Source organism: Artibeus jamaicensis, unplaced genomic scaffold (assembly GCF_021234435.1).
Source record: "Artibeus jamaicensis isolate MK-2021 breed Jamaican fruit bat unplaced genomic scaffold, CSHL_Jam_final contig_515, whole genome shotgun sequence".
Classification (NCBI taxonomy): domain Eukaryota; kingdom Metazoa; phylum Chordata; class Mammalia; order Chiroptera; family Phyllostomidae; genus Artibeus; species Artibeus jamaicensis.
This window is the reverse complement of record NW_026521869.1, coordinates 3,114,662-3,258,840: the sequence shown is the minus strand read 5'-3', so window position 1 is coordinate 3,258,840 and position 144,179 is coordinate 3,114,662. Positions and strand designations below refer to the sequence as shown.

Here is a 144,179-nt window from a genome sequence, read left to right as displayed (position 1 = left end):
GGGCTGCATGTAGCCTGTGGGCTGCGGACTGGATGCTCCTATCCCAAATAACTGTCTTGCCTATAAGGCAGCAATTTTCAACCTTTTTAATCTCATGGTACACAAACTAATTACTAAATTCTGTGGCACTTTAAAATATATTTTTTAGTCGATCTGACAAAAATAGGTATAATTTTGATTCATTCACACCAGATGGCTATTGTTGTGTTGGCTGTTGTCATTTTTCTATTTGACAACCTAAGGGAAAAGAGACCAGTGCCCCTGACTAAATACTCATGTATTGCATACTTTGAAAATTCTTGCTGTACACCAGTGTGCCTCTTACGCACACCATTGTGCTGCAACACACTGGTTGAAAATTGCTGTTCTATAGAAATAGAGTTTTTAGTTAAGCAAATTGCTAGAGCCTGAAGGCTGTATTTCCCACTCTAGCTTGGATCTGGGAGTGGCTGTGTGATTAAGTTATGACCAATGTGGTTCATTTGTATCTCATGCACAAATTTGCAAACATTTGTCTTTTCTTCTTTTGGGACCAGCATCTCCAGAAGCTATCTTTTTCCTGCTTTATAACTAGGACAGATGGTGGAGAAAATATTGTGATATTAGGCATCCCATAACATTTTTGTGGACATTCCTGTCTTTTGAGTAAGCTTAAGATTGGATGCAGGTCTTTTCCATGGTACCCCAGATATTACAAGGATAAAACCCCTAAAATCCAAAATCCCAACAAGATCTGTTTTGCCTAAATACAAGATGAAACCAGCCATAAATATTGTAGACCCTATTAATCCATTAATAACAGGCAAAATGATCTAAAGTCTCTTATAGGCAGCATATAAACCCAAAAGAGGCCCACACGAAGATATATCATAATTAAAATGCCAAAGGTTAAACACAAAAAGAGAATCTTTGGGGGAAAAAACCACACACACAGAAAAGCAATTATTTACCTACAAGAGAGCTCCCAAAAGACTGTCAGCTGTTTCTCAACAGAAACTTTACAGGCCAGAAGGGATGGGTACAAAATACTCAAAGTGATGAAAAGAAAAGACCTACAACCAAGATTACTCTACCCAGCAAAGCTATTATTTAGAATCAAAGGAAAAATAAGGAGTTTCTCAGATAAGAAAAAACTAAAAATGTTCATCACCACCAAACCAGTGTTGCAAAAAAAATGTTAAAGGGTCTCCAAGAAGAAAAAGAAAAATATATGAATAAAAAAGTACCAATTAATACGTATCTATCAACAATTATTTTAAATGCAAATGACTTAAATGCTGACATTGAGTGATGGCCTGGACAAGAAAACAAGACCTTTATATATGCTGCCTACAAGAGACTCGCTTCAGATCAAAAAGACACACACAGACTGAAAATTAAACATGGAAAAAGACATTTAACAAAATGGAAATTTTTTTTAAAAAGCTGGGATTGCAATAGTTATACCAGACAAAATAGACTTTAAAACAAAGGCTATAGCCAAGAGACAAAGAACAATCCAGTAATTTCACTTTTGGGTATTGACCTTAAGAAACCCAAAACACTAAATCGAAAAAACAAGACACTGCATCCCCATGTTCATTGTAGCATTATTTACAACAGCCAAGATATGGAGGCAACTTAAGTATCCATCAATCAATGAATGGATAAAGAAGTGGTGTGTATATAGAAATATAATTCAACAAAAAAATTAAAATCTTGCCATTTGCAACAACATGAGGGATGTAGAGGGTATGTGTTGAGTCAAATAAGTCAGAAAGAGAAAGACAAATTGCACATGATTTCACTTACATTTGGAATCTAAAAAACAAAATAAATGAACAAGTAGAACAGAAACAGACTCATAGATACAGAGAAGATTTTGACCATTGCTGGATGGGTTGGAGTTTTGGAGGAATGGGTGAAAAAGGTAAATGGATTTAGAAGTACAAATTGGTAGTAACGGAACAGTCATAGGAATGTAGAGTACAGCATAGAAAATTGAGGGGAACTCAGTTCTGTGGAGTTCTCCCAGTTGCGGATGAAATGAGTTGTCCTGGACACAATCTGTTCCAGTGGGAAAGGGGATGGTGATTTCCTCTAGTGGAGAATGTCCTGAGCCCTTCTCTGAAACAACTTTTATTGGGATCAGTATGCGCAGGTGTATACAGTATGCATGCAGAGCTCATTAATCAATGTCTAAAGGCCATAGTTACAGAAAACAGATATTGTTTACAGGTAACAGTTGAAGGAACATAGAGATTTGCCTCATGTCAGGATCTGTTAAACACACTGATACCAAATGGTCATTAAGGTGTGGTCCATGAGATCAGGAATTCACTCCTTCTGCTTTGCACTTAGATATCTGATTCACAGCAACAGAGCTATACAAAGCAAAGCAAGCCTCATAAGGTGCAATGCATTCTTCAGGGCCTGATCTCCCACAGGAACACTAGGTGCTAGTATTGGGTCATGACTGCCTTCTGCATTCCTGGTGGTCTGGTCAAGACTTACAAGAAGGCCTCACTTGTGTGGGGCTACAGTCTCCAATACCACACCAAAGTGGTCCCCAACATTTCTCCTTTTTTTTGTTTGTTATGTCAGACACAGTGGTAAGCCTGATGAAACCTGCTACTTGCTTTTCATGTATGCAGTGTCTGGAAAATAATTTGTATATATATCTCAAGGCACAAAAAAACACAATGATCAGGAGGCATCCCATAGCCCCCATGGTCCAGACATGTAAATTTAGCCCTTCAAACCAAGTCTTTGGATTGAGCCATTATAAGTTGTGACGCAGGGTCTGAAAGACCCTCTGTTCAGGGAGCCATTTAATGTCCTGGAGTTGTTTATGTATCTCAGACCGAAGTTGATTGATTTGTCCCTTGAGATTGGTGGAAAAGGCCCCTCACAAGCGATGTTGAACCTCCTCCCATGATTGCTGACTGGAGTTCCACTTCAGGGGGATAACACAGCTTACAGAAGTCTGGATCGGGGAAGTCCAATGGAAGGGAGGTGGCTGGAGGAGTGGGTTGGCCTTTTCCATGACAGGGGCTTCACCCTCTTTCCGGCAGCTACAGGGTTCTTCTGAAGAGGAGACACAAACATGCCCTCTTCCCCAAGTTAATAAATCAACAGGTCCTTTGTGGCTGGTGAGGGAGGAAAAGCCATTTGATCATTTCAAATTTTGAGGTTAACTGTCCTGACACTCCAGTAGGTGTGTGAAGAGTAGGAAAACAAAATAACAACACAGGGTACAAGAAATCTACTGGAGTTACATTTCTACTTTGAATTGCTTGATTGATAAGATTTAGCTCAGCCACTTCTGCCACTTACCCAGGCTTCATTGGATTTCTTCACTTCGACATTCAGAGAACTGGGCAGAAATCACCTGGCGCCCGGGACCTTCACAAGACCTTCACAATGCTTTGTTTTAATTAACAGTCGGATTCCCCTGGTCCGCACCAGTTCCAAGTCAGCTCCCAGGGCGGCAGAGGTGAGGCTCCAGGGAAACGCGGGGGGTCAGACCCGGCCTGTCCAATACACGATACACGCCGGGCACGGGAGAAGGTGGCTCCCACGCATGGGGAGGGAGGCCTCCATGATGTTAACTTGGCATCTCCTTTTAAAGTAGCAAATAAATGAGTAAGCTGGTGTTACCGAGGTTTTAATTAGAACTTCCCAATACCATGGAGTTATGTGATAGCCATTATTAGCTATGGCCCCTAGCTTCCCCTGTCACTTTCTCCCCCTCTTCTTCCAGTTTAGCCCCGAGGCCTGACCCTCACCTTCCTCCGAGGGCTCCTCTTCTATCGGCTTTAAGCCCTTAACGCTTGGCTGCACGGTTTGCAAGGAGTGGGGGAGCAGTGGGAACCAGGCTCCAAGTGAGAAGGCATTGCCAGCCTGCATCTGCTCCATGCTCTTGGCAGCACTTTAGTTGCTACCCTACCTTCTCCCAGACCGGGAGGTCTAAAGATCCCTTGTCTGGGAACCAAGGGCAATAATATTTCACCGTTTGCAAAAGATTAATTAAATGCTGGTCCCTGAGCTGGCAGCCGGCTGCTGTGAGCAGCTGCTGGACCAATCGAAAGGAAACTTCTTGTTCCTTGGATAGCCCCGTTCCCACCTCTTAGACCGCAGAGAGACAGTAGAAAGATCTGTCTCCTCTTCAGGATTAAGCCTGAGTGGGGAGTGCGCCGCGGGGATGGGCCTGTGATTGCTTCATAGTGTGCCCTTCTCGCTGCGGGGACTTTGGCTGGCGGCTGGCGGGAAACCTCCTGCTCTGTCCCGGTCCACGTCGCGGCCAATCCTCTCACGCAGGTCTGCGAGTGGGCAACACCCTAGTGGCTTTTCACTGCTCCACACGAGCTCGCGGGGTGTGGCAGTTTCTCAAGGAGAGAGAAAAATCGAAGGACAGTAGAGAGAAAGTAGACAGACAGTAGAAACCCCTTCCACAAAACGAAGCACGAGGGCAGAAGCCTCCCAAAGCCCGGGGGCTCCTGACCCTCGGGTCCGGGACCAGCAGGCGGGTTCCCCTTCGGGAAGGGCTGACCGCGCCCTTTGGCGACCCCGGGGGAAGCAGGCAGAGCTTCCCAGCCCCCGGCCTTCGAAGCCTCTCAGAGACTTCGAACCTAATGGGGGGGGGGGGGGAAATCCTCCGGCGGCTCGTCCCGTCCCGCGTGGGGCTGGAGGCGGCTGTGCTCTGCGTCCCTTCTTTCGTGTCCGAGCCTTGCTGGTCGCGAGGGTTTCTGGTGGGAACGGGGCGGAGAGTCCTTCTAAGTAGGCGCCGGGCTGACAGACGCCGACGTCCCGTACCGCGCGGTTTCCCGGTGCAGCTTCGGTCCCGCCCACGTGTCCCCGCACGTCTGCGGCTCGAGCGCCTTTCCCCGGGCACCACGGACGGAGTGCTTTGCTGTCTGCGGTAAGTTAATTAAATTCCGTTCTTTAGCCTGACTTCCCGCAGCCTTAAGAAGCTGCCGGAGCAGTGAAAATGTATCTGCAGCTCCTCATAAAGTCCCAAGTTCTGGCGGCTGAGACCGGTTTACCTCCTCCCCGCCCTCCCCGTCCCCGCCCGCGCGCCCCCGGGTCGCCCCTGCCGCCCGCACGCGCCGCGGTTTCCCGCCCGAGCATCCAGGGCAGCTGCGGGGCAGCTGCGGGGCTCGGCGTGCTGGGGACTGGCCCTTGCCTTCCAGCGTCCGCGGAGGAGTCCCCAGTTCCAGGACAGTGACCGGAGGTCCCGGGGAGGCCCCGCGCCCTCGGCGACGCCGCGGCTGGGCCCCCACTCGCGCAGGGACACCCGGCACCTCCGGCCCGAGGGACGGGGGCCTCTCATCTCCGGAGTCCGGCGGGGACCGGAGCGCTCATCGGAGTCCTAATTACTTACTCGGCTGGTGGTGACCTCCCAGCGTATCCGGGGGCGGAGGAAGGAGAGAGGAGACCCGAGCCGCACGGGCTCAAGAGGTGGCGCTGGAGGGAACCCGCTGCGCTTGTCTGAGGCGCAACAGCGCCACGAGCAGAAGCGCGGCGCCGCGGTCCCTCACGTGAGGTGACGGCGCCCAGTCCTGTCCGTCCACTGTGCCTTCCGCGACGATGGCTGGCGGCCTCTTGGCCGATGCAGGTCCCCAGTCGAGGGTCCGCGTTTGGGCACCAAGATGAGGGGAACCTCAACAGAAAATGTATCAAAAATATTATTATAACTACTATGTATAGTGTCAGATGGGTACTAGTTTTATTGGGGTCATCACCTCATAAATTATATAAATGTCTAACCATTGGGTTGTTCATGTGAAACTAATACAATCTTGTATGTCAACTATAATTGAAAATGTTTTATTAAAAATTATAAAACAAATACAAACTTTTAATAATTACAGGAAAAATGGCATATATTGTTAAGAATACTAATATTTTGCACTGTACTCTCAACGCAAATTGTAATGTTCTAGGCAAACAGAGGTTGAACAGAGGCTGATCAGCTAATGAAAATTTATATTTGGCTTAATTTATATAAAGTTTTTTTTAATCTGCTAATTTTGATCACAAAGATTATTTAAAAAGCAACTCACTCTTTTTAATACATAAAACCAGGTAATATTATAAAAAAAGAAGATACACATGTTAAATTCTCACAGTTTTATTTTTAAAATAGAATTTTCTCTTAAACCTCATTTATTTATTTTCCTTTACCCACTAACTGGAGAGATTTAAGCTCCAGTTCTTAACCATCAACATATAACAACCAATTTTTGCCTGATACATAAAGTTTATGTGATTTTTGAGATCCTCACCCAAAAAGTGACAAGATTTCTAATATTCTATACATGAATAGAAATGATTTTGGTAAACCCCCAATTATATTTTAGTGTATTTGACTAATGAATTAACATAAAGTGAAATAATTAAAGCAGAATTGTAATCACTGAGTACAGAATCCTGTAGAGAAGGCTAACATTCGCTTCTCAATTTTAAATACAGATAACATGCAACTGAGGCTCCATTCACTCATGGATAGAATGGAATAGCCATAGATAGTATAACCTAACATTATATTCTTACTATAGTATCTGAAATACATCATTACAATATAGTTTTTCTGAGCATACAACATATATCCAGAAAGTATTCACAAGATAAATACCCATGTATATGTATGTGTCAATTAACTTAGATGCATATGTTAATTCATTAGCAAGAAATAACAAAATGAAAAATGAAATGTGAGAGAGGAATTCTTTTTGTTTAACTTTGGCAGGAAAGCAAAAACAGAAAAGCTATCTACAGTAAGGGATAAATAAATAGCGACATTAGCAGTAGAGGTGCTTGTGCAGTCAGGAGACAGCATAAAGTCAAATAAAGCAGGCAAGACTGGGATCAAAGACAGTATCCCACAAAGATCTGAAATCTCATATACAAGCCTCACAAGAGCTCTGTCTTTAGGTCAAACTAATATTAAAGGAACTATCACTATCCCCATCATTTAAGCTCAAACCCTCATCATTTGTCTTTTTTCTATTCCTTATCCATCAACTTCCACCACAAATAAGACCTCTTAATATCTCATAATATTTCCTCCTCCCCGTTTGGAGTCCAACAACTTAATTCAATTAATTATCATTGGTCTTCTGGATGATGAGAGACTATCTCCCATCCTGTAGGATCTCTTTACTCAACTGTGGGGGTGACTTTTGCCCACAAGTCCCCCCATCCACCACAAATGAAAGTAAACACTACCAAGACATGATCTGCTTAGGGGAGGAGAGGTGGCCAGTTTCTCAGAGGAAAAATGCCTCGAACCCCTTCCTCCAGGGCCTTTTATTGGGTTGTAACACACAGGAATACAGGGCAGCAAGGATCAAACAGCAGATAACATTTCAAAGAAATCTGAGGGCTTAGTCTGAGTCAGAGTCTGTCAGGAAGGGGGCTTTGCAGAAACTTTAGGGTTTCCTGCTCGGACCCTTAACATGTGTATGAAAGCACTCTTAGCAAAGCAGGTTTCACAGGATTTTTTAGGAATTCTTTCTTAGGCCAGATTTCCCTGGATCTGCTCTAGCAAGGCAAGGAGCTGCACCCCTCCCCATCAGGTTTTCAGGCTTAATTGGATTAGAGCCAGGAAGCACTTCTCCCAGAGGACATGGGGACTTGGGCTTTGTCACATAGCCAGGGGGCAAGGGTCTATTGCTTGCTCTTTGTTGCACTGCCCCCCCCCACCCCATCCTCCCATGATGGCCTCCCAAGTGATCCAGTCTGGCTTAGGTTTCCCCTCGCTGTGAAGAGTCTTATCTGTCTCTGACTTCCGACCATGCTTTGAGGGCAGGAAGAGGAAACTGAGGCAGTATTCACTACCAGAGACAAGCTTTTGTCTCCTATAGCTCGTATTCCAGAGGTCACTCCCTCATCCTTAGCCATGGGGGGTAGTTACAATTCCTGAAACAAGAAAGAGCAGTCCCAACACTCAAACCATACAATATTATTTCCAAATTAACATCCCTAATGTATAGCTTTGGTACTGGCATACTTCTGTTTAGAAATCTTCAATAGCTAACAATTCTAACATGTAGAATGTAAGACTCTCCCAAATCTGTACCTATCAACACCTTTCCAAGAGTTTATCTCCTCTAGTCCCTAATAAAACATTAACTCTAATCAAAATTTTAATTAATCACCTTATTTTCAGCATATGATTCCCTCTCCTAGGAGGTTCTGCTTTAACTTCCAGTTCTAACTACCACCTCTCCAAATTCTAGTTCATATATTTCCACCTTAGAATGTTCTGATTTTGCCCCAAATGGATGGGATGTCATCATCCTACAAATTTCCACAGCCTACTTCAATCTCAAATATGGAACATAAACAATTCTATCTGGTATTATCATTAACAATAACAACTAACATTTATTGACAACTTACCCTGTGACAGTAATTTATATGCAAATTACTCATTAAATCCTCAAAACACTGTGAGATAAATACTATAGTTGTAACTATTATAAGGCTGAGAAAATTGATGTTCAGAGTCTAAATGACTATAAAAGTCATGCAGTTGATAAGAGCCATTTAACTCCAGATCCCACCTCTTAACCCCTGTGTGTACTTGACTTAATCATCAATATACTTGACTTATTGTACTACCAGAGAGAAAGTAACTCAATCTCATATACTCTGCCTTCTTTATCTTTGTACTCACATAGGACCAGAGTTTACATATTATAAATGCTCACCAGATATTTATTCAAAGAATAAACAAATATATTAATAAAAAGTAATATTGTCCTTTATAGATAATATATGCATAATTAAACAAGGCCTTTCCTAAAGCTTATTATAAGGAGTGGTTCCAGTTATATTAATTTCAGATAGTGAGAGGGGTATATTCTCAAGTGGCTGAGTTTTGAGATGCCTCTCAGAGGGTTTCCTTTATATGCAGCTAGCAATACTAGCTACAGCACTGTTTGTGTACCTCCCAGAGCATCCTGAAAGGAACACAGAGCAAAGCCAAGTGTCATTAGCTTCATATGCTCTAGGAAGCTCTCAGCATTCTTAGACTGTACCTATGCATATCAAATATTAGAGCCTCATGCCAGACCTGTACAGAACATCCAAATAGGTTCAGCAAGCAGAGCCTCTACAAGAGAAATTTCTTAATGTCAGCACTGCCCTCTGCAGATGATAATCAAGTGTCACAGCTGAGCTTTAGAGGAGGTAGGAAACTGACTTGATTTTTTGCCACTAAGTGAAGAGTACTTTTTACTATCCCATTTTGGCGCATAACTACTATTACATTAACTTCTTTTTTTTTTCTTAAAGATTTTATTTATTTATCTTTAGAGGGGAAGGGAAGGAGAGAGGGAGAGAAACATCAATGTACGGTTGCCTTTCATGCGTCCCCTGTTGGGAACCGGCCTGCAGAGAACCAGCCTGCAACCCAGGCATGTGCCCTGACTGGGAATCGAACCACGATTGTCTGTTTTGCAGGCCCGCTCTCAATCCACTGAGCTACACCAGCCAGGTACATTAACTTCTAATACCTTGGAAGTCCTTCTACTTCTTTTGTTTTTATTCTCAGTGCTCTAAATTTTGTTCCCAATCATGAACAATAGAAAGATGCTTTTCCACTAGCTTCTGTATCAACTTGCCCAATTGCAATCTATTCCTAAAAATGAAAACTATTATTAAAGAACTAGAACTAATAAATTAACATTTTATTTATTTTTAATATATTTTATTAATTATGCCATTACAGTTGTTCTATTTCCCCCCTTCATTCCCCTCCACCCCTGCACACCCCCTCCCCCACCATTCCCTCCTTTAGTTTATGACCATGTGTCTCAAGTTCTTTAGATTCTATATTTCCCATACTATTCTTGCCCTCCCCCCATCTATTTTCTACCTACAGTCTATGCTACTTAATTTCTGTACCTTCTCCCCCCTTCTCCTCCTCCCACTCCCCTGTTGCTAGCCCTCCATATGATCTTCATTTCTATGGTTCTGCTCCTGATCTAGCTGTCCTCTTAGTTTGCTTTTGCTTTAGGTGTGGTTCTTAATAACTATGAGTTTGCTGTCCTTTCACTGTTCATATTTTTTATCTTCTTTTTCTTAGGTAAGTCCCTTTAACATTTCATATAATAAGGGCTTGGTGATGATGAACTCCTTGAATTTGACCTTATCTGAGAAGCACTTTATCTGCCCTTCCATTCTAAATGAAAGCTTTGCTGGATAGAGCAATCTTGGATGTAGGTCTTTGGATTTCATGACTTCGAATACTTCTCTCCAGCCACTTCTTGCCTGTAAGGTCTCTTTTGAGAAATCAGCTGACAGTCTGATGGGAACTCCTTTGTAGGTAACTGTGCCCTTATCTCTTGCTGCTTCTAGGATTCTCTCCTTCATTTTAATCTTGGCTAATGTAATGATGATGTGCCTTGGTGTGTTCCTTCTTGGGTCCAACTTCTTTGGGACTCTCTGAGCTTCCTGGATTTTCTGGAAGTCTATTTCCTTTGCCAGATTGGGAAATTCTCCTTTATTATTTGTTGAAATAAGTTTTCCACTGGTGGCTGTTCCTCTTCCCCTTCTGGTACCCCTATAATTTGGATGTTGGAATGTTTAAAGATGTCCTGGAGGTTCCTAAGCCTCTCCTCATTTTTTTGAATTCTTATTTCTTCATTCTTTTCTGTTTGGTCATCTTTTTTGTCTTTCTGGTCCACTCCTTTGATTTGAGTCCCAGTTTCCTTTCCATCACTATTGGTTTCCTGTGCATTTCCCTTCATTTCAATTAGTTTAGCCTTCATATGTTCCTCTAATTTGTGACTAAAATCAACCAGTTCTGTGAGCATCCTGATGACCAGTGTTTTGAACTGTGCATCTGAAAGTTTGGCTATTTCTTCATCACTTAGATTTATGGGCTCTGGGGTTCTGAGTTGTTCTTGAGCCATATTTTGATCAGTTCGTGCCTGTTACATATGAGGAGCGGAGCCTTAGGTGTTCACCAGGGTGGGGCCACCCAGGTGGCTGGTTTGTGACACTGTATGTGGGGGCGGGGTCAGAGAGGGACAATGGTGGTTCCCTCTGCCACTTCCTGCCTCTGGGGCCTGTGTGGTCTATCTCACTGCTCGCTCCTTCACTGGTTTATCTGCGCATGAATGTGTGACCACAGTCCGCTCTCAGTGGGTCCAACGCCTTGCTCCCTCAGTGGGTCCACCCGCTTCTCCACACCTGGGGTCTGCCCACGGCTGCTGGTGCACCTGGGCCGTGGGCCCCAGTGGGTCCAATGGATCTTTCCTGCCCGGCCCCACTCTGCTGCTGGCTCTGCCCCTCTTACTGGTTTGGCTGAAGGGTTCGTTATTGTCAGACTTCCATGTAGTTCAATTTTCTGTGGTTTGGCTGCGTTTTTGTTGCTAAAACTTTATTGTTTTTAAAGTTGGTTGTGTGAGAAGGTACAGTGCTTCCACCTACGCCTCTATCTTGGCAGAAGTCTCCATAAGTTAACATTTTAAAGTTTATGGTCCAACTATTTAATAGACATTAGGGTCCAACCAATAAAAATAGACAAGTGTAACTGAAAGGAAGTTTCAACTTAAGTATGTAAATACAACCATTATTGTGTCATCTAAAGAATGAAAGGTAAGAAATGACAATAAAAAATAGTGATTATAAAACTTTTTTGAAGAGACTAAAAAACTCTTTGTTTAGATTTTCTGATCAAATATGATGTATAGTAAGAATCATCTCTTTTAAGCCAAGAGCCACTACAAGCTACAAATGTACAAGTAACCATAGTCAGTTGATGCTAAAAATGTTTAATGCAAAAGCACTATTGTAGCAGTTAAGAAAAACTGGTTGACAGAACGGAGGGCAGGGCGGCGCGGAGGTGGGGCGACTGGGGCTCAGCCATACCCCTCTGGACTGTGTTGACCTGGCCGGTGTGCCAGGTCCGCCCTGACTCAGTGGCAGTAGGCAGTGCATGGCCTGGTAGATCGGCTCATTCTTCTGCAACTGCTTCTCGATCTTTTCCTTGGCCTCTCACTGTACCTCGTCCTCCTCACAGTGGTCCTCGGTGTTACTGTTTCCAAGACAGGGATGCCGTGGCAGTGGCAGGCGGGTGCGGCGGCTTAGGGCAAGCGGGCAGAGGCACGGCCGGGGCGAGGGCTCCGCTCCTCCAGCAAGAAAGAGTACGTGGTGTGGTGTGGCCGTGTAGGGCGGCAGCTGGCGGTCGGACGCGTGTGCAAGCTACCGAACCCTCCAGCTGGAGCCCAAGGGGCAGTAGGCCAGGCGGAGGCAGCCCGGAGCTGGAGCTGCGGGGCCTGCTGTCGAGCTGCCAATGCCGCTGTTCTTACAGCCTCGATCCGGGCCTGCAGCCCCTGCTCAAAAGGGCCCGGCAGGCAGGATGGGCGGAGTAGGGGTGGGAGGAGGAGGTGAGGGCCCCCCCAACCCTGCTTGCAGGGGGTGTGGGAAGGGGGTTCCCTGTGCCCGGTGAGGCCCTAGATGGGGACAGACGGGGAGCGCCCCCTCTTGGCCCTGGCTTGAGCCCCAGCCTTGCCTCCCGCAGGGGCCAGGTAGGGAGAAGGGGCGGGACCCGGAGTCCAGGATGCAGCTCCCCCTTCCTGCGGGTGCCTCCGTGGGGCCCGTGTGGGTGGAAAGGGGGGTAGTAACTAGCCCGAGACCAGACTTTGGAAATTTTTCAGAGTGCCAGAGAGCAGAAAGTGTGGGAAAGGCGAGGTGAGCACAAAAAGGAAAATATGTTCACACACACACTAACACTGAATAAAACTATACACTGATGGTGGCGATGGCAGGGTTAGGGGGCAGGTGGGTGGGCACAAAACAAAACAAAACAAAACAAAAGTGGTTGACCCCTGCCGGGGGTGGCTCAGTTTGCTGGAGTTTCCGTCCCTTAGCTAAAGGTTGAGGATTCAGTCCAGTCAGTTCACAGACCTAGGTGGTGAGTTCCACCCTGAGTCTGGGAGTGTGCAACCCCCAGTCCAGATGCGAATGGGGGGCAGCCTGTCAATGCTTCTCTCTCGTACCTGTTTCTCTTCCTTCCCCTTTACTCCTGTCTAAAAAAGCAATGAAAAAACGTCTTTGGGTGAGGATTTTTATTATTTATTTATATATTTTTAAAAGATTTCATTTATTTATCTTTAGAGATAAAGGGAAGGGAAGGAGAGAGGGAGAGAAATATCAATGTATGGTTGCCTCTCATGTATCCCCTGCTGGGAACTGGCCTGAAACTCAGGCATGTGCCCTGACTGGGAATCGAAGGGAGATACTATGGTTCACAGGCTCCCCCGCCCCCCTCAATCCACTGAGATACACCAGCCAGAGCTGGGGGAGGATTTTTAAAAAAGTGGCTGAATTCTCAGTCATAGTCTCAGAGTCAATATAAATGGGCAATGAATGCAATTAGGATTTAACTTGAGAGTTAGTGGTAATGATGCACATTTCATGAATTGCTCTTATTCCAAAGAATGAAAACATATACATATTTCATGAGAAAGAATTAAAATTGACATATCAGAGTCATATATCATACTCCAAGTTGGCAAAACAATTTTTTTAAAAACCTAGTTTCTCGATCTTCAAATAGTCAAAGACATAAATCATCTGTGGCATAAATCTATCCTGTATAAGGCTCCATAACTCTGGGTCTCTGGTTTGCGGTATTTTTATTTCATGTCACATAAGATAAACTTTCAGTTTATACATTTAATACAAATGCAATCAGATGAAATACAGATGAAATATTATAACAGAAGGGTGGGAAATTGCATGTTCCATACCTTATGTTGGTGTAAAACAGCTGACAATTTCCTAAACAGACCTGCTTTCCTGAAGGAAAAAAATGCCAGAAACCCACTTGCATTTCTATCAATCATAACAGAAAAAAATAGATTCATCTCCTGCCTCACCTATTCCCTTAAACCAATTAGGAATGCTGATAAATCTCTTCTCTGTCATATTTAGCACGGCTTTCTTCAGAAGGAGGCCTGAATTGCAACCATAATTTGTCTGAAAGTAAGTAACTTTAAAATATAAATTATTTAAAAAATTAGATGGAATGCCCTGGCTGGTGTAGCTCAGTGGATTGAGCATGGGCCTGTGAATCAAAGGGTCACCTGTTCGATTCCCAGTCAGGGCACATGCCTGGGTTGCAGGTCAGGTCCCCAGTAGGGGACACATGAGAGGCAACCACACATTGATGTTTCTCTCCCACTCTTTCTCCTTCCCTTCCCCCTCTCTCTAAAAATAAATAAATAAAATATTAAAAAATTAGATTGAAGATTAAACTGGGTTTCAAAAAATCTTGTACATTAAGTCTATATTTATTTCTGGCAGATTCTTATGAAGTGCTTCTAAGCCTATCTGATATTGATGTTCCAGAACTTTGTACAGTTGATGATCCCAGTGCAGTTTCCATGTATGCATGTCACTTGCTTGTAGTCCCTAATATGTTATATTTACATTTTTTATTAAAAAATTAGGTAGTAGAGTAAGGTTTTCTTTTTTTTTATTTTTTTAAATTGATTATGCTGTTACAGTTGTTCTATTCCCCCCTTCATTCCCCTCCCCCTGCCCCCTATCCCCACCATTACCCCCCTTTAGTTTATGTCCATGTGTCTCAAGTCCTTTAGATTCTATATTTCCCATGCTATTCTTGCCCCCCCATCTATTTTCTATCTACTGTCTATGCTACTTATTTTCTGTACCTTCTCCCCCCATCTCCTCCTCCCACTCCCCTGTTGCTAACCCTCCTTGAGATCTTCATTTCTATGTTTCCACTCCTGAACTAGCTGTCCTTTTAGTTTGCTTTTGTTTTAGGTGTGGTTGTTAATAACTGTGAGTTTGTTGTCCTTTCACTGTTCATGTTTCTTTAACTTCTTTTTCTTAGATAAGTCCCTTTACCATTTCATATAATAAGGGCTTGGTGATGATGAACTCCTTGAATTTGATCTTATCTGAGAAGCACCTTATCTGTCCTTCCATTCTAAATGAAAGTTTTGCTGGATAGAGCAATCTTGGTTGTAGGTCTTTAGATTTCATGACTTAAAATATTTCTTTCCAGCCCCTTCTTGCCTGTAAGGTCTCTTTTAAGAAATCTGCTGACAGTCTGATGGGGACTCCTTTGTAGGTGATTGTCCCCTTAGCTCTTGCTGCTTCTAGGATTCTCTCCTTCATTTTAATTTTGGCTAATGTAATTATGATGTGCCTTGGTGTGTTTCTTCTTGAGTCCAACTTTTTTGGTACTCTCTGAGCTTCTTGGATTTCTTGGAAGTCTATTTCCTTTGCCAGATTGGGGAAATTTTCTTTTATTATTTGTTCAAATAAGTTTTCCACTGGTGGCTGTGCCTTTCCCCCTTCTGGTACCCCTATAATTCGGATATTGGAGCGTTTAAAGATGTCCTGGAGGTTCCTAAGCCTCTCCTCATTTCTTTGAATTCTTGCTCCTTGACTCTTTTCTGTTTGGCCATTATTTGCTTTCTTCTGGTCCACTCCATTGATTTGAGTCCCAGTTTCCTTTTCATCGCTATTGGTTTTCTGTGGAATTCCATTCATTTCCATTAGTTTAGCCTTCATATGTTTCTCTAATTTGTGGCTATAATCAACCAGATCTGTGAGGATCCTGATGACCAGTGTTTTAAACTGTGCGTCTGAGAGTTTTGCTATTTCTTCGTTGCTTAGATTTATCTCTGGGGCTTTGAGGTCTTCTTGCGACATTTTTGGTCTGTTCTGGCCCTTTAAGTGAGAGAAGCGGTGCCTTGGACTCCCAGGTCGCTGGGTTATGACGCTCCATGTGGAGGCGTGGTCAGAGCGGGGAAATGGCGGCGCCCTCTACCGCTGCGGCCGGTCCAACCGCCCACTCCCTCACCTGTCCGCTCACGCGCAAATAGGCGACCGCAGTCAACACGCAGCACCACCTCCCCACTGTCTCCTCTGCAGTCGCTCACCCGGTGGGTCCCTCGGTCGCTCACTAGGTCCAATCCTGCATTTGGAACCCGTGCGTCTGGATTCCGCGCCTGGGTCCGTCCGACCAAGTCCTCCTGTGCAACCCCTAACCAGACGCCGGTTTCGCCCCTTACCGGTCGGGCTGAAGAATTTGTTGTTAACGGACTTCCGAAAAGTTCAATTTTCCGTGTTCTGGTTGTGTTTTCTGATGCTAATATTTAGTTGTCCCTAAACTTGGTTGTGTGAGAAGGCACGGCACATCCACCTATACCTCCATTTTTGCGGAAGTCCTAGAGTAAGGTTTTCATTCAATGCTTTCATATTACATAATTATAAGCAATAAAAAATTTATTTAAAATATCTTAAAACATGCAACTCCTTAATTGCTACTTGTAGTATGCAAGTTTATATAGAGTCAAGTAAAAAAAACTCTAATATTCATGTTTATAGATAGAATACAAAAAATCAGTTACATTTAAAAAATTCATACTAAATAGGTTATATTTTGACTTTATGAAAATATTAACAGGAACAGTGGTTTTTTTTATGAACTTTTTAGTCTTTTTTCAAAATCCACATCAAATATAGATCTTTTCATCCCCTCCCTCCCCCTAAATAATCCTTCCACATTTTAAAACATGTTAAATTTAGAATATTAGAATGCTCAGGATAGTTTACATACTCTTCCTCTTCCATATAATCATAAACATATCAATTCTAATATTTTAATTTTTGTTTTAAAGTTCTAAGAACTAAAAATTTATGTAAATGTGTAAGACATCTAACTCATATTCAATCAAGATCACATATATTATGTAGCAGGCTTTGTCCTAGCCGCTTTCATATACATCGCCTCATATCAAAATATATATAACACTAAAATTTTTCCAAGACAGAAAAAAAGTTCTTATATAATTTTAATCATTAGACTTCTCTTAAACTTTGTGTTCCACAGATGTCACAATCACCTAAAACTAAAAAATGATCAATATTTAAGCACCAAGTCAGAAAAACTATAAACTCTGAATTGCAAGATTTGGCATTTCATAAGACAAATAGAAACTATATTTTTTAATGTAAATGCATTGTTATTTTATTATCTTTATAACAGTGAAATTCCAGCTTTATCAGGAATTGATTAGTAAAGATTTGTAAGTAACCTTTACAAACTTTGCATCAATTCATATATTCACATTCTGAAACAGTCATATTTTGGAGTACAGACACAAAGTAAAACATACTCTACACTTGCTAGGCCAGTTCTCAGTTCCTGTAATCCATCTTTCCAATGCTGTTGCTGCTGAAGCAGATAGATATTCATAAGAATTACCACCTATTAGAAATGAAAGTTTAATAGTCTCAAAGTATCACCTGAAAAGGTAAATTTTCAGTGGAAAAACTGGACAGACACTGCCTTAATTATCTAAGTGATCAATGTTAACTCAACCTAAAGTATGACAAATCGATACCTCATTAAGGCATTAAGAAAGGCAAAACACCACTTCTCTGGCATTCCTGCCAAAACTGCATAACCCCAAATCTAATCACGAGAACACACCATATAACCCAAATGTGAAGATATCCTACAAAATAACTGATAAGTACTTATCCAAAGTTTCAAGGTCATGAAAAATAAGGAAAGACTGAGGAGGAGGGGACTACAGAGACTCAACAACAAAATGCAAGGTAGGGTTCCGAATTGGATCCTTAAAAAAAGAAAGGCATCGTGAAATTCAGAAATAGTTTATTTCTTAGTTTTGTTAACTATACTATGGTTATATAAGTGGTTAACAACAGGAAAAAATGGGCAAAGGGTAAGTATGAACACTTCTGTTTTTTATAACTTTAAGTTTCAAATTATTGCCAAATAAGAAGTTATACAAGAGAGCAAAATATAACCAGAGACATGAAAATAAAGAACAAATTGACAGTAACCAGAGGGGGGTATGGGAGGGGGATAATGGAGGAAAGAAGGGGAAGGTTTGTCAAGGAACATGTAAAAAGGACACATGGACAAAGCCAAAGGGGGATAGGACTGAGGGTGGTGGGAGGTGGGGTTGGGTGGGGTGGAGTAAATAGAGACAACTGTACTTGAACAACAATAAAAATAAAAAGGGAAAGATAGTTTGTAGCAAACCTACAGTAATATCTGAGACATTATCTAAAGTGGTAGCCAGGCTTTGCAACACAGTAGTATTTGGAAAACTTATAATAGGTTAATTATGAAAACTTGAGAGGTTTACCAAAGAAATCGATCCAGGGACTTGAAAACAAACCTCGAATATCATTGGATGATAACAAGATATCAAAATTATATATGTATCAGTATACATTCATACATGTATCAGTATGTGTGTGTGTGTGTGTGTGTACTTTTGGAGGAAAGATATCTGGACTTCTAAGTATAAATTTATCAGATGTTGCAAGTAATTTACCAAATGCTAAGATTAGTTGAAATTGTCTGAAGTGTTTAGCTTATACAATTTTAAAATAAATAAGAAAAATAAAATGTTTTCTCATGTAGTAGCATTTCTAAGAATTTTGTATCTTGATTTCATCTTCACACTTAAATTATAGAATGATAGTAGAGCTACAAATCCAGATTAGCTTCCTAGTTCTTTTCCTTGCACTCAGAAAATATTATTCATTTGTCTTTTTATTGAATAAGTTTTCTGTTGATTTTATTATCAATAACTGATTTTTGTTCTAGAATATTCTATCTCTGATCTTACATTTCACCATAATATGTATTTGTGAGTTTTTTTTCTTGGGGGGGGCATCTCTTTAGTTCACAGTTTCAAAAACCAGCTTTCCATTAGTGGATACACTCTGTCATATCGAGTACCCTGCTACCAGTGGATGCTGCTTGATACTGCTTTTTTTAGTCCTGAAGTGGTAACCTGATAGACAAAGATCCATTCAGGATAACGGGAAAAGTTTGTAACAAAAAACTCTTTGTATCCATGGCACCCAGTCTCTTCAGCCATAGGTTACCATATCGTCCTACATAGTAAGTGCTCAATACTTTCCATTTCCCAGATATTTCCCATTCTTCTTGTGCCATATTCTGGGTTCATTGTCCTCTGGTTTTGTAAAGGACAGAATTCAGAAGTGGGAGATTCTTACTGTTTATACAGTAAATGTAGGTTTTTTCCAAATTTTTAAATCAAATTCATAATGGCCAAATTATTCCATCAAGTATATTACATTTCATCATTATGATGTTTTGTTTGTTACTTCTTTTCTTTTTCCTGACACCATTGTCATAATTTAGGTTTTAAGTATTTCTCAGGTAGGTTATTGCAGAAAACTCTAAATTTGACTTTTAATATATACTTTCTCAAAATCATATTTCATATCATTATTACATTAATTTTCCTAAAAAATATATATTTTTTTCTCACAGCATAGCTCCATATACAACCTTATTTTTGAGCCTCTTCCATAGTAAGGCAGATCTCAGTGTTATGTAAACAAACCATGGGGATTCTGTTTTTTTATCAAAACGATGTCTAAAATATAAAAATGCTATTTCTTCCTGTAGTTTTCTAGCTATGTTAGAATCATAATGGCCAGATAAAGTCCCAGCATCTTACAGAAGCATTTTCAGCTGTTACTCATTTTTCACTCCATGTTTTTGTAGTAGTAATTTATACTTACATAATAATTTCCATAAAAGTTGTACTTTGAACTAGGTAAGTTAAAATATGGCAATAAGATATAGTAATTGCCTTAACTTTGGAGAGTTTTGAAATTTATCCATGTCAGTGTTTCAAGTGAAACAAACTTAATGTCACATTCCTGTATGAGTTTTTTACATTATTATATGGTTATGGTTCAGTATTAGCTAAACTTAAAAGAATAATTACAGCCCTGTCTGGGTAGCTTAGCAGGTTGGGGTGTTGTCTCATACACCAGAAGGTTGCAGATTCAATTCCTGGTCAGGGCACATGCCTAGGTTGGAGAAGTGATCCCTGGGTAGGGCATGTATGGGAGATGTTTCTCTCACATTGACGTTCCTCTCATTTTCTCTCTCTCTCCCTCTCTCTCTAAAAATGAATAAACATATCCTCAGGTGAGGGTTAAAAATTTTTTAAAAGAATAATTATATTTAAGCAATTAAAACAAATTTTTGACAAAAAGTAAGTAATACTCATCTGGGCTCTAATCACTTCCCATTAACTATACAAAGTATCTTAGCCCTCACTGGCATGGTTCTATGGGTTGAGAGTGATTTCACAAGCTGAAATGTGGTCTGTTCGACTCTTGATTAGGGCACATGCCTGGATTGCAGGCCAGGCCCTTAACTGGGGGTATAGAAGAGGAAACAGATTGATGTTTCTCTAGTACATCAATTTCTCTCTCTCTCTCTTTCTCCCTCGCTTGCCCTCTTTCTAAAAAAATAAATAAATAAAATCTTTTTCTTTTCCCCTCTACCGTTTTTTTTTTTTTTTTGTTTTCCCGGTCGGTTATCCTTCATGCCTGGCCTATTTCACTTAAAAAATAAATAAAATACCTTAGGTGAATCACTTCTGAACTTTTTCTAAGCTTTTTCCTGGGTAAAAAAGTTCTTTGCACTCATGTGTTTATTTCCTCATTCATTCATTTATTAAATATCTATTGGTGTGCCTACTACATGTTAGGCACTATAATAGAGGTACTATGATTTATTAAGAGATGATAAACAACACACACAAAAATATAAGCATTACAATCTTTTTGGGGAACTCAGGTGAGGTAATGATCAATTTAGCTGAGAGTAAGTCAGGGATGGTTACATGAGTCAAGAAATTTTCTAGAATATATTAAAGGTTACATGATAAATAAGAAATTCTCTGGGTTAAAAATAAAAGAGGAAATGGTGTTTTAGGGGCAAGAGAAAATCTGCCACATTTGTTATTTTAACATGACTGGAATGAAGAATGCTTGGATTGGAATGGCTCAACACAAGAGCAAAATACTTAAGTAAGACTAAGTTGAAAAGGCTTAAATGTTGTTCCAGAGTGGTTACATGTTTTTCCATAAGCCATGGGATTGAGGCAAATCTAATAAGGGGGGTGTGAAAGTAATAAGAAGTAAAGATCTGTGTTTTATTAAGGCAAAATCAATAACGATGGAATCACTGATTAGATTGAGATATTAGATGTTTGAAAACCAATTACAAGGGTGCCGGGGTCCAGCTGCAGCAGGGTCCAGAGATCCCGAAGGTGGGTAAGGCGTCGACGATGGGTAACAGACAACACGCCTCAAAGGACAGTGAAGCTCTGTTCCGTTTATTGCAAGTTCAAGCAGATTTTTATATTTTCATTTTAGGTAGTGACTAACATTTGCAGGTGTATAACATGATCAGTTAAGCAGAAAAAAATCAATACAAAGGAAAAATATGAAAGTTACCATAGATTCAGTTATAATAAACAAAGATTATTTTGACCAGGAGAGCCATTAATCAGACAATTAGAAGTAGCTGTATGTACAGAATTTGAATGTCTTAATTGTATATTAAAGTTTCTCAGAATTTGTCATGGGGCAAAAGGATACGCTAGATTAAGTAGAGGTAATAGGAAATTTATTATAAGGCCTTTGTGATGTCTAACTGAGCTATCTATCCTTTTCTATCTAAAATGTTTCTCTGTGTACTATAAACTGACTCTCTAGTAACTGTTTCTAAGTGTTTAGTTTGTAATAGTTAACCAGCCCTTTTTTAATTTCTTTGCCTGTCCAATTGATATATATTCTTATTCAAGGTAAAGGAGGGGCTGTTACTTCAACAATTTCTAAACATTCAGGGACTATTTCATTAGAGGGAACTTTGTTCTCTGGTCAAGAAATTATTTTGTACAACTTCATAGGAATTATGTGAATCAATGAACCTGAAATACAGGTGTCTAACAATCCCACCACCTTTTGATCACCAAAATAAACATGTAACTTGTTTTTCTTATTTCTGGTACACTATGGTGGTCCTGATCGCTTTAAGTTGCTCAAACCAGGGTAATTTATACAAGTATAAAAAAAGGGAAACTTGACATGTTTTCCCTTATGGTTAACAATTATATTGCCCTGGCTGTCATACACCCCTGTATAAGGGAGAGGGGAATCTGTGGAGATTTTTCCATCCTTTCAGGCAATTTCATGGGGAGTACTAATGTTTTCCCCTGAACTGTTCCCTCCTCTTTGGTGATTTTCATAGGAATAAGTAAGTACAGTACAATGTCCATACGCAGTAGCAAGAGTAAAATAATTAAAATAAAATAACCAAATGTTAACCCATTTTGGATGCCACGTTCTCCTCTGAGGAGACGAATTCCTTGAACTCAAATCCTCCATGCCCAGACCTTGTCAGACAACATGACTGGAAGAGGATGTGGCACAAGGGAGTTACAGAGCAAGATGGTGGAAACTTTATTGAGTACAGTGGTAATCTGTTTATAGAGTAAGATCAAAGACATTTTGAAAGCACTGTTTTTTTAAACTATATTTTATTGATTATGCTATTTCCATTGCCCCATTTTTTTCTCCGCTTTATCCTCCTTGGCCCTACACCCCCTCTCCCTCCAGCATCTTCCCCCACCCCCACTTAGTTAATGTCCATGGGTCCTATATATAAGTTATTTGGCTTCTTCATTTCTTATACTATTCTTAACTTCCCCCTGTCTATTTTGTACCTACCGTTTATGCTTCTTATTCCCTGTTTCTTTTCCTCCATTCTCTACCCGGCCCCTCCCCATTGATAACCCTCAGAGAGGTCTCCATTTCTGTGAATCTGTTCCTGTTCTAGTTGTTTGCTTAGGTTTTTTTTGTTTTTGTTTTAGGTTCAGTTGTTGATAGTTGTGATTTTGTTGTCATTTTACTGTTCATAGTTTTTTATCTTCTTCTTTTTCTTAGATAAGTCCCCCTAATATTTCATATAATAAGGGTTTGGTGATGATGAACTCCTTTAGGTTGACCTTGTCTAGGAAGCACTTTATCTGCCCTTCCATTCTAAATGATAGCTGTGCTGGATAGAGTAATCTTGGATGTAGGTCCTTGCCTTTCATGACTTCAAACACTTCTTTCCAGCCCCTTCTTGCTGGCTAGGTTTCTTTTGAGAAATCAGCTGACAGTCTTCTGGGAACTGCTTTGTAGGTAACCATCTCCTTTTCTCTTGCTTCTTTTAAGATTGCCCCTCCCCTTATCTTTAATCTTGGGTAATGTAATTATAATATGCCTTGGTGTGTTCCTCTTTAGGTCCAACTTCTTTGGGACTCTCTGAGCTTCCTACACTTGCATGTATAGTTCCTTTGCCAGATCGAGGAAGTCTCCCTTCATTATTTTTTCAAATAGGTTTTCAATTTCTTGCTCTTCCTCTTCTCCTTCTGGCACCCCTATGATTCAAATATTGTAGCATTTAAAGTTGTCCCGGAGGTTCCTAAGCCTCTCCTCATTTTTTTTTTTTTTGAATTCTTGTTTTTTCATTCTGTTCCGGTTGAATGTGTATTTCTTTCTTCTGCTCCAAATTGTTGATTTGAGTCCCAGTTTCCTTCCCTTCACTGTTGGTTCCCTGTACATATTCTTTTAGTTCACTTTTCATAGCCTTCACTTCTTCTGCTATTTTGCAACCATACTCAATCATTTCTGTGAGCATCCTGATTACCAGTGTTTTAGCATCTGGTAATACCAAAGGATAGCATCTGATGAGTTGGCTATCTTTTCATGGCTTAGTTCTTTGTCTGGAGATTTGATCTGTTCTTTAACTTGGGCCATTTTTTTTTAATGCAGTGCACTGGTTATGTTGTGAGGGGCAGAAACTTAGGTAATTGCCAGGGTGGGGCAACCCATTTTGCTGGGTGTGGTACTGTAATTGAGGGACAAGTCAGAGAAGGAAAAATGTCACTTGCTGGGTTCTTGCCCTGCTTTCAGTCACTTCCCTTGGAAACTGGTGCTGATTTTCAGGTGGGTGGGTTTATTTACATACTAGGACCCCATGAGTCCTTCTAATGAACTCTCCTGTGAGAGTGGGAGGTTCTCCTGCTGCCTCAATCCCCACAGATTTTTTTTGTGTCTGTGAGTTTTGTTTATTACCGTTTTTTTAAATTTAATTTTTTATTGATTATGCTATTACGGTTGTTCTATTTCCCCCCTTCATTCCCCTTCACCCTACCTCCCCATCCCCACCATTACCCCCCTAACCCTAACACCCCCTGTAGTTTATGACCATGTGTCTCAAGCTCTTTAGATTCTATATTTCCCATGCTATTCTTGCCCCCCCCATCTATTTTCTATCTACTGTTTATGCTACTTATTTTCTGTACCTTCTCCCCCCTTCTCCTCCTCCCAGTCCCCTGTTGCTAACCCTCCTTGAGATCTTCATTTTTATGTTTCCACTCTTGATGTAGCTGTCCTCTTAGTTTGCTTTTGTTTTAGGTGTGGTTGTTAATAACTGTGAGTTTGCTGTCCTTTCACTGTTCGTGTTTTTTTAACTTCTTTTTCTTAGATAAGTACCTTTAACATTTCATATAATAAGGGCTTGGTGATGATGAACTCCTTGAATTTGATCTTATCTGAAAAGCACTTTATCTGTCCTTCCATTCTAAATGAAAGTTTTGCTGGATAGAGCAATCTTGGTTGTAGGTCTTTAGATTTCATGACTTGGAATACCTCTTTCCAGCCCCTTCTTGCCTGGTAAGGTCTCTTTTGAGAAATCTGCTGACAGTCTGATGGGGACTCCTTTATAGGTGACTGTGCCCTTAGCTCTTGCTGCTTCTAGGATTCTCTCCTTCATTTTAATCTTGGCTAATGTAATGATGATGTGCCTTGGTGTGTTCCTTCTTGGGTCCAACTTCTTTGGGACTCTTTGAGCTTCCTGGATTTCCTGGAAGTCTATTTCCTTTGCCATATTGGGGAAGTTCTCCTTTATTATTTGTTCAAATAAGTTTTCCACTTGTGGCTGTTCCTTTCCCCCCTTCTGGTACCCCTATAATTCGGATGTTGGAACATTTAAAGATGTCCTGGAGGTTCCTAAGCCTCTCCTCATTTTTTTGAATTCTTGCTTCTTCACTCTTTTCTGTTTGGCCATTATTTGCTTTCTTCTGGTCCACTCCATTGATTTGAGTCCCAGTTTCCTTTTCATCGCTATTGGTTTCCTGTGCAAGTTCATTCATTTCAATTAGTTTCGCCTTCATATGTTTCTCTAATTTGTGGCTATAATCAACCAATTATGTGAGGATCCTGGTCACCAGTGTTTTAAACTGTGGATCTGAGAGTTTTGCTATTTCTTCGTTGCTTAGATTTATAGGCTCTGGGGCTTTGAGATCTTCCTGAGCCATTTTTGGTCTGTTCGCGCCCATTAAGTACGAGGAGCGGAGCCTTGGACTCCCAGGTTGCTGGGTTGTGATGCTGTATGTGGGGGCATGGTCAGAGTGGGGAAATGGCGGCCCCCTCTGCTGTTTTGTGCCACTGGGTGAGGAGCACAGCCTTAGGTGGTTCACCAGGGCACGTTCACTTAAGTCGCTGGGTTAATGCTCTATATGGAGGTGGGGTCAGAGCAGGGAAATGGCGTCGCCCTCCGCTGTTTCTCGCCACTGGAGCTTGCTGGCTCCCGTCCAATCACCCACTCCCTCGCTTGTCTATCCACGCACGAATGCACAACCACAGTCAACCCGCAGCCCTGCTCCCTCACTGTTTCCCCACGGTCGCTCGCTGTGTTGCCCACCAGGTCCAACCCTGCGCCTGGATTCTGCGCGCCAGAGTCCATCTGATCGAGTTTTCCTGTGCGACCCCGCTCTTCCAGCTGCTGGTTTCACCCCTCTTACCAGTCAGGCTGAAGAATTTGTTGTTATCAGACTTCCGAAAAGTTCAATTTTCTGTGTTCTGGCTGTGTTTTCTGTTGCTATTATTTAGTTGTCTCTAAACTTGGTTGTGTGAGAAAGCACGGCGTCTCCACCTATGCCTCCATCTTGGCGGACCCCACAGATTTTTATAGACAGAGGTTTTGAAGCTTTATTTCCCTGCATTTGAATCCTTGGTTGTGCAGTGTGTCTCACTTCCCAGTTATTCCTCCTAGTTTATATGCCTATGAGTGCCAGCCACCACCTTGCTGTACATCTTCTCTACCCCAGATTCCTGTCTCCACCTCTCCTACCAGTCTGGATGAGTGTTTCTTCTTTAACTCGTTGGCTGTTGGATTTCCATACAGTTTTATTTTCTGACAGTTCTGCTCTTGTTTTGTTTTTAAATTTGTTGTTGTCCTTCTTTAGATTGTGCAAGGAAGCAAAGCATATCTACCTATACCTCCTTCTTGGCCAGAAGTCTCTAGAATCAGTCTTCACATGGCTATTGTATAAATCTAGTAGAAAGTAGATGTGAACACAATGTTAAACAAAAATCTTTTTTTAAAGATTTTATTTTATTTATTTTCAGGGAGAGGGGAAGGGAAGGAGAAAGAGAGGGAGAGAAACATCAATGTGTGGTTACCTCTCACATGCTCCTCACTGGAGACCTGGTCTGCAACCCAGGCATGTGCCCTGACTGGGAATTGAACCAGCAACCCTTTGGTTTGCAGGCCAGCATTCAATCACTGAGCCACACCAGCCAGGGCATAAACAAAAGTCTTTAACTTCCACATGGGAAAATATTTTTGTGAGTACAGTTTTACTGAACTATAATGCTAGCCAAAAGAAAGATGTGTGTTGGGGCACAGAGTATAAACTACCAGTAACATTGCTAGTTAGAAAAGACAGCATGTCCATTATTCCAGAGTTTTGTCAGCATTTTTATATATCAAGTAGGCAAAACCAGGGGGGTGGTGGGGAGGTGGTAGTCTGAAAGAAATTTAAATGAGCTGTAAGCAGAGACGGGAGAAGGTGAACTGGGGTGCAGATTTTCATAAAGAATTATCTACTTCTATAGATCAGCAGTGGATGGCAATCCAGGAATCCACATGTAAACCATGGATGAAGAGTCCTGGAGATAGATGGTGTCCAGCTAAACTAATCTACTGAAATAGCCACTTGGAATTCATTGGACGTTGCAATAGCAATGAAAAGAATGTGAGCAGTCTGTGAATAATGACAGTTTTACTTCTTTCTTTCCAATTTGGATGTCTGACTGCTGTGGTTAGGACCTGCAGTACTATGTTGAATTAAAATGAAACAATCTTTTCTTGTTCCTGACCCTAGAGAAAAAACTTTCAACTTTTCAGCATTGAGTATATTAGCTATGGGTTTGTCTATGTATCTTTTGTTATGTCGAGGTACATCCCTTTATACCCACTTTGTTTAAAGTTCTTATCATATGTTAAATTTTGTTTTTCTGCATCTATTGAGATGATCATATGATTTTTAGTCTTTATTTTGTTGATGTGGTATATTATGTTAATTGACTTATGAGTATTGAACCATCCTTGTATTCCTAGAATAAATCTCATTAATGATAGTATTCGAGTACAGTCTTGTAATATAATGTTGCATTTAGCTTGCTAATATTTTGTTGAGGACTTTTCCATCTACATGCATCATGAATATTGGCTAGTAATTTTATTTTATATTTTTGTGGTGTTATTGTCTGATTTTGCTGTCAGGGTAATGGTGGTTTAGTAATATGTGTTTGGAAACTTTCCCTTCTCTTTAATTTTTTTATTAAATCTTCTTTGAATATTTGGTAGAATTTGCTGGTGGAGCTATCTGTTCCTGGACTTTCGTTGGAACGTTCTTAGATTAATAATTAGATTAATTTTGATTAATGATTTAATTTTACTACTAGTAATCAGTCTATTCAAAATTTTTAAATTTCTTCATGATTTAGTCTTGAAGATTGTATGTTTCTTGTGTTTCTAGGAATTTATCCATTTCTTCTAGGTTATCTAATGTGTTGGTATATAACTGTACATACTAGTCTATTATGCTTCTTGGTATTTCTGTGATGTCAACTTTAACTTCTCTCTCATTTATGTTTTTATTTGAGTATTCTCTCTTTTTTCCTTGGTTTCTAGCTAAAGTTTGTCTATTTAAAATTTTTTTTAAAGATTTTATTTATTTATCTTTAGAGGGGAAGGGAAGGAGAGAGGAAGAGAAATATCAGTGTATGGTTGCCTCTCGCGTGTCCCCTGCTGGGAACTGGCCTCAACCCAGGCATGTGCCCTGACTGGGAATCAAACCGTGGTTGTTTGGTTCAGAGGCCCGAGCTCATTCCACTGAGCTACACCAGCTAGGGCTTAAAAATCTTTTAAAAGAACCAAGCCCTGGCTGGTGTGGCTCAGTGGACTGAGTGCCTGCAAACCAAAGGGTCACCAGTTCCATTACCAGTCAGGGACCAGGACCCCGGTAAGGATTGCATGAGAAGCAACCACACGTTGATGCTTCTTTTCCTCTCTTTCTTCTTCCCTTCTCCTCTGTCTAAAAATAAATAAATAATATCTTTAAAAAAATAAAGAACCAGCTCTTAGTTTCATTCATCCTTTCTACTGTTTTTTTTTTAAGTTTCTGCTTATTTATTTTTTTGTTTGGATCTTTTCTATTTCTTTTCTTCTAGTAATATTAGGCTTTGGTTTTTTCTTTTCCAGTTCCTTTCAGTGTAAACTTAAATTGTTTATTTGAAATATTCATTTTTTATTGATGTAGGCCTATATTGCTATGAACTTTTCTCTTAGTACTGCATTTGCTGTACCGTATAGGTTTTGGATGTTATATTTCTGTTTTTGTTTGTCCCTAGACATTTTTTATTTTCCCTTTGACTTCTTTGCTATCCCACTGATTATTCAGTAGCATGTGGTTTTACTTGCTTTCCTCTTGTAATAAATTTCTAGTTTATACCAGTGTGGTTGGAAAAGATTTGTGCTTGATATGATGTCACTCTTCCTACATGTATTGAGACTTCTTTTGTCTTAATAAATAGTGTGGGGCTCGATGAAAGAGCCCCAACCAGGGCTCTTTTTAACTTTTAATCATTCGCTATTCCTTGAAACTTTTCACCTCCCTTGGCTTTACTGACACACTCTAGTTTTCTTCCTTATCTCTAATTTCTTCCATTTTGGGGGGGCCCCTGCTTTTCCTGTGCCTTCTCCTATGGTTCCTTAAATGGAGAAGAACTCACGTATTGCTTTTATTTGTTATATTGAGGACCAAATCCTGCTTAATTTTTTAAATGACGCAGTATCATAATAGTGTGCCATAACTCTTCCAGCCTGATTTTCTCCCCGTCTCCATTCCATTTTCTAGATTCCTGGCAGTGACTGTTCTAAGAATGCAAATTGTATCATGCTGGTTCCCTAAAGGAAGAGTTTCTATCCTTTGGGCTCTCCAGTGCCTCAAAGACAGAGTACAAACTCCTCTGTGAAGTTTGTCCTCATGCACCTCTCTTCCAACCTGAAGTATAATATTTCTATTATTGTACATATACACTGAATTAAATACATGTCTCCATAAATAGGAAGGAATCTTCTTTGTCTTCTTTCCACCTAAGAAACTGTAAGGAAGGCAGGAGAGAACAGAGATAGGTAAAGAACTTGGAGCACTATGGTGTTAGTCCTAGCAGCAACAAGGTAGTATTAATCTGAAGTTAGGGTTCAGAAAAAGGGTTAATATGGGAAGAAGAGACTTAGTCAATTTCCTGTCGCGTAAAGCTGCTGTCATCACACTTTCTGATCATGGAGTTATCTCCATTAAAAAATTTTTTGACTACATGCCTCCAATACATGCATAGTGATTTTTTTCCATCCTCACCCTGGAATATATTTCCACTGATTTTAGAAAGGAAGAGAGAGAAAGAAAAACATGGACAGATTGCCTCCTGGACACATCCCAACCAGAGATTGAACCCACAACTGAGATATGTGCCCTGACTGGGAATTGAACTAGCAAACTTTCAGGGAGCAGATCAATGCTCTAACCAACTGAGCCACACAGCCAGGGCTATGCATAGTGATTTATAAGTTACATGTATAAAGTGATATGCCAGTATTCCTATATCAAAAACTAAAGAATGGGGTAAAAATTATTTTAAAAATTCCAATAATCTCAGTTGTTTGCCACTGACCTGAAGGATGGCTCCATGACTCATTAGCATAGGAAAAAACCCTTCATCATCTGGCCTCCAGCTACCTCTCCAGCCCACCTGGAACAAACTCCCAGCTACCTCGGTACTCTCAAGCCTCCAGATTAGTTTTTAATGCTTTATCTGCCAGTAAGGTCCAAGGAGTTATTTTCTATCTCTGTTTTTGCATCTGCTTGCAGTGGCAAACTCCTGTGGACTCTTCAGCCCCAATATTATCTCCTCTGAAGCCTTCCCCAGCATCTCCCCATACAATCACCATTTTGTGACAGAAGTTGCAAGGACATAGGCAAAGGCTCTGACTGAAAAGCATGAATCAACATGACTCACAGGTGTGGGGACTGTAAGGGAATGTTGGTGCTGTGTCAAACATACAAACTGCTAAGTGTGAAGTGAGACTGGCAAGTTAAAAATTAAAGTGACTCTTTCACTCATTCTGTTTGTTGTAAAGAGATTAAAAAATTAAATTTATTTTATAACCAAAGAAATAAATGTACAATAATTTGCAAGAGTTTTTGCCAGAATTCTTGTAATGAATTCTTTTTAAACTTTTAATTATGAAACATTTAACACACTAGCAAACAGAGAAATAATATGTAACAAATACCCATTTCACATCACTTGGATTAAGCAGAAGTTAACATTTTGCCTATTTCAGATTTTTGTTTTCTGTAGAAGACACTTAAGTTATAGGTATAATTAAAGCCTTAAACCTTAGTTTCAACCCCCACCAACTCATGTCCAGAGGCAGCTTCCTGTAGAAGGGGTGTTTGTTAGCCACTCTTGTGGAAAATATTTGATGTGCAGGGAGCCAAAGGTAAATTCCTGCCAGAGTGTACAAAAGGTGTAGTCAACAGGAGAAAGAATATGGATTCTGAATCACAGTGTAAACCAATTCATTACTGTGTGTCTGAGGTCATGATTGGTTTGGGATTTTTCTTCTGCCAGAGGTGGCTGTCAGCAGGGGAAGACATGAATTCACATTTCAACTGAATATTTAGTGTGGCTATACTTGGCTCTGGTTTTGGTTTCATCTTCTGTAAAAGGATAAAATCCTGTCTTGCAGAGATTTTGCAAGACTAAAACTAAGTCTAGATAATGTACATAGCACAAGGTAAATGCTTTAAAAGTAGTTTCAATTTTTAGAAAAGATTTCATTTTTTTAAAAAGATTTTATTTATTTATCTTTAGAGGGTAAGGGAAGGAGACAGGGAGAGAAAGATCAATGTATGGTTGCGTTTTGTGCGTCCCCTGCTGGGAACTGACCTGCAACCCAGGCATGTGCCCTGACTGGGAATTGAACCACTATACTCTGGTTCGTAGGCCCACACTCAATTCACTGAGCTACACCAGCCAGGGCTCATTTATTTTTATACAGAGTGGAATGGAGGGAGGGAGAGGGAAAGACACATTGATAGGAAAGGTAAGCATCTATCGGTTGCCTCTCTTACCTGCCCTGACCAACTGGAGACCAAACTTGCAACTCAAGCATGTGCCCTCACTGCGAATGGAACATTGTGGCCTTTCTCTCTGTGGACAAATGCCCAACCATCTGAGCCATACCAATCAGGGCTAAAGCAGTTTCAATTGTTATTGCCAATTTAATTTTGTCCAGAATTCTAATTACATATTCTGGTTAGACTACAGTATTTCCTAACCCTTTAATGTTATTTTACACATAGGGGATATTTATTTAATACTTACATAAATGGTTAACCAACCAAGCTATTTGGGACTGGCTTGATGTAACTACTTCAAGGGCTCTAGCTGGCCCAGGCAAGCCCATGGGCAGAGGGGATTGCTGGATGGCTGTGCTCAGCAGGCGTGCCAGTTGGTGTTGGGAACCATCCTGCCTAGTTTCAGAGGCTATAAACCCTCTGACAGGTGAAAAGGCCCCTTGGCTAGGAGACCTTGGGACCATAAGCCTCTAGGGAGACAGAACTTATCCTCCCAGCAGAAGCACAGCCCCTGCCCCCTTTATTTCACCCTGCTTGGCCCTGGGCAGATGGCTGCATAGTTAATGACAGGTAAGATTCCTCAAGGGAAGGACAAGCTAAGACAGGCATGGTCATGAAGTGTCCATCAGGGAAGGAGTTAAGGGATTGCAGAGAAGGGACAAAAACCCCTAATTCCTCTGTTTTATCATAGCCTGAATTCTCATTCTCTCTGTAAAAAGTCTCCTAATCTCATGGCTGCCTTGCTTCCCCTGTGTCAGGCCTGACACAATGCCAATAGGGGGTGCCGCCCTGTGCCGGAACTGGCAGTTTCCAGTGGGAGTGCGCACTCAGGCCTAAGAAAGAATGAATAGAGTCCTGTGAAACCTGCTTGTCTAAGAATGTCCTCAATTCAAATGTTAAGGGTCCAAGCACAAAATAAGTTGGTTTCCTACGGTTTTACAGCCAATTGGCATCACCCTGTCTACCAGACCCTGACTCAAAAGTATCCCCATGATCTCAGAAATGTTGTCTTTGATATGCAAGCTAAACTCAATAAAAACCCATTGAAAAAAGGCTACAACACCTTTCTCCTCTGAGAGACTGGTCAGTCTTCCTCCCCAAGCAGATCATGTCTTGGTAGAATTATTTTCATCCACGGTGGCCAAGGGAGCTCTGCTGGTAGAGCCCCAACCCCCTCCCCTGCCACACACACACACACACACAAGTTGGGAAGCTTTGCTTCAGAAGACCAGGCTAATAATATAATTTGGTAGACTAGCTGACATTTGATAGTCCCTTGCATAGATAGTACACCCAGTCTGTGGAAATGCTGCCTCACAAATGTGTTATTAGTTAAGAAAAGGGACAGATTTGCCTCTTCTTTATTAGAGAAGCAATTCCAAGTACATACTCTCTTGATCAAATAGCATCATCCTCCTAGAACAGTCAAAAGAAAGTCCCAAAAGTAGAATTAGTTGTACCTAGGAGAGTATAAAATTTGGGTAGTACTTTACCATTTACAAAGTGCTTTGAACGTTTGTATCCTAATGCACTCTTACTATAGCTTTATGAGGGGGCTCAAAGATTGAGAGATAGATCTAGTAAAATATGGTGACTGATCTAGTCAGTCACCAGTTGGTGTTAACATTCTAATGGATGGGGTTTTTTTAATAGTTTTTATTTTATCCTTCGACCCCTTAGTCACAGCCTGGTACATGGCTCAGTCACTGTCTGCAATAGTCATGTAACTATTCTATCCGGCCATTATCCTTAACTTCCTCCTATTCAATAGAGTGTGCTTCTTTTGATATTGTTTTTTCTTATTTCCTTATTCAAAAGAGTATAGTTGATGTCGGGAATCCAAACTCCTAAGTTCCAAGCACTTTCTATTTAACCAATTTGTCTATTTCAGTGCTTTGAACTATCTTTTTGAACCACATACACTTATTCACTGTATATTATTAAACTGACTTCCTTTCATGCTTTTGTGTAGTAAAATCAATAGTACTTACTATTTATTGAGACATACAGTGATTCAGGCATTGTACTAGATTGTAGTATATTTTTGTAATTTTACAAAAATTATCCTGTGTCCTGAAAACAACTTGTAACTTCAAACCGAATGAGGAGATGAGGAACTGTAGAGGTTAAGTGATAGCTAACAAGCAGGGAGCTGGAATTTGCACCCTGGTTAGTCTTCATTCCAAAGCTCAGGCTCTGTCTACTATGCCTTCCTTTTTTCACAAGCAACTGTCCTCTCCTCTCCATGAAGCCATCCTGCTCCTTCAAAGTACTACTCAAAGCACATCTTGAAGACTTTCAAAATTGCCACCTTTCTCTAGTTATTTTGATCATTTTAGAAACTTTCAGCATCATGCTAATATTTCTGTATAGATGCAAACAATCAACAAACAAACCCACCCCAACCTTGTTTGCATTCTCCTACAGAGACGATGACCTTTCTTTCATAACTACACAGTAACCAGATAAGTGCTTTGCATTAGTGGTATTTTTATAGATAATCTTCTGTGTGATAATTTCTAAAATAACCTTATTTTAAAAAACTTCTGTCAAAGGTTCTCCAAGGTGTACATCTTAAAGGTAAAGCAAGACAGAAGATCCTAAAAAAGCCACTTCCTGGTGATTCTGAAGAGGTTGCTCTTGAGGATCATAAGTACGGTTTAAAGGGAGACCTTTACCAATAGGTGCAGAGAAACAGGCTGAAGTGCAAGAGATGCTACCAATGGTCAATCCAAGACTTGTTCCTGTCAAAGACTACAGGATGTTCAAGACGACAAAGGGCTTACAATTAGTTGAGGCACCGGTAGAAGAGAAACTACTGTCTGAAGAAACAGTGATGCTACAAGCACAATTTTCAGGCATGTCCCCCAATGACCTTTAATATTTACAAAACAGCTCTTAATTTTTCTGAAATATCATTAACTACTTTGCTATTGCCTGTGAAAACACTGGCTGAAAAACACTGGCTTTTCACTGGCTGAGAAGTGGAAAGTCTTAGTAGCATAAGAAAGAAGAATGAAAAGTAATTGCCAAAATCCTGTTATGACTTTCTAGTTTTAAAAGTAATATGTTTATTATAGGAAAAGCAAGGAAATATATAAATTTAAAAAATAACAATAAATTTAAAAAATAACAATAACTCGGAGTTGAGATCATATGGTTTATACCATATACTATACCTTTCTCATCTTATAATGCATTTACCCCATGTTACTCCAAATCTTTATACACAGTTTTAACTGCTAAATAATCTATCACTAAAGTCTTTTTAATAAGGAATTGGACTGCATGATATGCAGAATCACTGAGCTTGAAAATAGTTTGAATCTCCCAATTTTTTCTAAAATATTCCATATAGTAAATATGTACATGCATTGAAAAACTAACTTGTCTTCTTTGTGAATCAGGATGTTTGAAGAGGGGCAAAATAAGAATTGCCAACTTATTTTTTGATGAAAAAAGCAGAGATTAAGGATTTATGTTCTGGTAAATAAGAAGCATGACCTGTCAGTAGGAGAAGAGTATGTATTGCTAAAGAAGGAGAGTATTTTGTGTTTTTCCAAGAGGGGAACACAGGTAATAAATACATGTCCTCACATAGAACAGAGTTTTGGGTATATTTGGTTTGTTTGTTTTCCCTCTGAATGGTAGGCAAGATTGTCTCTTCCATCTGAATAGTGCCCTATCCCCAGAAATATTCCTCATGTCTAATCTTTGTTTTCAGATAAATATAGCAAGGCAACAAAGTGAAACAATAAATGTCCTCATAATTAAGAGGCTCAAGTTTATCCAGGCATTATAGTCTTTTTCCTGTTCCTATAAAAATCCTACTCAGGCAGTCAGTGAATAGTTAAACATAGTAGTTGAAGTTGAAACTTTTTTCTTTCTTCTTTCTAGTGGAATAATTCAAGATGAACAGGATAAATTTGTCAACAGGCTCAAAGATAAGATATTCATCTCAGTACAAACTCAGTTAAAATGTGATTGTACAGTGAAACCTCGGTTCTTGAACAACTGCTTTTCGACCAAGCTGTTCATGGAAAAAATGTCTCAGCTGTCTAACAAAACTTCGGGTCTCGATTCTCTCCCTAACAGCCGTTTCCATGCTGCTACTTACGTGATCAGTCACACTTCTCTCCAGTGACAAAGGAGATTCAGTTTTCGAACAAATTGCTTCTGGAACAGCCTTCCAGAACAAATGAAGTTCGAGGACTGAGTTTTCACTGTATTTGAATTTTGGTGCCTGGTGCCTTTTATATACAAGTGATATGCTCTATACCTGAAAATGTCACTGTACACATTTTTCATCACTATTACATGAGGAATAAATAAATTTAACAGATTTTAAGTGGGAATTGTATAACTGGAAAGAAATATCCGGGTACTCTGCAGAAATGAAGTAATTTGTATGTATACTCGTCACTGTGCAAAAACCAGGACTTGGCCATTGCCACCTTCACTCTCCATGACTCAACAATTAGTGTTGAAGGAAACAGGTTTTTAGTAACAGGGTTCCACTCGGGCTCAGAACCCTCCTCTCCCATGAGACTCAGAACCTCCCTTGCTCCCCAAAAGGCTGCAAGCCAAAACCAACCCAGAAGTACCCTGTGTCCTTATCTGTCCATCAGCCAGTCTCTCAAACAGATCTCCATCCTCTCAGGAATGTGTGCTGTGGGTTTCAGAGTCCCCATCCTCTCTCAGCAGCTGTCCTTCAGGATCTGGAGTGTTCTGTTCTCAGCCTCCATGTAGCAGTCCCAGAAACAGTGTGCCCTGTTGCGCTGCCCAGAGGGTGGAGCCCAGGGAGGCACACACCCCTGTGTGGGACACTGCCTCCAGGTGTGGGCTCCCCACCTCTGCAAGGTCTAAGCCTCTGGTGGGCCCTTCATATCCTAGTCCCATGAGTGCTCTCATCTGTGTGGGGAGCAGGGCCAGAGGTCCCAAGTGTCCAAATGCCAAAAACTGAGAAAGAGAGCTAGCGAGCTTGCACCAAGCTCTGAAGTCCCATACCAAGAGAGTGACTCCTCCGTACATCCTTCAGAGAAATAGAATTCTTCAACTCAACATTCCCGGTCACAATTCAGCTGGAAGCAGCTCTCATGTGTCTGTGCTTGGCTTGGCAGGTCCCTGTAGCTCCATCAGCTCTGCTGCTGTTTTCTCCAGGCAGGCAGGCCTTGTGGCTGACCCCTCCACAGACCTCCTCCGACTTTGTGGCACCCTCCTGACCTTTGACCCACCCTAGTTTAAATGCTCAGCTTGGAACTTCCTATGTGATCTCATATCTAGCTCTTACTATGGTGCGGTAGTGAGGCAGGAGACAGCATAGGAAGAACTCTGAGACTGAAATACTGTTATTGGCTGGCATCTAGCATCCTGGTTGCCAGGAAACACCTTTTACAGATTAGGTACATTAAATACTAAAACAAGGCAGGGAGGAGGAAGGAGACATGTCTCACACAGTAACTCTGCAGTCCTGAGCTTGGTGTCTGATAATATTGCCAGCTGTTCCAACATCACAAGAAACACTACATTAGCAAGAGAGAAGGGAAATCCTTGAAATTCTATGTAGCATTTCCACTATCTGGGAAAGAAAGCCTTGAAACTGCTTTCATCCCATGGCCTGGAATGCAGGAGAGGGTCCACAGTGCCCGAAGAAGAACCTTATAAAACAACTTTGGTTAATTGTCTATCTCTGGTCACTATCTGTTTTACAAGGGAGTCCCTAATGCTTACAGGAAGAACTCATAAACAAATTTGGAAAGTGCCTCAATTTTAATGAACTGCCTCCTCTCATGTATTTGTTTTACAACAAGATGAGCAAATGGAGTCTGGAGCAAGATAAGGATTTGGGCTATCACACATACCTAAATTTGGGTAGTCATGTTCCCCCAGGAAAGCTGGCACCACATTTACCTGTTAATCAATATGTAACTTTTTTCTCCTATTCCACCAACTATACAGGTCCTCAGAACAAAGGACTCTAACTCTTGTTCCCCAGCGGGCTTGGGGCGCTCTTGACCCTCTTGGCTTGACCCTCAGGCCACTGAGCCCCTCTGGTCACCTGGCCTCAGGCTGCCTGGGGGCTTGCCACCCTGGTCTTCAGCTGCTCCTACTTTTGTTGCTTGGCTTTGACCTGAAACTTTGCCTTTCACCGCCTCCCCTCCCCAGTCCTGTTCTCTTCCATGGGAACAGGTCACTAATAAACTGATTACACCCTAATAGATCTGCTGATCTGTAATTCTTTACATGTGTCAGCAAGAAGAACCAGGTCTCTCCCGTCATCAATAGTGTCTGCCATTTTTGTCAGCTTCCCAGTATCTTTTTGGCTGCCATCTTTTGTCAGGGCAAGAGTTCCCTGGGCAGTGACACACAGGCATTGAGGTGCTCATCTGCCCCCTGGCTATGTCAGGAACCGCTGCATGTTCTCACAGTTTTGTACACAATTCGCCATGGGCAGCAGCCTACCTGCCATCAGGAAGGCAGGGCTATTGATTTTGCCTTTCTTTTGCAATGTGTCTTAAATGCTGTACCTTCTGCCATTCCCTGCCCCCAGTCCTCATAACAGGGTGCAGCCTGGGAGCCCCCCAAAGAGGTATTTGTAATGGGGTCCAGAACTCAGGGTGTCCAGGAAATATTAAAAATATAGGATGTCCTCACCCTATAGTCTGAATTGGGGGATGGGATGCATGGAGCAGGGCCATTGAGAGTTGTTTTGCATAGCAACAATTTTGCAAAGAACCTCAGGAATGGTCATTTAACGTATCTATAACTTTTGACCAGTTTCGTGGATATGTTAATAGATGTGGCCTTGCTTTCAGCCAGGAAGGTGGGACTGACTTTGAAGCAGTACCTAACTGGGAGGCAGCTCCCCCTGGTTACAGCCCCTGTGTGAGAGCTTGGAGATGTGGAGATGACTCACTTCAAGCCACGGGGCCATGCCTGCCTGGACTCAGAAAAGCTGGAAAAATATGGGAATGCTGGCAGGTGTAGGCAATGTGGGAGGAGTCAGAAATGGGGATGCAGAGAAAGACTGGTGCTGGGATTTAAACCCAGGCACAGAAGCCATGAAGGGTAGAACCACGTGGCTTTGGGGCTCCCTTTGTTACGCAGCTTGGGAAGCTGGACAGCAAGATGTGGCAGTGATGCACAGCTCTCTCTTAGCAGTTTGGAAGAATGCAAGAGAGATGTTGCAGGAAGGAAAGGGGCAAAAGGACTCTTGCTGGTGGGCCATGAGGAGGTGCCATGTGGGTTGCTGTTGAGATCCTGGTGACACAGCTGATGGTGCTGGGAACCAAGGGAGGCCTGTCAGCCAAAGCCTGGATTACTGGGAAGGACCAGGGGCTACCTGAGCCACAGACTTCTATTTCTTTTCCTGAGATATGTTTGTGGGTGTTTTAAGGGACTTCAGGATTTTAATGAAGAGATTAAGTCATTACTCTTAAGTCTGTATAACTTTTGAATAAACAATTCCTTTCCTTTTCACCAAACTCTGGTATTGAAAGCTATAATTCCCTGCAGCAGGCAAGGCAGACCCAGTACAGGGGAACCCTGGGAGAAGGGGGGCCCATTCAGTAATAGTATCCCGTCCCCCAAGCCCTGTCCGGTCAGTAACATCCAGACTGAAGGCAGGATTGCTGGGGTGTTCCTCTATTATCAGGGGACACATGCTCTGTACCCTGTTACACACTTTGTAATAGCAAAGTCTATGATTATGTAAGAAAGATTCTTAAACTGCCTCATTCTTCCATTCTGGGAATGTAAGTGAACATACTTTTTAGATATAGTCATTTGTTCTTTTATTGCATTTAGACACTAAGGCAAATTACACACAGACTCTTTTAATATGTTATAAATTTAATACTCGACTTTTACTGTGTTTTAATACTGGTTTTACAGACTCCTTTTAATTTTTATTCTCAACATTTTCTTGGTTTAAACAACAGAAATCTATTGTTTCACAGTTACAGAGTCCAAAATCAAAGTGTCTGCAGGGTTAGTTCCTCCTAAGAGCTTGTGTGGGAAGGGCCTGTGCCATGTCTCTCTCCTTGGTTTATAAAATGGTGGTTTTTTCCTGTGTTTTTCACCTTATCTTCCATTAGACATGTGTGTTTCTTTGTCTAAATTCCTCTTTTATGAGTCATGTTGGATTAGAATTCACCCTAGCAACCTCATTTTAGCTTTGTTACCTCTGTAACGACCCTGTCTCCAAATTAGGTCACATTCTGAAGTACTGGGTATTAGGATTATGATATGACTTTTTTGAGGGACACAATTCAACCTATACCAGTCACTTTCCTTCAGCTACCTGCAAACTTAAAGCCAACTCCTTCCTGAGGCTTACTGACCTTCCAGTGATGTGCCTTCTGCTGGGCTCTGCAGCTTATCTCTTCCCTCCCTACATGCCTCCTTGCATTCCATGCTCTAGTTGTTAGACATTTCTTGCTTCTTGTTTTAGGGACTTACTTTTCCATCTGCCTGAAATGCCCATTGTCCCTATGTTAGTTCTGGTGATTAGTCCTCAGCTTTCAGACTCAGATTAGCTATCATATCCTTTCAGGAGCCTGACTTGCCATTCTTCTACCAATTCTGGATTAGGAACCTTGCGTGCATCTACAGTATTGAACCAAATCCTAGTGCTTCCACACCATCTTCCCCACTCTACTGTGAACTGCCCAGATATGAGGCCTGCATCTGGTTCTTTGTCATACCCACATACGCTAACCCCTGAGTGCTGCCTGGAACACAACAGTCCCTTGTTTTTTTTTTGATAGAAATGCCTACATGGCAATTTAGGATTTTGAATAGTTATAAGAAAGAAATGCAGGAGATTTCAAGTTGCTGTCTAAAAAGCAGCAGAGACCATCTAGGAATGGCAGGAGCCATCTCTCCTGGAAGGTGCCTTTGGTTTCTCATGGCTTCAACTTGGAAGCAGATGTCCAGGGACTCTGAGCTGGGAAAACTCTTAGAGATCATGGAGGCCAACCCCCTCACTGTAAAGAAGGGGGAAATTGAGGCTTGATGGGAGGAAGGGCCTTAATTATCATGACATTGTGTTTCTGTTTTGGAGAAAACATCTTTTTTTTATTGAGATGTAACTGATACATATCATTATATTAGTTTTAGGTATACAACCTTTTTTCAATATTTGAATATATTGTTAAATGATCACCACAACAAGTCTAGTTAACGCCCATCACACACATAGTTTCTTTTTTGTTGTGATGAGGTCTTTTAAGATCTAGCCTCTTAGCAACTTTCAAATATACAATAGAGTCATCATATTGTACATTATATCTCCTATTAAAAATTAAATGAGAATTTTTTCATATACACTATTATGGTAATACTACTACTAAAACATTTAGAAATGAGAAAAAAGGAAGAAAAAGCACTAATTGTTCCTCTAAGTTATTTGTAAACAATTACAATGAACATTCAGGGCCCTAGCTGGTATAGCTCAGTGGATTGAGCACGGGCCTGTGAAGCAAACGGTTGCTGGTTCGATTCCCAGTCAGGTCACATGCCTGGGTTGCAGGCCAGGTCCCCATAGGAGACACATGAGAGGCAACCACACATTGATGTTTCTCTCCCACTTTCTTCATCCCTTCCCCTCTCTCTAAAAATAAATAAAATATTAAATTTTGAAATTTTTTATTTGATTTTTTTAGAGTGACAAAAGAAGGGGAGAGAGGGAAAGAAAGAGAGAGTACCTGGATTTAATCCTAAAGAGAGAAAGAGAAACACTGATATATTGTTCCACTTATTTATGCATTCATTGGTTGATTCCTGTATGTTATGTGCCCTGATGGTATTGAACCCACAACCTTGGTGTATAGGGACCACATGCTAATCAACTGAGCTACCCGGCGAGGGCTAATGTTCAGAAAATTTGCTTCCAGGCTTTTTTCTGTGCTTAGATTTACTAGTTTTTTACATAATTATGATATTTAATGGCTTTGTAATCGGAAGTAGTTGTACTCTGTTAACAAGGGCATTCTTCAACTATTGAACATTAATACTGCTTCTATTTTTTGGTTGTAAATGCTATTTCCTATATTGAGTGAACATTTGTGTATAGTCTTATTCATTTTATTCCATATTATCTTACCATTAAGGGGAGAGGTTAATACTTTCTTATAAATATTAGCTTTCTTCTAAGAAGGAGACATTTTTATAGATGGTATGGTGATAATTCTTCCTCCTACAGCTATTTAAAAATTATATTGATTGATTTTAGACAGATAAATACTGATTAGTTGTTGTACTTATTTATGCATTCTTTGGTTGGTCCTTGTATATGTCCTGATCCAGGGTCAAACCTGCAATCTTGGTGTATAGGGACCATGCTCTAACCAACTGAGCAACCCAGGCAGGGTCCTTCCTACACCTTTTTAAGTCAAGTTCTCTCTTCTGCACTGGTTTGGTTTGTGTAGGAAATTCCATATGACCTATCTTTTTTTTTCCATGATGTTCTTCATTTCTTATAGTTCTGCATCAGCTCCCAGATAGTCTTCTCTGTCAGTTCCAATTCACACTGATCTTTTTTCTCTTCATGTCATTTTGCAACCTTTGCTCTGACATTACCTATTTAGATTTACAATTTTAGTATTCAAAAAGTTGCTTATTTCTTTGGATACTTTGTCTGAAACTAAGGTACCTTATTCAGTGTGATAGCAATACATGTTTGTTATAAAACATTCAAACAATATGTGAGTATGTAAATACCAGGAAGTAAAAAATATTCATAATACTTCTATACTCCTAATTCTCCAAGATAACCATGGTTAGGAGTTCGGTGTATATTCTCCCAGATTTTTTAAAAATCAAGCTATCAGCCCTGGCTGGTGGGGCTCAGTAGATTGAGCACTGGCATAGAAACCATAAGGTTATCAGTTCTATTCCCCGTCAGGTCACATGCCTGGGTGTGGTCCAGGTTCCCAGTTGGGGGTGTGAAAAAGGCAGCCAATTGACATGTCTTGCATCGATATTTCTCTCACTGTCTTTCTTTGTCTTTTCCCCTAAATATATAAATAATTTTTTAAATTTTATTTATTTATCTTTAGAGGAGAAGGGAAGGAGAAAGGGAGAGAAATATCAATGTATGGTTGCCTGTCATGTGTCCCCTGCTGGGAACTGGCTGCAACCCAGGCATGTGCCCTGACTGGGAATCAAACTACAATTTTTTGGTTAGCAGGTCCATGCTCAATCCACTGAGCTACAGCAGCCAGGGCTATAAATAAATTTTTTAATAAAAAAATAAAAATTTAGCTATCAATAAAATTTTGTTTTAATGGCCATCTATTATTTCAATATATTAGAAGTACCTAGATTTCATTCTAAAAAACATTTGACCTGTCAAATATGTTCACTCATATTTATTTACATTTCCCTTCATTTTCTTATTTTAAAAGATATATATTTAAATTAAATGTTGATTATTCTACTACAGTTGTCCCAATTTCCTCCCTAGTCCCCCTCCTACAAAGGCTACAAAAGCACCCTGGTTTTAATGCTCATTTCATTTAGTTCAGTTCCAATGAAAGGTCTTTTACTTAAAGCAGAGGTCAACCAGAACAAATGTGTGCTAATTACCCAATAAACTGTTTAAGGAGAAATGTTGAAGTGCTAAAAGAAAAAGAAAAATTGCTAGTGATAAGTATAGCAAGTAAAGACAAGGCTGTGAAAGATAGAGGAGGGAGTGTTTGAGTTGAGGTACTGAAGGTAATATTGGGAGCTATTACACCTTTGTCAAAAAAAATTGGGAGAAAGCTAGGAATTGAAAGAAGCTTGTGTTTTAAGTGTACTTATTTGCTAATATTATGTGCTTTGATAATTTCATAGCTTTTATGTAAAATATTACAATATTAATTAACACCAAACATCACCCTAAAAGAAAGAGGTACACGATTTGCAGACATCCTGGTCAAGAGGATCTTTTTAGCCTTGTCTGTGTCCCTTGTTTCTTTGATAGAAAGCCACTATTTTATATAACTTAGGTATATAAAACAAAGTGGCATAAAATGTAAATTAGGTGATTAATTTAAAAAAATGGTATATTAATGACTATATTCATTTCTAGGAAAGCATATTTAGTAGGCTATCTGCTCCATAACTTGGCCAGAGGAATGATTTTGCTGTTCTGTGAACCTATGAAAAGAGTTATTTTAGTCGAATAATAGACAGTAACACAATCTTACATCAAAGAGACCTAATGCAGACAATGACATTTAAGTGCAAGAATGACTAACATTCTAAAGTACTGACTATGTCACAGGAACATCATGAATTTCCATTAAGTTATTTTGTTATGTCTTAACAAAGCAATATAAAAAAGAAAGGAGTGGATTATGAAGAATGATAAGAATGTCATAGAATTTCAGAATTAGTATCTGTTTAGAGTAGTGATTTTCTATTTTTTCATCTTGTGGCACACATAAACTAATTACTAATATTACATGGCACAGCCTGACAAATAATATAACTTTGATTTGTTTACACTGACCGTTGTTGTGTTGGCTGTTGTCATATTTTAATTTTACAGTCTGAGGGAAAAGAGGTCAGGGTTCCTGAACAGTCAGTAATGGTGTGTTTTAAAAATTCTTGCAGTGAACCAGTGTTCTATGGCACACCAGTTGAAAATTGCTGCTTTAGAGCAAATAATAGGAGAACACTTTATTTAAAATGGACCTACAATGAATAGTTTTAACTTCATCCATGTTCTCCTTACTAAGAATGTGTATTTTTTCATGACAATGGTATGCTTCTTGGTATGTTTATGTTTATGACTGACTTGTAGGACAGTAAGAATGAAGTGTTGTTTGCATGTGATTTAATGTGTCACTTAAGGGCCATGTTTCCTTAGTGATATTCTGTCTGGATAATCTATCCATTAATCTAAGTGAGGTGTTAAAGTTCGATCTTATTATTTCATTGCTTCCAATTTCCACCTTTAGACCAGTTAATATTTGCTTCATATATTTTGGTGTTCCAGTGTTGGGTGTATATATCTTTATAAGCATTATAAATTCTCGATTGATTAACCCTTTTAAGGGTATTATATAATACCCTTCTTTGTTGTATATTACAGTTTTTGTTTTAAAATATCTTTTGTCATATCGAAGTATAACTACTCCAGCTTTTTTTTCATTTCCATTTGTATGTAATATCTTTTTTCATCTCTTTACTTTTTTTAGTTTGTGTGTCTTCCTTACTTCTTTTTTTTTAATTTTTAAAATTTTATTTACTTATCTTTAGAGGGGAAGGGAAGGAGAGAGGGAGAGAAATATCAATGTATGGTTGCCTGTCATGTGTCCCCTGCTGGGAACTGGCCTGCAACCCAGGCATGTGCCCTGACTGGGAATTGAACCGCGATACTCTGGTTCACAGGCCTGTGCTCAATCCACTGAGCTACGCCAGCTAGGGCTTCTTCCTTACTTCTAAAGTAAATTGCTTGTAGAACTTTATGAATGTGTCTTCCTAATTATCCATTCAGCCATGTTTTGTCTTTTGATTGCAGTGTTTAGTCCATTTACATTTTAAATAATTACTGATAAGTATGTATTTAATGCCATTTTTAACTGTTTTCTGTCTTCTCAGTTCCTTTTTCTTCTCTTCCCTGTGTTTTGATGGTTTTCTTTTGTGTTATATTTAGATTCCTTTTTTATTTTATTTTTTGTATTTACTGTGTTTTTTCTTTGTGGTTACTATGAAGTTAACAATAGCCAAATCAATAGCCAAAGGGGAGTGGGGAGGAGACAGTGGGGAGAAGAGTTTTCAGGAACTACTATAAAGGACACATGGACAAAACCAAGGGGGAGGGTGGAAGCAAGGGAGGGAGGTGGGTTTGGCTGAGGTCAGGGGGAGAGAGGTGGGGGGGAAATGCAGACAACTGTAATTGAACAATAATAAACTAATTTTAAAAAGTAAATAAAAAAATTAAAATGTTTTTGTTTACATCTCATATGTAATATATAACCTTTTTACCATTATTTCTGAATTATAAAAATTTAGAATTCATCTCTTCTTGACATATTAAACCTTTATTATTGCAAAGTAATTCTTTTAGTGCTTATAATTTTTCCCATTTCTATGATAATAAATCTATATCATCTTTATTTTAATGACTATTTCTTAAATACATCTTACTTCACACCTTTACACCCAATTTTTAAATTACTTTTTAATTAGTTTGTTTTAGAGAGAGAGTATAGCTGGATTTTGTTTGATCTTTAGCTGGAACATTTAGTCTATTCATATTAATTTGGATTTCTTTATATTAGTATATGTAATGTTTTGTATTGCCCTACTTTTTTTCATTTCTTTATTGTCTTCCTTTGAACTGATTAGTTTCTCTCATAATTTTCTTTCTTAGCTTATAAACTATATACATTTTCTACTTTTATAGTGATATTCTAGATAATTTACTCTACATATTTAGCTTATCAAAGTTAAACTAAATATATTTACCAACCTGGCAGAGAGTTCAAGAAGCTTAGGATACTGTATCCAACTCCAATATTATATTGTTATTAATATACATTTTAGTCTTTTTGTTGTTTACAATCAATGCTTATTTAGATTATCCCCACATTTATCATTTTATTATCCTTTATTCTTTCCCACTCCTCAGGTAGTTCCATTTGGTGTCATTTCCCTTATGCCTCAAGTACAGAAATAGTTTTTTTGATGATAAACTCTTGGAGTACTTATTTATCTGAAAATGCTTTTAATTTATCCTCTGTTTTAAAATTATGTTTTTTGCCCTGGCTGATGTAGCTCAGTGGATTGAGCACAGGCCTGCGAACCAGACAATCGCAGTTCAATTCCCAGTCAGGGCACATACTTGGTTTACAGGCTGGTTCCCTGCAGGCCAGTTCCCTGCAGGTCAGTTCCCAGCAGGGGATGCACAAAAGGCAACCATACATTAATATTTCTCTCCCTCTCTCCTTCCCTTCCCCTCTAAAGATAAATAAAATCTTAAAAAAAAAACTTGCTTAAAAAATAAATAAAATTATGTTTTTTATATTTACAGCCTATCACCTCTCATTATATTGAAGGTATAGTAAGATATACTACTACTTTTTTCTGGTTTCTATTTTTGCTGTTGAGATGGCAGCTTTTGCTCTTTTGACCTATCTTTTCTGCTGCTTTTAAAATATATTTGCCTTAGTTTTCTGCAGTTTTAATCTGATGAACTCATTTAGTGTTGATTTGCTTTATCTTTAATGCGTTCATTTTTTACATCTAGCTTAATAATTAACAGGCTTTTTGAAGTTTGATCGGTATTGTTCATCAGTAGCTAGCAAGGCCTCATTTACTTAAATACTGACTCCCCTTACTATTTCCCTCTTCTGGAATTCTGATTAGATATGTTAGATCTTTCTCTTTATCTTGTGTCTTAACTTATATCATATTTCCCTGTTTTTCTGTGATGCATTCTTAGTAAATTCAATAGATCTTTCTTCCAGTTCACTCATTCTCTTCAGCTAAGCTTAATCTAGTACTAAAGTTTTACACTTTAATAATTTTTTAAAAAGTCCTTTGCTTTTTTTCCAAATCTGCTTTTTTATCACAAAGTTTTCTCATTTCTTGAAATATTTAACATAACAGAAATGTTTTATATTTTGTGCAGTTACTCTAGAATTTGAATTCTTTGTGTATTGGATTTTTTGTTGAATATGGTAACTTCATATTAGTGTCTTGTTTACCTGTATGGTACTTTTATTTTATTAAAACCATGAACTGCTAAATTATATTGGCAACTTCATTTATAGGAATTATTTGTGGCTTAGAATTTAAATGTGTTCTATATCCAATTTAGATTGTAAGTTTAGGGTTTGTTGTGGGTCAGGGTAGATTACGTTCTTTTCAAATACTCTGACATACCACTAGTCTGTAACCATATACATTAAATTATCTTCCTGAAGTCAGACAGCAGCATTCAATAACCAGATTCACACCGCCAAGGTAGTACATACAAACTAACAGTAAATTTCAATTTTGACAACTGTTTTGTGTGTGTGTTTGATCATTGTTTTAGAGGATTCTTACATAATATCTCCCCTCTCCACTTAGTACCAAATAAGAATGTGAAATTTCCCTTGTAGTCCTAGAGACAGAGGTGATGGTTAGAAATCAGTTTATTTCTATTTCATCTTCTACTGAGGCTACAGTCTTCGGAGTTTTTGGTTTTTTGAAGGACTTTTTTTAACGTCTTCAACTTGAACAAATGCTGAATTTATTTTTGATCCCCAGGCTCATGTCCAAGAATACTCAAGGTCAGGTTCACTAGCATCAGTGAACTTCAGTGACTTGCTTGCCACTCTATCACCCTTACTCTGGAGAAATAAAAACCTTTCTGGAATATCCCATGTATCCTTAAAAAGTTCCAGCTTTAGGTAATTCTTCACATACCTTAAGAATTAGCTTTGTAACCATTTTTCTAGTTAATTGGATCAGAATGGACAATAAAACTTCTCTTACCACTCTGAGAGAATCACAGTTTACAGCCCATAATTCTGGGCTGAGCAAGATTATCAGTGACCCTTCGTCAACTTTGTTTTAGTAGATGCTGACAGGGATATGGCTGCGGGAGGCTGAAAAGCACAAGAACCCAGTTGTAAAGGGAAGGGTAGTGTAGAACTGCACATGGTCTCAAGACTTTACATATACAAGTATAGGTATTCCCCATTCTGAAGTTTGAATTATGCCACTTCACTTTGCCAGATGTATTTAGTACAGTCATCACTTCTCCCCCTGTACAAGTGAAAATCCTCTGAATTTCTTTCAGTGAGAACAGGTATTAATGTAGGTCTCTCGTAAAAGTGCAATGGTATAATGGGAACTTTCTGAATGCAAACTTACTGTTTGTTTTATGCCATTTCAGTTTATGAGGTTTCATAGGAATGCTCTACTTCTGAAACTGGAAAAAACTGGAAAAGACTTCAAGCTGTCTGTCACATACTGAAACCAATAATCAGAGATAGGGATTGAACCTTTACGGATGCTTTAGATGGCAGGCAATCTGAGAAGATGGCGGGTTCATAACCTAACAGACTGTCTTAAATTCCCTTTTAAAATGGCCCTTTTTATAAGAACAAGATGTAAGGGGCTTGGAATTCAGGGGAAAGTTAATTGGATTAAGAAAGCTGCAGTATTCTCCCCCTGGGCAGAGGTCCTTAGCTGTGTCCTGGGCTGTGGTCATCTTGATATGGGAAACTTTGAAAAACCTCTATTTAACCTTTATTTGCCCAGGCCCCAGGCGCCCTAGAGAGAATGATGGGGCCGTCTGGGACGGCGGGTGGCCGGATAGTGAGGACTGGAAATGAAGGGAGAGGTCCTAGGAGACTTTGACTCACCTAGTACCCCTGCTGGGAATGCTGATAGCCGGATAGTCAGTAGGGCTGGGACTAGCACCCCTGCTGATAGAACAATTGTCACATTCTGCTTCTGTATCCCGCTTTTGTCAGTGGACAGGAAGACCCGTAGACTATATAAACCCAAGAATCCTTTGTTCGGGGCTCAGAATTTGGAAATGACTCCTCTGGGCCCGTGCACGTTAAACAATAAACCTCGTACTCCAGAATCCCTCGGTGTCTGGTTGCTTCGTTTTCCTATAACAATATCACCTTGGAGGACAATGGCTCAGATACCACCTTGACTTCTTGCAGTCCTCCTGAGGAACAAAGGTGGAACTGCTTAGAGTCAGGGTGGAACATACCTTCAGTTCCTGGCACAATAGTTCTTACAAGCATTGATTACTAAGCTTATTAGCTATTACTTAAACTGAAAACTTCCAACTCTTGAACCCCCATCACTTTCAATGCAGAGAGTAGGAGGGCTGTAATGTAAGCATGCTCACTGACTTGAGGCAAGTAATCTGTAGAGAGAGCAGTGTCATTGATGGAAAGAAATCCCAGAGGGAAATGGAAAGTATACAATTATAACTGCTTAAGTGGAGAAAAGAGACCTATCTAAAAACAAAACACAAAACAAAAAAAGTGACTACAAAAGGCCTACCATACATGGTTGATATTTCTTAACCTGACTTTTTAATTTTGAAAAATAATTTGTTTCTGCCCTGGCTAGGGTGGCTCACTGGATTGAGTGCTGGCCTATGAACCAAAGGGTCACCGGTTTGATTCCCAGTCAGGGCCCATGCCTGGCTTGCAAGCCAGGTCCCCTGTTTGGGGCCAGCAAGAGGCAACCACACATAGATGTTTCTTTCCCTCTCTTTCTCCCTCCTTTCCCCTACTTCTAAAAAATAAATAAAGTCTTTAAAACATAATTTGTTTCCAAGTTTTTTCCACTTCTGTGTATTTTATCTGCACTTAAGTGCTATCTTGCTCCCACCCCATCCCCCGATCTCGGTAAGGTTCAAATCAAGGTCCAACTCAATGACCTCCACTCCCATAAAGCTCCTTTTGATCGAGTAGTGCTTTGTCAACAGCTTAACACTGCATCTCACATTACCTTAATAGGCTACCTCTTTTTAAAGTGCATTTCTCTTTTGTCTATGATCACTTTTACCCACGTTTCTATTTCCCATTTTTCTTTGAACATTGATTTTAATGACCAACCTACCAGCCTGGACTATAAATATGGGTTCAAATTAGCTTGGGCTTAAGATCTGCCCTCCTCTAGAGCTAAAGGAAACTACCTAGCCAATGACCAGATCCTGCCAGAATACGACCGGCCTCATCAAACTCCGGGGTGTGAAATCTGATCTGTACTCATGCTCAAGAGCAACCCACACACTCTAAATGGAAGCGCGCGCCTTCAACAGTTCTCCCAAATTTCCCTCTTTTGCCGTTTCTTCGTGTTAAATCATAAGAAAGGAAGCAGAATTCCTTCCGAGTAACTGTCGTTCAAAGTCATGGAAGCGGCAGGCAATAAGAAAGTATGAGAAATTTGGAGGCAATCACTGAGCGGGAAAACCTGCAACGACTTGAAACCTTCAGGTCGGCCTGTTTCCTTCCCCGGTCCCACTTTACGCAGCTCAAGCACGTCACCTGCACCGAGCCAACCCCCCCTCCCCAGCTCCGTCCGGCCCCGCCCCCCTCTCTGGCCTCCCACCCGCCTGGCCGTGCTGGGTTTTCACGTAGCTCGGGGGCTGCTCTTGCGCACTGGTGAAAAACAATATCCCCGCTGGCGGCCTAGCAGGGTGTGCTGAGTGCTGCAGCCCACTGCCGAGCAAACTCGGGTCCTCTCGGTACAAAGAGCTGCACTGTCGAAGTTCCCGGCTACCGTGAATCACAGTAAATTTTACTCCGCCCGCCCCGCCAGCGCCGCTCGTTGGTCCGCAAGGCGGGCTCCTAGTTTGGCGCAGGGCTCTTATCCTTCCTTCGGGTGGTCACCGCGCCAGACGCCGTGAGCGGAGACGGGCCGCGTCACGTGTCAGCAGCCAATTGGAAAGGCGGGGGACTGCACTAAGTCGAGCACTTCAGGGAGCCTCTCTCTCTGTTCCCGGTTGGTGAGGGGGTTTTGTTGTAATCGACTTGTTCTGCGCTGTTTTCGCTCCCCGTGGTTAAATCCACTGCCATCGCTGTTCTTCTGAGGCCACGCCTGAGGATGCGAAGCGGAGCGGCGGGACGAACGCTGAGGCGAGTTCCGGGGCGAGCGATGGGTCTCTGGCCGCGAGCTCCAAAAGGGAATGGAGGACTTGATGGAAAGAGGGGATAAACGCGTGTGTCCTAGAAATATTGAAGACAAATTTGGGCCAAAAGTAAATTTACTAAGAGGGACACACACACACATACACACACACCGTGTGTGTGTGTATGTATTTGCGTTTTACTTGGTCGTTTCCTAATGCATAGGTAATGGAGCTGTTGGTATGGTCGGGCGAAGGTGTGTGACCCCAAAGGAGCATAAATGAGTCTAATAGGAGAAGACGTTGACTTTCAATTCAACAGACAGTTTTCTTGTAAGACCCTTTGCAAAAATGTGGCAATTAAGGAAATAAGGTGAGGTTTTGGTAAGCTCAGGGTCTAGTGGGGGGGACTCCTCAATAGCAGTCTTAAGAGGGGCTGTACAGAAGGGTTTTGTTTAAGGAGTGGGGCATCATAGAAAGCTTTCAGGAGTGGGAATATCTTAGGACGATGCTGTACGTTTACAGTATGAAATTGCAGTTTTCATAGAAAAACAAAATGGGGCTAGTTAGGGCATAATTTCTATTTTGCTTCTTGGAAGAGCTCCTTAGCATATTAAGTGGCTTATTTATTTCCTGCTCACCAGAATGTTTGTAACTTCTTCGTTTCCTTCTCTTGCTCGCAAGACTCGCAAGAAGAATTCCAGCATGTCCAAGCAATATTGTTTCTTTTTCCCCTTTTTGTTACTTTGTCCAAATTCTAGTCAAAAAGACTCAGCTCAAGGTATTATTTATTGACATCTACTTTCTATTATAATATGCTTATATTTTATTTGACTGAAACTCATAGAGCTGTTGATTATATAGCTTTCTTAACAGTCACATTTGGGGAAAATTGGTCCATGCAGAATGAGCATGCTTGGCATGCAAAGGGTAGGATCTGGATTGATTGATTGATTGATTGATTGATTTATAGAGATGTTATTTGTTTATTTTTTGGAGAGCAGGGAAGGGAGATAGAAAGTGGGAGAGACTCCTGTGTGTGTGAGAGAGACACCAGTCAGTTGCTCGCAGGCCCCTAGCTGGGGACCTGGCCCACAACCCAGGCATGTGCTCTGACAGGGAATGTAACCCCCTTTCTGTTCCCAGGGCAGCACTCAATCCCACTGAGTCAGGCCAGCCAGGGCTGAACCTGCTTTTCTTATGAGTCTATTCCTAAGGGTGGAATTGCTGGGGAATATGCTAACTCCTCATGTCCAACCAACCTCTTGAGGAAAGCTAGCTGAACTGTTTTTCCAAAGTGGCTGCACCACTTTACATTGCCATTCATAGTGGATGAGAGTTCCATTTTCTCCACAGTCTCGTAGGTGTGAAGTGGGGGCTCACTGTGGTGGTTGCCCTAATTTTAAGGGCTCAGAGTTTGTAAGGAACCTGCTAGAAGATGCTCCTTGAGTGCAGAGACAATATCTAAGGTGAATTTGTCTTTTCAGGCCCTGGTACACAGATAGATGAGTGTCATATGTGTTCCTGAAAAAACCTCCTGTCCAACCAGTTATGCATTTGAAAGAACCAGGGCTTGTGGGGAAACCCTGTGCAATTTGATAATCTTGAAAATAAGCAGTGATCAGCACGAAGTAGTCTTAATGCCCTCCTACCCCATCAAAGGTAACTTTAAATGGATAGCACCATGGGGTGTAGGTGTATTAAAACAGGAAGGCCGGTGGGGCTAGATTTTACTGATGGAAGTGGAACTGTGGGCAAAAGGGCTTCTTTTCAAATGGGTTCAGAAGTATGGAACCTGCTGAGAACCTAGGTGGAGGTGGGTGGGGCTGGGGAGGGTACCTGGAATGGGGGCGCTGAGTTTTCAGTTTTTTAAAGATAGAGTGAAAGTAAAGATGCTGCCAGTTCACCTCAGAGTACAGAGAAAAGAGGGCTTTTTTTCCTGCTCAATTGGATTCCAGGTGTTGAGGTTCTCTTAGGAAAGATGAAACAGTGGCTGTCACATTATTCTGGTGCATTCTTTGTATTACTGCAGAACAGATTTACTCAAATGTAGACTGCTTAACCGAAAGTCACTAACTAATCCAGGGAAGCCACAAGGGGTCACTGCCATAGGTATTGTTGGTGTACTTGTGGATAGAGAAGTTTGTACTTGGTTATAAATGGAATTTTTCTTAGTCGAGTTGTATTTATATTTGTTTATCACTTTTGTGTGATTTTTGTTACTAGTTTTTATTGTTTTGCTGAGGACACTGAGGTTCTCATTTTGATTATTTGATTATATCTTTGCTTCCTCCAATAAATTCATATCCAGTGATTAAACCTTTTCACTGCTGTTCACATAATGAACTGTTGTGATTACTGAACATGTTAATGAGGATATGTAAGCTATTTTAAATATATTATTTGCAAAAGGCATTGGTTGTTACACAAAGTAATTTAAAAGAAAACATCTCTTTTCAGGAATCTTAGAGATGTCAGAAAAGGATTCCTGGGTCTTGGAAAATGACTGGAAATAGGAAGAAGAGGTAGTGTATCTTTCTGTCTTAAATGTAGAAAGTACTTCTGGCACAATAATGATGAGTTGGAAACGAAGGACTGTCCAACTAAAAGAAAATGGATTTATAAAGGTAAAATCTATTTTGTTGTCCTGATATAATGAAGTATATTTCTAGTAACTGATTTACATTCTTGCTGAGGTTTTCATCCCCTTAAATCTCTGGGTTGTTGTGCGATTTTTAATTTTTATTATTATTTTTTCTTCAGAAAGCTGTGGAGTTTTGAAATTATTGTTGACCAAAGATAAAGGCAATTCTGAATTTTAGACCTTTTCAGCTAATTCATAAGTTGTACATTTTACTTTTTGGATGTGGATTGGGGCCCTCTGTATTACTTATATACCACTATGTAATAAATTACCCAAAACTTATTAGTTTAAAGTAACAAACACTTATGGTGGGTGGAGGGGGACATCTACTTCCAAACTGTCTCACTTGGCATGTCTCAGTTTTTGTTTTTTTAATCCCCACTGGAGGATATGTTTATTGATTTGGGGCGGGGGAGACAGAAATGACAGTGTGTTCCTCCCATACATGGACTCAGCAGGGATTGAACCTGCAGTCTGGGTATGTTCCCTGACCGGGAATCGAATAGGCGACCCTTTGCTTTGCAGAGGGTTCCCAACCAGCTTGAACCACAGTAGTTAGGATCCTCTTGTCTTTTTCTTCTGAAAGCTTTAAAACTTTTGATCATTGGAAACCTTGTCTAGTAACAAAGGCATTACACATAAAGCAAGGCATAACCAGTTTGGAATATACTGAAGTATGATTAGCCTTTCCATCTCAGGTCTGATGGTGAGAGTATGCCTGTAAATTTCCATAACACAAGGTGTGCAAAGTAGATAGATGATATATTTGAGATTATATTTGTTGTGGGCTTTTTCTGATCAGTAAAATTGGGGCTCTCATCTCTTCTACCTGAGAGAATTGAAATGTACAGAAATGTGCATGTATTATGTATTTTTTAATGGCTAAGCACTGAAAACATTATGACTAGAGCATAAGTTAAAAATAAGAAAGCATAAATGTCCAATGATTAAACTTTTACCACTGCTGTTCACATCATGACTTGTTGTGATTAATGTATGTGGATGAGGACATAATGGAAAATGGAAAGTGTGAGGGTCATAATCGGTATTAGTTTTTGTATGTTGTTTTACCTGTAAATTTGTTTTCATTTAGGAATAAAGTTGCAGGATGTTTTTCTTAAGAAAACATCTGTATGCTTTTATATGATCAAGAAATCAAAGAATTTATTTAATAAGGTAAGAAGTTTGTAAATTAGTTTGGATAAAACATTTTAAAAACTGAGCAAAAAATTGACATGAGCAGAATTTTGATATTGTATTCAATTAGCAGTTTTTTCCTTCATTCAGCTTTCAAAAGTAAATATGATTTCAAGGACAGTATAATTTTTCTGAATCAGTAGTTTAAGAACAGGCCATTGGTTGGGGGTGGGGGGGCAGACCTTTTAACAGTAGTCATCTTTTCTTAAAAATAATGACATAATCTTTTCAGCCCCTGAAATTCTCAGAGATCAAATGTTCTGGGATTTACATTTGCTGAACTACTAGACATTTTATAAGTACTCTTTGATGTACCAGTGGGTGATCATCCTATATGACTTGAGCTCTGTTCAAGTCAGGCAGATGGTTGCAAGCTGGGAGTCTTGAATCTAATACTAGGTTAATTTGTCATTAATTAGGCATATTGTCTGAGGGGTTTCTCAAATATGAGAAATATAAAGGGGGGAATTTTATAAATAGTCAATGTTAATTTAATTCATTCATTCATTCTCATTCTCTCTCTTTCTCTATTTCCCTTTTTCTCTGGCCCTTGCTCTTCATTTAGAGAGAGGAGAGAAACATCGTTGTATGCATGGGAGATACATCAACTGGTTGCCACTCAAACGCCCCCTAGTGGGGTCCTGGCCCACAATCCAGGCATACCTCTTGACCTGCAATTGAACCAGCAAGCTTTCAGTTTGCAGGCCAGCGCTCCACCCACCAAGCCATACCAGCCAGGGCAAGTTAATTTTCTTTTAAAGGTCGATGTAAGCTTTGTTTATGGCCCTGAATGAAAAGATTTACTAAATAAATGAATTCAAAAACAAAACTGATTGCTGTTTCAGCCTTTTTGGCTAAGATAAAGAAAGTCAAAACTAAAACAACATTAATGTGATGGACGCTCCTCTTTTACATCAGTCAGCATTGTACTGGTTGCTGTGGAACAAGTTGTAAGTACACATGGTCTTGTGCCTTGTGATGATTGTAAAGTTTTCTAATCTGGACAACAGTAGTTTTTGCAGAACTCAAGATCATTAAAATGAGCAAAGGGGGTCTAAGTTGTCAAAAAAAAAATAGATTTTTAGATTGTCTACAAATCCTAATTGGGAAAATTGTGTGAACATTCTTCTAGCTCCAAAGAGTAATTCAGAGTCTTGGAACTAGCGTTCCTTTGAGAAATAGAGTTCCGTTGAGAAGCTCCAAGTTTTATGTAACTAGGATTAGGACTGGCTAGTAGTTACCTAAATTTAATTAAAGATTGACTGTGAACTAATACAAGGTTTTCTTTTTAGATGCATGTAGTTCTTACTTTGCACTGTTCCAACATGCATTTTTCACAGCTAAGTAACACCAGCCCCCACCGTGGTTGAAATTCAGTTACCAATTACTAACTGAATTGTTACATAAACTTTGCAGCTCGCTCTTTAGTCCATAAACCATTTTGCAAATAAAAGATGTGCATCATGATTAGCAACCAGTTACATCACTTCTTTCAAAGTTTGTTGGTGGTGGGTTAATTTCCACACAGCAGTAAAGAATAGTTGTATTGCTTTCTTGTCTTCCTGTGATAAACCTGTATGACATTTTACAAAAGTTGATAATCAAAAGAGGGAATTGGTCCAGAATGCGGACAGCAGTAAGGAAGCAAAAAGCGATAACACTGGAAGTGAAATTGAATATGGTTAGATTCGAAAATGGTGATAGCAAAGCAAAGACAAGGCGAGAAGACCGAGGCCTACGTGAAGCTCCATTACAAACCATATTTTAAAAGCCTGATGAATGTAAAAACTAAGGTAAAGTTGCTGCAACCTCTTTTAGTTTAAGTTGCAGTAGGAAGAGAAAGCTGCTTAGGTTTCAGTTGGAGCATTTTCTTCTACTTTAGGTTGAGGACTGTAATGAGAAACAAATCCCAGTCAGTTTCACTAGCATTCAGGCCAAGGTATCTTAGTGCTGCACTGAAGGGGAAGGTAATTACAAGGAGACAACAAGAACATTCTATTTCCAGCAAAGAGGCTGGTTGCATCGTTTCAGAATCCTGCATGAATTGATTAACCTTAAACCATCTGGTGAAACTGCAAGCTCAGGTTAAGGATGCTACTGTGAAATTTGCACCCAGACTCCAAGAGTTACAGACAGTGTTGACTCCTCATAGTCGGACAAGACAAGTGTGAAAACTACAGGATGTGGATGGAATGTAAATGGAGTTCTAGAAATAGTAGATGACTCTGGGAAATTGACACTGCCTCCATTGAAGAAGTAGTGCTGGGTATGCAGCCAGAGGAACTAAGTGAGGAAAGGGGTTGTGGCGTGAAAGATGAATGTGTCTCAGAGGAAGTGATGCAGATGAGAAAGCTCACTAAAGGAACTCTGCGATTTTTCTGCCATTGAAAGCACAAATAAAACTTCAGAAGCTGGTCCAAACCTGCCATGGCATAGAAAGGGAACTCATAAAGAAAATAAAACACTATAATTCTCAATGTTGAATGTCTTAAATATTTTTCTTTTTTTAACATTTATAACCAACATCAAGAGAGCTTACTGTTTTGATGTAAGGTCACAGTAATCATAGATTAAGATTGCTTTCCACAACTTTGACTTTGGAGTCTGTACATTTCACCAAATATAAATACATCAAGTCTAGAAAGGGGTATATTTGAGCCTTACTGGAACCAATTATAGTTGACATTTTTCAAGTTGCCTTTTTATCCTACTATATCAAGCTTTGAAATAATTTATAATACTTACATGTCTCGTTTTTTTACTTAGGGTGTTAATCCGATTGTAGGCTGAATCCTAATAGAACAGGGTTTGACAAACCTCAGGAGACTCCATTTACTCAAGGGCCAAGGGCTGGAGCATGGGCGCAGTAGGCTTCCTAAGTGTAGGTCAGGGTGGATCTCACTCATGTGACTTGCCCTGCTTTACAGATCTACACTGAGGGCCTCAAGGCCTAGAGGTGGCAGAATGATCCAGTGGTTGTCATGTGTGGGCTCTGGAGCCACACAACTCCTCTTTCTATCCCAATTTGCCTTCGGCTCCTTAGCTCTGTGCTCATTTGCTCACCCGTAGAATCACAACAGTAATAACCACCAACTTGACAGACGTTTTTTCTATGCATTGGACAAGGTTCCAAATCTTCCTGAAGGAACCCATTTAATGGGGATGCCAGAGTCTATCTCCCTTACATGGAAGTATCTGTATAGTGCTCAAAGCCCTGCCTGGTACAGACTAAGACCTTTATAAATGGTAGCTTTAATGGAGAAGCCAGTCTGGCTCTGCCAATGCTTGGGTCCCTCATCTTGGCTCACTGCTAGGTTTTAATAGCATTGGCACATGGAATGCACTTGGTCATCCTCAGTGGTGGTAGCCAAAGTTCAGACGGTGCAGACATCCTCAGTCCCCCAGAGAAGAGCAGCTGGATCATGAGGAGCTGCAGAGGTGTGTGCATCTCAGTTCCATAATACCAGGCACAGCGCAGCTAACACTTCTCATGTTTGCCCTGGAGGGCCTGGGCTGGTCTCCCATGAGGTCTGCCACCAGGTTCAGCCTCCAGTCCCTGGGCTTCCTTCCTCTTGCTGTTCCAGACTCTCAGTAACTGCCTCAGTCGTTCATCCAGGTTACCTGGATACTTCACCTTCAAGACATTGATCTTGGTCTCAATCACTTCAAGTTGAAGAGTCAGCCTTCTTTCTCTCTCCCTTCCCTGGGTGATCACAGATTACATAGGATGTCAAATGCAGCACTCAAGTGTTGCTCTTCCTACATGACTTAGCCGGCTATGTTGGCTTCAAGGTCACCTAGGAACCACAGAGAGGTCTTGGCTTCACAGGGAGGCCAGCATATGGTGTGCTCGGGATCCATCTCACCTGATGAGGAGAGGCTGAAGCTGTTCTGTCTGCACTCTAACTTCCTATTGCCCTTGGGGTCATGGCACAGGAACTTGAGCCCAGCCAGTTCACTGACTGAGCAGGCAACCTTTTGTTCTGCAGGAGTTCACCCAACCAACTGAGCCACCCTGGTCAGCATGGTTAACACACCCTTGTAATGAGCCTTATCCAGTCCTGGCCCATGTGCATTCTTTGGAGCAATGTCCCTTAAGTGGATTCTATCCGTGGCAATTCTCCCTATAGATGTTTCTCTCCATGTCTCTCTTCTCTCCCTAAACTCAGTAAGCATGTCCTTGGGTAAGGACTAAAAACAAATAGCAGGGGTTGGGTTGGGGTGGGGGGAAGGCAGGAAACTGTACTTGAACAATAAAAACAAACAACCAAATAAGCCTTAACCACCTTCGAGAAAGCACGTAATGCTAACTATCCTGTAATCCACCACCACCCGCCCCTGCTTATTTTCTCATTTTTTTCCTTCTGCTTATTTTCTTGTTCCCTTTTTAATTTGAAATATATATTTTAAAAGTTGCCATACTTATTCTCTGGAACATTTGAGATCTTGCTCCTGGGCATAAGTCATCAAATTTGGCTCAAATGAACTCATAAAAATTCTCTACACATTTGGATATTTCTGACATAAAGAGCCATATTTTACACTCTGTACAAGAAAGAGAAACGTTCCTTCCAATGAAGGCACTTAGGGCTTTAGGAAAGAGACCGTTGACTAATCCCTGGTAAAAAGAGAACTGGTCTAGAAGTTTCGAGGACTTGTTGAATGCAGGTTCTGGTACTTCAGCAAGTAATTTTCCTCCGGTTGTACTTTCTTCACTGGAAATACTGTTCCCCTAATCTAGGAACAACATCCGGGAAACACACTAATTAGATGCCAGGCTGTCATTAAACCATTTAATATAGTTCCAGTAACTGGGGCAAATGCTAACAGAGCTCAAATTGTACCACAGGATATTAATGGAACACCTTACCCATAATGCCTCTTTGGAGTAACGAATCAAGTCTATCCACGACAGCCTTAGGGTGTGGCCAGATCGTAGGGATTTAAAGTTCCCAAGACACAATGTTGCAGAACCAACTGTTTTAAGAACTTGGTCACAAGTTACTGTCCCTGCAGTTAAGGCCCTTGTAGACCGATTTTCATGTGGGTTGTCTGGTGTGGACAGTGTTACCGGGGCTGTTCACTTCTCCGAACTAGTGCTACGTGGCGTTCCGACAAGCTCCAAAGGTCTTCAGCCGCACATCTAAATTCAGTAGGATTTTTCCCTTTCATACAGTCCAGGCTACCGCATGGACTCCGTGCCTACTCTCTGTCAGTACCGGTCCCTAGCACCACGAACGCGCGCAAAACGCCAAAGAGAGTGGTCCGGAAGCTTTAACAAGCTACCCTGTCCCTTCCTGCGGCTTCCTTCCGGAACTGCCGTGGCGGATCCGGTGCTGAAATGGGCGGGGCGACGCATCGCTCCCGGAAGCTAGTCGGCCGATTGGGCGGGGTTGCGGCTGCCACGTCGCAGCGGAACGTGGAGGTGTCCGTGACCCAGTAGGAGGCGCGGTGGCGAATGTTGAGAGAGTCTGACTGGAGTCGAGCTAACGCAGGAACCGGTCCCCTAGAGTCCCTGCCAGGTATGTCTACTCTTCCCTCCTCACCTCTTCGCCAGCCCTTGGGCCTGAGGTTGAGCATGGGCCAAAGCGGTGACCACAGCCCCGGTCGCCTCTGGTACCCTCCAGCCTGCGGCCCGGTCTCCGGTGGCGGCGCGCCCCTGGTCTTGGTTTCGGGCCCGGCAAGACGAAGCCTGGCCTCACGGCTGTTTTCAAGATCTTGCCGGTTCACATCCGCCGCCGTTTTCACTGCTGAGCAGGAGTTCCGCTGAAGTCTGAGGTTAGGAGATCTTCAACCCCTTGTGCACAATGAGGTGCGGTCGCCAAGGGTGAGGGAAGGAAACAAACCTCAGGATTCCTTTGGTTTGGTTAGAATTTTTTGTTTGTGTTTTAACTGTTGCCAGATTGAAAGGTTGGCAGTTTTTAACTGAAGACTACTGTCGTTCAGCCAGTATTGGTTTATTCTATGGACAGTGGTCGCCAATCTCAGCCTATACCTCAGAGGAAGTCTCATGAATGCTGTAAGTTTTTGCTAATAAATCATAAGATGTTAAATTACGGGGCAGGTGCCAAATATATCAAAGTATTGCCTGGGCTTGTGGATACTGTAAACTTTTCTGTTTGCTCACGGAACTAACCACGGAACGGACCATCACTTTGAGTGATGGTCTGTGTACAAAAATTATTTTTCTAAACTGTCTTATGTAAGTATAGAAAACTGAACTGTGATTGTCTGTGTCGGCAACTGTGACTGTTAATTTATAATTAGAGATTCCTCCTTGTAGTACACTATACAGTATTTTCTGTACATACCAACTGTTCCAGAGTTGGCTAAAAAAAGTTGACTGCTCTGATTAGTGATTCTTCTGTGCTCCTTGTTTCTCATTGTCCCTTAATTACAGCTCTGGGAAAGGCTTGTAGGCTGTAAGAACTTACATGAGATTTGGAATGGATTTGGAATTATATTGCTAAATTTCATATAAGTAGAGTCTTTTCTAAAACTAGTAACATAAGAATAGAAAGAAGTTTGTAAACTGTAAAGAGCAGTGATTGTTCAGCTTTTGGAATTCTGCTCTCTTTGGAGAATCTGATGAAGATACTGGGTCATTGTCCCAGAAAAAATGCACACACATGTAAGATTTTCTATATAATTTCATGAGATTTGCCAATCCCAAGTTAAAAACTCACTTGAGGTGATATTATTAACTTGTTTTTTCCATTGTTTTTAGAAATATCATTCTCGAATAGCTTAATTTCAGCTCAGAAAGTTTATATTTGTTAGACTCCAGATAAGTATGAGACTTTCTAGTTCAGTGATCAGTTGCTTCTTTGGTTTTGGTTGAGTGAGATGAGCCTAGAACATTGATCAAACCAAGTAAGTTCCGTAGAACAAATGTGCCCATCATAATGAGATGTTTTGCCCACACAAAATAGGTATTTTTACTAAAGGCAGTATGAGCTAGGGACTGTATTTCAACATTTCCAATTCTATTACCATCTACACTTTTTACTTTCTGACATGTAAGTCCTCTCTCTGTGTTGCATTATAAGATTGGCATTTTTTGGAGAATAGTACTGTTTTGTTTCAATATTGTTTCATAAAATTATCATTTAGAAAATGAGCAGAGCTCTGCTGAGTAGCTCAGTTGGTTAGAGCATTATCCTAGTACACCAAGGTTGTGGGTTCAATCCCTGAGGACATATAAGAATCAAGCAATGACTGAATAAACAAGACGAACAACAGATTGATGTTTCTCTCTCTCTCTAAAAATTTTTAAAAAATAAAAAAGTGAGCAGAAAGAAAAAAGTTTCCATTTAACTGCATACAGTTATTGTGGAATGTTATATGAAAATAATAAGAGTTCTAGTCTGGAACATACATTTTCTTCAGTAGATGTACTCATGAATATTCACTGCGATAAACATTTCATTTTGTTTTTAATCCTCACTGGAGGATATTTTTGTTGGTATTTGTTGGTGAGAGAGAGAGAAAGATCAATGTGAGAAGAGAAGGGCTGTGAGAAGAGATTAGTTGCTTCCCACATGCACTCAACTAGGAACAAAAACCTTAATATAGGTTTATACCCTGACCAGGAATCAGACCTGCAACCTTTTGATGTAGATACGGCGCTCCAGCCAACTGGGCCACCCAGCTAGGGTGAGATTTTTATTTTACTTATTAAAAATTTTATTTATATATTTTTAGACAGAGGGGATGGGCGGGAGGAAGAGAGAGAAACATCGATGTGTGGTTGCCTCTCTTGAGCCCTATACTGGGGAACCTGGCTCACAACCCAGGTAGGTACCATGACTGGGAATCAAACCAGCAATGCTGTGGTTCCCAGGCCAGCACTCAATCCTGAGCCACACAGGACTGACATTTTAAATTGTTATTCTTAATAGCTCACAATTAAGAGCATTTATTTGCTACCTGCTGCACACTCTTTTCAGCACTCTGTGTAATACCTCATTTAATTCTCTCCACAACCCTATGGTATCAGTAGTTGTGTTACACTTATTTTACCAAGTGGGTAGGCAAGACACCATAAATAAGGTTACATGCCTGAAGTCAGATGTAAGACATGGTGGAGCTGGGATTTAAACTGAGAGTATTGGCTCCCAGCTCTGTACTCTTAACCGCCGTACTACAGATAATATCTTGTAGGTGGCCTCTGTGAACAAGCCACATTCCTTACAACTTTCTTTTGATATTGTCAGAATGATTGCGTTCCATGTAAAATAGTCTTGAATGAGAAGTCCGCATAATGTGGATTCTAATTACATAGACTATTGGAAAAACACACAAAGCTGTTAAAGCACGCTTCATTTGGAAAGTACACATGGTTTAATTTAAGCCTTCTTTATGTTTTAACGATGAATGATCAGATCTTACAGAAGGAAATACACCTTCATCCAGATGAAGCTATATTTCAATAGCATTCTTAGTTTTGAGAATGATTATACTACATAGATTATGGTACTCTTGTTTAATTAGATTCAGGCCACAATGTATTTGTAGCTCATTTTTGTAGTATAATGATTATTTACTTATTTATTTTTCAGATAGCATTGAAGCCTTCTGTTCAGTACGGGTTGATCAGTGGAACTGCTTCTGGTGGCACATAGAGTAAAAATAGACTTTTATAAATGCTTTTAATCCTCACTTATTCATATTCTTGCAAATTTATCTTTCTCTTTCAGTAAGTGCTACACATTAAATGTTCATGAATTACGTATCCCTTATACCTTTGCTCTTTAGAGACACTGTAATTCTATTCAGTTAGGTTTTTAAATTTTTTATTTATTGAGTTTAGAGAGAAAGGGGTGGGGAGGGAGACAGACAGACGTCAGGATGTCCACTTGTTGTTCCACCTGTTCATGCACTCATTGGTTTATTCTTGTGTGTGCTCTAACTGGGTATTGAACCTACAACCCTGTCATATTGGGACAATGCTGTGACCAGCTTAGCTACCTGGCCAGGACTTCAGTTGGGTTTTTAAAAAATATATAGCTATTTTGTTTTTGCTTTTATAAATTAAATTACTCTGAAGGCAGTTTTTAAAACCTTTTCTCCTAACAATGCTTGCCTCTATTTTTCAAATGAGGAAAGGTCTTTTAAATAGATAAGAATTTAAAAATTAAATGTTTTATCTGAAATTGGCCTTTCTAGCTTATCAGTCTATTTGCATTTCCATAAATATAAACATTCAGAAGAAGAAAAATTTCTGTGGACCTACCCCCTTGTGCTGAGTAATTTGATCCCCAAAAGGGTAAAAACTATAACACGCATTGAAAAAATAAGTTATTTGTGTATTTAATGTGACAAGGTGACATATAAAACTATTGGTAAAAAGGCGGTGGGAAAATATGTCAAGAATATGTACTAATATGTTATAAAGTTTTGTTAAGATAGACTAAGACACTTATAAAATGCTTTAGAGTGTGATACAGACAAATATAAAGTTAAGAGGTTGTTTAGATCAGTGTGGATTGAATCATTAGGGCACTTTTTATGAGGGTGCTGGAACTTAAACTAGACAGTTGGCTGAAAGGAAGAAGATGGCATTTCATAAAAGGAAAATAGGCTTCTTTTTCACTTAGAATATTGGTGGTTTTTTTTTACATAATAATCTTAAGAGACTACATGCATAGTATTCATGATTAACCTCATGATAGTACTAATTTCAAAAAGTAGTTAGCACATTAAAACACTTACTAACTTATGTTGAAGGCACTGAGTCTGGCCCTCGATAAAATAAATTATTTCCTTTAAACCTCAGAATATCCCATGCAGTAGTCACTCTTATCCCAATCTTACAAATGTAAAAACTGGAACTCTGAGAGGTTTCAGTGCTGTGTCCAAGGTATCATAAGTAGCAGAGCCAATATTCAAATCAAAGATCGAGTTTACAGGCCTTGGCTTTTAAGCACAAGTTATTCAACGTCCTAATCCACTGTTGCCTAACCCAGCACACTTTCAAAATTTTTTTTTTCTTTTAATTTTGTCATGTGTCGTACATGCTTTGCCATTAACCATTTCTTCCTAATGTTAATATTTCATCTGTGATTAAAATTGATATCTGAACTTGTTGAAGCAACAGGTAAGGGCTTGGACTCTGGAGCTGATCTTCTGAGTTTATATTTTGGCTCTGCCTCTTGTTAGCATGTACAGATTATTTGATCTCTCTATGCCTTAATTATCATCTGTAAAATGTTCTTGAAGTATATAAACATTTAGAACCTATAAGATACAGGGCATATTATTAATCTAAGGTCATCTTAAGGAAACTAGTAGAGGACGAACTTCATTCTCTAGAGATGAGTAAGAAACTGGCAGTAGTACTGTTGGAGATTATGGAGTATATTTAACCAAAGACTTAAGACTAAAGAGTGGGAATAAGGGGGGAGGGGGGGAGTCTGTGTTAAATATTTGACAATGTAGGAATTGGCTGTATAACTTTAAACCATTAAGAGAACTGGCTGCAACTGACGTGGATCAGTGGGTTGGGCATTGTCCCGAAAATCAAAAGGTTCGATTCTCAGTCAAGGTGCTCACCTGGATTGCAGGCCAGGTCCCCCATTGGAGCTGTGCGAGAGGCAACCAATGGATTATTCTTTCACACATTGAAGTTTCTTTCCCTCTTTTTCTCCCTTTCTTCCCCTTTCTCTAAAAATAAATGAAATCTTTTTTCTCTTTTATTTTTTATTACCATTTAACTCCCTTATGCCCACATACAAATAAATTCTTTTAAAAAATTAAGAGAACAAGGAAGCAGGAAGAAAATTGAAAGTAGAATAAGTTTGTGGATTGCCTCATCTGTAATGGCCAGGAGTCAAAGAACATCATTTAAAGCTGACAAATCAGTTAGTAGAAGTATAAGTCTATTTAACAGTACAAAGGTAAACACTGAGAAAGATAATACTACTGACTGTAACTGTAATGCAAGAGGGACAGTAATTTTATACAAGCTAATTTCTTTTGTGCTCATAGTTACTTTTAGACAATTAATGGTATTAAATAAAAATACTTAAAATCATAGTTATAAAGATAAAACCAGAACTACATGTCAGAACAAAAGTAAAACATCCTAATTGTCAGGAAAATTATAAGTGCACACAAAAAATAGACAACAGTGAAAGGATTTTTAAATTCTAAAACCAAACATAGCAAAATGAGACAGAACTAAGAACGACCTTATCTGTCATATCAGTAAATTTTAAATGGCCTTGTTAGTTGATCTGTTGGATTTTCCAATAGAATCACTGAGCAAAGCTCTTTCTTTGTGTTCACTAAGCAAAGCTTAATTTCTTTTTTAAAACAATTTAAGACAGCCAGTGAAAACACAGTGGTTCAAAAGTTGAAAAGGACAAAATATACTCATAAAGGCAAATAAAAAGGAAACTAAGGTATTGATCTAAATAGTCACCTTAATATAATGTGATCTTAATTCAGGCCCAAAGGCATTATTTAAAACTAAGAACAATACTTTATAAAGCGAAAATGATTGATACTTAATATTTTACATTATGAGTATCTGTCTACCAAATAAGGATGTATTAAATACAAAGTAACTTTTATAAAGCAAGTTTCAGGAGCTACCAGGAGAAATTGGCACAAATGCATTGGTGAGGAGACCTTTGTTTTTTAAAGATTTTATTTATTTATTTTTCGGTATGGGAAGAGAGGGCAAAAGAGAGGAAGATAAACATTAATGTGTGGTTGCCTCTGACACATCCCCTACTGGGGACCTGGCCTGCACCCCAGGCACGTGTCCTGACTGGGAATCAAACCAGCGACCCTTTGGTTCACAGGCCCTCAGTCAGTCCACTGAGCCGTACCAGCCAGGGCTAGTGAGGAGACTTTTAATTCACTGTTGGTTCAAGACAGATCAAATGGGAAAGAATTAGTATAGAGAAGATGTAAACAATTAAGTAATAGTGTTGATTTGATTAAGAAATATTGAACTTGATCCTGAAAATAGATCACCCTTTTTTAAAAATGTTCAGTGATCTCTGAACTACTTATTGGCCTCCTCTCTACTATGACATGCCCCACTTCTGTTGTTTTAACACCTCAGAAGTTTGGTGGTGTTGACCTCAGATACCACTTTGCTGTCCAGAGTCCTGTGGGTAGTGGGTCTTGGATGGATTTCAGAGTCACTGCTGTCTAGAGTGTTACCAGGATGGAAGTCCTCCCCTTGTTCCAGCAGGTAGTGATAGTTGGCGACCTCACCCTCCAGTTTGACTTTGATGTTCATCAGGACCCTCGCATGCCTGGTGCTGCCCCTGTGCCTGGGTATGGGCCAGCTCTGACTCCAGGTGCAGCAGGATCTTGTTGAGCTGCTCCATCTGCATGGCATTGCGGGTCTCCACCTCCCAGGCTGTTCTCTAAACTGGCCTCTCCCTGGCTGTTTTCTCCCTGGCTCGAGGCCAGGCTGTTCTCTAAACTGGCCTTCAGATTTCTAATTTAGTCCAGGTAGATCTCCAAGGACAGGACTGCAGTCTCAGCTCCGTGAGCGTCATCTCAGCAGCTCCTGTCTCAGCAGTCTGTAAGGTGACCACTGTGGTGCTCTCTTCAGTCTGCTGGGACCAGTACTAGGCTGCTCCTCTCAGTTGTTCTGAGCTAGCTCATTATCCTGAGCCTGGATGTCTGCTGTGATCTGGCTGAGGTCCTGAAATCTGGGGGCATTCCACTCCATGGTCGACCCAGAGCTGGCAAAACCCAGTCTGGGTTTTGTAGACTACTTCATCCTTGCAGTTCTTGAAGACCAGCTCCTCCTTGAGAGCCCTGATCTTTGTCTCCAGCAACATTTGAGTGATATCGGTGTCATCAGTGATCTTTCGGAAAACCATTGATGTCACTCTCCACAGACTGGTGCATGGCCAGCTCCATCACGTATTTCACTCTGAAGTCATCAGTAGCAAGATGGCATTGTCCACAGAACTTGCAAAGATCTCAGCCCTCAGGTCCTCAGTGGTCTTGAGATAATGCCCCCAGTGTCTGACCCAGGGTCCCTTCTTCTCTAGGTGTTCCTGGATTTCGCTTTCCAGTCTTCGATCATCAGCCTCCAGACATCTCACTTCTTCAGGTAGGATGCCAGCTGGTGATGCAGACATTGCATAGTCTCCTTCTCGCTCTGGATTCCCCATGTGCCCTCTGCACCCCAGGCCATCCCCACAGCCAGGCACCTGGAACCCCAGGCACTTTGCACGCTGGTGGAATGGGACACACAGTTCCAGGAGCCTAAGCGCCCAGCACTCGTATAGAGTCTGGTCACACTGTTGGCCGGCCAGGCCTGGTGTCTGGGCGACTGCATGGAATCCAGGATCTGGTCATTTGTGGAGAAGCTGGAGAGGGCGTGAAAGCTCATGTTGCTCAGGGGAGAAGGCAAGAGGCCAAGACTCAGGTTTGAGCAGCCAGAGCACTGCCCTGTTTAGTCTCATGGAAGAGTCACAAAAATACCTATATAGGTCCTAGAGAAAACTTCAGTAAGCATCATTAAGGAGAAATAGTATCAAAAAATCACAATGTAGTAAAAATTAAGGCTCTTCCACTTCAATATTAAGCTCAATTCTTGGATCAGTGGAGAATACAAAGAGCAATTGTAGTATGTATAGGTGATCATAGTAATGAAAACACAAGGAACTATGATTTACCAAAAATGATCTTGCATAAAGAAAATTCAAGTAGACCAGTTTGCATCGAAGACAGAGAAAATTACTAAAGAAGCAACTTCCTCAGTGGTATCAGGCCCAGATGTTTCACAGGGTAATTCTTCTAAATCCTTAAAGAACCAATAATTCCACTGCTGCTTTTCAGACTGTTCCAGAGCACAGAGAAAGAAGGAAAACTTCCATATTTGGGGGGAAGCAAGTGTAAGATTGATACCAAAACCTGACAAAGACTGCACAAAAGAAGAAAACCATAGACTGAAGCTCACTTTTGTGACTCTAGATGCAAAACTGTTTTAAACAAGTAGAATCCAGCAGCACATCAGTAAAACAATGCTTCATGATCAAGAGAAGTTTATTCAGTTAGAAATACTTTTCCTGCAGTATTACTCATCTGCTTTAACATCCACATATGCAGTGATTTGAACTGGTAAATTACTGTGGTTATTAGATTAACAGCTTAATTTAAATATTCAGATGATAATGCATGAAACATCATTACCAGTAAGGATTTTGACTAGTAAATTGACATGGAATGCTATGAGAAGTTGGTGCCATTTCAGATTGTGTCACGTGGTAATCTTATACCATAATTTGCATAAAACTGTAGTAGAAATTCATTTTGAGATGTTAGCATGTTATATGGTATACATTACTGTGGTGTACATGCTGTAGATATATTTAGATGTTTGGTTACATAGTTTCACAATAAGTTACAATACCTCAGGCTCTAGGACCAAAAAGGGAAAAAGAGAGAGAGAGAGATAAGTTTATTCAGGGTATGAGATAATTGAGTGTTAGGAAATTTATTAGTATAATTTGTTTTATTGATAGGCTTAAAGAGAAGAATCATAGGTCATCTCCAATTACCTAATAAAAAAGCATTTGACAAAATTCAGCACCCAGTCTTTATAGATAGCATTCAGTAAAACAGTAATCAACAGCTGTGTCCATACATTATATATACTCAATGTGTATACATAGGTATATATATCTCAAATCCCAGTATCATGCTCAGTGGTGATACAGTAGGCTTTCCCACTGAAAAGAAAACAGGACAAGAAATCTCACTGTGATCACTATTGTTTAATGTGCTGCTACAGATACTAGCCAACTGGGACAAGACAAATTAGAGGAATAACAATTTGAAAGAAAGAGGTAAGTGTTACTATTGGCACATGACATGACTCTATATGTGGAAAACACAAAAGAATCTGTTGAGAAACTACTCAAAAAACAGAATTCAGTAACATAACAGGATAAAAAAATTAATTAAATCATTAGGCTTTATATAACAATAACAGAAAGGTAGACAGGATAATGAAGGGGGGGGAGCCACATTTACAAGCAAAGCCAAAAGGTGAAATAGGAATAAGGAAATCCAATGTCAAAAAAATTAAAATAATACTGAAAGATACCAAAAGAAGACTTGAATGAAGACACCATGTGCTCACTAGGAAGAGTCAGACATTGTGTTAGTTTTTCCTAAATTGATTAATTTGATGTAGATTCCATAAAATTACTAACATTTTCTCTGGAATTGACAAAAACCTTTGTGACATTTGTGTAATAAAATAAAAAGTGATAACAAAGAAAACAGGGTGGGGGAAAGCAGTGGGTTGGGGTTACTGAAATCATATATAAAGTCTCAGTATTTAAAACAGTGGACTGCTGAACCTGTCAATAAGCAAATGGGCCTATGGAAATGCGGAAATAAACCTAAACATACAGAGGAATGTAAATCCTAAACTACATCCTAATACTTACAGGAATATAAACCTAAATAGTAAATTCAGAAATAAACCTAATGAAAAGAATTTAGTACATGATAAAAGTGATACCTAAAATTAGTAGAAAAAAGATGTTTCAAAAAACAGTTTTGGAGTGGTAACAGAAAAAGAAACTTTGAATATCCATTGTATCCCAGGATATGTTCCAAGTGAGGCAAAATTTAATGTAGAGCATAAGCCATAAATGGATTTTCTAGAAGAAAAATCTGGGTGAATTTATTCATAATCTGGCATGCACAAGTCCTTGCTAACTAATCAAAATTCAGCAACCATTTTTAAGTGACAAATCTGACTATAAAAAATAAAAAGTATACATCAATACAATGGAACATTTTTTCATGCTAAAAATAATTGAGCTGTCAAGTCACAAAAAGACATGGAGAAAGCTTAAATGCCTATTGCTAAGTGAAAGAAGTCAGTTTGCAAAGGCTAAATATTCTATGATTGTAACGAAACAACATTTTGGAAAAGGCAAAACTATGGAGACAGTAAAAAGATCAGTGGTTGCCAGGAGGGAGGGAGAAAGAGAAGGGTGAAAGCATAGAGAATTTTTAGAGCAGGGAAACTTCTACATGATACTATCGTGGTGGGTATGAGTCATTATACCTTTGTCAAAACCCACGGAATGTATAACACAAGGAGTGAACCCTAATGTACATAATGGGCTTTGGGATATAATAATGTGTCTTTGTTGGGTCATTGTCTGAAACCAATAAATGTGCTACTGTGGTACAGGGTTTTGATGGTGGAAGAGTGTGGTTGGGGGGTGGAGGAGAGGTATGTGGGAACTTTCTATAGTTTCACTCCATCTTTCTGTGAACCTGAAACTATCCTAATAAATAACATCTATTTTTAAAAATTAAATCTTGTGGAAGGTAAAAAATACATAAGCAAAACTAACAGATAAAGTCTGAGAACATAATGCAAAAATAGGCAAATGATACAGTAAGAACAGATAGAAAAGATGACAGAGACAGAGAGCCCTTGCCAGTTGGCTCAGTAGGTTGGAGTGTCCTCCCATATGCCAAAGATTGTAGGTTCAGTTCCCGGTAAGGGCTCATACCTAGGTAGCCCTTTGATTCCTGGTTGGGGCATGTATGGGAGGCAACCAGTTGTTTCTCTCTCACATCAATGTTTTTCTCTAAAATCAATAAACATATTTTTTGAGAACTTAGTTATGTTTTATTAAGCCAGGCACAAAAAAAGGCAACACTACAATTCTTCTCAATTTTTGTTTGGGAAAATACAGCAGTGTTTCATGTAAATCTTACTCATGTTAACATGTAATCAATGAGTTTATTACCGTTACCTTAAGGACATCAATACATAAATTTTTAATCCTGCCTGTTTTAACTTCTGATAAATAAATATAAGTAGAGAATCCACAAAGACAACAGCCCTTTGGGAGTCTTCAAAAAATGTTAAGAGTATACAGTGGTCCAGACACCAATGCCAACCATTGAACAGAAACCACAGCTGTTCTTAAAACTGGTTGCAGCTTCCTTTCTGTCAGTGTCTTTTACTGTTCCAAAATGCTCAGTCCTTAGATTCACAATAAGAAATTGACTGTTACATTACAATCCAATACAAACATATTAAAAATTAAAAAAATAAAGGTGAGAGAAGGAAATAATGTTCAACATTCTTTAAAGTCTGAGAATTGCAAATTGTACTACTATATAGAGCTAATATTTCACTGATCAGTCCTGTTGTTAAAAGTCAAATACTGCCCCCCCACAAAAAAAAATAGTGGTATTCTGGTAAGGCTGTAGGGCAGCAGCTATTCATGTATTACTCTTAGGAGTGTGTAAAAGTACAGTTCAATGGAGGGCAACATGGCAATATCCATCAGAATTGAAATCTCATTTGTCCTTTAACCTGGCAGTTTTACTTCTGGAAATGTATAGCTATCCTTGCCCCTTAATGAAATAATATGTACAATGGCCATTTATTTCAGCTTTTGCTTTTGCAAAAATAGCAAAAAGAGTAGAAACAACTCAGGTGTTCATCATTAATGGACTAAACAATTAAATTATGGTGTATCTTTACAGTGGACTACTGGGTCATATGAATGCATTTATATAGGATTATATATATATATATATATATATATATATATATATATATATATATATATATTAGTAATAGCACTGTCTTTCCTGAAATTTTCTACTGAAGTAACTTGAGCAAAGAGACTGTATAAAATAGTAGTATGGGGATTGTAGCTTGTAGTGAACAGGTCTTTAAAAATTTCTGCTTTATATTTAAAACCTGTGGGCTTACTATATTCTTCTTTGTAGTTAGTCTGTTTAATTTAAAATTAATATTAAAAACTGCCCTTATTGAACGATCCTGCTCCAGGAAGATGCACCTGTGCTTTATGTGCCTTCTCTTATCCCTGGTACGTTGCCAAGTATCCTTGTCTGAGAAGCACAGAGTGTAGTCAATTTTTTTCCACACTGATTTTCTAGCTGACAGACTATATTCAGTAAACATCAGAATAGCCCTATATGTGTCTCAAAATTGACCAAGTGTCTCTTCTTTCTAACATTTAACTTTCCCAAGAAATGATACTGAATTGGATTTATTGGTGTTTGGGCATTATTAGTGATGTAATGGTTTGTCCAGTGTATTTTTATGTTGTATATTACATGTTCAGTATATTTCTATGTGAAATATTCTGTTCAGCAGGATGAAGTTAAAGGAAGTAGATCGTACAGCTATGCAGGCATGGAGCCCTGCTCAGAATCACCCCATTTACCTAGCTACAGGTAAGTTCAACAGAGAAGATAGTACATCTGACTTATTCATACCTGTTTTTTAAGATTCAAGTCAAGCTTCATCTCTAGAAAGCCTCTTCTTCCCTGGCAAGATACCTCCTTCCTTGCTGTCAGCTGGATTCAGTGACCTTCCTCTGTGTTCCCAGAGCACCTTATAGATCATAGCATTAAACACAATATATTTACAGTATCTTCCCCACTTTATACAAGGTGTGTTTTATCTTTATTTCTCCAGTATTAAGCACAGCCCTGAGCTAGGATCTCATTGTTGTAGTGATTTAAAAATCTGCTCAGTGGTATGTGTGCTGAGATTTCAGGCACTATTACAGCACTCATAGCTGAGATCATTGAAAAACATGCATTTAACTTCTATCTTGTATGATTTCCTGAGTCTTTTATTTTTGCATTTTGCGTGCATAGTTACCATAAATGTATTTTCTGTAGGAACATCTGCTCAGCAATTGGATGCAACATTTAGCACTAATGCTTCCCTTGAGATATTTGAATTAGACCTTTCTGATCCATCCTTGGATATGAAATCTTGTGCCACTTTCTCTTCTTCTCACAGGTATGAGTATGAGATTCAACCATAAATTCATGTGGCTATATTTGAATGAATGTTGTGATTTGTGCCTAGTTTTCTATAAATATATCATTATTAGAAACTGCAAAGAATATTACCAACAATGACATGAAATATTTTGTGAAAAATACGTTAATGAATTTCTGTGGAAGTAGAGTCTATGTTGATTGATTTTTCAGTTGTTGACTGTAATGTGTGGGATAGGAAGGAGAGAATCAAGTTTCTTGTATTTTCCCCCTTGTGATATAGTAGTAGAGTTCCTTTTTTATATTTATATAAAGATTTTACTTGCCCTGGCTGGTGTGGCTCAGTGGATTGGGCACGGTCCCCAAAACTAAAAGGTTGAGCATTCGATTCTCGGTCTGGACACATGCCTGGATTACAGACCAGGTCCCTGGTTGGAAACATGCAAAAGGCTACTGATTGATGTTTCTCTCCCACTCTCCCTCCCTCCCTTCTCCTTTCTCTAAAATAAATAAAATATTTTTTTAAATAGAGGAAGCAGAAGGGAGGGAGGAAGAGAGGTACAGAAACACTGATTTGTGAGAGAAGCATTGATCGGTTGCCTCTTGCAAGCACCCCATCCAGAGACCAGGCCTGCAAGTCCAGCATGTGCCCTGACCAGAACTGAACCGGCAACTTTTGGCTTTGCGGAATGATGCGCAACCAACTGAGCCATGCCAGCCAGGACTTTCTTAGAGAATTTTAGATGATTCCCTTCACATTTACTGTTTAACAAATCACTTGTTGGTGAATACTTCCATAGTCAAATAGAATCAAGGGAAGCGGTTGGAGCTCTATTTTTCAGATAAACCAGAAGCGGCCTAGAAAGATCAACTAACTTGCCCAGACCTAACAGTTTCTAGCTGATGAAACCACTTGTAACCCTGTTATCTTTGACACACAGATCAAGTACACTTTGTCACACTGTATTACCTCTTACAAAAGCATATTTTTACTCTTTTAAATTTTAAAATCAAATATGAACATGAGTATAATAACGAAAGTGCCATTTTGCCAAGACATTCACAGCTACCATGACTAGAGGAGAAGCAGTGTTTTGGCAGTATTTATGAATATGTGAAGAATTAAATGTGTGACTTCAAATTAAATTCTACATTTATTTGACTTAATTCAAAAATTAGTGGCTTTATTCATTTTTTCTTAAAGGTACCACAAGTTGATTTGGGGGCCTTATAAGATGGATTCCAAAGGAAGTATCTCTGGAGTTCTGATTGCAGGTGGTGAAAATGGAAATATTATTCTTTATGATCCTTCTAAAATTATAGCTGCAGAGAAGGAAGTTGTGATTGCCCAAAATGACAAGCATACTGGCCCAGTGAGAGCCTTGGATGTGAACATTTTCCAGGTTAGACTTTTTATGTTTATTTACAATCCTTGAGATATGGGCTATATATTTGTAATAAGTATATGAATCTACTATGCCTCAGTCTTGGAATGAGAAGCTAAGAATGCATGCCGATGAAGATTGATGAGTGAGTATATATGTTTGACAAATGGAGCGTTCAGAATTGAGTTCAGGATAAATGATACTAACTCCATGGAAGTATCTGGCTGATTTAATTCAGAGAAGTCTTGAGATGCCATACATCGAATTGGACAGTTTTTATACATTCAGAGCCCCATAGGTTGGAAACCTTCCATTTTAAAAGTTTGTGCTATGCAACATTGGGTTGGTGTCTGGGTTAATCCACTGTTTTATTAATTGAGAAATTTGGTATTTATGACAAAGAGGTCACTCCTCTATGACATAATTAGAAATATACACAAATATAATACAAAGTTAATTAATAGATGGTTAAGAGTCTTTCTACTGTTACCATTATAAACATTATTAAATATTAATCTTATAAGTATATAGGTTAATAAAGATCTTGAGCTAATAGACTACTAGAGTCTATTAAGCAAAAAGTATGACTATCATCTTAAAGTTTATATTAGTTATTTTCCTTTTGTTGTATGTGCATACTTAAGATATAGAACTTAAAGTCCAAAATTCCTAATTTCTGCCATTATAGTATTTATTCTTCAGATTAGAAAGGTAGTTCCTTTGTTACTTGAATCAAATAGCTGCTGATTTTTGGTTAAAATACTGTATTATAGGTACCTGTTAGCATAGAATTCCTCTATTTTCAGTTATATGTCTGTTGATCAGAGAAGAATTTATGAGAGTGAACAATAAAGGATGAAGATTAGTGCATGAAACTCATTATCTTGCTGTACTTCATGTCAGTTTTAGGGTCTTTTTAACCATAAAGGTATGCAACAGAGAAAACCTAGAAATACTGCCACCTGGAACAAGATTGAGTGTAAATGAGGTAGAATTATGTGAGAGATTTAAGAGGAGAGATTTTACTAATACTACCTTGTTCTGGCTCCAGAAACTAGGTTTGCAGTACCTGGAGATACATGCCGTTATTTTAGGGTTCACCAATTGTTGAAAGCAATAATTGTGATCTGTTTTTGCCTTCCACAATCGGATTCCCTTCCAGAGATTTAAAACCACAAATGATAATCCCCATGGGGTTGCATGATTGTTTAAGAATTTATGCATGTAATTATTTTTTAATGTCTTGTATTAAAATGTCAATACACACATTATCTTTTTTGCATTAAATAGAATTTTATATTTTTTCTAAGAAACTATTTAAAATTTATAGTTATTCATAGTAGTTAGAAATTCATGCTTTCTGCTTCTTCCATTAAATGGAAAAATTGTATGACCTCAAACTGACAGATCCTTCTAGATATGAACTGAGTTAACTTGAGTTCTTTTAATTTTTTGTAAGTGCTATTTAGTTATTAATTGTTTCTTATTGCAGACTAATCTAGTAGCCTCTGGTGCTAATGAGTCTGAAATTTACATTTGGGATCTAAACAACTTTGCAACTCCAATGACACCAGGAGCCAAAACACAGGTATTACACATTTTGCTGTGATCAGAAGACCCAAAATCAGTTCTTCTATCTTTAATTTATTTCAGGTTTTTTCCCCACACTAAATATATTTGTTTAAAATCAGTGTTTAGATGTCATTGACTTTTCTTCAGGCAGTGAAGTATTAAATCAGTGTTTTTCAAAGTATCAGTGAGTCTTTCAACAGCAAATATTTATTCACTGCATCTGCCAGAGACTATTTAATGTACTAGACATACAGTAGAGAATAAAATACTTGTCTTTAATAATTGTTTTAGATATAGTATTTTAACACAATCCAAACTTAGAATAAAAAAATAGTCTCTTGGGGGAACTTATTTTTGAAAAGATTTTAATTATTTACTTTTAGACAGAGGGAAAGGGTAGAAGAGAGAAGCATCAATGTGTGGTTGCCTCTTGTGCACCCCTTACTGGGAACCTGGCCAGCAACCCAAGCTTTTGTCCTGAGTGGGAATCAACTGGAGACCCTTTGGTTCATAGGCTGGCACAGAGATCCACTGAGCCACATAGCCAGAGCAAGGAACTTATTTTTAAAAAAGCAATCCAAGGCCCTGGTATAGCTCAGTGGATTGAGCACAGGCCTGCAAACCAAAAGATCATAGTTCGATTCTCAGTCAGGGCACATGCCTGGGTTGCAGGCCAGTTCCCAGGAGGGTCTAGTTCTCAGCAGGGGACACATGAGAAGCAACCATACATTGATATTCCTCTCCCTCTCTCCTTCCCTTCCTTTCTAAAGATAAGTAAAAAAAAAAAAAAAAAAAGGCAACCCAGCCCTAGCTTGAAGTCCAAAAGACCCACAGGATTATTGAGTTCTAGACAATATCAGGTACTAGGTCAGTTGCCTGTTTTATTCTTGTGTGATGGCTCTAAGGCATTATTCCCTATATTAAACAATTTTAAAAACATATCTCATCTCAAAGATAGATAGGGTCGGGTACAGGTTTAGCCAGGTCACATAGGCCTACTGTGGGAGTAGGTAACAGATCCCCCTTTATTTTTACTCATCCTTCAGGGGTGCTGTGGGACGAAGGTCTGCCTTCTGTAACTGTTTCAAGCTAAATCAGGGTTTTCTAATAGGGCCCTTTGGAGGAGTGAAACCCTTCCCTGGTTACTCTTATTTAAGTCAGTCTCCTAGCTGTACTTATAACCATTCATTCCCTTGGGTAACATCTAAAGCTTGATTGATTCAGTCTTTTAGAACAAAATAAACTAGACTTAAAGGCGTTATTCACGTTGATTGGCATTCCTGCTGAACAGTAGCTTGAAGTCCGATGAGGACTCTCGAGTATGTTGAGTTTTCTACAACTTAAGGTTCTAAGCCAGTCACTTGTTTTACTCTGGTGTGATGGCTCCAAGGCATTATTCCCTGTACTATATGATCTTTTTTATTTTTTAAAAATATATTTTATTGATTATGCTATTACAGGTGTCCCATTTTCCCCCTTCACTCCCCTCTGCCCTGCACATCCCCTACCACCCACATTCCCCCCTTTTTAGTTCATGTCCATGGGTTATACATGCAAGTTTTTTGTCTTCTGCATTTCCTATACTATTCTTACTCTCCTTCTATTTTCTATCTACCATTTATGCTACTTATTCTCTGTACCTTTTCCCCATCTCTCTCCCTCCCACTCCCTGGTTGATAACCTTCCATGTGATCTCCATTTCTATGTTTCTGTTCCTATTCTATTGTTTGTTTAGTTTGCTTTTGTTTTTGTTTTTGGTGTGGTTGTTAATGATTGTGAGTTTGCGGTTATTTTACTGCGTATGTTTTTTATCTTCTTTTTCTCAGATAAGTCCCTTTAACATTTCATATAATAAGGGCTTGCTGATGAGGAACTCCTTGAACTTGACCTTATCTGAGAAGCACTTTATCTGCCCTTCCATTCTAAATGATTGCTTTGCTGGATAGAGCAATCTTGGATGTAGGTCTTTGCCTTTCATGACTTGGAATACTTCTTTCCAGCCCCTTCTTGCCTGTAAGGTCTCTTGAGAAATCAGCTGACAGTCTGCTGGGAACTCCTTTGTAGGTGACTGTCCCCTTATCTCTTGCTGCTTCTAGGATTCTCTCCTTCATTTTAATCTTGGCTAATGTAATTTTGATGTGCCTTGGTGTGTTCCTCTTTGGGTCCACATTCTTTGGGACTTTCTGAGCTTCCTAGACTTCCTGGAAGGCTATTTCTTTTGCCAGGTTGGGGAAGTTCTCCTTTGTTATTTGTTCAAATAAGTTTTTCACTGGATGCTGTTCCTCTTCCTCTGGTACCCCTATAATTTGGATGTTGGAATGTTTAAAGATGTCCTGGAGGTTCCTAAGCCTCTCCTCATGTTTTTGAATTCTCGTGTCTTCATTCTTTTCCGTTGGGTTGTTTCTTTCTTCCTTCTGGTCCACTCCATTGATTTGAGCCTCCTTTTTCTTTTTATCACTATTGGATCCCTGTGCATTTTCCTTCATTTCGCTTTGTATAGCGTTTATCTTTTCATCTAATTTGTGACCAAAATCAACCAATTGTGTGAGCATCCTGATCACCAGTGTTTTGAATTGTGAATATGATGGGTTGGCTATTTCTTCAGTGCTTAGTTGTATTTTTTCTGGAGCTTTAATGTGTTCTTCCGTTTGAGCCATAATTTTTGGGTCAGGTCACGCTTGTTACATGTGAGTGGCAGAGCCTTAGGTGTTCACCAGGGTTGGGTAATCCATGTAGATGTGTTGTGCCACTGTACGTGGGGGCCGTGTCAGAGAGGGAACAATGGCACTTGGTCCACGTTCTTGGCATTCAGTCCCCCTCTCCTGCTTCCCACAAGAAAATTGAGCTTTTCTGATGCTGGTTTCCTGGTAGGTGGGCTTGTGTATGTTCTAGGACCCTGTGGGTCTCTCCAGTGAATTCTTCTGTGAGGCTAGGAGTCTCTCATGGCACCTTTTCAATTGGTGCTTTTAGGGTTTATTTCCTGGTGCTGGAGCCCTGGCTTGCTCTGTCTGTCTTGCTGCCTGTTTTTGCTTAGTTTATCTGCACGCGAATGCATGACCAAGGTCAGCCCTACTCTGCCTGCATTCCCAGGTGTGGCAGCCACCGCCTTTTCCTGCTTTGACCCCTCTCTGCCGGCCACCAACTCCGCTCTTCTTACCAGTCTGGTTGAATGGTTGTCAGACTTCTGTACAGGTTAATTTTCTGCCTCTTCTGGTTGTGTTTTGTTTCTACGTCTTTGTTGTCCTTAATTTTGGTTGTGCGAGGAGGTAGAGTGTTCCTACCTATGCCTCCATCTTGGCTGGAAGTCTTAGATTTTTAAATAATCTATTTTTTAAAAAGAAGGATCAGATGTTATGCTTAAATTTAATTATAATTGAGAAATGGTCTTTAATAGTTTATTCTTTATAGCCCTCAGAAGATATCAGCTGCATTGCATGGAACAGACAAGTCCAGCACATTTTAGCATCAGCCAGTCCTAGTGGCCGGGCCACTGTATGGGATCTTAGAAAAAATGAACCTATCATTAAAGTTAGTGATCATAATAACAGGGTAAGTATATGATTTGTGATGAACATTTTGTATTCTTCTCTAGGTAATCCTATATCATTTGTCAGAGCTGGCAACAAATAAAATTTTTGTAATGTTAAAGCCTGTATATTCATGGACCAGTCATGTTGGAACAATAAGATTTTTCCTTAGGGAATATAAAGTTCTCAGTAAACCATGTTGGATATTACTAATGATGAAGAGAGAGATTGGGGCCTTAGTCTATGATATTCTGCTGGTTCTGCCAGCTATTGCAAAGTATTACAATAGGTTTTTAAATATATATTTTATTTATTTTCAGAGGGAGGGGAAGGGAGGTACAAAGAGAGGGAGAGAAACATCGATGTGTGAGAGAAACATCAGTGGTTGCCTCTTGCACATGCCCGTCTGGGGACCAGCCTGCAATCCAGGCATGTTCCCTGACCAGGGATCAAACTAGTGACCTTTCACTTTGCAGGAAGACACCTAGCCAAGCTACATCGGTCAGGGCTACAGCAACTTTTAAATTCAGCTTTACTTTTCTCTAAAATGTAAAGATTTTTCCCTGATAGTAATTTTATAACCGTGAACTTGTAGTTTCCAAACTCCTGGCTTCATCTCTTTTTATTAGGTACTGCTAAAGTGAGCTAATGTTCTTCTCGCACTGCCTAGTCAATTCTGTTTTATAACACATCAAATATTTTACCTTAAATTTCGTAATTTTATGCCATCATGTCCTGTAAAGATAGTTTAGATACCATTAGGGCCTTGTTTTGTTAGTTTGTTTTTAATTACATTTTATAGCTGGACATTTTCAAAAATAAGTTTGCTTAAATTAGAGAATACATACATGATTTTTCAACAACAACAAAAATATTTAGAAGGGTATTTCTCCAGGGTGGGTTTTTTTGTTGTTATTGTTTTTTTTAGTGAATCAGGTGTTTTAAAACAAGTTTCAATGAAATGGAGTATACAATAAACATTTTAGTCATCTTCTGGAATACTTAATAGGATCCTAACTTCCAAGTAATTCTCAGTAATGCTAATTTGTCCCCATGTGAACATTTGATGGTAGTCGTTGCTTAGACATATTATCTTGATTGTTCTGGTAAAACAGAAGAAAGATGTGGATTTTTATTATTAAAATCTTTGTTATTTTTATTTTTTAAAAGTGTCAAATTTTAAATTTAATAGAAGACTTCCTTTTAGTTATAATTTTGGCAAAAAAACATTTCTGATATAGAATAATTCTGTCCCAGAATGGCTTTATGTGTCAAATAGCTGGATGAATTGAAAACATTTAAACTTTATACTTTTAAGATTGCTGTCTAACAAAATTTAATTCTTTATATATTTTTTAATTGAATATTGGGGTGACATTGGTTAGTAATATTATATAGGTTTCAGGTGTACAGTTTAATAATATATCATCTGTATATTTTATTGTGTGTTCACTACCCCAGGTGAACCTTCCATTACCATTTATCTCTCCTAGACCCTCTTCACCTTCTCCCCAGATTTTTTTTTAAATAGACTAAGCCTGACCTGATGTTTTCTACTTTTTATTTCAGCAAAAGTATATTCCTTAAGTTCAGTTTGGCTTTTCATAAAATTATATGACTAATAAAATATGGGCCTTAACTATCTGCAGATGCATTGCTCTGGGTTGGCTTGGCATCCTGAAGTTGCTACTCAAATGGTTCTCTCGTCTGAAGATGATAGGTTACCAGTGGTCCAGGTGTGGGATCTTCGCTTTGCTTCTACTCCACTCCGAGTCTTGGAAAACCATGCCAGGTATCATGCTTCTCTTTTAAGGAACTTCTTTATTTTTGAAAATATTTACTTACTACTTCAAATTATCAGATAATTTTATTAAATTATGGAATCTGCTTTGTCTCTCTGTCTTGTAAAAGTTAATGTAAATGGTTTGTTTTTATTTTAAGTAGTAGACATCTGATTTTCTATACCCTAAAATGGTAGCTAAATTGTATCATATCAATTCAAAAATGTTTAGAGGATTTTCCACTACTGACTTTAAGTAATAATTTAATAGAGTAAAATTCCAGTAGATCATAGCACTTCAGGACAACTCTTGACATCATACAATTTGCTGTTTCTTAGGGTCATTATACTTGTGAAAAGTCTTGCTTAACATTCAATGTCAAGCCAAAATTGAAAAGTTTGTTTTATTTTTAAGTTTTTATTTTGATTTAAAAGCAAACATTTTTGAGAAAGTAAGTGGCTCATTCTGCTTTTTAGTTTTTAATGTATAGGTGCTCTAAGAAGACATGAGAATTTTCTCATGTTAATATTTTAGTAGCAGTAAATTTAGTTAGTAATTTGACAAATTTCCTGCCATTGATATTCAGGTACCCAGGGAGTTTATACATATTTGTTCAATAAATTTTTAAAAATTTACTTACTGTTCATAGAGTGAGAAAAAGGGAGAAGGAGAGAGAGGAAGAAAAAAACATCAATTTCTTGGTCCACTTGATTTATGCATTCATTGCATGATTCTTAATATGTGCCATGAGCAGGGATTGAACCTGCATCCTTAGCATTCTGAGACAGCACATTAACCAACTGAGCTATGCAGCCAGGGCATAAACTAAAGCTTTAAATCCATTTTTCCCTCTGGGGAGTAAATTTGCACACTAAGAAGTCTTAGAATTGTGACCTCTCCTTGAGTTTCTTACAAGGAAGAAAAGAGTCCAGTCAAAATGTAATCCCTATTCACATATTATACTTCAATCAGCTTTTAGTAAAGAAGGGATGATTCTGAGAAATTTTGTTTGTTTTTAATTATATCTTATTGATTATGCTATTACAGTTGTTCCAATTATTTCGCCCTTTCTTCCTCCACTGAACATCCCCTACTTTCTCAGGAATGTATTTAAGTTCTTTGGCTTCTAGATCTCCTATACTGTATATCTCATGACTATTCTGTAACTACCAATTTGTACTTTTTAATCCTTTCACCTTTTCACCTCTCCCCCTCATCCCCCCAGCCTACCTGGATGCCACCAACTCATTCTCTGTATCTTTGATTTTGTTTCTGTTCTGCTTGTTTGCTTAGTTTGTTTTTTTTTATTCTATTGTTGACAAGTAAGTTATGGCCATTTTGTTGTTCATAGTTTTGATCTTTTTCTTAAATAAATCCCTTTAACATTTCATATAATAATGGCTTGGTAATGGTGAACTAACTACTTTAGCTTTTTCTTGTCTGGGAAGCTCTTTATTTGCCCTTTGATTCTAATGATAGCTTTGCTGGGTAGAGAAATCTTGCTTTTAGGTCCTTGCTTCTCCTGACTTAGAATATTTCTTGCCATTCCCTTGTAGCCTGCAAAATTTCATTTGGGAAATCAGCTGACAAGTCTATGGGAACTTCCTTGTAAGCAACTACCTACTTTTCTCTTGCTGCTTTTAAAATTCTCTCTTTATCTTTAACCTTTGGCATTTTGATTATGATGTTTCTTGGTGTGGTTCTCTTTGGGTCCATTTTGTTTGGGCTTCCTGGACTTGCATCTTTATTTCCTTCACCAAATGAGAGAATTTTTTTTCATTATTTTTTTCAAATAGATTTCTATTATCTTGCTCTTTCTCTTCTCTTTCTGGTACCCTTATGATGCGAATGTTGAGATGCTTGAAGTTGTCCCAGAGGCTACTTACAATATCCTCATTTTTTTGGATTCTGTTTCCTGTTGTTTTAATTTTGGGGATTTTTTATTTTTTATTTATTTATTTTTTTGCTTCCTTATATTCCAAATCATTGGTTTGATTCTTGGCTTCATCCACTCTACTGTTGTTTCCCTATAAATTGTTCTTTATTTCAATTAGTGTATTATTTGTTTATGACTGGGTCTTTTTTATGCTGTTGATTATCACTAAGATCCTTGACCATCCACATAACCAGTATTTTGAACTCTGTATCTGATAGATTGCTTATCTCCATTTTGTTTAGTTCTTTTTCTGGAGTTTTGGTCTTTCATTTGGTCCATGTTTCTTTGTTTCCTCATCTTGGCTGTCTCCCTGTGTTTGTTTCTATCTATGTACTAGGTGGAGCTACTATGACTCCCTGTCTTGGTAATGTAGCCTAGTGTAGTATGTGTCCTGTAGGGTTCAGTGGCACAGCCTCCCTTATCACTCAAACTGGATACTCGGGTGTGTCATTTGTGTGGGCTGAGAACACCTTCTTTTTATGGTTGAGCCCTGACTTCTGTTGGCCAATCAATGGGAGGGAATTAGCCTGGCCAGTCAGCTGCATGGACTGGTTTTGACCACTGACCGCCACCCTCTGCCCTCTGTGGAGAATCAGCTGTGCAGGGGCTCACTGTACAGAGCAGAGTTTACTTCAGCAGGCCTGTGAAACCCACTTGTGTTCTGTCTGGGGCCCGTAGGCATAGACTGTAAAATGGTTTGAAGTGGGGTGCTTCTGCTGTGTTTGGAGGTTCCCTAGTGAGGCCAGTCTGTGAACCAGTGCCAGCTGTTGCTAGTGTTGGGCCTGGGACCGCTTAGCAAGATTCCAGGGCATGCTGAAGCCAGCCTCTGCTTGTTTGAGCAGATTCAGAAAGATTAGAAGCATGTGTCGAGACAAGTCATTCGTACAGAATGTTAGCCACTTGGGTGGGCCTATAAGGTGGGTGGGGTGGGGTCTCAGGGAATCACTGTGATTGGGCAAACAGTGTGAGATATGGTGCCTGCCCTGCTCTGTGGCTCTTTTGGGGGAGGGCTCAGAAGAGCATTGGTGGGACCTGGCTCGTGTGGCTCAGTGGATTGAGTGCTGGCCTGTGAACCTAAGGGTGCCAGTTTGATTCCACATTGGGGCACATGCCAGGGTTGAGGGCCAGGTCCCAAGTAAGGGACATGGGAGAGGCAACCACACATTGATGTTTCTCTCCCTCTCTTTCTCTCTCCCTCTCTCTAAAAATAAATAAATAAAATCTTAAAAAGTAAACAGAAGAGGAGCAGTGGCCTCTGCTCACCTTTCTGTCTTGGAGAAAGCTGTCCCCCAAATCTAGCTCTGATGCCAGACACTTCAGTTTCTCTCTATATGCCACTGGTGCCTTTCAACCTGCTTCCCTGGTGCTGGAGCTCAGTGGGAGTGAGTCTGAGTGTGTCTGTCTGTGGGTCCTTTGAGAGGAACTGCCTAGGACTCCAGCACTTTCTTCTACCAAGTCAACCTCTGCTGGGTTTTCAGCCAGGAGCCATGGGGACTTACCTTTCTGGCCCTGAAACCCCTGGACTGTGGGGGGGGGACCTTGGTGTGGGGCTGGGACCCCTTGCTCCCAAGATATCCCTCATGCTTTTTATTCACCACACGTGGCTATGGTATCAACCCATTTTGAGTTTCCATGTCTCTACCCATTTTACCAGTCTGGATGGAGGTCGTTTCTTATTTAATTCTGTTGTTTGCAGGACTTCCATTCAGTTTGATTTCTGCTGGTTCTGAGTGATGGTTGTTCTATAGTTTAGTTGTAATTTTAATGTGGTTGTGCGAGGAGGCGAGCCGTGTTTACCTAGGCCACCTTCTTGGGTGAAATTACAGTTCCCAGGTCTGGGAAGACAGTGGCACCACCAGCTTCTATATCACTAATCTCACAGAACACACACCACAAGCCCAAGGCCCTTCCAGAAACCTCTGGCCCCATCTCCTGGAAGGTGTTGCAACTGAATCTGAGAAACTTATATTTTTCTCATGGTAGGTAAGGTTTTTTAAAAAAATTCATTTAACACATTCTCATTGAATACATACTCTGTACCAAATACTGCACAAAAATTCAGTAATGTAGGCAAAAATTTATGCCTTCAGGGAACTTACATTATAGTGGGAGGATAACTAACACATAACATGTAAGCAGTTTAAAGTATGCAAGCACTTTAAATGTTAGCTCGATTAATCCTTATAAAAAACCTATGATGTGCATACTATTATCTCTCTTTACAGATTAGAAATTAAAGCTCAGCAAGATTAAATTTGGCCTGGGTCACATAGGTCAAGTACTGACTTCTAGTCCAAATATTGTAATCTCAAAGTCCATGTTCTTAATGTTTCACTATACCATGAATTTTAGGAATGGTTATAATTTAGCAAGATAGATATCCATACTGGGTATCAGGAGGAAATCAACGTTTCTTTTTCAGTTTTCTTCCTCTAATATGTGCGAGAGGTGAATTATATGATCTTTAGGGTTATTTTCAGGTCTGTAATTCTGTGATTTTAAAAAAAGTATTTAAAGCCTAAATGTTTTTAAAAATATGATACTAAATATATAGATTTGTTTAAAAGACATTCTTGATGTGCTTTGAGATGTATGATTGGATTCTAAAGGGGGTGGCAGTTTAGAAAGTACATTATTGAGGAAATTTGAATATGGGTTATTTATTTAAAATAATTGCATCTAAATAATAATTTTTTCAATATGTAATTGTATTGTGGTCATATAGGAGAAGGTTCTTATCCCCAGAGGTAAGTATAGGGGTGACCTGTTATGGTATTGGCACTTAACTCTCAAATAGACACAGAGAGAAAGACATGAAGTAAACATGGCCACAATTATGAGTCTAGGTGAGGATTATTAGAGTATACATCACATTGTGCTTATAATATTTAGAAAGATTTTAACTTTTTAAAAATAAACTATTGGAAACAAAAGTCATAAACTGTTTGGGTCCTTTTCCTATATCAGTTTCCTGATTCTGAAATGACTTAGATTGTAAGAAATATAAAATTAAAAACAACTTTTTTGGGAGCCCTGACTAGTGTGGCTCAGTGGGTTGGGTATTGTCCTGCAAACCAGAAATTTTGCCAGTTTAATTCTCTGTCAGGGCATATGCCTGGGTTGCTGGTCAGGTCTCTGGTTGGTGGGCATAGAGGGGGCCACCGATAGATGTTCCTCTTTCTCATTGATGTTTCTCTCCCTCTTTTTCTTCCTCCCTTTCCTTCTTTCTAAAAATAAATAAATAAATAAATAAAATCTTAACTTTGGGGGGAAAGTAAGGCATCTCTAAATATACACATTGAAAATGAGGCTTAATCTTTTTTTTTTTTTTAACTATGCATTTTAGAACTACTGCGATGTTTCCAAGAGAAAGGAGGGACATTAATTTGTATGTTTTTTCTTTTTAAAGAAATACGCAAATAAGCCCTCTCTGGGGGTTCAGTTGGTTGGAGTGTCATCTCATACACCAAAGATTATGGGTTAGATCCCTAATCAGGACACGTACAGATTTCAGATCCAAGCCCTGGTTGGGGTGCGTGTAGGAGGCAATTTAATTGATGTCTCTCTCACTCTCTTTCTCTTTCTCTGTAAAAGCAATAAAAACATATTGTGGAGTGAGGATTTAAAAAATATATGCAAATATTATTTTTCTAGTCTAGTACTTTCTGCTATCATGTACTTAAATTTTAGTTTCTAGTATTTTCTTTATGATAATGTTTACTTACCTACTTCTATCTCTAAATAACAAAGGATGAATATAGAAAACACAACGTGTTAATAGCATTTTTGTGTGTTTGATGGTGAGATTTTTATTTAACCTAAACTAAGTTTTCATATCAGTTACCAAAAGTATTACTTTTGTTATACTTAGGATAAAAATCAAAAGCTATTAAAATGGAAAAATGACTGTAAAATCATATCTTTGGCAAATTTTTAAGTTTTTCTTTTAATTAAAAATGTCATATACTAGAACTTCTCTGGTAACAAAAGGTAGAAAATGTTGACAAAAAGGAAAATGCGAAATAGTTACATTTCCATCCATAGGTAAAACATTTTATTGTACATATTTTTCTTTATATGTACATAACTTCAGTAACTATTATAAATATTGTAATTATGCATTTTATACAAATTAATGTGCATAGTTCACCTTTTTTATTAATTATAACCAGCATTTAATAGTTTTTAAAAAAAAATAAACTACCTTTTTTTAAAAGATTTTTTTTCTTTACATATTTTTTTTTAGAGGGGAAGGGAAGGAGAGAGGGAGAGAAGTATCAATGTATGGTTGCCTCTTGTGCATCCTCTGCTGGGAACTGGCCTGTGACCCAGGCATGTGTCCTGACTGGGAATTGAACTATGATCCTTTGGTTTGCAGGCCTGTGCTCAATCCACTGAGCTACACCAGCCAGGAAAATAGTTATAAATATTTCCACAACATAATTTTTAACTACACATTTTCTCATCAAAAGATGATCTATAATTTTTTATTGCACAATTCATGTTGTTGGGCATTTGTTTTATTTTTCATTATTATATACTGTACACTGTATTGAATATCTTTGTAATGATTAAAACGCATGTGCACTACTAAACTGCTTCCCGGAAAGATTATATGAAATTATACTTTTGTTAGTTGTGTATGTCTTTAAAGCCTAGACAACTAATGTGCAGATTTGGTTGTGGTCAAGGTTAAAACTTTTTTCATCTCTTTCTGTTTTGTGTAAGGGGGATTTTGGCAATTGCTTGGAGCATGGCAGATCCTGAATTGTTGCTGAGCTGTGGAAAAGATGCTAAGATTCTCTGCTCCAACCCAAACACAGGAGAGGTATGGAGAGGAAACATTTCTCAGACTTACAGCTATCATACTATTTTATTTCTAGCTGAATAAGAAACTTTTCATAAGGACCCTTTAACATACTATTACAATTCAGGACATGTGAAAGTAGATGGGCCCTGGCTGGTGTTGCTGAGTGGACTGAGTGTGGAATGAGAAACAAAGGGTCGCTGATTCGATTCCCAGTCAGGGCACGTGTGTGGGTTGCAGGCCAGGTTCCCAGTAGGGGGTGTGTGAGTGGCAACCACACACTGATGTTTCTTTCCCTCTTTTTCTCCTTCCCTTTCCCTCTGTCAAAAAATAAACAAATAAATAAATAAATGGGTAAATAGACAAATGGGTAAATAAATAAATGGATAAATAAATTAAAATCTTTTTTAAAAAAGAAAGTAGATGGAGGTATCTATGAAAAGATAATCTGGTAGAGATTTTTTATCAGAAACATTTTCTAGGTTAAGTTGTTTTATCTGGGAAAATTAGTCATTAAAATAGTGCATTTGAAATTAGTGATCGCCCCTATCCTCCATTTCCAATAAAAGGTGCTTACCTAGACTCAGAAGTGGTTGGTTTGATTTATTTAACATGTAGTTTCTGGAAACTGGTGCCTTCAGAATAGGAGTATTCAAGGTTTGGGTCTTTTTCCTGCCTTATCATTCCTGAAGATCTTCTTTGACTTCTGGAAATCAGTAGAAATAGGTTTTTAATTTCTCTTGTGAATTATTCAGCAAGGATATAATATCTTTTAATATTAATTTGTTAAATGTTTTACTCAAAGAAATTTAGATGTAGGAATGCCCTGGCCAGGTAGCTCAGTTGGTTGATGCTTAGTCCTTATACAACAGAAGGTTGCAGGTTCAATTCCTGGTCAGGGAACATACATGTCACGAGGCATATGAGAGGCAACTGACTGATGTTTCTTTACTCTCTCTCTCCCCCATCCTCACTCCCTCAAATCAGTGAACAAATTTTGGGGTGAGGATTAAAAAGAGAGAGAGAATGTAGAAACTGTCTCTCTAGAAAAAAAGAAATTCAGATGTAGGAAAATTTACATATTTAAATGTAAATGTTATATAAGTATAATTTTATTTGCTTTGGGTTGTGTACTAAAATGTTCTTTTAATTATGATTTTATTATTCTTAATAGTTGAGTGGTTTTCTCTCTTTCAGTACTGGGCAAGACACTGCAGATTTTAATTATAGCTTCTAAACTTTTACTTTTTCTAAGTTAAGATAGATTATAGCAAGTGCTTTGCTAGTTACCCTGATGGAATACTGGTAAAAATAAGAGTATCTTTAGGTTTTAATCTATAACATTAAAATGAAAACAAGTACTTCTGTTACTTGATTTGTGGCCTAAAGTTTTCAGATGAAGTGTCACTTATAAGAATGTAGAAATGCTAAATTTAGGAGTGACAGGAGAAAAAATTAAAACAGTAAGTTTTGCCTCATATGATTTGTAGACTAAATAATAGAAATCCTGCATCTTTCTTACTGTCTTCCCAGGTGAGTTCAAAATTCATGAAAATTACTGTTTTAATTTTATCAGTTATATAAATTGATGAAGTGAATTTTTGCATTTAATTGGTTTTGTGTGCTTAGACTTTGAAGTGATAAGTTTTTTCATGCATGCTGCAACTAAAACAAGAAACAGTAAATGTTTTGTTCAAATGCCAATTAAAAATACACAAGTAATTCAAGTATCATGAAGGTTTGAACTGTAGCAACAAACTTAAGCATCAAAGACAAGCAGGCCAAATACCTTTTCATTTAATTGTTTTCTTACAAAATAAAACATTTTTAAATATTATATAAGCCAAAGTTAAGCTAATTTGACTTCTATTTCTTTTTAAAGATGCATGCTGACCCTATGTTTTTATTGTGGTAAAATACCCATGATACCATTTTAGACATTTTTCAGTATGCAATTCAGTAACATTAGTACATCCACATTATTGTGCATCCATCACCACCATCCATCTTCAGAACTTTTTTATCTTCTATAATTGAATGTCTGTACCCATTAAACAGTTACTCCCCATTCCCTTTCTTAAAGCTACAAAACCTGTGCTTTATGAGCATGTTACTTTCACACTAATTTTTTTTTAAGATTTTATTTAGTTATGTTTAGAGGGTAAGGGAAGGAGAGAGAGGGAGAAATGTCAATGTATGGCTGCCTCTCGTGCGTCCCCTGCTGGGAACTGGCCTGCAACCCAGACATGTGCCCTGACTGGGAATCGAACCACGCTCCTTTGGTTTGCAGGCCTGTGCTCAATCCACTGAGCTATACCAGCCAGGGTCTATGACACTAATTTTGAGTGAACAGTTACTACATTGTAAAGATTTTGTATCAGCCATTTTTATATAGTTCAATATTTTTTTCCTTATGAAAAAGACTGTTTATGCCAAATCCTGTTTCGATTCTGCAGTAATAAGAATGATGTATGCCTGTTTTCTTGCTTTAATAAAAAGCCGAATTTCTCAGTGAAATCTTTCAAGATTATTATTAAAATTTGGTCTTCAAGTAGTCTAAATATAGTTGTTTGGGTTTGGGCAGGCAAAAACAGTTGGACAACATACCGGTAAAATAAGCTAACTCTGATAGAGTGTTCTGGTCTTTCACATGCATCTACTAATATCATTTCAATAAAAACAAAAATACCTGTTTTTAAGATGTGCTTATTCTAAATCTGGTTGAAATTTTCAGTAGAATTTTCTTTTATTATAACAGACAATCATAATGGACTCTCTTGACCTTAAAAAAATTTTTATACTTGTTTTTCCTAGCTAAAGACACTGTCTATAAGAGAATGTTTAATTAAGCTGTATTTGTTGATCATATTAATTTATGTGTTTTGGCTATAAAGTGATTATACTATTTTCTTACCTTTTATTATTTTTTTGGTGTAGGTCTTGTATGAACTTCCCACCAATACACAGTGGTGCTTTGATATTCAGTGGTGTCCCAGAAATCCTGCTGTCTTGTCAGCTGCTTCCTTCGATGGGCGTATCAGTGTTTATTCTATCATGGGAGGGAATGCAGATGGTTTAAGGCAGAAACAAGTTCACAAGGTAATAGGAAATGTTGAGGTTTATTATGATAGAAATGGAAAAAAATTATTGTGTAATTATCTTGAAAATGATATTATAGATAAACAAAACTGATTAATTGGATAATTGTGATGAAAGAATTTCTTGCATATGACTTAAAAACATGTAATAGAGTCTTATATAAATTAGTTCTTCTCACATTATTGTTTTTTTAGCTTTCATCATCTTTTGGAAATCTTGACCCCTTTGGCACAGGACAGCCTCTTCCTCCATTACAAATTCCTCAGCAGGCTGCTCAGCATCATATAGTGTTGCCTCTGAAGAAGCCACCCAAGTGGATCCGAAGGCCTATTGGTGCTTCCTTTTCAGTAGGTGGATTTGTTATTGTGGTCCACAATCACAAAAGACTTATCATGGTAAAGTGTTATTATAGGATCACTCTCATGGAAGAAGATTGAGTTTGAGATGTGTCTGTGACCTTTTTTTTCCAAACAAACTTTGATTTCTTTATTTTTTTAAAGATATATTTATTTATTTTTAGAGAGAGGGGAATGGAGGAGGAAGGAAAGGAGGGAGGGAAACGTGAATGTATGGTTGCCTCTCATGTGCCCCCAACTGGGGACCTGGCCCCCAACCTAGGCCTGTGTCCTGACTGGGAATGGAACCTGCGACCCTTCAGTTTGCAGGCTGGCCCTCATCCACTGAGCCACACCAGCCAGGGCTGATTTCTTTATTTCAGGATTTTACCCAAACCGAGTAAGGTAATGATGTGTTCTTAGTAGGAGCACACTTAAGTTACACATCTTTTTTTTTTTTTTTAACATTGTTATTCTATTACAGTTGTCCCAATTTTCCCCCTTTGCCCTCTTCTGCCTAGTACCTTCCCCTGACAGTCATTCCCCACCCTGATGTCCATGTCCATGGGTCATTGATTCATGTTCCTTGACTAGTCCCTCTCCCTTCTTTCCATCCTTATTGCCCTCCCCACTCCCTGCTGTCAGTCCGTTCCTTGTTTCTATGCCTCTGGTTCTATTTTGCTGGTTAGTTTACTTTGTTGATTAGGTTCTTCTTATAGGTGAGATCATATGCTATTTGTCTTTCACCACCTGGCTTATTTCACTTAGCATTATATTCTACAGTTCTATCCATGCTGTCACGAAAGGTAGGAATTCCTTCTTTATTTCCTCTACATAGTATTCCATTGTGCAAATATACCACAGTTTTTGATCCACTGATTTACTGATAGGCACTTTACACTGTTTCCAGCACTTGGCTATTGTAAACAGTGCAGCTGCGAACATAGTAGTGCATAAGTTCTTTTTAACTGGTGTTTTGGGATTCTTAGGGTATAATCCCAGCAGTGGAATTGCTGGGTCAAAAGGCAGTTACAATTTTAATTTATTTTTGAGGAAATTCCACACTGTTTTCCACAGTGGCTACACCAGTCTGCATTCCCACCAACAGTGCACTAGGGTTCCCTTTTCTCCACATCCTTCACAACACTTGTTTGTTGATTTGTTATGATGGCCATTCTGGCAGGTGTGAGGTGATAACTCATTGTGATTTTAATTTGCATCTCTCTAATGGCTAGTGATGCTGAGCATCCTTTCATATATCTCTGGGTGCTCTGTATGTCCTCCTTGGATAAATGTCTGTTCGGGTCCTTTGCCCAGTTTTTAGTTGGGTTGTTTGTCTTCCTGGAGTGGAATAGTACGAGTTCTTTATAAATTTTGGAGATCAAAACCTTGTCTGAGGTATCATTAGCAAGTGTGTTCTCTCATACAGTCGGTTCCCTTTTCATTTTGATTATGGTTTCTTCAGCTGTATAGAAGCTTTTTAATTTGATGTAGTCCCATTAATTTCTTTCTTTATTTTCCTTGCCTCAGGAGATATATCGGCAGAAAATTGCTGCATGGGACATCTGAAATTTTACTGCCTACGTTTTCTTCTAGGTTACAGGGGTGTCCGACATGTGGCCCAGGATGGATATGAATGCGGCCCAACACAAAATCATAAATTTACTTAAAATCTCTTTTTTTGCCTATCAGTTTTAATTAGTGTTTGTGTAATTTATGTGTAGCCCATAGACACCAATAGGTTGGACACCTCTGCTAGGACATTTATGGTATTATGATTTATAATTAAGTCTTTTATCCATTTTGAGTTTGTTGTGACTTTTTCTTCATTTAAAATGTCTTCTCAGGAAAATTGGGACCTTCCCCCTATTTTTCTTTTTTAATTGTAAAACATGTGGTGGAACCCCCCCAGAACCTGGAATTTATTTATAAAAAATTGTGTATTCTTGCATGTTTAAACTTCAGTCACCTTAATAGTACCCTCCATTTGGTTACGCTTATTGAGACCTTTTTTTCACTGTTCAAAATAGGTTTTGAACTCATCAGTTTTGATTCCTTTTAGTACCTCTGGTGTTTGTTTTTTTTCTTGACTTCTTCCATATTGGTAAATTGTTTCCTTTTGAGGACTTTTTTTCATCTGGGGAAACAAAAAACACCACTCAGGGTGAGATTGGGTTAATAGAGAGGATAGGGCACAGGGGTGATGCCATTTTGGATCAATAACTATTGAACACTGAGCACGGTATGGGCAGTTGAGCTTGTAAATCACCCATCATGAAGTGAGCAAACATGTTGAAAGAGTCTTAAAAAAAAACTCACTGAAGCTGGTTGCAGCCTTTTACAACAACACCAGCTGGTACACTGATACAGATGGGTTCCTAGAACACTCACCTAGCGGGGGAAGCCTGTACTACAGGAAAATAATCCTGGGTTTTTTGGGGTCTCCTCTTTATACATAACAGAAAACCTCACTATTTTTGACCATTGTAAAATATACCTTTCATTGGAAAAAGTACATTCAAGGTATTGTACAACCTTCATCCATCCATCCATCTCTCCCCATTACATTCTTAAACTCGTCTTCCTTCTCTATCTCCCCTTCCTTCATTCCTCTTCTTCTTTTTGGAGATTATGTCCTTTCTTCTCTTCTTCCCTTCCTTCTAGCTTTTTTTTACTTGCCAATTTTTTTAATATGGTAAAAATACAAAGTATGAAGTTTGCCATCTTAACCCTTTTTAAGTGTTCAGTAGTGTGTTACCTACATGCATATTGTTGTGTAACAGATCTCTCAGACTTTTTTATCTTATAAAACTGAAACTCTATACCTGTCGAACAACAACTGCCTATTTTTCTCTCCTAGCCTCTGGTGATCACATTCTACTTCCTGATTCTCTGATTTTGACTACTTTTCTTTTTAATTATTTATATTTTTTCAAATTATAAGAGAAAGTTTACTTAGTCACAGAGGTAGAAGTGAGTTGTAGAAAAAATGGGCTCAAGAAACAAGTTATAGCAGAAAAAGGACCCTTAGAGTTTAGGAGAAAGAGAGAGAGAAATGTATGCCTTGAGAGAAATGGGAAAGTTTTATGTGTGTGGGGTTCAGGCATGTGGGGGTACAGGAGGAGGTAGAGGGGTAGGACCATGCATGTGGGCTTTGGAGGTAGAAGGGGGTGGGGAAAGGCACAGGTAGTTTCCATAGAGACAGCCTCTGACTTTTATTACTTTAGATACCTCATGTATGGAATTAGTTTTTGTCTTTGTGATTGGGTTGTTTCTCTTAGTATAATGTCCTCATGTTGTGTATGACAATATTTTCTTCTTTGAAAGGCTGAATAATATGTCATTGTGTATGTGTATATATACACACACACACACACACACAACATTTTTCTTAACCATTCATCTGTCAATGGACATTTAGGTTGTTTTCAACCTTGCCTGTTGAGAATAATGCTGCAATAAACATTTATGTGGAAATATGTCTTTGAGATCCTGGCTTCCTTTAAGTACAGGCAACTTTTATCTACATATACTATTGCTCCATGTAGGAAGACAGATGGAAAAAAAAAAACGAAAAGGAAAAAAGCTCTTAAGAGCTATTGCAAGCCTTTTACATTTCTTCCCTGAAAAACAATGTTAATCAGTGCTCTCCCAGGAGAGTATGGGGATGGAGAAGCCAGAAGTGTTCTTCCTCTGCTCTTTAACAGAATGGGATGAAAGTTCTCTCTGTGGCCATAAGGGATATATTGTCTTTATTCCCCTCAAATATCTTTGGGTTACCACCACTGACATTGTAGAAATTTTGGCTGTTTTTGTGATTGTCTTTAGAAATGTAAATAATTTACTTAAATGTCCATGTCTTGCTTGATAGATATCAACTTTACATAGTATTAATTGAAACTTTTATGTAATATTAGTACATTTATATTTTTTATTTTCACCTTTCCAAATTTTTCTTTCAGTTTCGTAAATTACGTCACCAAGATTTTAAAAATAATTTTATTATGTTCAGTAGCAATACCTAAGTTTTGGATGGTTTAAAACTGATGACTTGCCCTGGCTGGTGTGGCTCAGTGGATTTAGCACTGGCCTGCGAATCAAAGGGTCACTGGTGGCGATTCTCAGTCAGGGCACGTGCCTGGGTTGTGGGCCAGGTCCCCAGTAGGGGGCATGAAAAAAGCAACCACATATTGATATTTGTCTCCTTCTCTTTCTCCCTCCTTTACCCTCTCTAAAAAAATAAATACAATATTTAAAAACAAAAAACTGATGACTAAACAGCTTTTACATTATTTATAGTTATGCAACTTTATAATAATATTACATAAAACCAAGTAAATGAATAAACTTAATCATTATGTAAAATTCAGTTTGGTCTTGCTTTTGGGTGTTTTCTCAAATTTTCCTAGAACTTGGGGAAACTCAGTGCTTTTGTCCTTTTGTGAAATTCTGTATCATGTGTGGTATTATCCACACCTCATTTGGCACTTATATGTGCCTGTTGTATCCAGCTTTATTTTCATGTTAAGTTTCTGAAGCACAGTGATTTGTAATTTCTTCTGTCTTGGCATTTTCTATAGTGTCTGATATAACAAGCACTTTGACTATATTAGGTATTTAATAAGATAAGTTTGTGTAAAGTCCATAATCCTTGTATAAAAATTACTGAGTATGAGGAATCAGATTTGTTCTTGTACTTTCTTTATTTTTATTTTTTAAGATTTTATTTTATTTATTTATTTTTAGAGGGAGGGGAAGGGAGGGAGAGAGGAAGAGAAACATCAATGTGTGGTTACCTCTCACATATCCCCTACTGGGGACCTGACTGGAAACCCAGGGGGTGTGCCCTGATTGGGAATCGAACCAGCGACCCTTGGTTCACAGGCCTGCACTCAGTCCATTGAGCCACACTAGTCAGGGCCCATACTTTCTTCTTTACCTATATTTTTATGAATATATTAATTAGATATTAATTGTCTACTTACTATATACAAGGCAGATACTGGATACTTTAGGCAATACAAGAATAAAGTAGACACAGAACCTTTCTAGTAAATGTAGAGGAGGCACAACTTTGCATCTATGTCCATTTCTATGTTTTTCACGATGGCTTGAAAGTTAAGTTGACTTAAGACAGATTAACAGGAGAAAAGCATACAAAGAAGTAGTAAAACCTAGGTTGAACAAATGGTAATTGTAGAAAAGTAAATATATAGAGACTAGAGGAAAATAGTTGTTATGTAAAGGTTTTGTTTGTACAACTTCTCTTGACCTTAAATCTCATCGCTTGATAAGAATTTTTTTTTTTACTTTTGGCATAGGGAGAACAGCTCTCACGGGAGTTTTATCTCCTACTTTCAGGAAAAAAAGAGGAGGTGGAAAAATGAGTGCTTTTCTGCTCCTGCTCATTTTCAAGTACTTTTTTTTTTTCATTTGTGCAGTATAAGTCCACTTTTATTTGTTAATATTTTTTAAATTTTATTTAGTTATTTTTCAAATACAGTTTTTTGTCTGTTTCTCCCATCCCAGCCTCCCCCGCCCCGTGCTCCCCACTTCCCTCCCATTTCCACCCCCCTTAGTTCTCGTCCCTGTGTCCTTCCTATTTGTTCCTCCAAATCCCTCCCCCTTTTTCCCCTTAAATTCCCTTCCCTCTCCCCTCTGGTCACTGTCTCAAGTACTCTTAAGTTCAAAATAATCATTATGCCAAATGGTGTATTTTGGAAGAGTGGCATATACTGCCATCCTTCAAAACAGCACCTAGACCAGAAGATAAGGCAAATACATGTAAGTAATGGTTTAATCAAAAGGCATCTATAGTACACTAGTACACTGAAGGCATCTGAGATGGAAGAGGTGACATTTGCCTGGGCCTTAAAAAGAAGTAGCATTGAGCCCTGGCTGATGTGGTTCAGTGGACTGAGTGCTGGCCTGCAAACCAAGGGGTCACTGGTTCGATTCCCAGTCAGGGCACATGCCTGGGTTGTGGGCCAGGTCCCCATTGAGGGCCACATGAGAGGCAACCACACATTGCCGTTTCTCTCCCTCTCTTTCTCCATCCCTTCCCCACTCTCTAAAAATAAATAAAGTATGTATTTTTAAAAAAGTAGCACTGAGTATGTAGAAGTTAGTAAAATGAAGTAGGTTAGAAATTATAGGGCACATTTTATCAAGAAGGTGGATTTTGTGAAGAGGAATAATTGAAGACTAGGGTGAGATAGTAGGGTATGAGAGAGGGTGTCCACTGATTTTATCCAAAGGATATATATTTAGGTCACAGTCCTTCCTTTCTGTTAGCATGTATGTAATAAAAACATTTTTTGGCCACATCCTTGTATTCATACTGACTTTGTTTGTTCTTTTATAGTTTGGAGGCAAACTGGTTACCTTTGAGAATGTCAGAACGCAGTCTCAGCAAGGAGCAGAGCAGCCGCAGCAGCAGCAGCAGCAGCAGCAGCACGTGTTCATTAGTCAGGTCGTAACAGAAAAGGAATTCCTCAGCCGATCAGACCAACTTCAGCAGGTCATGCAGTCACAAGGCTTTGTCAAATATTGTCAGAAAAAAATTGACGCTTCTCAGTCAGAATTTGAAAAAAATGTGTGGTCCTTTTTGAAGGTAAAGTTGGTATTAAAACAATTTTATTTCATTATCTGCAGATTTAACCATTACCGTTATATTCTAAATCTGTCTTCCTAGTAAAGAAACGTTTGAAGGAATGTGATGTCAGGAACCTCAGGATGAAATTAAGGAAACCTTATGAAGAGTACACAACCTAGTTTTTTATGTCATGAGTTCTCTTTGAAAAGCCTAATATGAAGTACTTTTTTAATAAGTAAAAAACAGTATAAAAGAAAGACATAATATTCAACAGACCTATTTTAAAATTAGAACATAGAGCTTAGAATACTAAAAACAAATATAATAAAAAGTAGAATATTTATTTTTTGTAGTAGATCCAATTAAGGAAAATGGGAAAAAAATGGGAGAGGTGTAGGGAAGAGAGAGATTGGAGGCATTTCTCATCCCTTTTACTGAGTTGCATTTATGATGGTAGAATAACAGATAGAATTTGTGGTTGATCATTTGCCTCCACTGGAATGTGTATTCCTTAATAATGAATTTTCCAAAGATGAGAGAGATACTGAATACAAGGTTAAATTCTAAAATTATACAGTTTTTTTTTTTATAACAGTTTGTTTTTATTGTAAAGAGAGGGAAAAGGAGAGAAAAAGGGAGGGAGAGAAACATTGATGTGTAAGAGAGGGATGTGTGAGAGAAACATTGATCAGTTGCTTTTTGCATGCCTCGAACTGGTGCCCTGGCCTACACCCCAGGCATGTGGCCTGACTGGAAATTGAACTGGTGACCTTTCAGATAGCAAGCTGGCACTCAGTCCATTGAGCCACACAGCTAGAGCTAGAATTTATTTTTGTATTTTTTAATTAAGTATTAATTTGGGGAGTTTTGGGATATTAAATATTTCATATAGTGTGAATTCTTCACTCATATAGCCTTCAGACATGAGTTAGGTTTTTATTTACAAAAAGTATAGTTTAAAAGTAAGCTTACTCAACTAGGATAATTGCTAGTATACTTATTTTAAAAATTACTTATTTAAAGGAAAAGTATTCTTTGGATTTTCTTCTTACAGTAAACCTTCTAATTGATATAGTAGACTTTAAATATTTTTAGTAAGTTTACTTGAAATGTGATCAATTAATTAAAAATTAAGCCTTTATATGCTGGCCTTTGTTTTAAGAATATGTCTTTTTAAAGGTAAACTTTGAGGATGATTCTCGTGGAAAATACCTTGAACTTCTAGGATACAGAAAAGAAGACCTAGGAAAAAAGGTAAACTTTTAGAAAAGTGAAAAAGTTGTGCTTATACAAGTAAAATATTTCTGTAGAATAGGTTTTTTAAAATAAAATTCTACACAGATGATCTCAGTTATTCAGTAAATATTTACTAAGAATTTGTGTTTGCTTGCTAAAGTTTTGGATCATATTGTTAAATGTAAAATTCCACTTATACCTGGATTTTGAAGTTCCCAGAACTACCTTCTATTCAAACTTGTTTTGAAGAGTTGTGTCAGGGAGGAGTGGGCTATAATGATAAGAGGCTATGAACCTCAAATACTGGAAATAACACAGATTTTAAGAGGGTGTGTAACCAATGGCTCTGGGGAGGGGAAAAACTGTTAGAGATCATCCCACATTCACTACAGCTTAAGTGATAAAAAAATGGTACTATTTCAAGCTATCACAATTTTCCAACCTAGCCGTTTATGCCTTTAGCCCACCATTCCCAAAGTGTGTATTGAGTTGGTTCAGCTAACAGCTAACTAGTAAATGTTTCGGAACAAGGGCAATTTATTCCACTGAACCCGAATAAACAAAAAGTCCAAGTGATTTGTTTAACATTTTAATTTTAAAAAAAGATTCCCTTATAAAAAGAGGAAGTTATATTCCACTTTTATAATTTTCTTCTCTAAGAGGGGCTTAATTATTATTCTGCAGTGTTGACATGAACAGCAGTAAAAACACTGACTTTGGAAACCTAGAAGGAAATGGTGTAGAATCTTTGTGTAATTAACATTAGCCCTTGTTCTTTAAAAATTACTAAAGTGTTCTGTAGCATTGCATGGTTGTCGCATGCAGTACAGGTTGGATTCTGCACACTCTAGACATGCCGAGCACACTTTTGATGTCAGTCTTGGGGTCACATTACAGCTCCACTGCTTATTGGCTATGTGTCTATGATCACTCTTTAGATTTTTTTATATTTAACTTTATTATTAGTCTATGTATCTTAATGCTATAACTTCTTTTGGTTTTTAAGAGATTAATATCAAAATTCTACTGCACACCAGATAGTAAAAACAGAAAATTAGAATTTGTCAGAATGCTTTTTTCTTTTAAGGTTTTAAATTATTTATTTATTTATTATTGATTTTTAGAGAGAGAGAAACAGCGACTTGTTTTTCCACTTCTTTATGCATTCATTGGTTGATTCTTGTATGTGCCCTGACTAGGGATCTAACCTGCAACCTTAACGTATAGGGACGATGCTCTAACCAACTGAGCTACCCAGTCAAGGCTTCAAAATACTTCTAATAGCGTTTGTCTCCAGAGTGAATACCTGAAGACATATTTAAAAAACTAATTGTAGTTATTTTATTTAAAACAAAGTAGAAGAAAACATGCTTGTTTTCAAGTTTTGTCATTGAACAACAGAGGGAGATGATATGTCAGCAATGGAATTCCTTGTAATTGAAACTAGAACCTTTGAGAATCAGTTCTGCACAGATTTCATTCTTTTTTAAAACATGTTATCCCTGGTCAGAACTTCTGTGGATTTTTGCCAATGAGGGAATAAGGGATGAATGTTTGGTATATACCTTGAAATAGAATTCCATTGAGTAGGTGAGTGGTTTTTTAATTTTTTTATTTCAGATTGCTTTGACCTTGAAAAAAGTGGATGGACCTGATGTGGTAAGAAGGCCTGTAAAAATAGCTATCTTCTAAAATTTTGGTTTAGGTGATAACAAAGAAGGAAATATAATTTAAGGAATTGGTTTTATTGCTTTATGGTATAAAATAAATGCTGATTGTAGATATTTTAATAAGCCAATAAATTCTCATTTTAAAGCAGTAGAAATTTATCTATCTGGTAGAAAGTATCTTGTTCTTGATGGTATATGAATTTTGCAGAAACAAAGGAAAAACGAAATCAATGACTATTCAAATACTTAATTAACATTAAGATCTTTGTTATTGAGGGGACATTTAGTAGAAAAAGGGAAGGTCTCAGCTGTAATGGCTCTTCGCTTTTCTTCTGAGAGTGTGTCTCAAATTTACTTAATGTTGCTTCTTAAGATTAAAGTAGCTCTTAATGTTGTTTATTGGGTCTTTTGTCTTTATTTTTCACTAATAACCTTTTCATGCTACTAACTTCAACCTCCTCTGCAATTGTTTTGTGTACTGAAGGCTCTTAAAGACTCTGATCAAGTAGCACAGAGTGATGGGGAGGAGAGCCCTGCTGCTGAAGAGCAGCTCTTGGGAAAGGTACTTACTTTTTTTATTTTTAATTACATTGGAGAAATATGTGCTATTTGTTTATCACAGACTGAAATGTGGAAAATTATCTTAACTATATCTTTCAAAATTAAGATGGAATATATTGTTTTCTTAGAGATGTTTAGGGTAGGAGTCTATTTACTAGTTTTAAAGAAGTATCATCTCTGAAATTTTTAGTTCTCTGACCTAGCTTCTGGATTATCTGGTTTAAAATGAACACTTGATGTGTGATTAACTTAATTTGGTCAGATAGACAATATGATGTCAAACTGAAAACAGATTTTATTCAGATATCCACAGTTCATTGTATGTGAAGTTAATGTTTTTATCTTGATACTTTAATGTTTAGGGCCCACTATTAGTGGCATAGGCTTCTGAATTAGTCTGTTGAATTTTAGAATTCAAGTAAAGAATACTTCACTAAATAAACTGATTGTCACAATTACTATAAATGTTTTCTCAGTTGTATTTGATAATTTTTACAACTAGCTTAAAAGAGTCCTTGAACACAGAATTGTACCATTGATTTTTTCCTTTTAATTTTCTGGGTTTTTTTTAAACCACTAACAAATAATTCTGTAATTACTTTTCTTGCTTTTTAATTATATTTCATCTTGGAAAATCAAGAAGTTTGTTTTTTCTCATCTCATCTTTTCTTTTCCATTGCTCTTTTTGATATGGGAATATCTGACTGGAATATTTCTTATTTTTTACTAAGTTACGAACACAGTTCATCAATAAATTTAGACTATTACAAGATGACTATAAAAAACATCTTTCTTGGAAGTAGCTCATCTAGCATTTATTTAACTTGAGAATAAAGGATATGGGTAAAATCTTACAAAAGATTTAAACTAATTTTGAGAATACCTAGACAAAATTGTAGGATACATTAAAAAATATACTTTCAGCCCTGATGAGTGTGGCCCGGTTGGCTGGATGTTGTCCTGCAAAGTGAGGATCGTCAGTTTGATTGCCAGTCAGGACAATCAAACCCAACATACCTGGGTTGTGGGTTCTGGCCTTGGGTGGGGCACCTGCAAGAGGCAACAGATTGATTTTTCTCTCCCTCTCTTTCTCCCTTCTCTCACTTCTCTCTAAAATTAAAACAGTAAAATCTTTTTTAAAAAAGTACTTCTATTTATATACAACTGGATAAACTATGTATTATCAAATAGAAGATCATTTGGAGATACACGCAAGAGTAATATGTATTTTGCCCTGGCTGGTGTGACTTAGTGGACTGAGCACTGGCCTGTGAACCAAAGGGTCACCAGTTCGATTCCCAGTCAGGGCACATGGCTGGGTTGCAGGCCAGGTCCCCAGTAGGAGAGGGTGCATGAGTGGCAACCACATACCAATATTTCTGTCTCTTTCTCCCTCCCTTCCCTGTCTCTAAAATTAAATAAATAAAACCTTTTTTTAAAAAAGAAGAAGAATATGCATTTAACAAAAGAGTAATCATCAGTGTGTACTTTCAGAGTATTTGAAAAAATTTTAAGGAGATAAAATCTCCTTAATGATGCTATTTGTTTACTAAACATAGTAGATAACACATTGAAGATACTCAACACATAATAAATTGGGCATTTTGGGCCTTATGTATATTTCAGAAGCTCATACATAAAGGTTTATCAGTTGGTTTTAGAAAGCAGATTTGAAAAATCATGATTTTAAAAAAAAGAAGAGGGCTTTTTTTGTTGTATTAGTGAATATAGTAATCAAATCAGTCTCTGATTTTTTTTGTCTATAAAATATTTTTATTTTTTAAATGCTATTTTATTGATTTATGCTATTACAGTTGTCCTGAAATTTCTCCCTTTGCCCAGCTGCACCCTTCACTCCCCACTCCCTCAGGCAGTACCTTCACCATTGTTCATGTCCATGGGTCATACACGTTAAGTTCTTTAGCTACTCCATTTTCTATATTGTACTTTTGCATCCCCATGGCTATTCTGTAACTGACTACTTATTTGTACTTCTTAATCCCCTCACCTCTTCACCCATTCCCCCACATCCCCCTCCCATCTGGCAGCCATCAAAATACTCTCTGTATCCATAATTCTGTCTCTGTTCTTGTTTGCTTACTTTGTTTTTTAGATTCATTTGTTGATAGATAGGTATTTTTGTCATTTCATTTTTCATAGTTTTGGTCTTCTTTTTCTTATATAAGTCCTTTTAGCATTTCGTATAATGATGGTTTGGTAATGATGAACTCTTTTAGTTTTACCTTGTCTGGGAAGGTCTTTATCTGCCCTTCTGTTCTAAATGATATCTTTGCTGGGTAGAGTAGTCTTGGTGTTACCGAACAGGAGGAGGTCCGAGGGAGGGGCAATACAATATTTGGCCCACCTAGGGATGCCCAAAACAGGGGCCCCTCCAAAAAACAAAATACGAAAATCTACTGGGCCCTTCTGTCCGCCGCCAATTGGAAAGACATCTCTTAATGCCAGAGATTTGTGAAAAGGAAACAAAATGTTTATTTAATGCTATTCAGGCCTAATGCCACCACTAAAATATCATAGTCCTTTAGGGCATACACCTATACCCACACAGCTCCTGCTTCCCCCACTGTCCCAACTCCGGGTACCGTAAATCAGGAAAAGAGCACACGTCTGTATTGCAGGCTGCTGGCACCGTCAGCTGTGTCACTGTGCAGGATCTCGAGTTAATCCAAAGTACTGTGGTACCCTCTCATGGTCCACCGGCAAGAGTCCTCTGCACTCAGTTCCAGTCAAAGTCTCTCCTGCTTTTTCAGGCCACTCGGCCAAACGGGCATCCCAAAGCCGCGTGGGCCTCTTCTACCAAAGCTGCAGGGGTTCACACTCCACCAAAAGCATGTGGCTTTCTTCTTTACCTGGCTGCAGGGATCTCCATTCTGGCAAAGCTGCGTGGTTTTCCCTTTCACCTGGGCAGTTATCGCCTCATGTCCTGGAGCCAGTCTTTTCCAAGCTCTCTCACAGGCCTTCACTCAGGAGCGCAGCCCCTCGTTACATCTTGAGTCCTCAAGCCCTTCTCACTCAGGAGTGCAGACCTTAGTTACATCCTCCTGAGTCCCAGTCTTTCTCACTCAGGAGAGCAGCCCTTAGTTGCCATTCTCCTGAGTCCCCGCTACTCCCTTCTTCCTCGGCCCCAAACTTGGCCACTGCTATTTAACTTATCTATGAAACCAGTTAAGGGTTATACATATGTTAAATAACCATTCCAGAGGTTAGCTGCAAAACTGTTGCTATGCAAAACAGCTCTCAATGGCCTAGCTCCATTCATTTCTTCCCCCTGGGGGGAGGGGTGAGGACATCTTATATGTCTCTCCAATATTCCTATACACTTTGAATTCTGGACACCATTCCAAATCTTTTTTGGGGGCCCCCCCCTGGCTGCACCCTGTATCATTGGCTGTAGGTCCCTGCTTTTTACGACTTTGAATATTTCTTGCCAGTTCTTTTTAGCCTGAAAAGTTTCTTTTGAAAAATAATTTGCCAGTCTTATAGGAACTTCCTTGTAAGTAACTACCTACTTTTCTCTTACTACTTTTTAAAGATTCTCTTTATCTTTAACCTTTGGCATTTTCATTATGATGTGTCTTGGAGTGGGTGTCTTTGGGTCCATCTTGTTTGGGATTCTCTGTGCTCGCTGGACTTGCATGTATATTCACCAAATTACAGAATTTTTCTTTCATTATTTTGTCAAATTATTCCAATTTCTTGCTCTTCCTCTTCTCCTTCTGACACCCTTGTGATGTGAATGTTGGATCTCTTGAAGTTGTCCCAGAGGCTTCTTATACTGTCCTTGTTTTTAATTCTTTTTTCTTCTTGTTCTGTTTCATTGTTTTTTTCTTCCTTGTGGTCCAAATCATTGATTTGATTCTCGGCTTCATCCAGTCTGCTGATTTTTCCCTGTAAATTATTTTTCATTTTAATTAGTGTATCATTTGTTTCTGACTCAGTCTTTTTTATACTGTTGAGGTCCTTACTAAATTCCTTGAGTATCCTTGTAGCCAATGTTTTGAACTCTGCATCTGATTGATTGCTTATCTCCCTTTTGTTTAGTTCTTTTTCTGGAGTTTTGATCTGTTCTTTCATTTGAAAGAAATGAAAGAACATTTTTCCTTGTTTCCTGTGTTTGCTTCTATATATTAGGTAGAGCTGCTTTGACTCAGTGTCTTGGTAGTGTGGCCTAATGTAGGTAGGTGTCCTGTAAGGTCCAGTGGCATAGGCTCCCATATCACCCAAGCTGGGTACTCGAGGTGCACCCTTTGTGTGGGCTGAGTACACCCTCCTCTTATAGTTGAGCCTTGGTTGCTGTTGGCAGATCGGTGGGAGGGATTTAGCCACACCAGTCAGCTGCAAGGATTTGCTGTGACCACTGACCACCAACCTTTGCCCTCTATGGAGGATCAGCTATACAGGGGCAGGGTGGTGCTCCAGCATGGTCTATAGCTATCCACTGGGTGCACTGGCCCTGGGGTTTCCCAGGTACTGCAGGACAAGGTCAGCTCCCACCTGTGTTTTGTACAAGGCCACCCTATCTGAGCTGTAAAGCAATCTGAGATGGCTTCTCTTTTTCCCAGGCTTGGTGAAGCCAAGCTGTGAATCTAGACTGGCTGCCACCAGTGCCAGACCTGGGGCCTACTGAGGCCAGCTGTTGTTTATTTGAGAGGATTTGTTTTAAGAAGTTGTAAAGCATGAGCCAAAACTAGCCATTCATATGGAAAAGCATCTTGGGTGGGCCCATAAGTTGGGTGGGGCAGAATCTCTCAGGAATCTCCAAGGCAGGTCAGAAAGTGTTATCCAGGTTGATGGAGTCTTAGATGTGGCACCAGCTTGCGAGCTCTGTGGGGGGAGGGGTTCTTCAAGAGGAACTGCTTGAAGTTCCAGCAGTTTCCTCCACAGACTCAATCCCTGCTTTTTTTTTTTTTTTTTTTTTTGCTATAATTAAGTTGTGGGGATTTATCTTCCTAGCACTAGAAGTCTGGGCTGAAGGGCCAGGTCTGGGTCTGGGACTCCTCACTTTCAAGATATCCCTCTTTAATTTTTTTCCATCACACACGTGTTGAGGCACCAGCCCATTCCATATCTGTGCCCCTCCTACTAGTCTGTATGGATGTGGTTTCTTTAATTCTGTAGTTGTTAGACTTCCATTCAATGCGATTTCTGATGGTTCTGAGTGATGGCCATTCTATTTTTTAGTTGTAATTTTGATGTAGTTGTGTAAAGAGGAGAGCCATGTCTGCCTATGCCACCATCTTAACTAGAAGTCTTGTTTTATTTCTTAATGTGAAGTATTTAAGTTTTGATATTCTTTTAAGTTTTTAAATTCTAAATGCTCTTTAGTTGGGGAAAGAGTTAAAGTTATAGTTATTCTCTTGTAATTGTCCATATTAACTATAATTAAGCATTATTTACCTATGATGTCATGCTGTGCTCTTCACTAAAATTACCCAATCCAAAAATGCCCCTGATTTTGAATACTAGACACTTTTACATTCAGGCATGTAGGTTACAAAAGTACAGAAGATAGGTCTTTTATCTCATATGAGACAGCTATGCTTTCCTTTAAAATTTTCTCAGTAATCTTTTATATGTTTTAAAACAATTTTTAAAGGTTTTATTTGTTTAATTTTAGAGAGAGGGGAAGGGATGGGGGAAGAGAGGGAGAGAAATATCAGTGTGAGAGAGAAACATCAACTCTCTGCCTCTCTTATGTGCTCCAACCAGGGATCAAACCCGCAACCCAGGCATGTGCCCTGACTAGAGTCGAGCAGCAACCTCACACTTGGCAGAAGGACGCCCAACCAAGGGAGCCACGCTGGTCAGGGCTGATATATTTTAATTTTTGTCTTTTAAAAAAAATTTTATGCATATAAGTGAAGGCGTATGTGCCTCCATTATACTTCTTTTCTCCTAAGGAAAAAATTATTGAATTTATATTTACTCACTCTCAACACGTAGTCTCAGAAATTTACATCAGAACTGTATATATTTTTATCAGACTAATCTGTTCTGGGTATGGCTAATTGAAGAGAACACAAAATCTATAATCATAGTATATTCATAAACAAATCTGTTTACCTTGCATTTAGGTAAGGGTACTAAGTGATTTTTTTCATATTTTGTATGTTTCAAGTTACTCTTAGTTGAGGTATCTGAGAAAACAATGGTTGTTCAGCTTCAATAACTTCTGAGCTACCAATAATGGATATGTATATTTCAGTTTGTTTAACATTACTTCTGATGATCTTGGCTGTTATTTATGATTGTATAATTGGAGTTAATCCTTAAGGAAGTTGTAGATCTTAAGGGTAAACTTGGATCTGAGCACTGTCTGGATTAACTTGCCATGTTATCTAGTCAGTAAGTGAATACTCTTGTATAAATTTTGTTTTGCCAGTAAGTTATTCCACAGTTTCATTCTACTAAATTGTTGCCCTTTCATTTCTTCAGCATATCAAAGAGGAAAAACAAGAATTTGAACTTCTACCTTCAGCTGGAGGACCATTTAACATCTCCATCAATGGAGGTAAGAGCCTGTTGGTTTTTTACTTCTAGTTTTTTTAACCATTTCAAAGCATATAGTTCTTAAGTTTAAGTTAGAAATATTTTGCTGCAGGTTGTAGAAGGTGAAAAAGAAGAACTCAGTTATCATTTAGTTATGTGTAATTAGTGTCTTAGAAATGGTGGGATGTTCTTGCACCTATGTAATAGAAACTATATGATCTTTATTATTCCATTTTAAGCAGTCTGTAAAGTGCGGTGTCTTACTTGATTTTCCACAGATCTCAACAGCTTCTGTTAAAAATTAATCACAAGTAATAATTAGAAATTAGAATTGTTTTCTTCTTTGGGTATGTATATAAAAGTTGATATGTGTAATATTTTTTCTTGTAACAAAAACTTTGACTTGGGTGTATTATATCTTTATTGCAGATATTGATGGTTTAATAACTCGGGCTTTGTTGATGGGTAACTTTGAGAGTGCTGTTGACCTTTGTTTACATGATAACCGCATGGCTGATGCCATAATATTGGCCATAGCAGGTGGACAAGAACTCTTGGCCCAAACCCAGAAGAAATACTTTGCAAAATCACAAAGCAAAATTACCAGGGTATGTTATTTTAAAAATAGATAAACAAACAGTAACTTTTATCTGATTATAAAAGCAATACACTTATATTATAAATGACTGAAATACAGAAAACAACCCAAAAAAACCCATCCATAATTTCTTGACCCAGAAATAGTGATTGTTCATAGTTTGGCATGATTATTTCAATTTTTATTCTTTTAAAAAATTTTAAATTTATTGATTTTAGAAAGAGAGCTATAGAGGGGAAGGAAGAGAGAGAGAAAGAAACATCAATTTGTTGTTCCACTTATTTATACATTTATTGGTTGACTCTTATATGTGTTTGATTGGGGATTGAACCGCAACCTTGGCATATCTGGACAACGCTCAGACCAATGGAGCTATCTAGCCAGGCAATTTTTCTTCTTTATGTATAAAATCAATAATAGTGTTCTCCCTGGCTGGTGTAGCTCAGTGGATTGAGCACAGGCCTCTGAAGCAAAGGGTTGCCAGTTCAATTCCTGTTTAGGGCACGTGCCTGGGTTGCAGGCCAGGTCTCCAGTGGGGGATACATGAGAGGTAACCACACATTGATATTTCTTTCCCACTCTTTCTCCTTCCCATCCCCTCTCTCTAAAAATAAATACATATTTTTTAAAATAATAAAATAAAATCAATAATACTTTTTATGTTTTTTTATTGTGAAAAAGATAGAATATAGAAATTTTTTTAATCCTCTCCTGAGGACAATTTTTCATTGCTTTTAGAAAGAGGAAGGGGGAAAAAGAGAGAAACATCGATGTGAGAAACATTGATTTGGCTGCCTCTCGTAGGCTCCCCAACTGGGGATCAAACCCGCAACCTAGTATGTGCCCTGACCAGGAATCAAACCCATAACCTTTTAGTGTATGGGACTATTCTCCAACCAAATGAGCCACACTGTCCAGGGTTAGAAAATTTTAAAGATAAGTATTTAACACCCTCTAATTCTTTCATCAGATTGGTGTCTCTCAATCTCAAATTGGCTCCAGCTTTCCCTACTTCTTCCTGTATATTTGTAGAATTTTGAAAAACAGAATCAGGATCATATATGTATATATGTGTGTGTGGTTTTGCTTATAAATATTATCACAAACATTTTCCCATACTATTAAAGATTCTTACAAAAATTTTAATTGGTCTACAAAATTCTATAGTAAGGATATATTTTTTCCCTTACTTGGGGGTGTTTAGGTAGTTTCTGATATTTCCTAGTACTGAAAAGTTAGTGATAAAGATCCTTGTTATGCCTAAAGATCTGTGAGAATTTCTAATTATTTAATCATGTTACAGTCCTAGGAAAGGAATTTCTGGAGCAGAGGGTCTAAACATTTTTAAGTCCCTGCTTGATGTTATTATTTTCTTCTAATAAACGTTGTTTGAGCCCTGGCTGGTGTAGCTCAGTGGATTGAGCACAGGCCTGCGAACCAGAGGATCACAATTCGATTCCCAGTCAGGGCATATGCCTGGGTTGCAGGCCAGTTCCTTGCAGACCAGTTCCCAGCAGGGGATGCACTAGAGGCAACCATACATTGATATTTCTCTTCCCTTCTCCTTCCCCTCTAAAGATAAGTAAATAAAATCTTTAAAAAAAAAAAAATCCACATTTTAAAAAAAAAAGGTTGTCTCAGATTTCAGTCCTTTTAGCATTGGTTGCTGTCAGTCTCCTCAGCCTTGTCTCTTCTCACTTTCTTCCCTATTATTTTTTAGCCACTCTGGCCGCCTTTCAGTTCCTCACACATTCCATGTGCCTTTCTCTTTTGGGACTTTGTACCTAGTGTTCCCTTGGCCTGGAATATTTTCTTTCCTCCTTGATGAAATTAATTCTGACTTCGTATCAAATGTCTGTATGCTTAGAAAGTTGTTCTTGATCCATCAGACCAGGTTATGACTTTCTGTTAAATGTTTTGATAACACTTTATACTTTTTCTTCTCAGAATTTTATAAAGTGTGTTGTGATATTTTTTAAAGGAAAAATAATACCACATTCTATGTTAGTTGGTTCAAGGATATATTTCACTTTGCTGCTATTTATTCTACATGAAATATTATGAATGATAAGTTTTTTAAAGATATGATAGATTAGCCAGAATTAGTTATTATTAATATACCAAAGACTTTTAATATTCCCCTTTTTCTTTCCCAAGCTAATTACTGCAGTGGTGATGAAGAACTGGAAAGAGATTGTTGAGTCTTGTGACCTTAAAAATTGGAGAGAGGCTTTAGCCGCAGTATTGACTTACGCTAAACCTGATGAGTTTTCAGGCCTTTGTGGTAAGAAAATGAGCTTTATATTATGTATTTGGCATGGTACATTGTAAATAAAATTGACAAGTACTAGAAATTTTCAATCCTATCAAGATGGAGACATTAGGTAAACACTCCTTCTTTCCACGCACAACTACAACCAAAAGTACAGATAGACTACAAAACAGATACCACCCAGAATTGTCAGAAAACATGACTATATGGCAGTCTGACAACCAAGGATTTAAAGAAGCCACATTCATCCAGATGTGTAGGAGGGGTGGAGATGCGGAGAGACGTGGAGAGGTGCCAAGAGATGCAGAGTGGTGCACAGAGACATGGAGAGATGTGGAGTGGCACAGAGAGGTGTGGAGACACAGAAGTTGGTCACACATCCATGTGTGGAGGATGAAAATCAGGAGGGATACCTTGGGATCAAGGGGTCCCAGCCCCAGACAATGCAGCTCAGGGTTCCAGCACCAGAAGGATAAGTCCCCATAACTTCTGGCTGTAAAAACCAGTATGGGTGGGAGCTGCAGAATTCTCAGGAGACTCCTCTTAAAGGGACTGCAACTAACTTAGGACTTATGCAGACTCACCCCCTCCGGGATTCAGCATCGGGGCAACAGCTAGAGGGTACCAGTGGCATATGGGGAGAAATTGAAGTTGGCAAAAAGGCAAGTGCTGGGAGACAGCTTCCTCCTGGGCAAAACTCTGGAGACCAGGCAGCGGCATTATCCCCTCTCCAAGCCCTTCCCCACACAGAGCCACAGAGTGGTGACAAAGGCTGCCCTCACCCTGGCGATTATCAAAGGCTCTGCCCCATACAACTTACAAGTGAGCTTTTCTACAGTGGGCTACATTACTAAGATGGGGAGTCAAAGCCTCTCTGTACAAGGACCTACAACCTATTCTGCAACAAATTATTCTCTCCAGCAAAGTTGTCATTTAGAATGGAGGGGCAGATAAAGTGCTTCCCAAACAAAAAACTAAAGGAGTACATCATCACCAAGCCACTATATGAAATGCTAAAGGAAATTATATAATAAAAAAGATCAAAACTTTAACATTAAAATGGCAATAAATTCACAATTATGAACAATTGAATCTAAAAAACAAACTAAGCAAACAGGCAGTACATCAGTTGGAGGAATGGACATCATTTGGAGGGTTATCAGTTTAGAGGGGGAAGAGGGTGACTAGAGGATAAGGTCCAGGGATTAAGAAATACAAATTGGTGCTTACAAAATAGACAGGGATGTTAAGAACAGTATAGGTAATGGAGTAGCCAAAGAACTTGTCATGCACAACTCATGACATGAACCTAGGTTATTGTTCGAGTGGAGTGGGGTACTGGAAAAAGAGCAACAAAGGGGAAAAATTGGGACAACTGTAATAGCATAATCAATAAAATATATTTTAAAATTATAGAAATTCATATATCACAAATGTGTGTTTAGTTTGGCCTCTTTGAAACTATATTATGCATGTACTGATTTTTAAAAAAAATACAATATCTTACCTTGGAGGAAAAAAGAAATTTTCATAAACCTACCAATCACAAATAAGAAAAAGGAGTTCTCATTTGAATGCTTTTTCCAGAATTATTAGCTACATTAATTCTCCATATCTAATCATTATTTTTAATAATACTGTTTAATGATTTTGATTTCAGACAGACCAGACTTAGAATCTTGTTTCTGGCACTTACTAGCTGTACAGCCTAGTCAAAAATGCGTTCTAAGCCTTGGTCTGTTCTTATGTAAAATGATACATAATCAGCTCTCACTTAATAAATATTAGCTTGATAAAATTAATAATTATAGCCTGTCTTGTGCGGCTTAGTGGGTTTCACATTGTGTGCCAAACTGAAAGATTGCTGGTTCAATTCCAGGTCAGGGGACAGGCCTGGGTTATGCGCCAACTCCCCAGTTGGGGTCTGTGAGAGGCAACTGATTGATGTTATCTCTCACTCATCGATGTTTCTTTCCCTCTGTCTCTCCCTTCCTTTCCCTCACTCTAAAATCTTTAAAAAAAATTAATAATTAAACATTTGAGTAGAAATTATCATGAAAGCCATGACTAAACTAGTGACTAAGTAATAATATTTATCAGTAAGAATGAAAACTTTAGACTGCTTAGTGTGGAAGGAACAGCAATTTGTCAACTTGAAAGTATTGTAAGAATATGAAAATTAAAAGATAACAACTTTATTATTATAAATAATTTATAGTAATCTTAGCTGTCATTGATATTTATTACAGTTGTGCCATATTTTAAACTACTGCTTACAAAAGCATCTGATGTGATGAATTGGAGTTAGATGCTTATTAGGATTTTTCTGTACAAATATTGTTTCCATTTTTTCCCCCTAATATAATTAATGTAAATCCATTCTATAGCTAGGTATAGAATCTTGTCACTTGGAGTCTTGTCTATTATATATGATTTGTCATGCACTTTTATTTCATTTGACAAATATTTACCGAGACTTTACATGGCACAGTGATTTTCTACCTGCTACTCACTGGTTGTGAAGTTTATACTTTTGAAAATTTTTATTGGGCTGCTCACAATTTCGCATACAGAGTGCCTTAGATATAATCTTATTTTGTTTCTCTTTTGATCTGTAGATCTTTTGGGAACCAGGCTTGAAAGTGAAGGTGATAGCCCCCTGCAGAGTCAGGCATGTCTCTGCTATATTTGTGCAGGCAATGTAGAGAAATTAGTTGCATGTTGGACTAAAGCTCAAGATAGAAGCAACCCGTTGTCACTTCAGGTTAGTATCTTTGAAACCTTTTTAATTGTCTGTCACCCTGTTTATAGTCTAGAAGTTGATTGGTTCTAGTTCATTGCTTTTACCCTTAGTTATTTACATTTTAGAAGTTCTTTTTACCAGATAATGATATATATTTATTGCTGTATTTTGAGGGACAAAGTTTGAGGTGATGTTATAGTGAAAAGGGGTTGCAATAGTTTATGAGGTCAGGGTTGTGATTTGGTACTTAATTGGGGAAAGTAGATACCAAGGCCATGAAAACAGCCCTTTACCTCTTTTTTCTTCATGCTCCTCTCTCTGCCTCCAGTGATCCTGTCTGTTTTGGGCAAAGAATCAATGCAGGGTAACCAATGGGAGGCGTCCCCAGTACCGATAGAGAATCTTCATGGTTAAGGGGAAGTGAAAGTAAGAGATCAGTGTATTCCCGTGTAGCACTAATATGTGGACAAGCGAGAAGTAAAAAATTATTTTCAGGCACTGAGTAATTATCTATTTAAATTTTTTCCCTAAGGATTTAATCAGCAGTGTCTCATGATATTTCAATCTAACATTTCTTTTTTTTTTCCTGGAAAGAGGTTTATAGGAGGTTTGTTGCTTTAAAGATTACTCTGTTGAAACTGAAAATCTGGTAGGAAATCCAGGTTTCCTTCTATGTGCTTCTGAGAGAAAACACTTGTTTCACACTTTTGGATTTGTGTATTTATAAAGAGCAATAGGTAGGATATTCTTGTGTTTTATACCTGAAGCATAGCTCCCCATTGTTGAAAGAATTGGTATTGAACAGCAATATGAGAAACTTTGGGTTGAAATAGTAGTCCCATTTGTAGGTCACCTCGTAGTACTATTTTTATAATATAGATAATATGATGTTTTCACTCATAGTTTCTCCTGTTCCTGCTAGAACCCAACTTTCTGCCTTTGGACACTTTGGATATTTGCCTCTTTTAAGCTCACAGATATCTGGCAGTTTAAGGATGTTTAGGAGAGGGTGGTAACCTGTGCCCTATTCATGAGTAAGAGACCTTCTTCCTCCTTTTTCAGTTACTTAAATGGTGGCAAACTATTCCAGACCTTTCTAAGAGAGATAATAGGTACTGTACTTTTAGTAGGTTTTGGAAATCTTAGTAATTATATTTTCCTGTTTCCTTTTATACAGATATTGGTATCTTTCTCTTTTACTTCCTTTCTTTTTCTCACTTAGGATCTGATTGAGAAAGTCGTCATCCTACGAAAAGCTGTACAACTCACCCAAGCCATGGACATTAACACTATAGGAGTTCTTCTGGCTGAGAAGATGAGTCAGTATGCCAGTTTGTTGGCAGCCCAGGGCAGTATTGCTGCAGCCTTGGCTTTTCTTCCTGAAAGCACCAACCAGGTAATTATATTTGGTTGTCTTTCTTATTTTAATATCTGAGTAAAGTGAGCCCAGTAGATAGCACTCAGTATTAAACACACATGCTAGTAGGTGGAATGTTTTGGAGCAGTTGAATGTCTGTCACCTGAGTATAAGTGAATATTTTGTCTGACAATTTTTCAAGGATCATTTTAGGAGTGCCCTTAAAACTGTGTCAAAGATATAGTATGCTCTTGTAGTATGATAGAGCTCTTTGTACAGAGGGTCACAGTATTTGAGGAAATAAATGGGAAAAGGACTAATTTTGTTTCTTAAGCCAGATGCTACTTCTGTGTACAGGGGCCTTTGTAGGACTCTTCTTTGTTGAAAAGCTGTAAGTATTAATGCTTAATCAGACTAGTGGGTTGTTATGTCAGAATTCCCACAAGTTCCATCCCAGATATTAGCAAAGAAGTCCATTCTGTATGCCATCAGTCTGACACCATCTATGAGCAAGTTTATTTTTTAAGTATTCAAGGCAGAGAGAACTACACTACTTCCTAATTTAGTTTCCTTATTTGGTGTGTAATAAAACTCAGGGTTTTTCATGGTTTGATTTTAATTCAATTCAGTGAGTAACTGAGTATACAGTGCCAATTTTTTTCCAAGATCTTGGAAAAAAAATGCCAGGATCTTTTCCCTGGGGGAATTTCCAAACTCAGAATGATGGTAGACGAACAAACATAGGATTCCACAACTGCAGGGTGCTATGGTAGAGGCAGTAGCACTGTGGGAGCACAGAAGATAGAAACCTAAAACCCATCATGGGGCATGGGTGGAGTCAAGATGGGATCTGAGGAAAGTTTTCCATAAACCGGGTATTTATATCTATACTGTGTGTCTGACAGAACTTAATTTTGAACCTTCTAAGTATTTTAGTTCTATACTTTTTATTGTGAACTTTATTCTGTTCTTATGGGTTTGGTGTTTTGTGTGTGTGTGTTTTGTTTTTTTTTTTAGTTAAAATTGTTTTCAGTATTTTGTTTGTTCTAGAGAATTATCAGTAAATTTCATAGAGTAAACACAGCTGTGTTCCAAGACCTTGGAGTTTTGATTCTCCAGTTGGTTTTATATATACTTACATGTAGAAGACAGCCCATATCTTTCTCAAGTGTTAAGCATATTGGGTAGAATAGAAACTTAGTCTTTATGATGACTTTAGCTTAATAGTTTTTTTTTTAATTACGACTTTTTTTTTAACAAAGTCATTTTTTTTTTTTTTTTTTTGGTTTTTATGTATTTATCTTTAGAGAGGAAGGGAAGGAGAGAAGGAGAGAAGTATCAATGTGTGGTTGCCTCTTGTGGGTCCCCTGCTGGGAACGGGCCTGCAACCCAGGCATGTGCCCTGACTGGGAATCAAACTGTGATCATGTGGTTTGCAGGCCCCCACTCAATCCACTGAGCTACACCAGCCAGGGCTAGCTTAATAGTTTTATATGACTTTTTACTTAATAAAGTCTCATTTTTATTCATACATAAGACCCTTATATTGTCTTTATTTTAAGACCAACTCAATCATAGATCTTCTAGCCTTAGAATTAAACTCTTTTATTTTCAGTACCATTTATAAGTACATACATTGCCTACACATTGTTCTTTATGATTTTCTTTGGACTTTTAAATAGTATTCTTTATGCAGATGTCATAATATTTTTTAAAGATTTTATTTATTTATTTTTAGAGAGGGAGGAGGGAAGGAAAAAGGGGGAAAAATCAGTGGGTAAGAGAAACATCAGTCAGTTACCTCTCACACCCCAACCAGGGACTGGCCTGCAGCCTAGACATGTGCATGGACTGGGAGTCTAACCAGTGACCCTTTGTTCCACAGGAGGACACTCAACCAATTGAGCCACACTGGTCAGGGTGCAAATATCATCATTTTGATGTTACTTCACCTATGTATCTCAGTATACCTTAGATTTTTTTTGAGACTCTGATATCATTATAGTATACAATTATCCTCCTAAAAGACAATAAAGAAAACCTGAAATGTTCATGCCCTGGCTGGTGTAGCTCAGTGGATTGAGTGTGAGCCTGTGAACCAAAAGATTGCGGTTTGATTCCCTGTCAGGGCACATGCTTGGGTTGCAGGCCAGTTCCAACAGGGAATGCACCAGAAGCAACCATACATTGATATTTCTCTCCTTCTCTCCTTCCCTTCCCTTCTAAAGATAAATAAATAAAATAAAAAAAAAAAGAATACGTGAAATATTTAAAATATGAATTTATAGAAACATTTAATTTTTGAAGGTATTAAAATGAATTTTTGCTGAAACATTTCAACATTGCTTTCTTTTTGTTGTAACGTGTATATAGTCAACTCATACTGTATATCAGGTTAGCTGTTATGAGTTTGACATCTTACTCTTTTATTTCAAATGCTTTTTTAGATTAATTTTTGACTCTCAGATCATTATTTTCTTTCATCACCATCTTTAGCAGTTGATTCTCTTTGGGGGGCCTTTTTCCCTACAAAGAAACAAAGTTATATTTTTTAACTACTTTTGTGATTTGTGAACATTACTCAACTACAAGAAAGTAACAAAAGAGCAGTGATGAGAAGTGACACTGATCTTGCATGCTACCATGTAGTAGGCATAATTCAAATCACTGTCTCAGTTACATTGCAAGTCAAACTGTATATCATGACCTCTGGTGTCAGTCTTGAGTATTAGAAACCATGATGTCAAAACCTAATGTGCCAAGGTCTGTTGTAGAATACACAGCATATAAACAAATATATGAATGATCAAGCTTCCTATAAGAAAATCAACATGCTGTCATATATTTGGGTGAACTCTTAATAATTTGCGTTGTTTTCTTCCATTGCTTTGTATAGCCAAATATTGTGCAGCTTCGTGACAGACTTTATAGAGCACAAGGAGAGCCTGTACTAGGACAGGAATCACCCAAAGTACCTTATGAGAGGCAGCAGCTGCCCAAGGGCAGGCCTGGACCAGTTGCTGGCTACACTCAGATGCCAAGAGTTGCACCTCAACAATACTATCCCCATGTGAGTGATATGGTCCAGATTAAGTAGGAACATTTTATGTGTTTCTGTTCAAATTGGTGGTTTTAGTTTGTTGAGTAAGAAACCTTATCTGCTATGATAAAACTAGACAACATATTGTTTTGTTAGTTATGCTTTTTGTATTCTTCAAAGTGGTATGTATGTCTTTAAAAATTATCCCTTTAGTCTAATAGATTGTATTTTAGATACAAACTAAGCTCTCCAGGTAGATTTCTTATTTCTCCATAACTCAAACTTTTTAATGCATGTGCATCTGTTCTTGAAATTTCTACAATTTGATTCATCTAACAAAGTTTAAGTAAAGTGGTGGCAACAATTCTATAGTTAATTTTATAAAATATTTTTAGAAAATAGTCTTTTTTTGAGTACTTTTCTCTGAATCATTAGTGTAGGATTATTATATCTTCTGTATCAACATGATAAAGAGTTGAGAGTATACACTTTTTGGAGAAAAGTGAGTGACCAAAAGTTTATGAAGTTATGGGGAATTTGAAGATGATTAAATATGTTTTATTAATTTATTTATTAAGTTAAACTTACCAAATGTTTAGTGGCAAAAAATTGGCCCATGTTGTCTTTTACTATTTCATGTAGAGGTGTATTTCTAGATCATCAGATAACATAGATATTCTTAAAGGAAAGGTATATTTTTGTAAGTAACAAATGGTCCTGGTTGAAAACAAAGTTAACAGATACTGTGCTCATTTTAAAATAGAACAAATTACTGATAGAATTGACAGGCTCTTTCTTACATTTCATTGTAGCAATGTAAATATAAAATCATGAAAACTAAAAAAAACATGGTTTTTGGTCTTTTGTACTTTTGGTTAGTACATAATCAGGATAGATTACATTTGAATATAACTATCTACAGTACTCTCTTTTAACAGTTTTCTCATTCATTTGACAAATATTTATTGAAAGCCTTACTGCCCGTCTTTATTCTACATGTTAGGGGTATGTTGGTAAACAAAACAGATTAAATTTCCCACTCTCATGGAGATTAAACTACAATTGGAAAGTCTGTGACATAGGTAGAGCAGATCAGGTCATGGCTGGGAAAACTGAGAGTTGGAGAGGTCAATCAACCAACCAGAGTTTTAAGACAGCATTTGTAGTTTTCAGCATTGTGGGGCTAATTAATTGGCAGTTTGAGGCTACAACTCTGAAGCACCGTGAGTTGGACCACACACTGTTTCTTGGGATACTGACATAGTAAGGCATTCTCTACATTGAGAGAAGGGAGCATTTGCTCTTCACGCCTTTGGATTTATCTCTCTCTTTCTAGGAAAACATAAAACATCAGAAGACTTTTGTTTTACTTTGGCTTACCAGTGTCATGCTTTAAGAAAAGAAAGACAGATTCAACCATAAATTAAGCAATGATTTTCTTGATTAAAGCTTACGCTATGCTGAATGAAGACAGTGGCTTCTGGTCTTAAAGGAAGGTTTACAGGCAGGAGTAAAGGAATGAAAGAGAGACCAGATTTGTAGGAGTTCTACTCCCACTTCAGTTAGCACATCTTGCTATTTATGTCTTGGAGTTTCTATGAAAATTTACTTGACAAAAAGACTTTGATGGCTTAAAAAAATTTTAAACCTCTGGACTTCAGGGTAAGCAACATAGTGTAGCAGACACTGACTGGCCTGGGAGTCAGGAGACCTGAATGAGTCCTAGCTTCCTTCACTATTGAGTTGAATGGACCTCAGCAAACCACTTTATATCTCAGGGCCTTGGTTTTCTCGTTGGTATAGGGTGAGGATTAGACTGGAGATTCTTTGATGTTCTCTGTATGATTCTAAGCCTCATGTAGGACTAATTTTTTTTTCATGGCTCTAATGAAATTTAGAAAAAGGAACTTATAGCAATATGTTTACAGAACTATTAGTAGCATGAATACTATTAATGCTTTAGAATAACTTTTTAATCAGTTACTTTTTTTCTCAGTTTCTTCTTTCCTTCCCTACTTACAGGACCTAGCTTTCCCTCTTATTCTTGACACTTAAATGGTATTGTTCTTCATGCTTTGATTTAGGTTTTCATATTGATTTTTTTCTACTGCCTCCCTCCCCTTATTTTATTGTGAATGTGTACTTTTCTTTTGGAATCCCAGCTACCTTGAAAGCAATTGCCTGACTAATATGCCGTCTTGCTGCCCTTTAACATTTTGCTTTGCATATGGCTGTTAATGCCTTTTGGGTTTTTTTCTTCTTTTAACATTTTCATTTTTTATTTTCTGTGATTGATGTTTCTTTGTTCAATTCAGGTTAGAATTGCCCCTACTGTCACTACCTGGAGTAACAAAACTCCTACCGCCCTTCCCAGCCATCCACCTGCAGCCTCTCCCTCTGACACACAGGTATATCCTTCATTATTCCTCTTTGAGCAGAATTCTGCTCACCTAAATATATATAGTTATTCTCTATCCCCTTTACTAAGGTTCCTCTTCACCATCTCTCCATCTGCTTATTGCATTTGAGTGCTTTTAGGATGCAAGAAGCCATTAGCACAGTTAATTTATTTTAATTATCCCTTTCTCCTCCTTTGCAGTTCTAAATTGATTTGAGCGAGAAAAACATCAACCAAGGTTCTAACAATGGTTTAAATCTGATTTCACTGAAGATTTTCTTTTTTTTTAATTTTCTTTCTACTTTTTTAATTTTTATTTTTGAGCATTGCAGAAATTGAAGAGAAGCAACCTTCCCTTGTGGCATTTATACTTGGGGAATTGTGGATGGAATTTAGTAGAGATGAAAAATCCTGGTGACTTATAAATATCATTGACACTATTTTATGAGGCTATTAGCACCTGTGGTTATTCATTGCAATTATTACTTTCAACCTGTCTGATTTTTAAATCACTCAGAATGTGTTTTTCAGAAAATGTGCTCTGACGAAAAAAGAATGTGCAAAATGCAGTGTTTCTTATATAATAAATTATTTTTTAATAGAATTCCATTTTGGAGATTATAAATCCATCATATAAGATTCTTGATGAATTTTCCTTTTACTATATTCTCATTTCCTAGGGAGAAAATCCTCCACCTCCAGGTTTCTTGATGCACGGAAATATTAATCCAAATGTTGCCGCAGCTCCGCTTTCCACATCTCCTGGTCATATGCACACCCAGGTACCACCTTATCCACAGCCACAACGTAAGTAGTGTGACCAAGCAGCATGCCTTGTCCAGTGTGGTAACTATTTACTTTGAGGCTCCAAAGCCATGATCTAATTAATTTAACAAGTAAGGAAAGAACCAGTGTACATAGGGCCCAAATCCTTGCTATGGAGAAACATGGTTTCCTTAGATAGCATCCTGAATCACCACGCTAACAAATACTTCTGTCAGTCCATTCAGAACACTTGGCTCCTGTTCCTGAGTCTTTACTAAGACATAATAAAGAGAGTCAGCCCATGATTTGTTCTAAAAAAAAAATAGAATTTTTGAAATTACTTGGTGCATACTGTTTTCCTTCAGGCAAGATGACACAAATCATTTTTGGAAGAATGGTTCCAAGGGACATTTGTTGTTGTTTTCCACTTATTTTTTAAGAAAGAGGTTTTATATTTTTTAGAGCAGCTTTATGTTTACAGCAAAACTGAATGGGAAAGTACAGAAAGTTACAATATATCACCTGCCCCTCTATGCAAACCTCCCACACTGTTGACATTCTGCACCTCAGTGGTACATCTGTCACAGTCGTTGAGCCTACACTGACACATCATTATCATCCAGAGTTCATGCTTTAGGGTTCACTCTTGGTGTTGTACTTTCTGTGAATTTTGATAAATGTATAATAATAACATATATACACCAGTGCCTTTTTTCCCCCAGAAAATATTTGCTGTTGGGTCCTGGCTGGTGTAGCTCAGTGGATTGAGCTCGGGCCTGCGAACCACACGATCGTGGTTCGATTCCCGGTCAGGGCACATGCCCGGGTTGTAGGCCGGTTCCCTGCAGGCCAGTTCTCAGCAGGGGACGCACAGAAGGCAACCATACATTGATGTTTCTCTCCTTCTCTCCTTCCCCCCTTCCCCTCTAAAGATAAATAAGTAAAATCTTAAAAAAAAATTTGCTGTTGGAGAGTAAAATATCACTACTGTTTTAAAATTTAAATGAAGAACAAAACAGAAATCTCAAAGGGGAATATTATATGAGTAAACAAGTATAAAAATAATAGGTCATTGCCTACTAAGAAGTAATCTTAATGAGCATGTTCTGTACTAAAGTGGATGTTTGTACTTAACATGAATACAAATATGATACGACTTAATTCAAGTGCTCAGTGTGAAAGTGCTGTCTTCAGAGTAGAATGAGGTGTGGTTCTACTGGATTCACTGTGTAGAGGTTCATACCTACCCCTGGTCGTACAGAATGTGACGGTATTAAGATCTATAATCCGAGTTCAGTTCATCACATTAAAATATTAGTTGGCTGCCTCATTACTTACTAACCAACTATATAATATGAAACATATAGTAATTGTTTTGTCGGGGATCATAGAAAGTTGATCATTAATTTGGAACTATACTCAAACTCAGAATTTGAGTAGCTGATAATTTTACTAAATGTTGTAGAAGACATTTGATTCATTACGATAGTGCTTATGCTACAGTTCTTGTGGTGGGGGAGATCTTATGCTGCCACCAAACTCCCTTTAACTAAAGGATGTGTAATTTCTCTTTGAATCTGTAATTCCTCCATGGTTTCATCTGGTGGCTAGTAGATGTCACTGCAGTCTTTTCTCAGGAACAGGATGTCTCAATCTTTTTTTAATGGATTTTACTTTTTAAATTTACCTCTGAATTACAGTTGGTACACAGTATTATGTTTCAGGTATACAGCATAGTGATTAGACATTTATATACTTTAGAAAATGATTCCTCTGGAAAGTCTAGTATAAAAAAGAGTCAGTCTTACAATCCTTGGGTCTGGTGTTTCAGAGATTTTCATAGCCCACAGCAATGTGGAGATGGCAGGTTTCAAATATGAGATTCAGTGACTTTTAGTATGTTTAGGGCATCAGAGCATTGAAAAGCATAACATATAAGTGTTTATGTTTGTTTGTAATTTATTGTTAAAAGAATGATAAAAACATTTTTCATAGAATGAGATAAGTGATTTTCTGTTGCTGTCCGAATAAACTTGTAATTAATGAAAATTTCTGTTTCTTCTCCTTGGTGTAGCTTATCAACCAGCCCAGCCGTATTCCTTCGGAACAGGGGGGTCAGCAACGTATCAACCTCAGCAGCCTGTTGCTCCTTCTGCTTCAAACACTTACCCTAACACCCCTTACATATCTTCTGCTTCTTCCTATTCTGGGCAGTCTCAGCTGTATGCAGCACAGCACCAGGTCTCTCCACCTGCCTCCAGCCCTTCTGCCTCTTTCCCCCCACCCCCTTCCTCTGGAGCATCCTTCCAGCATGGCGGACCAGGAGCTCCACCATCTTCAGCTTATGCACTGCCTCCTGGAACAACAGGTACACTGCCTGCTGCCAGTGAGCTGCCTGCGTCCCAAAGAACAGGTCTGAGCTTGAGAAGGATTCGGTTTGGCTTCCTCCTTTATTTTTCATGAATACCTGGGTGGAAAGAAGGGAATTATTTGTTTGTGTACTGGATAATGTGAAGTGTTGGTTAAGTTTTTATAACAAATTTTAAAACTTTCTAAAAGGGTGGTTTTTCCCATAATGAATTTAGTTACTAAATGAGGAAAGCTTTAGAGCTTCAAAAGGGTAAGAGCATACAATCTGCATTGAATTTCAAGTGAGGGGTGAGAAGTTAATTGACAAGATCAGTGGTGGTTGGAACCAGATCTGATTGACACTTGTATCTTTACCAGAGTAAAACTATGCTCTATGCCTCACTGCGAAGTTTACAATTTTTAAAATTACTTGTATCTTAAACTCATTCATGGAGGTTAAACAGTATGGAGTCTTAGTGAGATTGTACAGATTTTATAAGTATATTTATTTGGAAAGTGAGGAGATATGCTTATCTAAAGGAAAAAAGTAAGAGAACAAAAGTGACAGAATTGCTAATACAGCAGAAAGTCATTGCGCAGTATTGTTCTAGTTCTCCACTAGGGCAATACCAAGCATCCTCTGAAACATTTTGGCAATTTCTAGGCATGTTTTTTGTTGTTGTTGTCTAGTACTATAGTTGTGCCTGAAATTCATAATTAAAAATTATAGTTTTACATTGTTTTATAGTGAAATACGCATTTTATTAATTTTATTCTCATGTTACAATTAGAGCATTATGTTCATTTGGGGGTAGGTTACATCTGATTTTCATTTTTGGATAGTAAAAAAGTCTTAAAAGCATGTGCTATAAAAAGGGATCAGTGAGTCAGAGTTAAAAACCACTAACACAGTGGTTAAAACGTAGACTTTGAAATTAAGCTTTCTGGGTTTGTCCCAGCTTCACTGCTTTCTAGTTACATGACCTTGATTAAGTTACCTAATTTCTTTAAGCATCAGTTTCCTCACAATAATAATGTTCCCACTTACAAGCTTATGAAGGGAATTAATGTATTAGTACATTAAAACTATTGAGGGACAGTGACTGCAAAATTAGCTGTGGTTACACAAAACCCTACATGAAAATTAGAGTTCTGTACATTTTGGTATTTGAAAATAGTTTGGCTTTCAGATTATGACTGATGGTTTTGAACTAGAGGGGCAAAAAGATACGTGAGTGTTGCTTTGCTCCCAATACTGAAGTTGCTCCTGAGGAGTCCAGTATATTTTCTTTTTTATATGCTGATTATTAGCTTTATTTACTAAAAACATTTATTTAAAAAAAAGAGTCAAGGAAAATTTTTTCTAATAAAGCCTTATGGATCCAGAACTACACACATATCTCCTCCTTTCTTCTTTGATATATATTAAAATCCAAAGTACCAAAAATCACACACATATTCACAGACAATATGTATCATCTTTTACAGCACAAATAGGATTTCTAGAATATTCAATACAGATATTTCAGCAAGGAGTGCTAATTCAGGTGTAGAGTTTTTAAAATTACATTTTAAAGCCTGGCTGGTGTGGCTCAGTGGATTAAGCACCAACCTGTGAATCAGGGGGGTCACTGATTCGATTCCCAGTCAGGGCACATGCCTGAGTTGCTGGCCAGGTCTACCCCCTGCACCCTGGAGAGGAGTACGTGAGAGACAACCACACATTGAGGTATCTCTTCCTCTCTTCCTCCTGCCCTTCCCCTTTGTCTAAAATAAATAAAATCTTTAAAAAAATTACCTTCTAAAATCTGAATGAATGAAACTGTATGAACATTGTTTCACTGAATAGTTGGATACTAGACTTTGTGAATGAAAGATGGATTCGAGTAAACTCCTACTGAAAAGATGGTGCAGGGAAGTCAATGATCATTTATTGAACATTCATTGGACATGTACCAGCACTTGACAAGTATTTTGTTATTTAGTTCCCACAGCCATGAGAAATAGGAAAAATTATATTTAAAAAAATCGACATGAGGAAAGTTGACTTTTCTAGGAATTGTATTATGTTCTTACAGTTATACTGTGGTAATTCCAAGTTGAAATACAAACCTAGGTCTCTCAGTCTTCAAAGCCCTATTCATTCTTATTTATCATAGAGTATAGTCCTAATATGATAGAATAGGTATCAGTGTTAGAATTAGAAAAATCACTTAGCAACAGTTTTAGGTGTTTGTTACTGCATTATCTAAGTTAAATATTTGCATGGGTATCTCTTTCTTCTTCAGCAAAAGTGCATTTGGCTGTGAGGTAAAATGTTTGCTTATATACAGAGTAACAGAATGTTCTAACCTGGCTGAGAAACAGAGTGACTATTAAGAGGCCGTCAAACAAACTTTTTCATGCTGTAATTGGCATGCACTAAACTAGCTGCTTTGTTGCCACTTGCATGTTAATAATCCTGTATATTTTAATTAACAGTTACAGCTTTATCATATTTTACTTTTGACTTCCTAAAATTTTTGCTTAGGTTGTGATATAAAGGATTGTGACTGAAAATTTTATCTTTATTCTATTGTGTCTTAGATCATATCATGGTTATCTATAGGATTTAAGAATTCTGCTTGTCCAATGGATGATTCTTGACAGAAACTTAGGTTTTTCAGTCAAGCCTTCTCAGTATTAATGAATCACAAAGTAATGTGCCCATACTCAGAAACTAATGTTGCAATCATAACATTCATTCAGTAAATTCTTTTTTGTTTTTTAATTTAGTAAATCCTTAATGAGGGTCTCTTTGGTCTATAATCAAGATTATTTCCAGCCCTGGCTGGTGTAGCTCAGTGGATTGAGTGCGGGCCCGCGAACCAGACAATCCCAGTTCTATTCCCAGTCCGGGCACATTCGTGGGTTGCAGGCCAGTTCCCAGCAGGGGCCAGTTCCCAGCAAGGGGTGCACCAGAAGCAACCATACATTGATATTTCTCTCTCTCTCTCTCTCTCCTTCCCTTCCCCTCTAAAGGTAAATAAATAAAATTCTTAAAAAAAAAAAAAGATTATTCCAGACAGAAGTATGGAGGTGGAAAAAGACAGTGCAATTCTAGTGAACAGCACATAGCTTTGTTATAAGTTGGAATATAAAATTTGTACTTGGGCCAAATTTTGGAAAGCCTTAAATATCTGTGCAAGAATTTTCTACTTCTTATGGTAAAAAGAAAAGTTCTTATGAAGGAGTTTGAACCTGGTCATAGGCATGATTGAATTGGTACTTGCAGAAGGCTAATCTGAAGGTGGTCCTACAACATAGATTGTGGGCACCATGGCAGAGTCAGTGGAGAGGAAAACAGGCCTTTCTACTTCTAGGAGTAATGTGGTAACAGCCGGCATTAGGGTAGTGCAGTGTTGGTTCAGTGGTGGCAAGACAAGCAGGAAGATTTCCCTGTGTTAACTCTAGGATAAGTGGGACAATACTGGCCACTTTTTTTTTTTAATCTCTCATGTGTGTGTGTGTTAGTTAGGGTGAGCACTTTCAAATATGAAGACCTTGGAATTTTACTCAAAATAATATTTTTAATATGTTTTATTGATTATGCCATTACAGTTGTCCCATTTCCCCCCTTCATTCCCCCCCATCCTGCAACCCCCCTCCCCCACGTCCCCCCTTTAGTTCATGTCCATGTGTCACAAGTTCTTTAGCTTCTACATTTCCCATACTATTCTTGCCCTCCCCCCGTCTGTTTTCTACCTACCGTCTATGCTACTTATTCTCTGTACCTTTGCCCCCCTTCTCCTCCTCCCACTCCCCTGTTGCTAACCCTCTATGTGATCTCCATTTCTGTGGCTCTGCTCCTGATCTAGCTGTCCTTAGTTTGCTTGTTTTAGGGGTGGTTCTTAATAACTGTGAGTTTGCTGTCCTTTCACTGTTCATATTTTTTATCTTCTTTTTCTTAGATAAGTCCCTTTAACATTTCATATAATAAGTGCTTGGTGATTAAGTTTTTATTAAGTTTTCACTGTAGGATTTTGAAAGACTCTAACTTGACCTTGAACTTGACCTTATCTGAGAAGTGCTTTATCTGCCCTTCCATTCTAAATGAAAGCTTTGCTGCATAGAGCAATCTTGGATGTAGGTCTTTGGATTTCATGACTCACAATACTTCTTTCCAGCCCCTTCTTGCCTGTAAGGTGTCTTTTGAGAAATCAGCTGACAGTCTGATAGGAACACCTTTGTAGGTGACTGTCCCTTTATCTCTTGCTGCTTCTAGGATTCTCTCTGTCATTTTAATCTTGGCTAATGTAATTTTTTTTAATTTTATTTAGTTATTTTTCAAGTACAGTTTTTTTGTCTATTTTTCCCATCCCAGCCTCCCCCACCCCTTGCTCCCCACCTCCCTCCCATTTCCACCCCCCTTAGTTCTCGTCCCTGTGTCCTTCCTATTTGTTCCTCCCAAATCCCTCCCCCTTTTTCCCCTTAACTTCCCTTCCCTCTCCCCTCTGGTCGCTGTCCCCTTGTTCTCTATTTCAGTGTCTTTGGTTTTTTTTTTTTTTTTTTCTGCTTGCTTGTTTGTTTTATAATACTGCTTTAGTGGTGTTGAAGTTCCTTAGCTTTTTATTGTCTGGGAAGCTCTTTAACTCCTGTGATACTGAATGGTAGCATGGCCGGATACAATAATCTTGGTTGTAGTTTCCTCATTTTCATCTAGCATTTCATGCTAGTCCCTTATGGCCTACAAAGTTTCTGTTGAGAAATCAGCTGACAGTCTTATAGAAGCTCTCTTGTAGGTAATAAGCTGCTTTTCTCTTATAATTTTTAAGCTTTTCTCTTTGTCTTTTAACCTTTACCATTTTAATTTTGATGTGCCTCAGTATGGGCCTCTTCAGGCGGGGGAGGCTGGGATGGGAAAAATAGACAAAAAACTGTACTTGAAAAATAACTAAATAAAATTAATTATTAAAAAAATAAAATAAATAGAACCAAAAAAATGGAGATAGTATAAGGAGCCTCTGGGTAACTTTGAGTGTACCAACATTTGTGTCATAGGGGTCTGGAAGGAGCAGAGAGAGAATAAGGAATTGAAAACTTATTTGAAAAAATAATGATGTAAAACTACCTCAACCCAATGAAGGAAATAGTCATACAAGTTTGGCTAATGTAATTATGATGTGCCTTGGTGTGTTCCTCCGTGGTTCCAACTTCTTTGGGACTCTCTGAGCTTCCTGGATTTCCTGGAAGTCTATTGCCTTTGCCAGATTGGGGAAGTTCTCCTTTATTATTTGTTCAAATATGTTTTTCATTGGTTTATCTTCCTCTTCCCCTTCTGGTACCCCTATAATTTGGAAGTTGGAACATTTAAAGATGTCCTAGAGGTTCCTGAGCCTCCTCCTTTTTTTCAATTCTTATTTCTTCATTCTTTTCTGTTTGGTCATTTCTTTCTTCTTTCTGGTCCACTCGATTGACTTTAGTCTCAGTTTATTCTATCACTATTGGTTTCCTGTGCATTTTGCTTCATTTCACTTAGTGTAGCCTTTGTTTTTTCATCTAATTTGTGACTAAAGTCAACCAGTTCTGTGAGCATCCTGATCACCAGTGTTTTGAACTGTGCGTCTGATAGGTTGGTTATCTCATGGTTGCTTAGAAGTATTGGCTCTGGGGCTTTGAGCTATTCTTCTGCTTGAGCCATAATGTTTTGGTCAGGTTGCACCTGTTATGTATAAGGGGCGGAGCCTTAGGTGTTCATCAGGGTGGGGCAACCCAGTTGCGGGGTTGTGATGCCGTATGTGGGGGCGGAGTCAGAAAGGGAGCAGTGGCATTTGTTTTGCTCTCTCTTGGATTTTGGTCCCCTCTGCCGCTTCCCACAAGCAAATTGGGCCCTTCTGGTGCTGGTTCCTGGATGTGTGGGCTTGTGCACCCTCTAGAACCCTGTGGGTCTCTCCAGTGAACTCTCTGAGCCTGGGAGCCTCTCCCAGCACCTTGATCCCCAAAAGTTTTTTTTTTTGAAGTTGTTCCTCCTTTTTTTTTTAAATTTTATTTATTTTTTTAATATATTTTATTGGTTATGCCATTACAGTTGATCTATTCCCCCCTTCATTCCCCTCCACTTTGCACACCCCCTCCCCCACCGTTCCCCTCCTTTCGTTTTTCCAGTTGGTGCTTTTAGGCTTTATTTCCCGTCTCTAGGGCCCTGGGTTGCACAGTCTTTCTCACTGCCCATTCCTTTGCCTGGTTTATCTGCATGTGAATGTGTGACTGCAGTCAGCCAGCCACCTTGTGCCCTCACTGGGTCTGCCCTTTGCCACCTGACACCTGGGATCTGCCAGCCGCCCTTGGGGCCTGGGTCTGTCCCACCGATTTTTCCACCCGTGACCCCTCTCTATTAGCTGCTGACTCCGCCCCTCTTGCTGGTCTGGATGAATGGTTCATTGTTGGACTTCGGTACAATTCAATTTTCTGTCTGTTTTCGTTGTGTTTTTGTTTCTAAATCTTTGTTGTCCTTAAATTTGGTTGTGCGAGGAGGTACAGTGTTTCCACCTATGCCTCCATCTTGGCCATAATCCATCCTCAGGCTTTAATTTAATAACCAGGGCTTAAGTCATTGCTGTGGAAGGTTAGAGAAAAAACTGCTTTCATCTTTTGCTCTTGAGTCTCATTGGACAGGGGAGAAGTGCATGTTGTTGGGACCACTTCCTGAAAAAAGAGGTTAAGGTCAAGCTATTTTCAGTACCTTTAGGTTTGTAATATATCTACCCCTTAGCCCAGAAGCTGAAGTCTAGTACTAGGAAGTACATCAGTAATTGCAGATCATTTCAGTCCTCTCTTATGGGGCACGCACAACTCGCAGGAGTTTATTAACTACTGTACTATGAGGTCATATCTTTCAGGGGGTGTTAGGTTATAAAGTCATTATTTAAGGCAAAAATAGGAAGTCACTTACAGTCAGTTAGATTTGATCACTCCTTTCTGCAGTCAGGCCTTTGGTGAAAAAGTTGGTTTGTGTTTAGGAGCCATATTGGGTAGCAGAGCATCTATCTATTCGTAAACTCCACATAGTGTGTGAGGTTTCAAGCTATGGGATTACCTCTTCCACCTCACAATTTCTTTGAGGTTTGTGCTCTTTGAGTAGAGCTCAGACTGAGTTGAACTCTGTCATAAATTGCTATATTGTCTTAGTTCCTCTCTACCCAAGTAAAGATAGTTGAGTTGAATTCCCATAAGTTATATGTGCATATGACGAACCTCCACTACATGCTTTTGATTTGAGGTTGGGCCTGGCCTAAGCCTGGATATTTGCCTAACCCTGAATAGTTTTCAGCCTTGTTTCTTCGTCTACTGCCAAAAACCAGTTCCCTTAAAAGAAGTAGTGATTTCTGGAAGACTTGTCCTCAACAGTCTGTAAATCCTTACACTTTTATGGAAAAGGCCATATAAGATGGTAACATATTAACTGAGCCTGTTCTCATGTATACTCATATTCATTGTTTGACTCCAGAAATTACAGTTTCTCCAAAATTCAGACACTTGGGGTCTCCCAAATTCATCAGTGAAGTGGTACCACCTTGTTAAGATTGGTTGATACGCATATCTTTAACAAGTGCAGTTCTGACCTCTATGGCCCAGTGTAGAAATCTCATTTTGACCAGCAGCATCAACATTACATGGGAGATGGCTGGAATGATAGAATCTCAGGCCCTGCACTATGCCCGTGAATTAAAATTTGCATTTTAACAAGTTCTTCAGGTGAATTGGAGTCACAGATTGAAAGAACACTAAAATGGACACATTAGTTATAATATGTTAGGCAGAACTTTTCCCCCCAATAATATATATTTCTGAACTTCATTGATCAAATGGTAGAAAAACAATTGATTCAAACAATTAGGGAGAATTTTTTTAAATAAGAAGGAACAGTATTTTTTCTTAAAAGAGACAGTGGGTATAGTAAGAGAAAAAACATGCTGTTTAAGAGTTAATTGGATCTGACACAAGTGATTTTCCTTTACCCCCAAATTGGTTACTTTCTTAATTAGATAAGAGATATTTCACATAACTTGATTTTAAAAGTTTTATTTCCTCATATATACTTTTATCATTTTTAAAATTTTCAATTACAGTTGACATACATTATTAGTTTCAGATATATACCCCAGTGAGTAGACATTATATAACTTACTAAGTGATCATCCAGATAATTCTTGCACGCGTCTGACACCATACCTCGTTATTAGACTGTTATTGACTGTATTCCGTATGCTGTGCTTCACATCCCAGTGACTGTTCTGTAACTACCGATTTGTACTTCTTAACCCCTTCACCTTTTTCACCCATCACCCCTACCCTCATAACCCCTTATAAAATTAGTTTGCTTTTTCTGGGAGTTGTTGGTGAGAGAAGAAACAATTATAAAATGAAAAGTAGAGTTTAGAATGTCTTTGAATATAATATTGTTTAAGTGACTTTTTATATTTTGTCTACAGAAAATCAGTTTATACAAGACCACGCACCTTTGTTGGAAGGTGAATTGGTTATAAAATGTACTTTTGGAAATCTCTAATCAATGAATGCAGTAATGATTGGACATTCACAATAATGCATGTGAACTTCAAAGCTGATGATATCCTAAATCTGATCAGTGTCATTTTAAATTTGGCTTCTTAATGATTCAGATCTCAGAACTGATTGAATTAATGTGGTGATGCTAATAGCTTTAAATCATAAAATCATCTATTTTAGGTAGACATAAAGACAATAACTATACCAAGATTGTCTTAGATATGCATAAGATTAGATATGAATGATTAATTTGTATATGACCAAAACGTGGAGAATTTGTTAAACAGATACCAGCATGTAGTTTAATATTTTGTGAATAGCTCTTGAGTATCTTGAGGTTCATTTGGCATCCCATCTTCTAGTAAACTTGTAGAAAATTTATTCTATCTTTAAAATCAAGGCAAATGAGTATATAGCTCATTAGGAGATCTCACTTTTCAAAAAAGTTTCCATGAAATTATTATTAATCACAGGTTCTTTGGTTTGCTAAGCAATTTTGTAATTTAATATTAAGGATATCAATAAAACAAAAGGCAAAATACTGAAAATATTTAATTTATTGAAAAAAGTAATTTTTGTCTTTATATATACACATATATAAAACTCCACAAAGTATAATATGATTATACTGTGATTTAGAAATTATCTTATTTCTGGCGTGTTTTATTTCTTTTCCTTTAAAGATACTGGCATTACAGTACTTATTTACTGAGTTCTGCTGCTTATATTCATTTCTCACTTTGAGATGACAGGGTTTTTGTTTTTTTTTAAGAGGACATTTACTAAAGCTGACAGTAGTTTAATTATAATTTGCTGCCAGCCTGGAATTTAGTTTTGTAGCATTAAAAAAAATAACACAAGTATTTGAATGTCCTTTTCTATTTTGTAAGTAATTTCTAAACCAAAGGTGATAAAAATTTCTAGTGTTGTATAGTTGGGCTCTCTTTTTTTAACCAGTGTTTCTCTACTGTGTGGATTGGTTTGCTAATGCAGAATTGCTATGTTGAATTCATCTCTTGGGAAATAGGAGGTTAGTACCTTTACTTTTTTTTGTCTGTTGACTATCGGAAAGCTTTTTAAAAGCAATCTCTAGTGATTTATTTTTTCTTTATTAGGAGAGAATTATTAACAGATCTTTGAAAGTTATACACTAATATAGACAAAGACTTTACTGTCCTTAAATTTAGGACAGTTCTTTCATTTTAATGGCGATGTCTTGCCTACTAAGCTGATGGCTTGTGATTTTTAGAGGTAATGAGTTTGAGAATCCAGGACTACCCAGTGACCTTCATAGCTCAGCTGGTAAAACTTATGACAGTTATCTCAGGGTTAAGGCACAATTTGAAGGTATTCTGTAAGGGATACAATTTAGTTTCTTCTCTTCAGGATTCTAAAGGAAAATGCCTTCTGTTATATGTTACAGGTCCTCAGAATGGTTGGAATGATCCTCCAGCTTTGAACAGAGTACCCAAGAAGAAGAAGGTACTAGAAAAAGATGTGAATCCAATTGCCTACAGAAGTTTTGTTAATCATATAGCCGCCTAGGGCACACCACACTTCTCTGATCCTTTAAAGGCAAAGCTTACTAGATTGATAAAGTATATTTCATCTTACATCTTCAAATCCATGAAGGAGAGGAAAGAAAGTAGAAAACAATATGGTGGTATGGATTAAACCTCTTCGAGAAGGCAAAATATAAATTCCCAAGTAGGTCTCTTTTCAAAGAATAAGAAGCAAAATTTCAGGCTTCTCAAATGACTTTTTTTAGGTGTTACTTTGGTTTTTGGGTTCCAGCAATGATCATGAATTTGGTAATTATATTTTATTTGTCATGTATAATATGAATGAAGAAATATTCTTATAGCTCAGCATTGTTTACATGTCGATAACTGTTGAGAGCTGTTAGAGTACAAGGTAAGATTTTTCTTCCCTTCTCCCCAAGCCATTTTATACCTTTTTTTTTTTTTACTCCTAGTGATCTCCTTCCCCCAAATATGGTAATGAGAGGCCATAACATAAAATTGGGAGACACTATAAATGAGTAATAAAACCCGAAATTTAGGTTAGTAATAATCAGAAACTTAGTCTACTACTTCCTTTATGATTGAATTGACAGGTAATCCACTAGGAAAAGTATATTACATTGTGATTATATTAAACACACAAACTTATTTGGTGTATCTGGTTTTAGTATTGCCAGATAAAATTCTCCAGACTTTTATATCCTCTTTCAAAAACACCATAGTTTGCGCTCCCCATTATGAGATTAGGGAAAGACAGCAAAGAGGAAACTAAAAGGTCTAGGTTTGAACTCTCCACCCCTTTAAGCCAGATTAGCTGTACTTTTGTTTTACTCCATAATTTTACAGAAAATTTCATTTGAAAAGTAATCTGTTTTTTAAAAAAACAACTTTTTAAACCATGGACTAGTCTAACTCCCTTATTTAAGGCTGAGGAGATATTGCTATCATTTTTTCTCACTCTTACTGTCTTTTATTACTATCTTTTATAGATGCCTGAAAACTTTATGCCTCCTATTCCCATCACATCACCTATCACAAACCCCTTGGGTGACCCCCAGTCACAGATGCTGCAGCAACAACCTTCAGCTCCAGTACCAGTGTCAAACCAGCCTTCATTCCCACAGCCACATCTTCCAGGTGGCCAGCCTTCCTTCCCTGGCATGCAGCAACTCCTTGGTCAACCAGGCATGCCACCGTCTTTCTCAAAGCCCAGTATCGAAGGCGCTCCAGGAGCTCCTATTGGAAATACCATCCAGGTAACAGTAAAATCTGTGGAAATGGAATGAAGAGATGAGTCTATTTCAGCAAACTTTTTTAATGTGTTAACTTTTATGGTTATAACTTTAGTAACATTTGTTAAAATTTGGTTTCAATTTAGACACACTGTATAAGAAACATTGTATTATTTTTCAATCACATGGCCATAAACAAACTTCTACAAGAGCCTTATATATTTGTTAGTGTATGTTTCCAGCAACTTGGTGGTTGCAGTATATCTAAGCAGTAGCCACAATTTCAGTTGAGTCATTTATTTGCCTCCAGGGTCTTAAGCAGAAGCTCTTTTCAAAGGTTCTTCCCTTAAAATGTAAAATAAAAATGTAATAAGTTATATATTTTCTTATATATGAACTAATATAGTCTTATCTTTAAATAAAGGTATGTCACATACAAACTGCTAGTTGGCAGAGTACCAGATGATGAAAAATCTGTTATATTTATATATCTGACTTTGACATGTGATATTTTGATCTATTAATGAAAAGAAGTGGGAAAATCAAGACAACTGTACTTGAACAACAATTTTTAAAAAGTTAAAAAAAGAAGAGAGAAGTAAAGAGCTTGGGCCCAAAGTTCAATGTAAGGTGAAACAAATTTCTGTTCAAGTATAAAAGTAGTTCTTATGTTTTTGTCTTTGACTCATTGAACTCAAATTTGTACTGATTGTATTTCTTTTTTTTTTTTTAAGATTTTATTATTTATCCTTTAGAGGGGAAGGAGAGAGGGAGAGAAACATCAATGTATGGTTGCCTTTCGTGCATCCCCTGCTGGGAACTGGCCTGCAGGGAACCAGCCTGCAACCCAGACATGTGCCCTGACTGGGAATCGAACCACGATCCTCTGGTTCGCAGGCCTGTGCTCAATCCACTGAGCTACACCAGCCAGGGCTTCTGATTGTATTTCTGTCACAAGAGTATGCCTTTTTGTTAAATAGTTCTGCCTAAGGAAATTCTAACTATTAAAAGTTGCATTATAAAAACCAGTGTTTTGAGGAAGGTAGGGGAACTTGATTCTTATTGTTTTGTTGTTGTTTTAAGATTTTATTTATTATTTATTTTTAGAGAGGGGGAAGGGAGGGAGAGAAACAGCAATGTGTGGTTGCTTCTCATGTGGCCCCCACTGGGTACCTGGCTTGCAACCTAGGCATGTGCCCTGACTGGGGATTGAACTGGTAACCCTTTGGTTCCCAGCCTCACTCAATCCACTGAGCTACACCAGCCAGGACGGAACTTGCTTCTTTCCACAAGAATATAAATTATAAAGATGTATTGTGAATTTTTTTTAATTTCAAGTCTCTCTTTGGGGAACTACCCAGCCATTCACTTTTGTTTAGACCTGGGTGCCCATGCCATACTCATTTAGACTGGAACCTCAGTTACGATCGAAAGGGAAAGCTGTTTATACTCTTTTTTCCTTTAGTTTCTTTTAAAAATCTATCCTCAGTCTTGTTGCTGTTACTTTAAATACTCTCTCAACTCTGTTCTTAACATTTCCATCCTGGTCCATGCCACCTTCTTCTCTAGTCTTCAGCAATGCAGGAATCTTGAATTTGTCTGCCAGCATTTACTTCATCCAACTCTTGCTTAAAACATTACAGCTTCCCATTGTTGTCAAGATAAAACTCAAAATATTTCACATTGTCTGGAAGGCCTCAGCTCATACACCTCCTGCTCTCTCTGTGCTCTAGCCACACTGGTCTCCTTTTAGTCCCCTTGTATTATGGTCTTTCCTTTGTGCATGATCTTTCTCAGTCTGGAATGCTTTGAAACCCATTTCACTGGTTAACTTCCACTTATCCTTCCAATCCCTGAAGAGGGCCTTCCCTTCAATAAAATGTCAGTTACATTGTCTGTTGGCTTACCAACAACTAGAGCTGCTATTTTATAAATGTTTATAACACTTTAAAATTTACTTTCTTTTCCATTAGCCTGTAAACTCCCTGAGGGCTGAGATCATTTCTATATTGGCTCATAACTAGTGCCTAGCCCATAATGGCCTAATATTTTTTTTAATAAATGAACTAATATATCAAATTTTTAAAAACTTAAACATCCCGCCCTGGCTGGTGTAGCTCAGTGGATTGAGTGCGGGCCTGCAAACCAAGCAATCGCGGTTCGATTCCCAGTCAGGGCACATGCCTGGGTTGCAGACCAGTTCCTTGCAGGCCAATTCCCAGCAGGGGATGCATGAAAGGCAACCATACATTGATGTTTCTCTCCTTCTCTCCTTCCCTTCCCCTCTAAAGGTAAATAAATAAAATTTAAAAAAAAAACAACCCTTAAACATCCCTTCTTTGTTTTTTTCATATTTGTATTCTGTAACATCATGGTCTCTTCTATTCTAACCTTTGGCTTAATCTCATAGTTTGTTAACAGCCCAGTCAACAACCCTAAGAGTAAACCAAAGAATAGAAGAGTGCCAGAATAAACGAAAATGAGCCAACAGACAGAACAAGCAGTTGCTTTAACCAGCCTACTTCATAAATGCCTTGTTATTTTTATTTCTTACTAGCATAGATCTACTTCCCATCAATTTATATACAGTAGTGATCAACATATGCTCCATAATTAATTAAATACTTTATATCCAGTCCTTTTTGTTGTTTTTTCATTTTTATTTCATAATCATAAACTTAACTCTGCAATCCAGCTAGACTTGGAAGGGTTAAGGAAAATATGGAACCCAATGAACTGCAGCGAGAGCGTGAAGATTATAGAACATTCCAAACAGATGGGGAGTGAAGGGGTGCTTTCCTGAGCTACAGAACATGAATCAAATTTATTAGACTTCTCCACAGTCAGTAATGGTGATCTTCTTGCTGGTCTTGCCATTCCTGGACCCATAGCACTCCATGGCTGTCATAACATCCATGTGTCTTTCACCTGGCGGAAGACTACATGCTTGCCATCCAACCACTCAGTCTTGGCAGTGTGGATGAAAAATTAGGAACCGTTTGTGCTGGGTCCAGCATTTGCCATGGACAAGGAGCCAGAACCCATATGCTTCAGGATGATACTCTCATTGTGAAGTTTCTCCCCATAGATGGACTTGCTGCCTGTGCCACTGTGGCATGTGAAGTCACCACCCTGGCACATAAATCCCGGAATAATTCTGTGAAAGCAGGAAACTTTAAAACCAAATCCTTTCTCCTTGGTGCTCAGAGCACAAAAGTTTTCTGCTGTCTTTGAGACTTTGTCTACAAACAGCTCAAAGGAGATGTGGCCCACAGGCTCTCTCTTGGCAGCGATGTGGAAGAACACAGTAGGGTTGACCATGGCTGGGCAAGGGAAGGTCCAGGAGTCAGGGGCAGAGGAGTCCAGGAGTCAGGAGTCAGTCTGCAAGGCCTGCACTCCTGGTTTTAAGAATCAGAGCTGTAGGAAGAGTAGTTAATACCTTCTACTGGATATCTGGTTTTCATTTTTACTTAACTCAGTGATTTCATGTTAGTTTTTTTTTTAATTTGTTTTTTGAATAGCCTGTCTAGAAGGTAGTAGGTTTCTCTGTACCACAGGTTTTCAGGGCTTTGTGTATTCAGGAGCTTCTGGCCATTTCTACTCATTTTTGTGGTATTATTTCTTCCAGCATGTGCAGTCTTTGCCAACAGAAAAAATTACTAAGAAACCTATTCCAGATGAGCACCTCATTCTAAAGACCACATTTGAGGATCTTATTCAGCGCTGTCTTTCTTCAGCCACAGATCCGGTATGTACTTTTTCTCATATTTTGCTTAATTAAAATAATCCTTTATGAAATTCTTCTGTAATCATTTCTTAAAATCCTGCAAGATATACTTTAAATGTTTGCACAAAAGTAATAAAACTACTAGTACTTACATAGTTTGCTTTAACATACAAAAATGTATTTAAGTACTTTTTTATATATAAATATATTTAATCCTCACAACAACCCCATGGTAGGTGGATTATCATCTATATTTTACAAATGAGGAAATTGAACCAAAAGACAGTTAAGTAACACTCAAGGTCAGAGCCAGCATTCAGACCTAGGCTGGCTCCAGAATTTATGCTCTCAGCCACCATGTGTACTGCTTCTCATCAGCAAACCTCATGCTTGGCACTATAATAGAACAGAAAAGTTGTATGCAAGAAAATCAATCTTGGGGTTTATTTCTGAGCTTACATTGAAGCTTTTAAAAGTAGATAATATTATATATAACTTTACAAAGACCTTAAAATATATAAATGTTGTAGATATTGGAGTCATATGCATGATTTTACTTAGTGGATGCCTGTGTAAAAAAAACTCCACAAAAACTCTACAAAGCCACTTTTGTTTTCAGTGAAATTTTAATTTCTGCCAACAAACATTGAATAGCTTTATTTAGCCACTAGATACTTGTGTACTTGAAAAACAGCTTCTGGAATTTGTTGTTTCATCAACATTGAGCGTTAATATGTGCAACCTTCTGCTGGTTTTTGGAAAGCGATTCCCTGAACTGAAGTTACCAGGAAAGCAGAGGCAGGGAAGGCTTAAGGTAAATCTTAGTGCTTGATGTTCTGAGAGTGATGGGAATATTAAACTAGTATGGAGAAGCAGATGAAGCCAGGTAAATACTATACCCTGTGCATACCTCTAAATAGACATGCCACATTCATTCAGAAATAGAGGTGTTTCTATAAAAATGTAGGGGAACTTCATTCCTCCTTCAGGGATAAGTCAGTATAGAGAGGGTGGGAGGACACTTAATTCATGGTCCACCTCAGTAAATTCTTAACTAAATTTAACCTCTTCTAGGTCTCCATGCCATCTTCCTTCTGGGTCCACAGGAGCACTAGGCAAAAGAGATCCACAAAAGACAAACTGTTCCTGTAATTTCTGTAACGAGTTGGGGGAGAAGTTCTAATATCTTCTCCTGCCCAACTACCGCCATCCTCCCCCCCTTGGGTTACGTGGGATTAACTTTGAACAGGAACTGCAGCAGTTCCCCTCCACATAAGTCCATTTTAATCAATAGTTGGAACCATTTTTATAGTATGGCTTTATTCCTGTTTTCACTTCAATTATGTCCATACAACACAAAGTAATTTTACAGCACAGCTTAGTTTGTAATATTATTATTGGCTTCATCTCTTCTTCTTTCCTCTTCTGACATGCTGACATTCCTTTCTCAAATATACCAAGAGTACTTCCACATCAAAGACTTGTGCTTGCTGCTCCTTCTGTCTGGAACTCTTCCCCCGCATAACTGCACTGCTCACTCCTCACTTGTTCCAGACTTGTGCTGCAATGTCCTATTAGTCATTAGGCCTTTCTTTACCACCCCCTCAACTCCCAGCACCTCCAGTCTTTCTTACCCTGTTAACTTTCCTTCATGGCACTCATCACCATCTGGCATAGAACGTATCATTTATTTAGTATCTTTTCCTACCCAGTAGGGTATGAGCTCCTTGAGACATAAGACTGTGTCCCCAGCATAATACATAGTAGACACTCACTAAATATTGAAGAACAGTGTCAGTTCTATAGCTGTTGTATAATGTAGAGCATTGTTAATTTAAAATTTTTCACTTTGGTTTTAGATTAGTTTTCTCTCACTGTATTTATAATATTAGGATGGGGTGGGTGGATCTTCTTAATTTAAGAACTTATTTTACTGCTTCCTTCTTAGTAGTCTTAAGTTACCAGATGACAGTTTTCTTTTTTTCTTGATATTTTTTAAATGCTCAGAGTCAGGATTAAACATACCAAATGACTAAGTGTATAAGTAATATTTTTGAAAGATTGTAGTTCACCAAATGTTTGCCTTCTAAACACCCACAATTTATAATGAGTGTACCTAGACATTTTCCTCTGTAGTACACTGACCCATTGCTGCCTCCAGGTGGCCCTGCTATTGTTTGTGAATATAGTGCACCTGTACGTTCATACAGCTTGTCAAGTGAGTTTGCAGTTCACGTGAAATCCAACCAGTCCTCTAATTTTGCACACCAGAAGGAAGAGGCTCATTCTCTTGTCCTTCTCCCATTAGATTACTGACCTTTGCCTCATAATCTGTTCAAGTTTCTTGGTTATAGTTGCCTACCTTTCTTTATAAAATGAAGCTGTTCGCCATCATGAGTGTAAGGTTTACTGAAATGAGATAGAGCAAATTTTGGGGATAAAAATTAATGTTCAAATATAACATACCTGTTTTTCTTCTGCAGCAAACCAAGAGGAAGCTAGATGATGCCAGCAAACGCTTGGAGTTTCTATATGATAAACTTAGGGAACAGACAGTAAGTTTGTGGGGGAAAATATTTATTTATTCCTACTTGCTAAAATAAGCATCTCATCAGCACTTGTCTGTAGTGTGCTTGGGGACAGGCTGGTGTGTTAAGATAACTGGCCTTCTGTTTGTTTCTTATGTCCCATGAGCCAAGAAATCAGAGTGGGGAGATACTCTTTTTTTCAGAGACCAAAACTGTAATCTTTCGCACTGTCAAGACTCCTGATCCCTTTTCCTCTGGCATGCCTATTACACAAAGACAAAGCCAAATGTAGCCAAAAGATGAGCGACTTAATGTGCTGTAACCGTGAAGAGAGCCAACAGTAGGAGAAAGTGTACTGTCTTCTGTTCCTTTGTCCCCACCTCTCCATTCTTTCCAGAATAGTTTTGCTTTATTAATAGAAGCACTGGGATAGGGAAAAAAAGAACTGGGACTTTTTATATTTTTGCATTTCAGCGTTTCTCTTTCCCATTCCCTACACCAATCCCATCAGATAAAAATAACCATTTATCTCATGAGAACTAAACCAAAAAAAGCTAGTTGATATAGCTGTGGAAGTGGTGTGGTCTGTGAGCTGATCCAAATAAAAGTCTTCCCTCAAAAGTGTGAACATTTAAACCAAGTAATGGGGAAAAAAAACTATCGGTTTTATGGTTTTAAGCTATGACAGAATTATTAAAAGCAGTTAAGAATAAATCAGTTGAGCACATGATGGGGGCTATTTCCCTACTAAGGGAAGTAGATCAGAAGTTCAGGATATCTATTGTAGACGGGATTTAAGAATAAAATGAGTCTGTCCTTTGAAATACCATGATTAAAAATCTTTTTTAAAGGTGTGAGGCTGTATCTAAAATAATTAAAGAATTAAAGCTCTTTTTAAAAAAATTTATTTATTGACGTTAGAGGACAAAACATCAGTCTTGTTGTTCCTCTTATTTATTCATTTATTGGTTGCTTCTTGTATATGCTCTAACCAGACATTGAACACGCAGCCTTGGCATTTTGGGATGATGCTGTAACCAACTGAGCTATCCAGCCAAGGCAAGATTAAAGCTTTTAAGTGGAGAGACTTGTTAGTGTTTCAACTTGGGGGAGGAAATCTGGCTTTTCTCTAAGAAACTCCTGGCTTATCATACATATTTAATTTATAAATAATATCCTTACATGTCATTTTGTCATGGTTCTGTTTTATAACTTAAATGTTGCTTGGTCTAAAAAACCTGCATCTAGACATGCTAAATGGTTTATACATTTTTTTGTAATGTTTATATCAAGCTCCTTTTACGTATCATGGTTTTAATGTCTGTAGAGAGTCTTAAGGGAAATTCTCCTTTAATTCTTTCTCTTGTTTCCTCCTTTATTTCAGCTTTCACCCACAATCATCAGTGGTTTACACAACATTGCAAGGAGCATTGAAATGCGAAACTACTCTGAAGGTTTGACCATCCATACCCATATAGTCAGCACCAGCAACTTCAGCGAGACCTCTGCTTTCATGCCAGTTCTTAAAGTTGTTCTCACCCAGGCCAATAAGCTGGGTGTCTAAAAGGACAGCTTCACTTCCTGCCAACATTGCCATTTTTCCAAAGAAACGTGTTTTAAGAAATGATAAGATGTGGACCAATCCTCATTAGCATGTTTTCATAGCATTTACACTATTTCTGCAAAGATACTCACCTTAGAACTGCTCCAAACCCTGGTGCTTTCTTTTGTTTTAATATTTTATTGCCTGTGATGATTTTCTTTTTATGCAAATCGTGTATTTCCTGGATTACACTTAGTATGTTTTCCTGAAGTATTCTGATAAATTGTGGTTTTTAAAATCTTAGTGTACTTTTGGAACAGAGCATCTGGTTATGCATAAAGCAGAGCTAAAACTAAGTTTTGTGTCCTTCATACTCCCTCTATGTCAATCAGATTAAAGTATGCGATCTTATTTTAAGTGTATGCAGTATTTTTTTTACACAGCTGCCCAGTTTACTTTAATCTTTATTTCCTTATGTCTTCGGCTTCACTTTGGTTCTGAATAAATAATTAAATCTAGAGCCTGTTACATAGATTTTAGCAAATACTAATGAAAAGTGGGATTATTGGCCTTAAGTATCAAAGGAAAAGACTGAGCATTTTCATTCTGTAGGGTGAAATTTATTAATAAATGTTTTCAATATTTGAATTTTAAGATTAAATTCTTTTATATATAGAAATTTGTTCATCTAATTTTTAAGAGGCACTTATAGGTCTGAGATTTAAGTGCAGAAAGAAAACTTCAATTTCTGTCAGCCTCCTGAATCAGAGATGGATATTTTTCAGCCAGTTTTCTTCAAGTGATTTTATAATCACTTGAAGCTGTTTTAAGATTATAACAAATTATATTTTAATATAATCTGTTTTAAGATTATAACAAAAGATAATATTCCTCTAGAATCTTGGAGAATCAGATAGTAGTAATTTTTTTG

General features: G+C 38.4%; 1 protein-coding gene, 1 long non-coding RNA gene and 1 pseudogene across 30 annotated transcripts; 2 read left to right on the top strand and 1 right to left on the bottom strand.

The window, feature by feature from the left end:
• Positions 1-50,998: 50,998 nt before the first annotated feature.
• LOC128627992 (uncharacterized) lies at positions 50,999-57,036 on the top strand. Of its 2 annotated transcripts, XR_008392293.1 has the most exons (5): positions 50,999-51,355; positions 52,470-52,644; positions 53,443-53,609; positions 54,720-54,802; positions 55,389-57,036. It is a non-coding gene; the product is annotated as an uncharacterized LOC128627992 (long non-coding RNA). The 2 variants fall into 2 exon arrangements; XR_008392294.1 differs by lacking the exon at positions 52,470-52,644 and having other exon boundaries at positions 51,000-51,355.
• A 3,169-nt stretch (positions 57,037-60,205) lies between these two features.
• Positions 60,206-143,659, top strand: SEC31A (SEC31 homolog A, COPII coat complex component). 28 transcript variants are annotated; one of them, XM_053668888.1, is made up of 33 exons: positions 60,206-60,345; positions 60,451-60,601; positions 67,849-67,910; positions 68,642-68,923; positions 69,597-69,651; positions 72,972-73,054; positions 73,508-73,631; positions 74,817-75,015; positions 76,490-76,585; positions 79,978-80,118; positions 81,746-81,888; positions 88,542-88,641; positions 91,558-91,719; positions 91,914-92,066; positions 98,419-98,667; positions 99,829-99,903; positions 101,506-101,544; positions 102,040-102,117; positions 108,573-108,648; positions 109,056-109,234; positions 111,382-111,508; positions 114,115-114,260; positions 115,462-115,635; positions 118,493-118,666; positions 120,952-121,044; positions 121,715-121,841; positions 123,874-124,212; positions 132,620-132,658; positions 134,119-134,177; positions 135,208-135,474; positions 139,079-139,198; positions 141,661-141,732; positions 143,090-143,659. In XM_053668888.1, exons 6-33 carry the CDS (start codon positions 72,976-72,978, stop codon positions 143,267-143,269), a joined length of 3,810 nt encoding a protein of 1,269 aa, XP_053524863.1. In that variant the 5' UTR covers positions 60,206-60,345; positions 60,451-60,601; positions 67,849-67,910; positions 68,642-68,923; positions 69,597-69,651; positions 72,972-72,975; the 3' UTR covers positions 143,270-143,659. The 28 variants fall into 28 exon arrangements, with proteins under 28 accessions (XP_053524863.1, XP_053524860.1, XP_053524857.1 ...); XM_053668885.1 differs by lacking the exon at positions 60,451-60,601 and having other exon boundaries at positions 72,975-73,054; XM_053668882.1 differs by lacking the exon at positions 60,451-60,601.
• On the bottom strand, positions 138,278-138,860 carry LOC119053236 (peptidyl-prolyl cis-trans isomerase A-like; annotated as a pseudogene).
• Positions 143,660-144,179: the final 520 nt, after the last annotated feature.

Bases quoted from the DNA above. Each gene is read 5' to 3' on its own strand.
- SEC31A (XM_053668875.1), top strand. The intron at 98,668-99,828 runs GTAAAGTTGGTA...GTCTTTTTAAAG, and splicing joins ATGTGTGGTCCTTTTTGAAG to GTAAACTTTGAGGATGATTC. The intron at 121,045-121,714 runs GTATATCCTTCA...CTCATTTCCTAG, and splicing joins CCTCTCCCTCTGACACACAG to GGAGAAAATCCTCCACCTCC.